We start from the raw sequence: 136,908 nt of genomic DNA, 5'->3' as shown, positions 1-136,908 counted from the left end.
AGGACATTTTAGCTAGCTGCTGGCACTAAATCAGCCAAGTTCGCAACACCAGCTGACGAAATCAACTAAGGTCTCTCTCTCTCTCTCTCTCTCTCTCTCTCTCTCTCTCTCTCTTGTCATTAAAGAAGTTAATGCTATATAAAATTTTTCGAAAAAAAAATGATGGAAGCTGAAATTCCGGACTTTTGGAGAATTTTTAAAATTTCTCCAGGACAATGATTCTGACACCAAAATGTAGGACGTGTCCAGGAAAATCCGGACGTGTGGCAACCCTACTGTAGGCTCAATTTGAGTACCATGCTAATATTTCCCTTATTTTTTTATTTTTTTTTTTTTATGCGAGGAAGAACGAACCAAAGGCCATGAGCCCGCAGTAACAGTTCCCTCCAAGAGAAAAGCAAAATACAATAGAGAGCCAAATTCAAGATCCGATCATTTTGAGATGCCTGGACACACTGCGTTTGAAAGACTGGAGATCATAGGCAGCAGGAAATACAGACAGAGGGAGACAGTTCCAGAGCTGACCTGTTGCATAAATGAAAGACTGGGAGTAATGGTTAACTCTTGCATTAGAGAGTTGGACAGAAAAAGGATGAGAGTTTGCTGCCAGACGGGTGCTACGCGCCCGTCGTAGAGGTGGAGGAATGCAAGCAGACAGTTCAGAGGAGCAGTGACCATTAAAGTAGCGATAGAAAAGAGATAAAGATGCAACAGTGCGGCGAAGAGACAGGGGTTGAAGGGAGTCAGTAAGAGGAGGAGAGTTAATGAGACGAAAAGCCTTTGACTCCACCCTATTGAGAAGAGCTGTATGTGGGGAGCCTCCCCACACATGAGAGTTGTACTCCACACAGGGGTGGATAAAACCCCTGTATAGAGTCAACAATTGCGCAGGGGTAAAGAAAGAGCGGAGTCGGCTTAGCACACCCAATCTCTTGGAAGCAGATTTTACAAGAGATGTAATATGATCTTTCCAAGATAAGTCCCGAGTAAATGAAACCCCCATAATGTTCAAGGATGATGCAGGATTAAGCTGAATATTATTAAACATTAGTGGGTATACCTGTGGAAGATTTAGTCAGGTTGATAGGTGTAAGAACTGAGTCTTAGATGCATTAAAGACAACCATATTATTTTTACCCCAGTCAGAGATAAGAGCCAAGTCAGACATTAGGTGTGCCATAGCCTCATCCTTTGTTTGTTGAAGTAACTGTTGAGATGGGCGTTGCGGGAACCGAATGGAAAGGTGAAGGGTGGAGCCATCAGCGTATGAGTGGATAGGGTTAGATGTACAGCTTAGAAGATCATTGATGAATAAAAGGAAGAGAGTTAGTGATAGGACAGAGCCCTGAGGAACACCACTGTTGATAGATCTAGGAGAAGAACGATGGCCGTCTACAACAGTGGCTATAGAACGACCAGAAAGGAAGCTAGCGATGAAGGCACAGATAGAAGGATAGAAACCATAGGAGGGCAGTTTGGAAATTAAAGATTTATGCCAGACTCGATCGAAAGCCTTTGAGATGTCAAGTGCAATGGCAAAGCTTTCGCCAAAGTCCCGAAAGGAGGATGACCAGGAGTCTGAAAGGTAGGTGAGAAGATCGCCAGTGGAGCGTCCCTGACGGAACCCATACTGACGATCGGAAAGAAGGTTGTGATAGGAAAGATGCCTTAAAAGTTTTCTATTAAGAATTGACTCGAAAACTTTTGAAATACAGGACGTTAAAGGAATTGGACGATAGTTGGAGGGTTGGGAGTGGTCACCCTTCTTTGGGACTAACTGAATGAGAGCAAACTTCCAGCAAGAAGGAAAGGTACAAATTGACAGACAAAGACGAAAGAGTTTGCCTAGGCAGGGTGTAAGCACAGAAGCACTGTTCTTGAGAACAACAGGAGGGACCCCATCAGGCCCATATGCCTTGTTAGTACTGAGGCCAGTGATGGCAGAAAATACACCAACTGAAGATATTTTAATGTCAGCCATGAGGAAGTCAGAGGGGGGAAGTGATGGAGGAACAGCACCGGAATCGTCTAAGGTAGAATTGGAGGAGAAAGTCTGTGCGAAGAGATCTGCTTTATCAGTAGAAGAAATAGCTACAGAACCATCAGAGTAGAAAAGAGGAGGGAAGGATGATGAGGTAAAGTTGTTAGAAAGATTTTTGGCAAGATGCCAGAAGGAGCGGGAAGAATTCGAGTTGGAGAGTTGAGAGCATTTAGTATAGATGAAATTATTTTTAGTAGAGCGAAGAACAGACTTAGCACGATTCCGGGCAGAAACGTAAAGATGATGTGATTCAGGGGTGGGTTGGCTCTGGTACCTTTTGTAGGCCCTCTCCTTGTTGCGGATAGCATTAGAACAAGCGCGATTAAACCAAGGCTTTCTTGCGTTAGTCAAAGGATATGAGAAAGGAATGTATGCTTCCATGCCCGAGAGAATAACCTCCGTAATGCGCAAGGCACACTCAGATGGCTCACGGCCATGGAAGCAATAATCATTCCAGGGAAAATCAAAGAAGTACTGCCTGAGGGCCTCCCAGTCTGCGGCTCCAAAATGCCACAGACGACGTTTCCCTGGAGGGTCCACAGGCCGTACCGGAGTGATAGGACAGGTTAAGGTAATAAGATTGTGATCGGAGGAGCCCAACGGAGAGAAAAGATTAACAGAGTAAGCAGAAGGATTAGTTGTGAGGAAGAGGTCAAGTATGTTGGAGCTCTCTCCAAGGCAGTCAGGGATACGGGTAGGGTGCTGTACAAGCTGCTCTAGGTCATTAAGGATAGAAAAGATGTAGGCTTGTTCACCAGGTGGATCCGTGAAAGGAGAGGAGAGCCAAAGGTGGTGGTGAACATTGAAATCTCCAAGAATGGAGATTTCAGAGAAAGGAGAAATGGATAGAATGTGTTCCATCGTAGAAGTAAGATAGTCAAAGAATTTTTGATAGTCAGTAGAATTAGGGGATAAGTAAACAGCACAGATATATTTAGTCAGAGAATGACAGGAAAGCCGAAGCCAGAGTGTGGAGAATTCAGAAGAATCAAGTTCAGGAACACGAGAGCAAGATAAGTCGTTGCGTATATATACACAACAGCCACCCTTGGCTTTGAAATGAGTATAGAGAAAGTAGGAGGATACAGAAAAGGGTTTGCTGTCAGTTGCCTCAGACAGCTGAGTCTCCGTTAGAAAAAGAAGGTGAGGTTTAGAGGAGGAGAGGTGGTGCTCAACAGAGTGAAAGTTAGAGGAATGTTAGAGGAATGTTGCAGAAATGAAGAAGAAGAGAGTCAGACAGTGGTTCCAGGCACCTTGAGTCGTCACCGGGAGAGGGGCAGATGGTGGGGGCATTTATGGTCCCCCCCCCTGGGGACTCCAAGGCTTGATAAAACGACGCCATTTTTGGTAAATTTTGAATAGGAAGTGTAGTATGTACTGTGCATGTAGTTTGGTGAAGATAGTTAGAGAAATTTGTACTGGAGAGTATACTGGCCTACTCTCTGTGTAACTGAGACACTGAAAAAGTTCAGCAAAGGGGGATGGTCAGGAACTAGTCCTGAGGGCTGATGAAACGGGAGCTCCAGCACTCCCTGTCATCAGCTTTCCATCCACCTGGGGAGTACTGCCCTGCTCAACTGGTGCTACAGTCTACTCCTCCTTCATGCATTTAAACAACTCAGTTAAGTCTCCCTTTACTCTATACCTTTGTAGTGAGTGCAGACTTAGTCGAGCAGGGCAGTACTCCCAAGTTGGATGGAAAGCTGATGACAGAGAGAGCTGGAGCTCCCGTTTCATCAGCCCTCGGGACTAGTTCCTGACCATCCCCCTTTGCTGAACTTTTTCAGTGTCTCAGTAACAAAGAGAGTAAGCCAGCATGCTCTTTAATACAAGTTTCTCTATCAACACCAACCTACATGCACAGTGCACACTACACTTCCTATTCCAATATTCAAAATCAAAATAATGGCTTCACAACACATACCCTCAGAGTCCCCGCGGGAGGGGGGGTCCATAAATGCCCCAAACTTCCTCCTCTCTCCCGGTGACGACTCGAGCTGCCTGGAACCACTGTCTGACTCACCTCTTCATTTCTGCAACATTCGCTGCCTTTCCTCTAACTTTCACTCTGTTAAGCACCACCTCTCCTCCTCTAAACCTTCCCTTCTTTTACTGAGACTCAGCTGTCTAAGGCAACTGACAGCGAATCCTTTTCTGTATCCTTCTACTTTCTCTATACTCATTTTAAAGCCAAAGTGGCTGTTGTGCATATATAAGCAACGACTTGCTCTCGTGTTCCTGAACTCGATTCTTCTTAATTCTCTACAACCCGGCTTCTGCTTTCCTGTCATTCTCTGCCTAAATGTATCTGCGCTTTTTACTTATTTACTTATCCCCCAGTTCTACTGACTATTAAAAATTTTTCGACCATCATACTTCTACAATGGAACTCATTCTATCCATTTCTCCTTTCTCTGAAATCTCCATTCGAGGAGATTTCAATGTTTACCACCACGTTTGGCTTTCCTCTCCTTTCACTGATCCACCTGGTGAACAAGCCTTCATCTTTTCTATCCTTAATGACCTAGAGCAGCTTGTACAGCACCCTACCCGTATCCCTGACCGCCTTGGAGAGAGTTCCAACATACTTGACCTTATCTTTACAACTAATCCTTCTGCTTACACTGTTAATCTTTTCTCTCTGTAGAGCCCCTCTGATCACAACATTATTACCTAACCTATCACTCCGATACGGCCTGTGGACCCTCCAAAGAAACGTCATGTGTGGCACTTTGGAGCTGTGGATTGGGGGACCCTCAGGCAGTACTTCTTTGATTTTCCCTGGAATGATTATTACTTCCATGGCAGGGAGCCATCTGATTTTGCCTTGTGCATTACGAAGGTTATTCTCTCATGAATGGAAGCATACATTCCTTTCTCATATCCTTTGACTAATGCAAGAAAGCCTTGGTTTAATCACGCTTGTTCTAATGCTGTCCGCAACAAAGAGAGGGCCTGTGAAGGTACAGGAGCCAACTCACCCCTGAATCAAATTTTTTTTTACGTTTCTGCCCGAAATCATGCTAAGTCTGTTCTTCGCTCTGCTAAAAATAATTTCATCTGTAATAAATGCTCTCAACTCCCCAGCTCGAATTCTTCCTGCTCCTTCTGGCACCTTGCCAGAAACCTTTCTAACAACTTTACCTCATCATCCTTCCCTCCTCTTTTCTACTCTGATGGCTCTGTAGCTATTTCTTCTACTGATACAGCAGATCTCTTCGCTCAGATTTTCTCCTTCAGTTCCACCTTAGACGATTCTGGTGCTGTTCCTCCATCACTTCCCCCCTCTGAATTTCTCATGGCTGACATTAAAATATCTTCAACTGATGTATTTTCTGCCATCACAGGCCTCAATACTAACAAGGCATATGGGCCTGATGGAGTCCCTCATGTTGTCCTCACCCTCCCTAGGTAAATTCGTTTGCCTTTGTCTATCAACTTGTACCTTTCCTTCTTGCAGGAAATTTGCTCTCATTCAGCCACTCCCAAAGAAGGGTGACCATTCCCAACCCTCTAACTATCGTCGAATTGCTTTAACACACTGTATCTCAAAACTTTTCGAGTCAATTCTTAATATTAATTTTTAAACCATGTTTCCTATCACAACCTTCTTCCTGATACTCAGTATGGGTTCCGTCAAGGACGCTCCACTGGCGGTCTTCTCACCTACGTTCAGACTCCTGGTCATCCTCCTTTCGGAACTTTGGCGAAAGCTTTGCCATTGCACTTGACATTTCAAAGGCTTTCGATCAAGCCTGGTATAAATCTTTAATTTCCAAACTGCCCTCCTACGGTTTCCATCCTTCTATCTGTGCCTTCATCTATAGCTTCCTTTCTGGTCGTTCTATAGCCACTGTTGTAGACAGCCATTATTCTTCTAGATCTATCAACAGTGGTGTTCCTCACGGCTCTGTCCTATCACCAACTCTCTTCCTTTTATTCATCAATGACCCTCTAAGCTGCACATCTAACACAATCCACTCGTATGCTGATGACTCCACCCTTCACCTTTCCATTCGGTTCCCGCAATGTCCATTTCAGCAGTTACTTCAACAAACAAGGGATGAGGCTATGTCACACCTAATGTCTGACTTGGCTCGTATCTCTGACTGGGGTAATAATAATCTTGTTGTTTTCAATGCATCAATGACACAGTTCCTACACCTATCAATCCGACAAAATCTTCCGCAGGTGTACCCACTAATGTTTAAGAATATTCAACTTAATCATGCATCATCCTTGAACATGCTTGGGGTTTCATTCACTCGGGACTTATCTTGGAAAGACTCTATTATATCTCTTGTAAAATCTGCTTCCAAGAGTTTAGGTGTGCTAAGCCGATTCCGTTCCTTCTTTAGCCTTGCACAACTGTTGACTCTATTCACGGGTTTTATTCACCGCTGTGTAGCGTACAACTCTCATGGGTGGGGAGGCTCCCACATACATCTCTTCTCAATAGGGTAGAGTTAAAGGCTTTTCGTCTCATTAACTCTCCTCTTCCTACTGGCTTTCTTCAACCCCTGTCTCATCGCCACACTGTTGCATCATTATCACTTTTCTATCGCTACTTCAATGGTCACTGCTGCTCTGAACTGTCTGCTTGCATCCCTCCACCTCTCCGCCGGGCTTGTAGCACCCGTCTAGCAGCAAACTTTCATCCTTTTTCTGTCCAACTCTCTAATGCAAGAGTTAACCGTTACTCCCAGTCCTTCATTTACGCAACAGGTCAACTCTGGAACTGTCTCCCTCTGTGTGTATTTCCTGCTAGCTATGATTTCCAGTCTTTCAAACACAGTGTGCCCAGGTATCTCGAAATGATCGGATCTTGAATTTGGCTCTCTCCTGTATTTTTTTCCTCTCTCTCTCTTGGAAGGAACAGTTATTGCGGGCTCGTGGCCCTTGGTTCCTTCTTCCTAGCATAAAAAAAAGTATCATTTTTGTCATTCTTCTCTATAAGTTTTCTAACGAGTTATTATCCATTCTATAGCAAGGACACCAAAATTCTATGGCGTAGTCTGAATGTGGCCTTACTAATGCCAGATATGGTTGCAGTATTACTTTTGATGATCTATTGCTCATGCTTCTCGAAATAAATCCTAGGACCATATTTGCTTTATGTCTCACAAAACTTTGAGTTCTTTGCTAACCATATCTAGATCTCTCTAACATTTTGATTAACTAATTTTATTCTTATCTAAGCTGTTTTTAGTAGGCTATCTCCGATGGTCTTGCCTACGTTAATACATTTTTCAACGTTAAATTTCATTTGTCAAGTTTTAGACCATTTGGAGAATATATCGAGGTCCTTTTGTAAGTTATGGCAATCGTCGGTCGAGTTAAAGATCCACCCTATTTTTGTATCGTCGGCAAATTTGCTGATACTGCTAGTGATTCCTAAGTCTTGATCATTTATCTATCTATCTATCTATTGCCAGACGCCTCAATCCCGTTTGGGGTGGCCACAAACAAATCGCCTCCAAGTCGCCCTGTCCCCAGCCATTTCACTGCCCTGCTCCCAACTCACACCCCCCTCTCTCATATACCTCTCCACCCCATCCCTCCATCTCATCCTCGGCCTCCCCCTCCCTCTTCCCCCCTCCACCTCACTCACATACACTCTCTTCATCAGTCTTTCACCCTCCATCCTCTCCACATGGCCAAACCACCTCAGTGTGTTCCTCATAACGCTTCCTATCACATCCACATCAACACCACAACTCTTCTTTACATCCTCATTCGTCAGCCTGTCTCTCCATGTGACTCTACAGGCTCCTCTTAAATAACTCATTTCCACTGCTCTCACTCTTGACTTGTGTCCTTCCAACAACGTCCAAGCTTCACTTCCCTACGTTAGAGTTGGTATCACAATACTGTCATGTAGTAACTTTTTCACTTCCATGCTCACTTCCCTGTTTCTTATCACTGCTTTCAAAGAACCAGCAACCTTTCTTCCCTGCTGTACCCTTTCAAGCACTTCACCCTCCAAACCTCCATCCTTACTCATCACACTACCCAAGTACTTAAACGTACTCACATTTTCCAATTCCTCACCATCCAACATCGCTGTACATTCACTGACTTCACCTCTCTCAAAGACCATCATTTTACTCTTCCCTACATTCACCTTTAGATTCCGTTTCTTACACACTCTCCCAAACTCATCCACCAAGCCTTGCAGCTCCCCTTCGTCTTCACTCAACAACCCAGTATCATCTGCAAACAACAGTACAGGGAGTTTCCAAACACTATCCTCTCTCACCAGGGCCACTCCAACATCCACTACCCTACCTTGTACCTCATTTATATATATATATATATATATATATATATTGATCATTTGTATATATAATAAATAATAAAGGACCGAGTTCTGAACCCTGTGGTACACTGCTAGTTACTAATCCCCAATCCGACTTAGTTCCATTTATGAATAATCTCTGCTTTCGTCCTTTCAGCCAGGATTCTATCCATTTTAAGATATCGCCGTCCGTATCGTATGCTCGAACCTTTCTAACTAACATTTCGTGTGGGACCCTATCAAAAGCTTTACTAAGGTCCAGATAAATAACATCATAATCATTATCGTTACCTACTGCCTCATAGACCTCCGAAAAGCGTAACAACAAGTTTGTGAGGTAGGATTTTCCTTGGATGAATCCGTGCTGACCTTCATTTATAAGATTAAGTCTTTCTAAGTGTTCTCTAATCTTATTTGCCAAAACTGACTTTAGCATTTTTCTTGTTATTGATGGCAGACTTATCGGACGATAATTCGACGCAGCTGCTTTATCACCCTTTTTTAAAAAATGGGCACTACGGTCTTCCACGCTTCTGGAACTTCTCCTGAAATTAAGGAGTCATTAAATGACGTTAAAATGGCTGACATAATTCTTCATTCGTTTCTTTTATATTTTTTGCATATATATCGTCCGGACCTTGCGTTTTTGAGGTTTTAACTTATTAATTTCTTTCAATACGTCCTCCTTACTGATGGCTATTTTACTAAGAATATTTTCCTTATTATCACCGTAAATATTGGCTGCTTTAGGGACCAGGTCTAGATTTTCCTTGGTAAATACTGATATGAAATAATTATTTAGGATGGATCACATTTCTTTATCTTCACTGGTAATGTCACATGATTCTGTTCTTAGAGGTACTATCGTATCTTTATTTTTCGTATGGTGCATTTGATAAAAACCCATGGGATTTTCCTTCGATTCACTAGCATCCTTGACTTCTAAACTTCTCTTTACTTTCTGTATCTCCCTCTTTACTTATCTACTCAGAATGGCTTACCAGTTACGTAAGTGTTCCTCTCCACGTTTTATTTTTCTGTATATTTCTTTCCTTTGGCCTATGAGAGATTTTAATCTGTTGTTTAACCATCTTGGTTCTGAATTACAAAATAAAAAATAGCAAGCCCCAAGGTAGAGGTATAACTACTCGAAATAACCTGAAAGTGTACTACATAAACTCGTAACTGATGAACTGAGGGCTTTAATTTGAACAGAGAAAATGGATATTGCCGTTATTAGCTAAATTTGGATGAATACAGACACTCGAGAAATTTTAGCAGAATATCAGATAAAGGGCTATAATAGTTTTGTGTCAAACCGTCTGGGAAGAAAGGGGGACAGGGTAGCAATTTATATAAAGAATTCATTAAACTCTTACAATAATGCAGACATTAAAGTACATAGTGACACGGAAAGTGCCTGGGTCGAAGTCAGCAAGATTAGGGAGAAATTAGTCTTAGGAGTTATTTACAGATCTCCAAAATGAAGTAGAGCAGATAGTAAATACCTTTGGGAGGAAATTAGGAAAGCATCACAGTCCAGCTTAGTAATAATTGCAGGGGATCTTAATCTGCCAAGGATATATTGGCAAAATCAGACAGGGGATGCAGGTCAGAGGAAATCATTTGTTCTAAATGGTTCGAAACGGTTTTGAAGGGATATATCAATCTTGGCCTCTGTGTATTATATTTACTAACTCATTATATTTCTCACTGGCTGAATGGCTGCTTGGAGCTGGACCTGAGTTAATCCCCATCACCTGAACTACACTCCCACCTATGACCTGACCTTCCCCAGAGCCGTGGCGCACATTTCCACCCGTTTCCTGCCCGTCACCTATGACCTGGGGTTCCTCACTGACGTGGCTTTCCCTAAAGTAGCTAGTCTCCCTTATGGAATACCATTCTATATTAAGCTCTTAATCCATAAAAATCTCCTAGACGAAAATTAGGAACGGTGGAGGGATTTTCAGTAGAACAGACATCCCAAATTAATCTGAACTTAATTTCTTCATGATCACTATTACAAAGTCGTCCACCAACCTCTATATTACTAATGACAATTTGTTTATTAGCTAAAACCAAATCTATTATATTATTACCTCTAGTTATCTCCCTGATATACTGAAAAAGGAAATTATCCTGTACAACATCTAGATAGTCCTCTGACTGCATCCCCTGTCTGATTTTGCCAATATATCCTTGGCAGATTAAGATCCCCCGCAATTATTACTAAGCTGGACTGTGACTCTTTCCTAATTTCCTCCCGCAGGTATTTACTATCTGCTCTACTTCATTTTGGAGATCTGTAAATAACTCCTAAGACTAATTTCTCCCTATTCTTACTAACTTCAACCAAGACACTTTCCGTGTCACTATGTACTTTAATGTCTGCATTATTGTAACAGTTTAATGAATTCTTTATATAAATTGCTACCCTGCCCCCCTTTCTTCCCAGACGGTTTGACACAAAACTATTAAAGCCTTTTATCTGATATTCTGCTAAAAATTCTCGAGTGTCTGTATTCATCCAAACTTCGCTAATAACGGGAATGTCTATTTTCTCTGTTCAAATTAAAACCCTCAGTTCATCAGTCTGATTACATAAACACCTGTTGTTTGTGTAGTACACTTTCAGGTTATTACGAGAAGTTATACCTCTTCTTTGGGACTTACTATTTTTTATTTTGTTACTAACTGGGAAACTTTTTACTTATAAAACAATTTCTTGTACTATCACTTATCGCCCCTGTATCATCACTTATTCTGTCTTTTATCATCTCCTGCTCATTTTAAGATGCCTGAGTGGATGTATCTACACTAATGGTTAAACTGTTGTTCTTACTTTTGCAAGTCGTGATGCATCTGTCCAAACCATATGATAATGATTTCTGAGTGTAGTTGCTGTAACTTCCTGCACATCTATCAGCCTTGAAACAACCCTTTAACTTCCTATCTACCATTCCAGCTAAAACAATAACTCCCTGCCTACTGCGATGAGTCCCATCCCAACTATACATGGCACTCCGTCTATAAAACCGGTCCCAGCTGTCTATGAAGGATATTGCATTATCTTTGCAATGCCTTTCAAGGTAGCAATTAAAACCTATCACCCTGCTCAACTATTCCTCCCAACTCCCCTCCGAGTATTACAGGGGTCCCTCCCCTCTCCCTAACCTTCTTCAGCATAACCTTGTACTGCTGCCACAGTACCTCACTCTTACGCCTACCAGTATCATTACCTCCTACACTGATGCACACAGTGAGTTTGTCTCCATTATCCCTCACGATATTTGAAACTTTTTCTATCACATTACTCACTGTGGCCCCCGGAAGACACACATGTTTAGTGAGCGGAGTATACATTGCTATGTTTAGATATCTTACCTGGGAGTCTCCAACAATTAGAACATTTTTCTTACCTTTCTTGATCTCAGTATACGTACTGGTACGTAAGGTTCTCTCATCATCCTTCTCCTCTACTTTCCTCCCTGCCTTCCCTTCACATTCGTCCCGTAATGCGTTGAATGTATCTGTGTTTTTTATCTCTGCTTGTTTCTTATGGGTGAACTTTGTTGCACCCTTGTGAACAAGTGTCCAACCTTCAGCCTTTTTTTCTATGTCCTGCAACATATCCTCCAACAATTCCTTCATTTGTGACTTCTCTTGCCTGAGAACCTGTACCTCCTGCTTCAGTTTGAGAAGTTCTTCCTTTAACTCAAGGTGGTCCTTCTCAAAACTTGCAAGGGAGATACTACTTTTTGTAGAGGAAGCCATCATGCACAAGAGAGAGAGAGAGAGAGAGAGAGAGAGAGAGAGAGAGAGAGAGAGACAGACAGACAGACAGACAGACAGAGAGTCATTATTTCATTACAGATTCTGGAGATCGTCTGTGGGAATCAGTACCGATGGTTGGTTCAGTGTTGGAAACTTGGCTACAAGGCAGTTGTTTTCCAATGCTGCTCACGGACAACTTAGTTGCAAATAGCACCATAATAAAGGTAACAAGAACGAATGCGTTAATGGAAGTTAAATAAGGCACAATACATTATTTTGTGTTATAGTCAGACAGGTAATCGGTGGTTTATGACAAAGCTCAAAGCTCTGAAACAATTGGACATTGTTCGGAACAAATGCATAAAATAGTATATCAGTATAGCAGTATGTTAGACAAAGCACAAATTAGTTGGACAAACTTCAATCCTAACGACATTGCCACAGATATGAAGCGTCAATACTACAAATGTTACAACAACAAATACCATTACTTTGACACTTAGAGAAAATGGAACGTCATAGCAAAACATGAATCTGGCCAAGAAAGCAGCCGGTATGCGATAGCACAGTTGCAAGAGCATTGGATGGTGCTTTAATAACTCTCAAGAAATGTGAAAACGTTCCTCAGAACAGAAATTCACCTCCAGTTAAAGATGCGCAAGTGGAGTGTGCACATTATATGTACGAGGGAGGGCTTAAGAAACACCGTGTCTATGTGGATGAGACTGGCTACAATTTGTACACAAAGCGAACGTATGGTCGTGCAGCACGAGGTGAGCGTGTCGTACAAACCGTAGGGGGACAGTGAGATGGAAACATAACGCTGATAGCCGCTATCTCTGATGTTGGGGGATTAATCTACCACGAAATACATGTCCGGAGTGTTACCCAGGAGATCTTTAATGATTTTCTAACATCCCTTGATGTCATTCTCGATGACGAAGACGCTGTTGTCATCATGGATAACGCTCCGTGCCATCGTCATACTGCACAGTCCATGACCAACCATGAAGTGAGTTACCTCACACCACATTCACCATTTCTTAACCCCATAGAGAACTGCTTCGGTGTCCTCAAAGCTACCCTGAAGCATCTCCTCAACAACATTGCGGGAGGTTTTGATACTACTGCAGCCAGGAGAGTGGGTCAGACTCTCAGGGCTTACCGTGAGGACAAACTACGTGGGGCGATGGAGGAGGCTTTAATTGTAATAACACCACAACTAATGCAGGCAAACTATGTACATAGTAACAGCTACCTGATGAAATGCATTCATAAGGAGGATATATGGGAGTAACGGTACACAGTATGTACTGTTACTAATGAGATGCACACGTAATCTCTTGCTATAAAGCTTATCATTTGAACTACTTTGTATTTAACACTGCATACAAGTGTTTAGTAATTCTAAATTGATTGGTATTATACTTTGTACACTTTAGATGGTTTAATTACGTTCATACCTTTATATTGGATTGATCGAACATAATTTACAATTGTGGATATAATGTATTTTATTGTCTTTGATATTGGTCTATGCCGATGTATTTTGTAGCTTTGTTGTTATCTAACCTGCAGTTATGTCAAACTATTTCGTGGGAATGGCAAACTACGTTTGTTAAAGTATTTTGCGTGAATGACAAACTTTATTGCTACGGTGGTATAGTTCTGGACTCCGTGATATTAACGGTGACCGCTGTTTTTCTATTCCTCATATCTGGCTCTCTATAATGCAAAATACTGTAACTGGATGAGATCATTATTTTGATAATCTCAGTTCATTATAACAGCGTTCGTCTCACATCTAGAATTGAGTTTTAAAAATGAGCGTTTCCTTTATTATAGAACACAATTTATTGTTTTATCAAAGACATTACTGTACCGTAATAAATACCTTCATAATTAGGAAGGAGGTAAAAAGAGTTATATAGAGTGATAAAGACAAAAGTAGGGGAGTGGAAGATAAAAATGATTGATTGCTAGTGGTGAAGGGAGAAAAAGTGAACAGACTGAGAGAACACTGAAAGGAATTCTTAAACACAGACGATGAAACTAATGCGAGTATAAGTGGCTGGGGAGTAGCTGGGACGAGGAGGAAGATAAAGGAGGAAGTGATCAGTAGGATGGAAGTGGTGGGCGCAATGAAGAAAGTCAAGATGGGAAAACACCAGGATTTGATGGAGTGTGTGGTGAAAATTAGCCTGAAGCAAGAGGGAGAGATATTAGTGAAGTCGATATAGAAGATGTACAAATTGGTGTGATAGGAAGGTCGAGTCCAGGAGGATTGGAAGTCAGGAACAATTATTCCCCTGTATAAAGGAAAATGGGAAAAAGAAGTGTGTGGTAATCATAGTGGCATTTGTGTTGTAGGTGTGATAGGAAGATCATATGGTAGGATACTTATTGACCGAGTTAGGGAAATAACAGAGGAATGAGTTAAAGAATAACAGGGAGGTTATAGGAAGAGATGAGGTTGTGTAGATCAGACATTCGTCCTAAGATCTTCAGTGGAAAAGTTTCTACAAAGGGAAAGTTGTTTATGACTTTCATAGATCTGGAAAAAGCGTATGGCTGAATGGATAGACTAGAAATGTGGAAAACATTAAGAATATATGGAGTAAGTGGGAAGCTGTTGAATGCCGTGAAGAGTATGTATGAGAGTGCTAAGGCTGCAGTACGTGTGGATTGTGAACTGAAAGTATTTTTCAGTCTGAATGTTAGATTAAAACAGATTTATCATGTATCCATGGCAGTTCAATGTGTATCTTGATGGAGTTATGAAAGAGATACAAGATAGGGCAGTGGATGTTGGAGAGGTTCTAATGAGAAAGGGCAGCGTTTGGAAACTTCCCGTTCTATTGCTTGGAGATAATATTGTATTGTTAAAAGCAGGCGAAGGGGATACACAAGGATTGGTGACTGAGTTTGGGAGAATGTGCAAGAAACGGAATCTAAAGGTGAATGCAGGGAATAGCAAATTTGTGGTCTTCGAGAGAAATGAAGTCATTGAATGCACAGTGAGGTTGGATGATGAAGAAATGGAAAATGTAAGTTTATTTAAGTACTTGGGTAGTGTGTTGAGTAAGGATGGAAATTTAGGGGATGAAGTCTATGAAAAGGTACAACAAGCAAGGAAGGTCCCTGATTTTTAGAAAGCAGTGATATAGAACAGGGAAGTGAGCATGGAGATAAAAAAAAAAAGCCTCTGCATCATAGGATTGTGATACCAACTCTAACGCATGGAAGTGAAGCTTGAACCTTATTGGAAGGGCACAAGTCAAGAGTGAGAGCAGCAGAAATGAGTTATTTGAGAGAAGCTCGTGGAGTTACATAGAAAGACAGACTGACAAATGAAAAAGTGAAGGAGCATTGTGCTGCGGATTTGGATGTGATGAAAAGCATTAGAAGAAATACACTGAGGTGGTTTGGCCACGTGGAGAGGTTGGGAAATGAGAGCCTCACGAGGAGAGTGTATGTGAGTGAGGTGGAAGGGGAGAAGAGGGAGGGGGAGACCAAGGATGAGGTGGAGGGGTGGAGTGGAGAGGTATATGAGAGGGGAGGCCGGGGACAGAGCGACATAGAACCGATTTGTTTGTTGCCTTCCCTTGCGGGATCGAGACGTCTGACTATAGACAGATAGATAGATAGTTAATTAGAAATTTTAAAGTAATAATATACTTTCTTCGCTGAAAAATAATTTACTCTGCATAATTATATACTGCTTTTTGTCAGAGTATTGGTGATGTTGGGGCGGCACGGGGTGTGGGTGTGTTCGAGGTGGGTGTGGATGGCCAGGACACTAACGTGACGCAGGCACAGTTCTCCCCGGTGGTCAGCCAGGCTCGTCGGGTAGGTCACTCTTACATTCATTGTTCAGGTGGGAAGGTCACTCTAACATTATTGTGGTGGGCAGGTCACTCTCACATAACTCTTGAGGTAGTCACGTATTCTCTCATTACCACTGAGGTGGGTTCGCCACTCTCACATTACTGCTTAGGAGGGTAGTTCACTCTCGCATTACTGATGAGGCAGGTAGGTTATTCTCACATTACTGGTCAGGCGTATACTGTAGGTCACTTTCACATTAGTGCTGAGGCAGCAAGGTCACTCTCACTGCACTGCTGAGGTGGGTAGGTTATTCTCATGTTAATGCTGAAGTGGGTTGGTTAATCTCATTACTGCTGAGGCAAGTAGGTCACACAGCTAACTTGTACCATGGTGATGTCAGCAGCTGCGGCAGGTGTCGTGGTGCGTGATGGTGGTGGTGGTGAGTGACGACCCAGCCTTCCTCACTGCCTTCGCCAATTGGTCCCTCAATGGCCGCCTCCTGGTGTGGTCGACGAGGCTCCTGGTGGTCACCCGCCTGCCCAGGAAAGACCTCGGTGCTCTACTTGTTTCCCACTGGACATTTTCCATGATGAACACCTTGGTTGTAAATGATGAAACCTCAGCATCTGACAAACGGTAAGTTATTCAGCAAAAAGCAACATATCTCTAATGCCAATATTTTATTTTGTAGGACGCCACATATTTGCCATAAAATAAAATTTGCTAAGTTTATACTAATCTTGACCTTGTGTATCACACCCATCCTTCTTCAACACTTAAATATTTAAATTTTTTCTAATCATTCGTCTTAGCTCACGCAATCCTTTTTAGCCACCTGTGCCTCACACAGAGTTCCTAATCAAAATCTTAAATAAATTGCCAGCACTACCTGCCCTACAGTACCAATCTACAAGCCTTCCGAACAGGGCTTCAGTCACCATCGGTACCACTCCTGTTCATCATCATATCTCCAACAGCTTCAGAATGTAGTTACCCTAGTATTACGCTCACTTCAATCTTAACCCGTAAACCTTGGGGGTCGTACAAGCCAAGCCGTTCTCGTACGCATTTTTTACTTGAAAGTAGGCTTTTTCAAACAGCCATGGCTGCATAATTACAGTATACTGAACTTTCAGTTAAGACCAGATTATTCATCTGTCCTTCACCTTTCTGTTGTAAATGTCCACAGGTCGGCTATAGGTGGAGGCATTGTAGAGGTAGGAGGTGATGAATGGAGGTAATTTGGGGAATCAGAAAGGAGTTTTCGTACGGGGACGAATCGGTAACTACAGCCCACAGCCCTCACCCCAGCCTGGGACAAAGAGGGAATCCGTGTTCGCATACACTCATGCTTCCCCTTGCCCGACTTGTCCTTGACATTTCTCTCCACTGCCCCCGTCCACTGCCATATGAGTGAATCATCACCCCTTGTACGTTTGGCTAACTCAGTTTATTTGCCTATTTTTTCCAGTTTATTCAGAGTGACAATGTGCATTACAGTGTGTTGGAAGGGAGAGAGAAAACATATTCCAAGGTTTATTACACAAGACTTGCCATTACAATTGTTTTTACTTTCTCTGCGAGTACATTTTCTGTGTCACAGAAGATCACTTGAGCTATCCCTGTGATCATGTCCATTTTTTTTTTTTTTTTTTTAAACAGAACGGAGGAAGGAAAAACAAATGGAGAAAAAAAAAATAATCCATACACCAGATTACTGGTGTCCTCTGTTCATAAAATATCTGTAATAGTTAGACTTGAACAGTTGTAGGTTGAAATTTGGAGGAAAACAACTCTGGGGAAGCGAGTTCCAGAGAGATGCAGTTCGGGGAATGAAAGAATTCTGATAGGCAGAAGTTCTGCAATATGTTTGAGTGACATTCCAGTCATGAGCGCTACCAGATGCCCGTGTAGCACGAGGGAAGGCATGGAGAGGTGGCACCATGGACGCAACTTCGTCTGAGCATTTGCCAAAAAAATATCTGTAAAATAATGCAAGGGAGGCAACATTCCTTCTTACTTGCAGGGGAGGTAGTTTATATGTAATGGCAGGGTTGTTAATGATTCTAACAGCTTTATTCTGAATTTTGTCTAGTTGTCTTAATGCAACCTCTCCACAACCATTCCACATGGGTGAGCAATATTCAAGCTGAGAGCGCACATGACTCTTATAAATTATAGCTAACTGCTCATCGGCGAAGAAGTTACGGACTCTGTACAATAATCCAAGTTTCTTTGAGGCGGTTTTAGCAAGTGATCTGACATGAGAGGTCCAGCTGAGGGCACTGTTAAGTGAGACACCAAGAATTTCAATACTTTTGGAGATGGGAATATTAGTAGCACTGAAGGTAATGTACGAATCTGGCAATATCTGTCTATTAGTAAACTGTATATATTTAGTTTTACTAGCATTAAAAGAGGCAAGGTTGTTTTGTCCCCATTCACTGATTGTAGATAGATCTTGATTTATGGAGATGGCTGTATTGAGTTGAGAGGTAGAGATATTAGACTTTGTAAATGGATGTCTGAGTGTGAATGAACTATGTAGTGTTGAGTCATCTGCATATGAGTGAATGGGATTGTGAGTGACAGATAAGAGATGATTAATATGAACCAGAAATAGGGTTGGCGCCAGAACTGATCCCTGCGGCACGCCGGCGTTAATTGAGTGGAAATTCGAATATACATCATCTACTTTTACTCTTATTTTCCTGTCACTAAGATAAGAAGAAATCAAAGGAACAAAAGACGTTAGTCCATAGCAAGGGAGTTTGGACAGCAGGGAACGGTGCCATACTCTGTCGAAAGCTTTAGAGACACACATAGTTTTGTGATTTTCTAAAGCATTTATTTGGCTAAGCTCCTACTGCACGAGAGGAACTGCACACAAAAAATACTAATTTACTATCACAACAATCTAATTTCCGTGTATGATGCACTATACTGTAGCAATTCTCTTTTTTAATGCAAGAAAAAGAAAGTAAACACTACAAGCCTGCAAAATGCTTCCTCTAAGCAAAAATAACAATAACAGATTCCCAAATTGAGGATCTCTTTAAGATGCTTGGACACACTGTTTTTATAAGACTGGAGGTCATTGACAGTAGGAAATACAGACAGAGGAAGACAATTCCAGAGCTGACCTGCTGCACACATAAAGTACTGGCATTAACAGTTAACTCTTGCATTAGAGGGTTGGACAGAAAAGGGATAGGAGTTTGTGTCTACACTGGTGCTACCCACCTGCCATAGTGGCTGAGGGATGCAGGCAGAGACTTCAGAGGACCAGTGACCATTGAACTAACGACAGAAAAGAGATAAAGAAGCAACAGCAAGGCAAAGATATAGGGGTTGAAGGCAGCCAATAAGAGGAGGAGAGCTAATGAAATGAAAAGTCTTTGACTTTACTTTGTTGTATGCGGGGTGCCTCCCCACACATTAACCCGCGCCATCCCGGCGACGTGAATTAACGTCCACACGTCATGTGCACTCATGTCCCGGCGACGTGAATTAACGCGGCAACATTGCAAGGTCCCTAATTTGCACAATTTTCAATTTTGCGAGTGATTTCGCGAGTGATTTTTGGCACGTATACACAGGACACCTTCCTCTATTCCTCTACAAGATGCCAAGCAGGGACAATGCCTTACAGCGCATAACCTCTCCCCCCCCCTGCATGCCATTGTCTCAGCAATTCACCTGTTACCAGTGACCTGGCCAATAAAGACATTCAGGGCCAGAGTGATTCCCCACTCGATGACAATGTGGAGGACAAAGTTTACATAGCATTAGAGGAAGAAACAGTCAGAAATGATGATCAGGTAATGTGGGAAAAAAAAGGTCATGAATGGTGATGAGTTAGTGAGTGAAACAATGCTTATAATGCCTATATTACTGTTTGAAATCCAATATACTCTTGTACTACATAAAAATTCGTACCAAGTAAATAAATAAATACTGTTTATGAGTGGATAAAATAGTTACCCTCCCATAGAACTCGTTTTCTTTGGTGCCAGCCTGTTAGAAAACCCAGTCAGGTAAGGAAGTACTTGTACCTAGATCGAGTATTTTAAACCTCAGGTGAGCGATTTCTCTATGAATTTTCGATGTTTCTCACCAAAAGCGGATGTTTGAGCCAAAAAAAAAAAAAAGTCCAAAAATGTCGAGACTGGGGCATATCACTGCCCAGAAAACGTCGAGATGGGGCGGGTTAAAGTAGTGGTGTACACAAGGGCATAAAACCTCTGTTTAAAGTCAACAACTGTGCAGGGATAAAGAAGGTACAGAGTCAACATAGCACACCTAAACACTTGGAAGCATATTTTATAACGGGAGGTAATATCATTTTTCCCAGATAAATCCCGAGAGAATGAAACCTCCTTGTGTATTCAAATATGATGAGTTGGGTATTGTTAAAAATTAGAGGATATTCCAATGGTAGCTTTTCATGGGTCGAAAGGTGTAAGAACTGGGTTTTTGATGCATTAAAAACAAGACTACTTTTACCCGAATCAGAGGTATGAGCCCAGTCAGATACTAGGTGTGCCATAGACTCCCTTCTTGTTTGTTGAAGTAACTGCTGAGATGGATGCTGCGGGAAGTAGATAGAAAGGTGAAAGGTAAAGTCATCAGCATATGAGTGATTAGGGTTACATGTAAACCTTAGTAGGTCACTGATGATTAGAAGGAAGAGGTTTAGGGAGAGGCTAGTGCCCTAAGGAACACCACTGATACCCCAAAGAGAATAAGAGTGGCAGTCTACAACAGCAGCTATAGAACGACTTGAGATAAAGGCACAGATAGGACTGAAATCGTAAGACGGCCGTAAATTTAAGATTTACACCAGACTCGATCGAAAGCCTTTGAAATGTCAAGTGCAATGGCAAATCTTTCACCGAGGTCCCGAAAGGAAGATAACCAGGAGTCTTAAAGGAAGGTGAAAAGATAGCCAGTGGAGCACCCCTCCTTGTGCCCCTAATGACAATCAGAGAAGGCTATGATAGGGGAGGTGCTTTCTTTTTTCGGATTAGTTTCAAACACTTTACAAATACATGATGATGGTGTAATTTTTTAACAGCATGTATTTCAAAAGTTTTTGAGTCTATTCTTAACCAATAATTTTTAAAGCATCTTTCCTGTCACAACCTACTTTCCGACCGTCAGTATAGATTCCGCAAGATGCTCCACTGGCAATCTTCTCACCTACCTTTCAGACTCCTGGTCATCCTCCTTTCGGAACTCTTGTGAAAGCTTTGCATTGCACTTGACATCCCAAAGGCTTTCGATCGAATCTGGCATAAGTCTTTAATTTCCAAACTGCCCTCTTACGGTTTCTATCCTTCTACCTGTGTCTTTATCTCTAGCTTCCTTTCTGGTCGTACTATAGCTGCTGCTGTAAACGGCCACGGTTCTTTCCCAAGAGCTATCAATCGAGGTGTCCCTCAGGGCTCTGTCCTAACACCAACTCTCTTTTGATCACCAATGACCTTCTAAGCTGTACATCTAACCCTGTTCACTCATATTCTGATGACTCCATCCTTCATCTTTCCATTCACTTCCCACAGAGTCCATCTCGGCACTTACTTCAACAAATGAGGGATGAAGCTATGCCACACCTGATGTCTGACTTGGATCATCTCTCTGATTGGCGTAAAAGTAATCTTGTTGTTTTTAATGCATCAAAAGCTCAGGTATTACAATTATCAACCCGACAAAATCTTCTTCAGGAGTACCACCTAATTTTCAACAATATCCAGCTTAATCCTGCATCATCTTAAAACGTACTTGGGGTTTCATTCTCTCGGGATTTATCATGGAAATAACATATTACCTCTCTTGTAAAATCTGCTTCCAAGAGATTAGGTGTACTAAGCCGACTCCGTGCCTTCTTTACCCCTGCACAGTTGTTGACTTCATACACGGATTTTATTCATCCCTGGGTAGAGTATAACTTTCATGTGTGGGGAGGTTCCCCACATACGGCTCATCTCAACAAGGTGGAGTCAAAAGCTTTTCGTCTCATCAACTCTCCTCCTCTTACTAGCTCCCTTCAACCTCTGTATCTTCGCTGTACTGTTGCATCTTCATCTCTTTCCTATCGTTGCTTCAATGGGCACTGCTCGTCTGAACTGTAGGCTTGCATCCCTCCTCCACTACGGTGAGTGCGTAACACCCGTCTAGCAACAAAATCTCATCCCTTTTCTGTCCAACTCTCTAATGAAAGAGTTCACCATTACTCCCAGTCTTTCATGTATGCTACAGGTCAGCTCTGGAACTGTCTCCCTCTGTATTTCCTACTGCCTATGATCTCCAGTCTTTCAAACGCAGTGTGTCTAGGGTCCTTGAAATGAACAGTTCCAGAATTTGGCTCTCTTATCTTGTGTGTTTTTTTTTTCTTAGAGGAGAAATTAACAGGCTCCTGGCCTTCGGTTGCTTCTTCCTTGCATTAAAAAAGCAGGACGATAGTTAGAGGGCTGAAACTGATCAACCTTCCATAACAGCAAAATTCCAGCAAGCTGACAGACAAAGGCGACAGAGTTTACCTAGGCAGGATGTCTGCACGGAAGCACAGCACTTGAGGACAACTGGAGGGACCCCATCACCATCCCATCAGGACCATATGGCTTGTCAGTATTAACGCCAGTGATGGCAGAAAACACATCAACTGAAGACATTTTAAAGTCAGCCTCTGACATTTTAAAGTCAGAGAGGAAGTCATGGAGGAACAGTACCAGAATCATCTAAGGTGGAACTAAAGGTGGAACAGAGTCGCCATAGTGGAAAATAGAAGGAAAGGATGATGAAGTAAAGTTGTTTGAAATGCTTTTGGCAAGCACTGGAAGGAGAAGGAGGAATTTGAGTTAGTACAACTGATATTACACTTAGCAAAGTGATGGATGAACTTAACGTGATTCCAGCAAGAAACATAAAAGAGATGAGATTCAGGGATGGGTTGGCTACGGTACCTTATGAAGGCCCTTTCCTTGATGTGGACAGCATTTGAAGAAGCGTAATTAGTTTTTTTTTTTTTATTATTACCCACAGGATAAATGAGAGAAATGTATGTTTCCATGTCTGAGAGAATGACGGATGTAATGCGTGAGGCACACTCAGATGATTCTCGGCTATGGAAGCAATAATCATTTCAGGGAAAAAAAAAAAATATACTGCCTGATGTCATCCCAATCAGCAGCTCCAAAATGCCAAAGTCATCGCTTATTGGGATGGTTCACAAGCCTTACTGAGGTGATAGGACAGTTAAGGTGATAAGACTGCAATCAGGGGAGCCCCTTGGAGAGAAAACATTAACAGCATAAGCAGAAGGATTAGTTGTAAGGAAATGGTCAGGTATGTTGGAACTCTCTACAAGACTGTTAGTGATATAGGTTGGGTACTGTCCAAGCTGCTCCAGGACATTAAGGATGGAAAGGATGTAGCCTTGTTTACCAGGCATTCAATGATTGAAGAACAGAGCCAAAGGTTGTGGTGAACATTGAAATCACCTAGAATGGAGACTTCAGGGAAAGAAGAAATTGACAGGCTGTTCCATCCTAGAAATATAATTGTCAAAGAATTTTTCAGCAGAAGTAACAGATAAGCAAACACCACAGATATACTTAGCCAGAGAATGGTAGGATAGCCGAAGCTACAGACTAGAGAATTCAGAAGACTGAAGGACAGGAACATGAGTGCACGATATGTTGTTAAGTACATATACACAACAGCAACTTTTTGCTTTGAAGTGAGTATAGAAAAAGTAGGAGGATCCAGAGAAGGGTTTGCTTTAAGTCGCCTTAGACAGCTAAGTCTCAGTACTGAGCAGAAGGTGAGGTTTAGAGGAAGAGAGGTGGCGTTCAACAGAGAGAAAATTAAAGAAAAGGTTGCGAATGTGCAAAAACAAAAAGTATCACAACAAAACCAGTTTGCTCTAATATTATACTATATTGCCGCAACACATATTTGCACTTGTAATGCAAGTTTACTTGCACTGTAACCTGAAAATCATTTCTTTACTCCTGGCACTTTTTTTGCGAATTCACCCACCATATCCTGAGATCATTTCCTTACACAGTACTTTTCCTTATATTCTAAATTCTTCTGTGATAAAATCATTTGCTACGGTAATATCTTAGTGCACTAGAGGAAGAGCACACAACAATTACTAACTCGCTATCACAACAAATCCAATTTGCTTGTATAGTGCACTGTATTACCATAACACACATGTGCAGTTGTACTGCAAGTTCACCTACAATATAGTCTGAGAGTGTTTTCTTAAACCCATACCTTTTTTGTATTATAAACTATATTATAAAGTCTTATGTAGTAAGATTACTATATACACAATTTACACTTTCCCGCACACCAGTGACTGAAGAAGTCTCCTTTAACTCACTGCACTGATGGAGCATTTCCTTGTGAACTTGCTACTGTCACTGATTGTTCAGGCAGACATTGCAGTACCTGTACACTTTTTAACCTGCAGGTGCCCAGGTTCACCATGCAGTTACACGTGAGGTGCTGCATTACTGCAGCACTGGCTCCTTGGTGCAGCAGTTATGCCAACAACCTGTCAGAACAGTATGAATGCATTCACAACAGTGGTAGCAGAAAGGTGTAGAGACACCTTCTTGTACCACCTGCTTGCCGTACCAGTGGATGACCGACATGTTACCGCATTTCTCGATGAGTAAAGCACCATTCTCGGTCTTGGCAGGGAAAACAGGGTAGTGCTTCCTACTTGGCCTGACAGTACCGCTGGTTCCTGTCCCATCTGCAAGGAGAAACTTGGCAGTTATGTTATACAAGGAGAAACGCAGGCGGTTACATTATCGTCTCGCTAGATGGTGGATAACTACAAAGTCCGGAATATATCCAATCTTGCAGTCACAAGCAGCAAAGACTGTGATGCATGAGCGATGACGTTGGATGATATGTATTGGATAAATGCCAGTCAACCCCAGGACAATACATGCAACTCAACCGCCACCGCTTTATGGAAAGGCGAAAAAAAAAGAAATGGTGGAAGAACCCTTTAGGGTGGTCAGAATTGGGCGAATTTTCCACACCCTGTCATTGGGTAAGGGTCCCCCACTGGGGGAAAAGTGCAGAAACCATAACATAGCAATGTACTCTCCAATGTGCCATGTACCTCCCAAAGACAGGTGTGGCTGTGAGGTCGTCCATGATCCAATAGTCTTGTAAGGCATACCTTTTTTATGTGTGACATTAGTACGGTCACAGCTTGCCACACGTGTAATTCACCGACTTAGACTGGATACCATTCCGTCATGTTTGCTCTTGTCACAAGAAGGTCGGTGAAGCCAGTGTAGGGAGAGTTTCTGGTGATAATGTTCCTGTGCCCAGGTATTCCTTCACGGACAATGAAAAAAAAAATACCGTGAAATATCCATGATGCACGAATTGCCTGTCCGGAAAATGTGCCCAAATACCTGCCTAAGGATAACCAAAAGTAGCCTCCGTGGGCTGAAACCTTTTCCCCTCCGTTCACGCAATAATTTTGATTGTCTCAACACTTACAAGAGGATGAGACAAAGGCAGAGTATAAGAGAGAAGTGGAGGAACGATTGGGCAAATATGAATTGGAGCAGATGGGAGACGTGGAAGGTGTGTGTAGGATATTTACAGAAGAAATATGTGCAGCATGTGATGTGGTGTGTGGAAGGAAGAGAAGACGGAGGGGGGGTGCAAGGAACAGCGTGGTGGACTGAAGAGGTGAAACAGGCTGTGGCACAAAAGAAGAAAGCATACAATGAATGGATGAGAAATAGGGGCATGGAAGAAGTTGAGAGGCGGAAGAGAGAGTTATATGTAGAAAGAAAGAGAGAGATGAAAAGATTAGTAAGAGAAAGAAGAGAGTGGATGAGGAATTTTGAAGGAATTTGAGTGTAAAGTGGAGGGACTGTAAGAAAATGTTCTGGAAAGAGGTGAAAAGAGTAAGACAGGGTGGAAGTGAAGTTAGCAGGGGAGTGAAAGATAAAAATGGTAGATTACTAGTGGAGAAGGGAGAAAAAGTGAGCAGATGGAGAGAACACTTTAAGGAATTGTTGAACGTAGAGGATGGATGTAATGCGAGTATAAGTGGCTGGGGAATGGCTGGGAGAAGGAGGGAGGTGAGAAGACAGGAAGAAATCAGTAGGATAGAAGTTGTGGAAGCAATGAAGAAAGTTAAATTGGGGAAAGCCCCAGGAATTGATGGAGTGTGTGGTGAAATGCTGAAACATGGGGGATAGATAGTAGTAGAATGGATGTGGAAGATGTGCAGATTGGCCTGGGAGGAAGGTAGAGTCCCGGAGGATTGGAAGTCAGGTATAATTATTCCCTTGTACAAAGGAAAAGGGGAAAAATAAGTGTGTGGTAATCATAGGGGCATTTGTCTTCTTAGTATAATAGGAAAAGTGTATGGTAGGATACTTATTGACAGAGTTAGAGAAAGAACAGAGAAATTAGTTGGAAAGGAACAGGGAGGCTTTAGGAAGGGAAGAGGTTGTGTAGATCAGATATTCATTCTTAGATCTTTAGTGGAAAAGTTTCTAGAGAAGGGAAAGAAGTTGTATGTGGCTTTCATGGATTTGGAGAAAGCATATGACAGGGTGGATAGACAAGGATTCTGGAAAGTGTTAAGAATATATGGAGTAGATGGGAAGTTGTTGAATGCTATGAAGAGTATGTACGATGGTGTGAAGGCTGCAGTGCGTATGGATGGTGAACTAAGTGAATTTTTCTCTTTGAAAGTTGGGTTGAAACAGGGATGTGTCATGTCTCCATGGTTGTTCAATCTGTACATGGATGGGGTAATAAAAGAGGTACAAGGTAGGGTAGTGGATGTTGGAGTGGCCATGGTGAGAGAGGATAGTGTTTGGAAACTCCCTGTACTGTTGTTTGCAGATGATACTGTATTGTTGAGTGAAGATGAAGGGGAGCTGCAAGGCTTGGTGGATGAGTTTGGGAGAGTGTGTAAGAAACGGAATCTAAAGGTGAATGTAGGGAAGAGTAAAGTGATGGTCTTTGAGAGAGGTGAAGTCAGTGAATGTACAGCGAGGTTGGATAGTGAGGAATTGGAAAATGTGAGTACGTTTGAGTACTTGGGTAGTGTCATGAGTAAGGATGGAGGTTTGGAGGGTGAAGTGCTTGAAAGGGTACAGCAGGGAGGAAAGGTTGCTGGTTCTTTGAAAGCAGTGATAAGAAGCAGGGAAGTGAGCATGGACGTGAGAAAGTTACTACATGACAGTATTTTGATACCAACTCTAACGTGCGGAAGTGAAGCTTGGACGATGTTGGAAGGACACAAGTCAAGAGTGAGAGCAGTGGAAATGAGTTATTTAAGAGGAGCCTGTGGAGTCACATGGAGAGACAGGCTGATGAATGAGGATATAAAGGAGCGTTGTGGTGTTGATGTGGATGTGATAGGAAGCGTTATGAGGAACACACTGAGGTGGTTTGGCCATGTGGAGAGGATGGAGGGTGAAAGACTGACGAAGAGAGTGTATGTGAGTGAGGTGGAGGGGGGAAGAGGGAGGGGGAGGCCGAGGATGAGATGGAGGGATGGGGTGGAGAGGTATATGAGAGAGGGGGTGTGTGAGTTGGGTGCAGGGCAGTGAAATGGCAGGGGACAGGGCGACTTGGAGGCGACTTGTTTGTGGCCACCCCAAACGGGATTGAGGCGTCTGGCAATAGATAGATAGATAGTCTCAACACTTGGCTGATGGGAACTAGGGCAGTGGACACGTGCACCACGTACACCACAGCCACAGACATGCGTAAATTTCTGTTATTATCCAGGAGTACGTATTCCCCTTTGTAATTTAAGTGTACTGTCATTTGTGTCGAGTCCCCATTGCCTTACGAGAGTAGGTTGATTTTTTTATCTTTATTAATTTTGCATGGGAGACCCTTTTATGCGCTTGTGTGTCATTTAAATAGCTTTAACAACGACGTATACGTAATCATAGACGAGATCTTAGCACCTTCAGAACCGTAACGTGTCATAAATTTTAATCAAGAGTAAAACCAAAGAATTTAAACTGAGTTTTGGAATGAGTCTTCGTTGTGAAAGACTGGATGGAGGCTATTTTTCATCCATGTATTTAAAAACTCCCCAAAGCTGAATAAAATCATCTAGCGGTTGTAGGAATCCCCACTCCTCCCCCCCCCCCAAGAAAAAAAGAATGAACAAAAGACGCTGTAATATCTAGGTGGCCAATATACACGTACATTTCTGAGCAATAGTATCTGGCATCCTTCTAATTTTCCCAACAGATACAAGGAAATCGTAGCCAGAGTTCCACACTGAATAAAAGCCTGCTGTCCAGTGCTGAGTTGGTAGTTCAAAGCTTTGTTGGATTGAAGAAAGAACAATGCATAATCATATTATTACTTGTGCAGTCTATATTCTCATTTTGTTTCCTGCATTATACCTTGTCTCAGATTTTATTACTTTTGGATCTTATTTCACACAGCTAAGTGGCAGAACAGCAATTTTGTGGTTATACTTTCTTTCTGACACTTCATGACCAGCAACATATCATGGTGCTGATATCTAGTTAACAGCTTAGCAGTTAAGATGGAGAGGTGATAATATCAGGCCAAGTTAAAGTGAACAGAATAGAGTAAGTGGTCTTTTTCCCTTGGGAAACCCTGAATACGACTTCGTTTCGTCGAGAGAAAAACAGTGGAGAGTATGTAAAACCAATGGCTCACGAGTCTACCGTAGTAAGCAATTAACTGGACAAGATTTATTACTAGAAAACATCCAAAGCATCGAAAAGACGGCCCTATGTGATAAACAGACTATAAGTGGAATTAACTTCATACTTTATTTCTTTTAATCATTCATTCTTGCTACCGCCAAAAAATTTCACTCAGGAGGCAATTTTCAGACTGAAGGGTTAGTCATAGCTTTCCTTATTGACGGGGGTTAAATTATTATAGTCTTGATTAGATACAGCTTTCACTACAAGAGTTCTTCCAAAGACTACATGAAGCTCTCCCTTCATTAGCTACAGGCAATAATAAATTATACTCATGTAGTGTCGAGGGAATAAAGATAATTCATTCTGCCTGAAAACTATAAACGTATTGTGCAGGTACAGCATGTTGGTTCACTTGCCGTACAGTCCTGACGGTGCCCGGGTGCTGCAAGTGGCTTCCTGGACTCCCACATCAGGTCTACGCTATCTCACACCTTCCACCCTTTTCCCGGAGAAATACACCAAGTAATGTGTACAGATTACTGGCCATTCGAAAATTGAAGTATCTTATGTAATTTGTTGAAATTACTGGGCATTACAAAACTGGAAATATATAAGTAAGGTAACCAAATTACTCACTAGTATAGACTGGGCTATTCTCATTTTATTCTAACCTGATCTAAAGTTATCACATCTCCATCTCCTATGCTTAGGTTAAACAAGAGATTAACACTAGACTATGGTGCTAGTCATAAGAAAGTGTTATGGAAATGGAGTAGAGCCTTATCTTTATATTTTTCTACATATGAGGTACGTGAAATATGTTGTGAAAGGTTGTTAATCTAGGGCAGATTAGTCTAAAACAAAGCTCCAGGCCCAGATGGAATCCCGTCAATTGTTTTGAAAAAGTGTTCCCCAGAACTTGCCTCTGTTCTTGCAAAATTATTCAGACTATGCATACGTACTTCATCATTCCCTAATTCGTGGAAAGAAGCCAATATCCACCCAATTTCAAAGAAAGGAAGTTCCTCTGACCCCTCTGATTACAGACCAATAGCTGTCACATCTTCTCTTGGTAAGGTTTTTGAAACTGTAATTAATAAGCACATAATTAAACATCTTGAACCCAACAACTTAATTAGTGATAGACATTACGGTTTTCGCCAAGAAAGATCCACCATTGACATACTCAATCTCCTAACTCATACCATCCATCAATCAGTTGACCTACATGGTGAAACTCATGCAGTAGCCCAGGATATTTCTAAAGCTTTCGACAGAGTGTGGCACAGTTCCCTGTTGTCCAAACTCCCTTGCTATGGACTAAACTCTTTTGTTCCTTTGATTTCCTCATATCTCAGCAATAGAAAAATAAGAGTAAAAGTAGATGATGTATTTTCCACTTTCCACTCAAGTAACGCCGGCGTGCCACAGGGATCAGTTCTGGCACCAACCCTGTTCCTCGTTCATATTAATGATCTCTTATCTGCCACCCACAATCCCATCCATTCATATGCAGATGACTCAACACTTCATAGTTCATTCACACTCAGACATCCATTTGCAAAGTCTGATATCTCTAACTCTCACCTCAGTACAGCCATCTCTTTAAATCAAGACTTATCCACGATCAATGAATGGGGACAAAACAACCTTGTCTCATTTAATGCTAGTAAAACTAAATACATACAGTTTACTAAGAGACAGGTATTGCCAGAATCGTATATTACCTTCAATGCTACAAATATTCCCATTTCCAAAAGTATTGAAATTCTCGGCATCTCGCTTAACAATGCCTTCAGCTGGACCTCTCATGTCAGATCACTTGCTAAAACCGCCTCAAAGAAACTTGGATTATTGTACAGAGTCCGTAACTTCTTCACTGACGAGCAGTTAGTTATAATTTATAAGAGTCATGTGCGCTCTCAGCTTGAATACTGCTCACCCTTATGGAGTGGATGTGGAGAGGTTGCATTAAAACAAGTAAACAAAATTCATAACAAAGGTGTTAGAATTATTAATAACCCTGCTATTACTAATAAACTACCTCCCCTACAAGTAAGAAGGAATGTTGCCTCCCTTGTGTTATTTTACAGATATTTCTACAGCAAATGCTCAGACAAAGTTGCGTCCATGGTACTTCCTCTCCATGCCTAACCTCGTGCTACACGGGCAGCTGGCAGCGCTCATGACTCGAATGTCACTCAGCCATACTGCAAAACTTCTGCCTATCAGAATTCTTTCATTCCCCGAAATGCATCTCTTTGGAACTCGCTTCCCAAGAGTTGTTTCCCTCCAGACTTCAACCTACTGCTGTTCAAGTCTATCTGTTACAGATATTTTATGAACAGCGGACACCAGTAATCTGGCGCATGGATTTGTTTTGTTTTTTATTCATTTGTTTTTCCTTCCTCTGTTCTGTTATTTAAAAAAAAAAAAAAGGTATAACTTGTAACCTGCAGTATATATCTTATAGACAGTGTAATCAAAGCGAACATCGAGCCGATAAACAATTACTTAAATTAAATTAACATTAGTAATCCAGTAATAATCAATTGTAAAAAATGATCATGGAGTATCTTTTCTTGTTTTGAATAATTCGCAATAGCCTTTATTCCTATAGGATCATCATAGGCTGAATAAAAAGTCACTTCCACCCTAATGTTGCACTGCAACTTCCTTACTTTCATAATATTACATTATTTATTGCAGTTTCCATGGCGCAATGATAAACGTGACGGCGATTCCATATGAACCCTACTGGCAAGAGTCCATCGAGGGCAACACCACCAGGTACTCAGGCACTGACTACAACCAGCTGGTTGCAGTTGGCCAGGCCCTGAATTTTACTTTCCGCGTCCTTCCTTCACGCAACTTGAACGAGGTGAGAATTATGTACAGTACTTGTATAGAATCAGAAGCTTGCTGTTACTATCTCTTGGTGTTGTAAAGTAATTAATTTGAATATTACATCCGAATATAACATCAGCATCGTTTTGCAATATTTAGTAGCCCAACCACTTGTGTGACATGTTAATGATTATTAAAAGTGCGATCTCTACAGAAACTACATTGTTTTTCACAGAATTCATGTTCAGAATGTATTCACTGCAAGGGTTAGGATTTGATCTCATTTTGGCTGCTACTGCCAGAAATCTAATTTCAAATAAGATGTGATCTCTTTTAAGGTGATATTCAAACTCAATTCAGCTCCAGCATATCAGTGTTCAACAACATCATCCTAGATGAAATGTGTAATCATACTAAAACAGCACTTAAACCTCTCCACTGCCCTCAGTGATGATAGATGTCGATCAATGAAGCGTACAGTACGAGCTGTCGCTGGCATTGGTCTCATCAGTGCCACCTAAAACTGCATGATAAACCCCAGGGATATCCAATTTGGTGTCTTTTATGAACCCGCAGTATGTACATAGTTAATATCAACCATAGCATCGCCTGTTTTTGAGTGACGTTGTGTTTTCTTGATTTGATATGCATAAGGTGGCCAGACTATTTGGAGCTGAAAGCGGGACATGGTCACGTGTGTGTATATATATATATATATATATATATATATATATATATATATATATATATATATATATATATATATATATATATATATATATATATATATATATATATATATATATATATATATATATATATATATATATATATATACACACACACACACACACACACACACACAAATAGAGAGGTGAGAGTGTGAGAGAATGGGGATATGGATGGCGTATATGTGCGGGAGTAGGAGAGAATGAGAGGGCAAAAGAAGGAGTGTGTATTGTTGTGAGTAATAGATGGAAGGAGAATATAAGAGTGTGGAACAATTGGCTCAAGGATTGTGAGGGGTAAGACTGAAAGTTGGACTACAAATGTGAGCAACTGTGTGCGTGTATGCGCCAATGCAAGATCGTGCAAGCAGAGTGAGGGAAGAGTTCTGGATAAACGTGGAAGTGTGCATGGAAAAGTTTGAAAGGAATGAAAGTGTTTTTTATTGGAGATATGAATGGAAAAGTAGGGAATGGGAAGTGGATAGAGTAATTGGTGAGTGGGGTGTGCTTGCAGAGATGGATGAGAATGGCAGTGCGTTAGTGGACACTTGTGTGGGGAGAGGGCTGGTGATAGTTGATACCTTCATCAGGCACAAAATGATCCAATGGTATACGTGGCGAGTGATGAGAATGGTGGGTGGTGAACTGAATGAACGGAAGGCAATGATTGATTATGTGTGTGTGGATGAATGAATGAGAAGGTGTGCAATGGATGCAAGAGTATATAGAAGTTGAGGGAGTGGACTTTAGGACCACCACTTGGTGGTGGTCAGAATTAAAGTCCAAATAAAATGGAAATATAGAAGAAAGGAAGGACCGAGGAAGTAGTTCATACAAAGAGGGTGGGGAAAAAGGCAGAATGGATGGGAAAAAAAAAAAGGCAGAATATAAGTGGGAAGTGGAGGAGCAATTGGGTAAATATAGATTGGAGCAGATAAGGGGACATGGAAGGTGTGTGCAAGATATTCACAGAAGAAATCTATGCAGCATGTGAGGTGGTGTGTGGGGTGAAAAGAAGACGAAAGGGGTGCAGGGAACAGCATGGTGGATGGAAGAGGTGAGAGAGTCTGTGGCACAAAAGAAGAAAGCATATAGTGGGTGGATGAGAAACAGGGGCGTGGAAGAAGTTGAGGGATGGAAGAAAGAGTTTTATGTAAAGAGGAAGAGAGAGGTGAAAAGATTAATAAGAGAGAGTAAGAAGGGAGTGGATGAGGAACTTGGAAGGAACTTGGGTATAAAGTGGAGGGAATGTAAGAAAATGTTGTGGAAAGAGGTAAAGAGGGTTACACAGGGTGCCAAAGAAGTTAGTTGGGGAGTGAAAGATAAAAATGGTAGATTACTAGTGGAGAAGGGAGAAAAAGTGAGTAGATGAAGGGAGCACTTTAAGGAAATGCTGAACATACAAAATGAAAGTATTGCAAGTATAAGTGGCTGGGGAATGGCTGGGAGAAGGAGGGATGTGAGGACACAGGAAGAAATCAGTAGGATGGAAGTTGTGGAAGCAATGAAGAAAGTTAAAATGGCGAAAGCCCCAGGAATTGATGGAGTGTGTGGTGAAATGCTGAAGCATGGGGAAGATATAGTAGTAGAATGGAAGTGGAAGATGTGCAGATTGGCCTGGGAGGAAGATAGAGTCCCGGACAACTGGAAGTCAGATATAATTATTCCCCTTTACAAAGGAAATTGGAAAAAGGAGTGTGTGGTAATCATAGAGGCATTTGTCTTCTTAGTGTCATAGGAAAAGTATATAGTAAGGTACTTATTGACAATGTTAGGGAAATAACAGAGGAATTAGTTGGAGAAGAACAGGGAGGTTTTAGGAAGGGAAGAGGTTGTGTAGATCAGATATTCATTCATAGATCTTTGCCCCCCTTGGGGGTAGGGTTTTTTTTTCAAGAATACTCCCCCAGTATCCCTGCTTGTCGTAAAAGGCGACTAAAAGGGTTGGCGGGGGGTTAGTACCCCTCCCCGGAAAACAACAAACTAAAAAAAACAAACAATAAGCCTCGGACAAGGACTGACCAAACGATGACGACCAAGGACCGGACAAAGAACATGGTTATCGGAACGTGGAATGTAAGGGGAGCGAATGATGAGGTGAAAGAGAGAGAGATTGTCCAGGTGCTTGAGGGTGCGAAAGTGGATGTATGTGGAATAACTGAAACAAAATGGAGAGGAGAAAGTGTGAGAGAATGGAAGTGTGGATGGGGTATATGTGCAGGAGTAGGTGAGAATGAGAGGGCAAAGGAAGGAGTATGTATAGTTGTGAGTAAAAGATGGAAGAAGAGCATAAGACAGTATGAATCAGTTGGGTCAAGGATTGTGTGGGTAAAGTTGAAAGTTGGAATACAAATGTGGGTGATTGTGTGTGTGTATGCGCCAATGCAAGATCGTGCTAGAAGAGTGAGAGAAGGGTTCTGGACAAATGTAGAAGTGTGCATGGAAAAGTTTGGAAGGAATGAGAGAGTGTTTTTGATCGGTGATATGAATGGTAAAGTTGGGAATGTGAGGGTGGATGGAGTAGTTGGTGAGTGGGGTGTGCCTGCTGAGATAGATGAGAATGGGAGTGCATTAGTGGACATTTGTGCTGGGAGGGGGTCGGTGATAGCCAATACCCTCTTTAGGCATAAAACGATCCACAGGTATACATGGAGAGTGATGAGAAGGGTGGGTGGTGAACTGAATGAAAGAAAGGCAATGATTGATTATGTGTGTGTGGATGAAACGATGCGAAGATGTGTAATGAATGCAAGAGTGTATAGAGGTTGGGGGAGTGGACTTTCTGATTATTACTTGGTGGTGGCCAGAATTAGGATTCAAGTAAGATGGAGGAATAGAAGAAGGGAAAGACGAGAGGAAGGAGTAGTTGCAAGGTGAGTGGAAAGGTTACAAGAGGATGAGAAAAAGGCAGAGTATAAGAGAGAAGTGGAGGAACGATTGGGCAAATATGAATTGGAGCAGATGGGAGACGTGGAAGGTGTGTGTAGGATATTTATAGAAGAAATATGTGCAGCATGTGATGTGGTGTGTGGAAGGAAGAGAAGATGGAGGGGGGTGCAAGGAACAGCGTGGTGGACTGAAGAGGTGAAACAGGCTGTGGCACAAAAGAGTAGAGTATAACTTTCATGTGTGGGGAGGTTCCCCACATACGGCTCATCTCAACAAGGTGGAGTCAAAAGCTTTTCGTCTCATCAACTCTCCTCCTCTTACTAGCTCCCTTCAACCTCTGTATCTTCGCTGTACTGTTGCATCTTCATCTCTTTCCTATCGTTGCTTCAATGGGCACTGCTCGTCTGAACTGTAGGCTTGCATCCCTCCTCCACTACGGTGAGTGCGTAACACCCGTCTAGCAACAAAATCTCATCCCTTTTCTGTCCAACTCTCTAATGAAAGAGTTCACCATTACTCCCAGTCTTTCATGTATGCTACAGGTCAGCTCTGGAACTGTCTCCCTCTGTATTTCCTACTGCCTATGATCTCCAGTCTTTCAAACGCAGTGTGTCTAGGGTCCTTGAAATGAACAGTTCCAGAATTTGGCTCTCTTATCTTGTGTGTTTTTTTTTTTCTTGGAGGAGAAATTTACAGGCTCCTGGCCTTCGGTTGCTTCTTCCTTGCATTAAAAAAGCAGGACGATAGTTAGAGGGCTGAAACTGATCAACCTTCCATAACAGCAAAATTCCAGCAAGCTGACAGACAAAGGCGACAGAGTTTACCTAGGCAGGATGTCTGCACGGAAGCACAGCACTTGAGGACAACTGGAGGGACCCCATCACCATCCCATCAGGACCATATGGCTTGTCAGTATTAACGCCAGTGATGGCAGAAAACACATCAACTGAAGACATTTTAAAGTCAGCCTCTGACATTTTAAAGTCAGAGAGGAAGTCATGGAGGAACAGTACCAGAATCATCTAAGGTGGAACTAAAGGTGGAACAGAGTCGCCATAGTGGAAAATAGAAGGAAAGGATGATGAAGTAAAGTTGTTTGAAATGCTTTTGGCAAGCACTGGAAGGAGAAGGAGGAATTTGAGTTAGTACAACTGATATTACACTTAGCAAAGTGATGGATGAACTTAACGTGATTCCAGCAAGAAACATAAAAGAGATGAGATTCAGGGATGGGTTGGCTACGGTACCTTATGAAGGCCCTTTCCTTGATGTGGACAGCATTTGAAGAAGCGTAATTAGTTTTTTTTTTTTTTATTATTACCCACAGGATAAATGAGAGAAATGTATGTTTCCATGTCTGAGAGAATGACGGATGTAATGCGTGAGGCACACTCAGATGATTCTCGGCTATGGAAGCAATAATCATTTCAGGGAAAAAAAAAAAATATACTGCCTGATGTCATCCCAATCAGCAGCTCCAAAATGCCAAAGTCATCGCTTATTGGGATGGTTCACAAGCCTTACTGAGGTGATAGGACAGTTAAGGTGATAAGACTGCAATCAGGGGAGCCCCTTGGAGAGAAAACATTAACAGCATAAGCAGAAGGATTAGTTGTAAGGAAATGGTCAGGTATGTTGGAACTCTCTACAAGACTGTTAGTGATATAGGTTGGGTACTGTCCAAGCTGCTCCAGGACATTAAGGATGGAAAGGATGTAGCCTTGTTTACCAGGCAATCAATGATTGAAGAACAGAGCCAAAGGTTGTGGTGAACATTGAAATCACCTAGAATGGAGACTTCAGGGAAAGAAGAAATTGACAGGCTGTTCCATCCTAGAAATATAATTGTCAAAGAATTTTTCAGCAGAAGTAACAGATAAGCAAACACCACAGATATACTTAGCCAGAGAATGGTAGGATAGCCGAAGCTACAGACTAGAGAATTCAGAAGACTGAAGGACAGGAACATGAGTGCACGATATGTTGTTAAGTACATATACACAACAGCAACTTTTTGCTTTGAAGTGAGTATAGAAAAAGTAGGAGGATCCAGAGAAGGGTTTGCTTTAAGTCGCCTTAGACAGCTAAGTCTCAGTACTGAGCAGAAGGTGAGGTTTAGAGGAAGAGAGGTGGCGTTCAACAGAGAGAAAATTAAAGAAAAGGTTGCGAATGTGCAAAAACAAAAAGTATCACAACAAAACCAGTTTGCTCTAATATTATACTATATTGCCGTAACACATATTTGCACTTGTAATGCAAGTTTACTTGCACTGTAACCTGAAAATCATTTCTTTACTCCTGGCACTTTTTTTGCGAATTCACCCACCATATCCTGAGATCATTTCCTTACACAGTACTTTTCCTTATATTCTAAATTCTTCTGTGATAAAATCATTTGCTACGGTAATATCTTAGTGCACTAGAGGAAGAGCACACAACAATTACTAACTCGCTATCACAACAAATCCAATTTGCTTGTATAGTGCACTGTATTACCATAACACACATGTGCAGTTGTACTGCAAGTTCACCTACAATATAGTCTGAGAGTGTTTTCTTAAACCCATACCTTTTTTGTATTATAAACTATATTATAAAGTCTTATGTAGTAAGATTACTATATACACAATTTACACTTTCCCGCACACCAGTGACTGAAGAAGTCTCCTTTAACTCACTGCACTGATGGAGCATTTCCTTGTGAACTTGCTACTGTCACTGATTGTTCAGGCAGACATTGCAGTACCTGTACACTTTTTAACCTGCAGGTGCCCAGGTTCACCATGCAGTTACACGTGAGGTGCTGCATTACTGCAGCACTGGCTCCTTGGTGCAGCAGTTATGCCAACAACCTGTCAGAACAGTATGAATGCATTCACAACAGTGGTAGCAGAAAGGTGTAGAGACACCTTCTTGTACCACCTGCTTGCCGTACCAGTGGATGACCGACATGTTACCGCATTTCTCGATGAGTAAAGCACCATTCTCGGTCTTGGCAGGGAAAACAGGGTAGTGCTTCCTACTTGGCCTGACAGTACCGCTGGTTCCTGTCCCATCTGCAAGGAGAAACTTGGCAGTTATGTTATACAAGGAGAAACGCAGGCGGTTACATTATCGTCTCGCTAGATGGTGGATAACTACAAAGTCCGGAATATATCCAATCTTGCAGTCACAAGCAGCAAAGACTGTGATGCATGAGCGATGACGTTGGATGATATGTATTGGATAAATGCCAGTCAACCCCAGGACAATACATGCAACTCAACCGCCACCGCTTTATGGAAAGGCGAAAAAAAAAAGAAATGGTGGAAGAACCCTTTAGGGTGGTCAGAATTGGGCGAATTTTCCACACCCTGTCATTGGGTAAGGGTCCCCCACTGGGGGAAAAGTGCAGAAACCATAACATAGCAATGTACTCTGCAATGTGCCATGTACCTCCCAAAGACAGGTGTGGCTGTGAGGTCGTCCATGATCCAATAGTCTTGTAAGGCATACCTTTTTTATGTGTGACATTAGTACGGTCACAGCTTGCCACACGTGTAATTCACCGACTTAGACTGGATACCATTCCGTCATGTTTGCTCTTGTCACAAGAAGGTCGGTGAAGCCAGTGTAGGGAGAGTTTCTGGTGATAATGTTCCTGTGCCCAGGTATTCCTTCACGGACAATGAAAAAAAAAATACCGTGAAATATCCATGATGCACGAATTGCCTGTCCGGAAAATGTGCCCAAATACCTGCCTAAGGATAACCAAAAGTAGCCTCCGTGGGCTGAAACCTTTTCCCCTCCGTTCACGCAATAATTTTGATTGTCTCAACACTTACAAGAGGATGAGACAAAGGCAGAGTATAAGAGAGAAGTGGAGGAACGATTGGGCAAATATGAATTGGAGCAGATGGGAGACGTGGAAGGTGTGTGTAGGATATTTACAGAAGAAATATGTGCAGCATGTGATGTGGTGTGTGGAAGGAAGAGAAGACGGAGGGGGGGTGCAAGGAACAGCGTGGTGGACTGAAGAGGTGAAACAGGCTGTGGCACAAAAGAAGAAAGCATACAATGAATGGATGAGAAATAGGGGCGTGGAAGAAGTTGAGAGGCGGAAGAGAGAGTTATATGTAGAAAGAAAGAGAGAGGTGAAAAGATTAGTAAGAGAGAGTAAGAAGAGAGTGGATGAGGAATTTGGAAGGAATTTGAGAGTAAAGTGGAGGGACTGTAAGAAAATGTTCTGGAAAGAGGTGAAAAGAGTAAGACAGGGTGGAAGTGAAGTTAGCAGGGGAGTGAAAGATAAAAATGGTAGATTACTAGCGGAGAAGGGAGAAAAAGTGAGCAGATGGAGAGAACCCTTTAAGAATTCTTGAACATAGAGGATGGAAATAATGCGAGTATAAGTGGCTGGGGAATGGCTGGGAGAAGGAGGGAGGTGAGAAGACAGGAAGAAATCAGTAGGATAGAAGTTGTGGAAGCAATGAAGAAAGTTAAATGGGGAAAAGCCCCAGGAATTGATGGAGTGTGTGGTGAAATGCTGAAGCATGGGGGAGAGATAGTAGTAGAATGGATGTGGAAGATGTGCAGATTGGCCTGGGAGGAAGGTAGAGTCCCGGAGGATTGGAAGTCAGGTATAATTATTCCCTTGTACAAAGGAAAAGGGGAAAAATAAGTGTGTGGTAATCATAGGGGCATTTGTCTTCTTAGGATATTATAGGAAAAGTGTATAGTAGGATACTTATTGACAGTGTTAGAGAAAGAACAGAGAAATTAGTTGGAGAAGAACAGGGAGGCTTTAGGAAGGGAAGAGGTTGTGTAGATCAAATATTCATTCTTAGATCTTTAGTGGAAAAGTTTCTAGAGAAGGGAAAGAAGTTGTATGCGGCTTTCATGGATTTGGAGAAAGCATATGACAGAGTTGATAGACAAGGATTGTGGAATGTGTTAAGAATATATGGAGTAGATGGAAAGTTGCTGAATGCTGTGAAGAGTATGTACGATGGTGCGAAGGCTGCAGTGCGTGTGGATGGTGAACTAAGTGAATTTTTCTCTTTGAAAGTTGGGTTGAAACAGGGATGTGTCATGTCTCCATGGTTGTTCAATCTGTACATGGATGGGGTAATAAACGAGGTACAAGGTAAGGTAGTGGATGTTGGAGTGGTCCTGGTGAGAGAGGATAGTGTTTGGAAACTCCCTGTACTGTTGTTTGCAGATGATACTGTGTTGTTGAGTGAAGACGAAGGGGAGCTGCAAGGCTTGGTGGATGAGTTTGGGAGAGTGTGTAAGAAACGGAATCTAAAGGTGAATGTAGGGAAGAGTAAAGTGATGGTCTTTGAGAGGGGTGAAGTCAGTGAATGTACAGAGAGGTTGGATGGTGAGGAAATGGAAAATGTGAGTACGTTTAAGTACTTGGGTAGTGTGATGAGTAAGGATGAAGGTTTGGAGGGTGAAGTGCTTGAAAGGGTACAGCATGGAAGAAAGGTTGCTGGTTCTTTGAAAGCAGTGATAAGAAACAGGGAAGTGAGCATGGAAGTGAGAAAGTTACTACAAGACAGTATTGTGATACCAACTCTAACGTACGGAAGTGAAACTTGGACATTGTCGGAAGGACACAAGTCAAGAGTGAGAGCAGTGGAAATGAGTTATTTAAGAGGAGCCTGTGGAGTCACATGGAGAGACAGGCCGACGAATGAGGATATAAAGGAACGTTGTGGTGAGGATGTGGATGTGATAGGAAGCGTTATGAGGAACACACTGAGGTGGTTTGGCCATGTGGAGAGAATTTAGGGTGAAAGACTGACAAAGAGAGTGTATGTGAGTGAGGTGGAGGGGGGAAGAGGGAGGGGGAGGCCGAGGATGAGATGGAGGGATGGGGTGGAGAGGTATATGAGAGAGGGGGGTGTGAGTTGGGAGCAGGGCAGTGAAATGGCAGGGGACAGGGCGACTTGGAGGCGATTTGTTTGTGGCCACCCCAAACGGGATTGAGGCGTCTGGCAATAGATAGATTTTTGGTGGAAAAGTTTCTAGAGAAGGGAAAGAAGTTGTATGCGGCGTTCATGGATGTGGAGAAAGCATATGACAGGGCGGTCAGACAAGGATTGTGGAAAGTATTAAGAATATATGGAGTCGATGGGAAGTTGTTGAAGGCCGTGAAGAGTATGTATGAGGATGCTAAGGCTGAAGTGCTTGTGGATAGTGAACTGTGTGAAGTTTTCTATTTGAAGATTGGATTGAAACAAGGATGTGTTATGTCTCCATGGTTGTTCAATCTGTAAATGGATGGGGTTGTAAAAGAGATACAAGTAGGGCAGTGGTCGTTGGAGCACCCATAGTGAGAGAGGGCATTGTTTGGAAACTACCTGTACTCTTGTTTGCAGATGATACTGTGTTGTTAACTGAAGACGAAGGGGAGCTGGAAGGCTTGGTGAATGAGTTTGGGAGTGTGTAAGAAACGGAGTCTAAAGGTGAATGTAGGGAAGAATAAAGCTATGGTCTTCGAGAGAAGTGAATTCAGTGAATGTACAGTAAAACTGATGAGGAGGAAATTGAAAATGTTAGTGCGTTTAAGTAGTGTGATGAGTAAGGATGGAAGTTTACAGGGTGAAGTGCTTGAAAGGATGCAACAGGGAAGAAGAATTGCTGGTTCCTTGAAAGCAGTGATAAGAAACAGGGAAGTGGGCATGGAAGTGAAAAAACTACTACATGACAGTATTGTGATACAAATTCTAACGTATGGAAGTGAAGCTTGGACCTTGTTGGAGGGACAGAAGTCAAGAGTGAGAGCAGTGGGAATGAGTTATTTGAGAGGAGCATGTGGAGTCACATGGATAGTCAGACTGACAAATGAGGAAGTGAAGGTGCGTTGTGGTGTGGATGTGGATGTGATAGGAAGCGTTAGGAGAAAAGCACTGTGGCGGTTTTCACATGTGGAGAGGATGGAGAGTGAGAGAGTCACGAGGAGAGAGTATGTGAGTGAGGTGGAGGGGAGAAGAGGGAGGGGGAGGCCAAGGATGAGATGAAGGGATGGAGTGGAGAGGTGTATGAGAGAGGGGGGGGTGAGCTGGGAGCAGGGCGATGAAATGGCGGGGGACAGGGTAACATGGAGGCGATTTATTTGTGGGCACCCCTTACGGGATTAAGGCGTCTGGCAATAGACACACACACACACACACACACACACACACACACACACACACACACACACACACACACACACGTGTTTATATAATTATACAGCACTGCATTTCACCCTGATCCTGCACATCAAATACTAACGTCTCACACGAATTCCGAACATACAGTACGGTACGGTAAATGGGTCGACCAAAGTTACTGGTTAGTTTTACACACTATATATTAACAATTCGGCATTTCAGTTGGTTTAAATAATATTTAACTTTATTATTTCATCATAATCTCATAAAAGAAGCAAATGCAATATTTAATGCAACTAATTCTCTAGAAGCGCGACATTTAAGATGATTTGCTTAAAAAGCGGGACATTTAAGATAATTTGCTTAAAAAGCGGGACATTTAAGTCACAATTAAAAAAGGCGGGACGGACTTAAAAAAAAGTGGGACTGTCCCGCCTCAAAGAGGGACTCTGGTCACCTTAGATATGCACCGATGCGTTTCTTTCAATGCTATGTTTTTATATGTATTTCATTATTTAGACTTGTTACTAAATTTCTTTTCAAAGAGTTTGGTCCCGATAGCAACAATTTATGTTTTATTCTGACTATTCTCTAACTTGTAAAACTAGAAAACAGAAAATTGCCTTAGCTCGTCCATTATCCCTGGAAAGTTCGCTGGCTTTGTCTACGGGAAACTTTTGACTGTAAGAAGTTCTGCTCTCTCTCTCTCTCTCTCGTATTTAAATCACAGTGGGGGTAAAGGAATAACTCCCCGCCATCCCCCTGCTTCTTTTGTGGCATCGTGCATCTCGCACCTGACTGAAGCTTTGCATATCCTGCCATATTTTACTGACATTTCAAAGATCATTACTCTTCTGAAGTGAATACCTCTGTCCCTTCCCAATAACGGAAGCCATATAGCGAAGCAGTCCCTTTTCCCGTCCAGCTCTTTCTTGCAATAGTTACCAGGTATTCTAAGTCCTCATGTATACAACCGATCAAACGAACTGTCATCATTCTGTATTTCACTCTGCCTATGACCTCCAAACTTTTAAACTATGTGTTCAATCCAGACATCTCGAAATGAACGTGACGATTCTTTAAAGTTCTTCCTAGGAAGAACAATACATTATTATACTTGGAGCCTTTGGCTCGTACTTTATTACGCACTAAAATGATTAGTTTCATATTAGGAAGGACATCGTGCTGGTAAGCTTTAAGGAATGCAACATCATAACTTTTGGTTCGAAACATTTCCCTGAAAGACTTTATGGTAAAATTGACACACGAGAAAAAAAATATCAATTGGGGCTTTCATTTCCTTATTTTAATGTTATATTTACTTGCAGGTGACAGATCAGGTGGAGATTCGTAAATCATTCATGGCAACAGTGATATATGGTGTTATTCCACAAGAACTAGAGAGGTGAGATTCTAAGCTAAGGGTAACCCTTGCACTGCAGTGTTCACTGTTGTTATTGATATTCCAGTTCAATCGCAGATAGTTTTATGCAGCAAAGAAAACCTATACATTGTCAAAAGATAAAGATAGCTTATCTAATTTGAAATTGCCTTATGTATTGTATTTACAGATAACGTTATGTGATGAGGAAAATGACTTATAAATTTTGCTTTATCTGCTAAAGTGGAATAGCTACTGAAGATTATGAACCTGTCAATGCACAAAAGCCAAGAGCATACTTCTACTGACTGCCTACAAATATGGAACTGCATTCCGTATATACTGCCTCCTTTTGCTTGTCCAAAATAATGACACTTCTTTTGGTTCACTTATGTTACTAAGTAACGTTAGTAAGCCTAAGAAAGTCCAACCCATTATGAAGGGGTTAGAAACCACCTTGGTTAACTCAGCTTTTGAAAAGAATCTCTTGTCAGCTGAGGGAAAAAAATATATCAGTACCAACATGTTATATTCTGGTAGTGCGTCCAAGAAGGACTATATATTCATCTACGATAAAAATATATTATTTCCGCCTAATACTTTGTTATTTTCGTTTTCCCAACATAAAAAACAGAACTGGGAAGGAGAGATGGATGAAGAGATGATGAAGGAGTTGTAAATAATATACTGTAGCGTCTTGTAGTCTGACAATGTTCGATGGTAAAGGAAATGATCTGGAGGGTATGCATGGAGACTCAGGCATACGGGGGCTGTTGAGTTTGGGGGGGGGGGATAAGAATTCGGCTTGCCCGAAATTTTTTTCAAATTATGTCATCCATGTGACTAAGTCATCGACGAAACCGTATAGCATCGAAACTCGTTCAAGAGCCCGAGTCAGCTGTAGAGTACTAGCAAAAAACGCACGAGACTAGGCACAGCCAACAGAACTGTGCCGAAACCCACAATGAAAAGCACACAAAAATAGAAAAATTTAGCAATACTGACGATAAAACATTGTTTTCAACCGAGATCTACATCATCTATTGTCATATTGAGCCATAGCACACGTAATTGCGTAAGAAAATATTGAGCTCAGTAATGCTAAATTTGATAAATTCGCTGGGAGTTGAAATTCCAGTAATGCAAGAGTAATGCAAGACAGAATTATTCAGGGAAGGCAGCACAAATACACAGAATAGTTTCTAGTTAATCTGTGCTCTAACCTCTGAGTATTGGCACCTCTAGAAGAAATACTGCTTTCTTCCTTGCTTAGAAGCAAATATATCCACTATGTGGTCCAGGTTGATGCACATAATTTGTATAATGTCGCTTTATAAGGGTACACTGCTCAGACGTGCCTGACCCACTGTGCTCCTCAGATAAGTTTTCGAATGTCGGAGCACACTGAAACTACATTCTGCCGAACAAGATGTCGCAGGAATGGTTGCCAGGATGCCGGCGGTCCTGCTAAACACTGGCAGCAAGCGATGTAGATCATTTTCGTACAAAGTTTCCACAACACTGGCTGCATTTGGCTGCGCCTCTGAGCCTGACTGGTGTGTATGATCGTGCTCGACAAAGTTGGTGAATATTGCCTGATCAACACCATAGTGCGACGCACAATATACCCTTTTCTACATATATCCCCTTAACCCATCTATTTGCTTGTTTATGATATGTATGGTATATGCATTTCTATCGTATTAAAAAGGCATTGCTCAAGTCGATTACTGTGCTCAAGCAAAATTTCGTTTCAGGTATGGATCTTAACCACTTGCCCGAAATTCTTTCATTTCTGCCCGAATCCGGGAGGGGGGGGGGGCACAACCACCGGCTCCCCACCACCCCAGCCCCTATGCATGGAGCTATGGGAAGATGAAGCTGGAAATATAAAAAATCTGTAATATTCCGGTACTGTTTCCAGATGAGGCTTCAGTTTCAGCTGTAATAATAATAATAATAATAATAATAATAATAATAATAATAATAATAATATTAATATTATTATTATTATTATTATTATTATTATTATTATCTGCGATAGCGAAGCTGGTATTGTTTTCAATCTGTCCATCGTTCTATCTGTCTGTCCGTGTTTCTGTTGGCACAATAACTTCGCAAGCTCAAGATATCGTTACAAAATATTAAAGGTCTGTAGTAGATAAAGAAAAAAAAAATCGATCACGAGTTCCAAACTGGTGAAAATAGGTCAAGCTCTGTGTGCCTGTTTCCATGATAACTTTGCAACCGCTCAAGATATCATCACAAAATTTTACAGGTGTGTAGTAGGGATGAAAATCTACGAGTTTGAAATTGGTGAAAGTAGGAGGTCCGTGTGACTGTTAACATGATAACTTCGCAACCACTCACGTTATCGTTTAAGATTTTTACAGGTACAGTATGTACTGTAGTTGGGATGAAAATCTTCTACGAGTTTGAAATTGGTGAAAGTAGGTCAAGCTCTGTGTGTCTGTTACCATGATAACTTTACAACTGCTCCCAATATCATCACAAAATTTTACAGGTGTGTAGTACGGACGAATATCTACAAGTCTGAAATTGGTGAAAGTAGGTCAAGGTCAAGGCCATATTCCGAGCCGCGCTAGAAATGTATCGGTTCGCTGCTGGTGTGATTCCCATCTTGGGGGGGCCTTTAGTTATCACTCACCGTATGAGGCGGAACGATAATGTTTTTGCTTGCCTCAGTGTGTGTTTGTGCGTGTGTGTGTGTGTGTGTATGTGAGTGTGTGTGTTCCCATTATACCTCATGAACGGCTTGAGCTATCAACATGAAACCTTCACGGCATTAAGATATGGACAAAATCTTGGCCGGGATGAAAAGTGGGCACTCAGGGTCAAGGTCAAGGTCACCAAAATGGCTGCCAAAGATCAAATACTTTTTATCACCTACCTTTAGCACGGTTATAACTAATGAACGGCCTGAGCTATTAACATGAATCCTTCAGGGTACCAGGATATGACCAAAATCTTGGCCGAGTTCGAAAAAATGGGTACTCGGGGGTCAAAGTTTAGGTCAGAAATATGGCTGTCAAAAATCATGTATTATTTATAGCCCACCTGTTGCATCATTATATCTTACAAACGGCTTGAGCTATCAACATGAAATCTTCAGGGAATCAAGATATAGCCAAAATCTTGGACAAGTTCGAAAATGGGCACTCGGGGTCAAGGTCAAGATCACCACAATCCTGCCAAAAGTCAACTAGTTTTTATTGCCCGCCTTTAGCACCACTATACCTCATGAACGGCTTGAGCTATCAACATGAAACCTTCAGCATATCAAGATATGGCCGAAATCTTGGACTTGGCCAACAGCATATTCTGGTGGACGATGAACTTTCAGATTCCCAATGCTTTTCTTTCATTGTTAAAAATTATTATTATTGTTCAGTAATTATTATTATTATTATTATTTTTATTATTATTATTATTATTATTATTATTATTATTATTATCATTATTATTATTATTATTATTATTATTGTTCGAGAACATAGTCTTTCCTATGGTTGGATGTAACAAGTGGCTATAACATCTACAAACGTACCTTCTTTATTTCTAATAATGTTTCCAGATGGGATTTGACTTTCTCCTATGATCAAACTGCTGTTAAATTCGCCATGGCCACGCCGGTCATAACACCCAGTTGGCTGAGCTTCTACTACCCACTGAGTGGCCAAGTGTGGATCTGTGTCTTGGCTTGTACGCTGACTGTCTGCTTCACACTTGTCAAGGTAAACATGCAAATGGTCAGTCACAGGCGCATCCAATATTAGTAATGACAGGGCAGCAGAAAACGATTCCTTACGTTATTATTATTATTATTATTATTATTATTATTATTATTTATCATCATAATTAATTTAGATGTTGGACATTCTCAATTAGCAGCCCGGGGTCGTCTTCCAGTGTTAGTCACACACGTAAATATATTTTCACAAGGCAGGTGCTTCTGTTTTGCTCCTTCAGGATTTTTACACAAATGTGCTTTACTCTAGCGAAGCACAATATGGTTCTTCATTTTAGCGAAGGCCTGTATGGTGCCAAATATGCTTGTTGCCATTGTTCTTTATTGTTTTATACTCACCGAGGACAACGATGCATTTATCCCTCTCATGGTCGCATTTTCTTGTTCTTCCCTTTAATATAACATGAGCCAACAGTAGGCTATATACTGTATTTTTTTATTAAAGTGACTGTGCCAATGGAGACAATTGCTTATTCAGTTTCCATGAACATTCTCTTGTTCAAGTTAATTCTATTATCTTTTCCAGTTAACTCCAGACGATAGGTTCAAGTGAGTCTTTAACATGAAACTCACAGGTGAAAATCAGAGTGAGCGATAAAGAAATATAATGGAAAAATATTAGTTTCGTTTTACAGCTATAAGTACAATGGCTCTTCTTGCATGATGTTAGATTCATGCAATAAGAAATTAACGAAAACATATTGCTGTTTTTATACAACATATCCTTAAAGACTTTGCTGGAATATCTATTTATGGTATAGATGGGTAAAGAATGCGCTCAGATTGTTACTTCGAACCCGAGCCTCCACTACAGCCACCACTGTCATGTAGGTGGTAGAGTACTATATACCTGTTGATTTCTTGAAACCGCATGGGATTGTTAATTAATTCTGCTTTCATACAGTTTGATTTTGGTCTGCCTTTTTCAATGAAGAAAGAACTTTAGCCATTCCTAATCAGATGAACTATAAAAAAATGAATAGTACATCATACCTTCACTATAACCAATATCTGACTATTCCATGACATTTTCACCATTTTAGAGCATGCTGTATGTAGCCGAAAAACTTCATTAGGAAAAGCAGAAAAAGATCAAATGTACTTTACGAAACTGGACATACCAAACAGCTCCGCAAAAAATGGCGCGAATGACCTTATTAGAATTGTGTATCTTCCTGACGGTAGCAGATGTGCGGAGGTGCACTTTCTTTCATGGTTCGTATTATCAAAACCACTCCACGGTCCGAATCATTACTGCTCGTCTCTATAACACAATAAAGCAACAACTACACAGTCATATCGTTGTACATGTATATCACTGGATATCTATGTTTTACAGATTACAAGGAGAAAAACGTGGCAAATGTGGCATGGAGTGCTGAGTACTGGGTCGGTGGTGCTGGAGTCTGTGGGCACCCTGTTGGGCCAAGGACTGTACGGACGCCTCTCAACCAGGCAGTCCAATCACATCCTCATTGGCACTTGGTTGTTCTTTGGTGTGGTGGTGGGCACAGCATATCGCGCCAGCCTCATCGCTTCCCTCACCCTCCCAAGGCTGCCACCCAGACCAGAGACAGTTGAGGAGCTGGTCAAAGTAGTTGACAGGTGAGACATCGAAGAACAAATGTTTGGATGCAAAGGTGCTGGATGAAACTGAAATGTTAGTTAACATTGGGCCCTTGGGTTATTTATCTCTCCTCTATCACTGCATCCAAGTACTTAAAATCTCAGGAGTTCTATTTTTCCCACCGTTAACCAACACATCACACAGTGAGTCAGTTTTCACCCAGCAGCTGGTATTTTATTCAAATCCTTCGATACGTTCAGACCTGATTGTTCAAAAGCAGGGCAACACTGCAGGAATTAACAAATGGTGTTCTCAAGTACCACGTAATACATCATCCACATAACCATACTTGAAGTATTCCATCCCTCAATATTTATCTCCGACTTTACTTTTTTCTATTTTTCTCTACTTTTGTACTCACCACTCCAGTAGCCTTATTCACCACTCCAGTAGCCTTATTCACCACTCCAGTAGCCTTATTCACCACTCCAGTAGCCTTATTCACCACTCCAGTAGCCTTATTCACCACTCCAGTAGCCTTATTCACCACTCCAGTAGCCTTATTCACCACTCCAGTAGCCTTATTCACCACTCCAGTAGCCTTATTCACCACTCCAGTAGCCTTATTCACCACTCCAGTAGCCTTATTCACCACTCCAGTAGCCTTATTCACCACTCCAGTAGCCTTATTCACCACTCCAGTAGCCTTATTCACCACTCCAGTAGCCTTATTCACCACTCCAGTAGCCTTATTCACCACTCCAGTAGCCTTATTCACCACTCCAGTAGCCTTATTCACCACTCCAGTAGCCTTATTCACCACTCCAGTAGCCTTATTCACCACTCCAGTAGCCTTATTCACCACTCCAGTAGCCTTATTCACCACTCCAGTAGCCTTATTCACCACTCCAGTAGCCTTATTCACCACTCCAGTAGCCTTATTCACCACTCCAGTAGCCTTATTCACCACTCCAGTAGCCTTATTCACCACTCCAGTAGCCTTATTCACCACTCCAGTAGCCTTATTCACCACTCCAGTAGCCTTATTCACCACTCCAGTAGCCTTATTCACCACTCCAGTAGCCTTATTCACCACTCCAGTAGCCTTATTCACCACTCCAGTAGCCTTATTCACCACTCCAGTAGCCTTATTCACCACTCCAGTAGCCTTATTCACCACTCCAGTAGCCTTATTCACCACTCCAGTAGCCTTATTCACCACTCCAGTAGCCTTATTCACCACTCCAGTAGCCTTATTCACTTCCTCATGCATTGTTCTCCAGACACATCACTGCCGTACAGTCTTTTGCTTAAGTTTCCTCTACTGTCTGCCTTAGTACATGGACTGGATCCGCACATCGAGTAGCACTTTGGAAATCAGTCAGTTCTTTGTTTATCGAATATTCAGACAGTTGTGTAACTTTATTTTTATTATTCCTATACTACAACAGGATAAATGCAAGGAATGTGCTGTAATAATCGGTATAGAGAAAGGCCAAATAAAAACACAGTAGCTCTTTCAATTTAACTTGCACCAGTTTTTTTTTTTCTATTTGTAGTTTATTTCTCGAAACAGCGGCAGGAAGAGACAATACTACATCTCTCTTTCTTTCCATAGCACTTCTTCGTGACTAGCATCATATCTTGTTTTAATTTATTGTCAGAAGTTATCATTCGAGAAGCAAATATGGCAGTTTTAGGCCAGTTTTAAAGTTAAAAAAAAAATATTACTAAATGTATCTTGAAGTTACTGTTTGGTGCTGCGTTATTCTAGGTTCCTTTGTTGTAATACTAATTAAATAAGTTTTATTTGTACATATTACAGGGTGACATTGGAAAATTTTGATGGTTCATACAAGAAGTTCTTTTTAAACTCTGAATCAAATGCCTATAGAGAACTTGGGAGCATGGTGGTCGGGGGACTTGTTACAGACGGACTCAACGCAGCTCTGAAGATGAAGTGAGTTGGTTTTACTTACAGTGATACTTTCATATAAATATATATATATATATATATATATATATATATATATATATATATATATATATATATATATATATATATATATATATATATATATATATATATATATATATATATATATATATATATATATATATATATATATATATATATATATATATATATATTTTAATGCTAGGTGAAAAAAGCCCGACTCCTCAGTCCTAAAGCACCTAACGTGTAGCGGGGTCCTCTTTTGAGACCGGAGCTTAGTGCAATGAAAAAGAGGCAGGACACAAAAACTTCAGGCAATAACCTTTACATGTATTACCACAGTCAGACACAGGACAAAAGCAGCAGATATTACAACACAATATATGACATATAAACAAAACTTTAACTAGGATATTAGTATCTTGCAGGATACTGGCTTAACCAATATTGTTGTCAATAAAGTAATTCTAGTGTACAGGTATACAGGGAACACAGGCGTGCATGCGAGCGCGGGAAGAGAGACTCACAGCGGGGGGGAAGGGGGAAAGACTCGTGACGGACCAGAACAGAGTTATAGTATTATTGGGAGAGGGTAGGTATTATTAGTTCATACTTAGTATCATCTGATAGCAAAAGGGGTTTGACATTTGACTCTATCTCTCGTTTACGTTTATGCTAGCTGTTGGGAGGAGATCCTCTAGGAAGCGAAGGAGTGGAGGGACACTGGATATTCACTGTGTTTATGGTAATATAAACGGGAGGATATTATTCACACTTTCTTTACTATTTTCTGGTAACAAGGGACATGGGTATATTTTCACTGCGGAGGATTCCTCAGGGGAAGAGTCTTATTGGTTTTCTACAAAGGCATCACTGGTGAGTCGGATTCCTCAGAACTCACTCACTGTACTCGTTCTTACTCATCCACCTGTGATTTCACTGGCCCGATATTTGACATATATTAAGTCACTGTATCACTGTAACCTGTTTCTAGGGCAATGTCACACTTAGCATAATTTCATTTCACTAGTTCTGGGGCAACACCACACTTAACATAATTCACTCATGTAGAGCAGGCAGCGGGGAGACACGCCGGTTACTATTCCGCTGGACTAGGGGCACCGCCAAGGGAGGGCATGCCGAGAGGGCACGGGACGGCTCACAGGGGCGTCCTCTCGTGTCCAGGGCTGCAGGTGGCACCGGAGCCCGCAGTCTCCGGGCTAGGTTTAGGGGTGTGGCCCTCAGGGCTGGGGCCGAACAGGTCCAGGAATCTCTGGTTCAGGTTTCGGCCGGAGGTGGAGGTCTTACGCCGCCCCTTGGGCGTGGAGAGGTCGCGCACGGGTGTCCTGGGGAGGGCCTGGAAGGACTGAGGACTGTGGTCCCCAAAGTCAGGGGGTGCCGTCAAGGAGGGGCTGCGGCACTGACCTGAACTAGGGTCCACCAGGTGGGTCTTCTCTAGGGCCAGGCGTAGAGACCGGAGGCCAGGGGAAGCCGTTAGGCCTTGCGGGGGCTCTCTGGTGCTGGGGAGCAGGGCGCCTGCCTCACACAGGGGCGATGACAATACCTCCTTGTGGCCGTGGGGCCCGGCAATTGGCCGTGGCTGCCCAGTGGTGCAACCAAAGGGCGCCAAGCCCCGACAATTGGCCGGGGCCTGTGTGGGGGAGTCAGCGCACCTCTGGTCACCTCTGGAGCGGCAGTAGGCCGTCTCCTTCTGCAGGAGGGTGAAGTGGCAGTAGGCCGTCTCAGGGGCAGTGCTTTCGGAGCAGCAATTGGCCGTCTGGCAAAGGTGGGAGCAGCAGTAGAGGCAGCACCTTCAGAGAGGCAGTAGGCCGTCTCCTTCGGCAGGAGGGAGGAGCGGCAATCGGCCATCTCAGGGACAGCACCTTCAGAGCGGCAGTAGGCCATCTCCTTCGGCAGGAGGGAGGAGCAACAATCGGCCGTCTCAGGGGCAGCACCTTCAGGGTGGCAGTAGACCGTCTCCTTTGGCAGGAGGGAGGAGCGGCAATCGGCCGTCTCAGGGGCAGCACCTTCAGAACGGCAGTAGGCTGTCTCCTTCGGCAGGAGGGAGGAGTGGCAATCAGCCATCTCAGGGGCAGGACCTTCAGAGCGGCAGTAGGCCGTCTCGGGGTCAGCACCTTCAGAGTGGCAGTAGGCCATCTCCTTCGGCAGGAGGGAGGAGTGGCAGTAGGCCGTCTCCTTGGGCAGAAGAGAAGAGCGGCAGTGGGCCGTCTCGAGGGAAACACCTTCAGTGTGACGCTTGGCTGACTGACGAAGGTGGGAGCGGCAGTAGGCTGTCTCCAGAGGGGCGCTGTCAGGAACTGAGATATCAGCTCCACCCCGGGCTGGTCCGGCAGTCCACTCCCCAAAGGTAGTGTCCTCCTCCTGCTAGGGTGGCGGTGCGATGGTTGGGTGTTATAAGGGTGCACGGCCTGGGCTGCCTTATGCCGTTGTCGCATGGGATCCCCTAGTGTGGATGCAGCTACTCTGTGGGGTCTTGGTAGGGGTGTCGGTGCGTTTCTGGGGTCACTATGCTGTTCTTCTCTCACCTTGTTTTCGGGGGCACTATTTTGTAACCCACGCATTTCATATATATATATATATATATATATATATATATATATATATATATATATATAACAGAACAGAGGAAGGAAAACCAAATTTAAAAAAAATCCATACACCAGATATCTGATGTCCTTGATTCATTTTAAAAAACTGTATCAGTTGGGCTTGAACAGCTGAAGGTTGAAGTTTGGGGGGAACCAACTCTGGGGAAGCGAGTTGCAAAGAGATGCAGTTCAGGGAATAAAAAATTTCTGATAGGTGGAAGTTCTGCAATATGGCAGTGTGACATTCCAGTCTTGAGCGTTACCAGATGCCTGTGTAGCACAGGAAAAGGCATGGAGAGGTGGCATAATGGATGCAACTTCGTCTGAGCATTTGCCATAAAAATATCTGTAAAATAATGGAAGGGAGACAATATTCCTTCTTACCTGTAGGGAAGGAAGTTTATTTGTAATATCAAGGTTATTAATAATTCTCACAGTTTTGTTCCGAATTTTCTCTAGTTGTTATAGATCAACCTGTCCCCATCCATTACACAAGGGTGAACAATACTCCAGCTGTGAGCGCACATGGCTCTCATAACCTATAGCTAACTGCTCGTCAGTGAAGAAGCTACGAACTCTGTACAATAATCCAAGTTTCTCGGAGGCTGTCTTAGTAAGTGATCTGATGTGAGAGGTCCAGCTGAGGGCACTGTTAAGTGAAACACCGAAAACTTCAATACTTTTGGAGATAGGAATATTAGTAGCACTGAAGATAACATAGGAATCTGGCAATATCTGTCTATTAGTAAATTGTATATACTGGGTTTTACTAGCATTAAATGAGAAGATTATTTTGTCCCCATTCAGTGATCCTAGAGAAGTCTTGATTTATGGAGATGGTTGTGCTAAGTTGTGAGTTAGAGATATTAAACTCTGTGAATGGGTGTTTAAGTGTGAATGAACTGTGAAGTGTTGAGTCATCTACATATGAATGAATTGATTCTGAGTGACAGATAAGAGATCATTAATATGAATTAGGAATAAGGTTCGAGCCAGAACATATCCTTGTGGCACGCCGTTGGTCATTGAGGGACATTTGAATATACATCATCTACTTTTACATATCTATTGCCAAGATATGAGGAAATCAGAGGAACAAAAGATGTTAGTCCATAGCAAGGGAGTTTGGGTAGCACAGAACGGTGGCACACTGTTTTAGAAATATCAAAGGTTTCTGCATGAGTTTCTCCATGTGGGGCAATTGATTGATGGATGATATGAGTCAGCCTACTTATGTACTTTAACCCGTCATGTCCCGACCACTTTCGCACCTCCGACACCCCCCAGTCCCGACCATTTTTGGAAAAAATTTTTTTTGCTAAAACCTCCGCTTTTGATGAGAAACATCAAAAATTTATAGAGAAATCGCTCACCTGAGGTTTAAAATATTCGATACAGGTAGGAGTACCTCCTTACCTTACAGAGTTTTCTATCAGGCTGGCTGCAAAGAAAACGAGTTCTATGGGAGGATAACTATTCCACACCACTCCTAAATGGTATTTATTTATTTATTTTGTACGAATTTATATGTAGTATGAGAGTATATTGGTTTTTCAAACAGTAATATAGGCATGATAAGCATTGTTTCACTCACTATCTCATCTCCATTCCTGACCTTCTTTTGCCACATTACCTGATCATCATTTCTGAATGTTTCTTCCTCTAATGCTATGTAAACTTTGTCCTCCACATTGTCATCGATTGGGGAATCACTCTGGCCCTGAATGTCTTTCTTGGCCAGGTCACTGGTAACAGGTGAATTGCCAAGACAATGGCGTGCGGGGGGGGGAGGTTATGCGGTGTAAGGCATTGTCCCCGCTTGGCATCTTGTAGAGGAATAGAGGAAAGTGTCCCGTGTATACGTACGAAAAATCACGCACAAAAAGTGAAAATTGTGCAAATTAGGGACCTTGCAATTGCAAAACGTACCAGTACATCGATGGGACTAGCAAATGCTAAATGTTGCAACGTACCCATACGTCGACGGGACGTCTCGGGTTAATATGGATGGGCTTTTTGCGAAGCGCGGTGACTGAATTCCGTAGAGTTTTTTTAATTTTCTTCAGCTTTATTTTATAGGTAATTTGTCTCTAATCCAACGACATATTTTGGCAGGCGATTAACATTCGGCCCTCGAATGCATTTATTTCATTTATTCATGTTTCCTCAGACGACATTGTTCTTCTTTAGGCAGATCTCTTGTCATGAAGGGGTAAACGGATGTCTGATCCGTCCTCACCTGTTTGGAAAATCTCTCCAGACCTGAATGACATTGCTTGGAGATAGCATGGATGAAAAGTCAAATATCACCGGACTGAAGGTAACGGTAGAATGTAGGGGTCTCGTTAGTGCTTTTGTCGACTGTATTTATTCTCGACCATTTATAGCAGTACTTCCATGTGACGTAATTACTTAAAATAATTACCTATTATCGAGAGAAGACAAACTATAATTCTGAATGGTGATAATTTTTCCGGGATTTATGACCTCACAAAGAGTCATGGCAACAGTTTGAGAACAAATAAAGCTGGAGGAACACAAATTATAACTATAATTGAGCAAAAACTATGAAGTTCTTTTTCTCTTCTTTTGTAATTTTTCACAGCAATTATAAATACATTTTTGCCTACGACTGTGAATCTCCAAAACTTTAACATAATGTTCCGAGTTAAAAAAAAATGCAGGTAAACACACTGATACAATTTTCCAGAATGACGAAAAAGTACTTGTTTTAGGTTTAGTCTGTTCCCCAAAGCAATATGTCCCTCTGAGACACAGGCGCGTATTCTTGTTGGGTAAGAAAGCTCCGTAGCACCTCATCCGTAGTGATTTATTTTTGGATGTGGCTGGTTAATATCCTTTTGTACGTTATTTATGCAGAGTGGCGATGATTGAAGGATTTATGTATCACCAAGTATAACAGCAAGGCGTAATAAGCATAATAAATCGCTTAAGAAAAGATGTTAAGCAACTCCCTTAGCCAATGATAATATGGTTCATATTGGCTATTTGAACAGCGATCCCTGTTATATGAACTAAGTCTGTCATTTACAGTGAACTTAGAGTACTGTCAGGCTTTACAGAGAGAAAATACAATGTGTTTACAATGAATTTATTCTCTTTGCACTAAAATAATCGGTGGTATAGTTACAGAAATTTTAAACTAAGAAACCGTGAACTAAATCGCAACAGTTCAGGTTAGTTTTCATACTACATCTGTTCACTATATATTTTATGTTATCATCTTACTATCCCCACACGTTTATATTAAAAACCTTTTGAGGATGAAAAGCCAGATACAGGCTTCAATAATCCTTTCTTATCAGGCTGAAAACAGTGACCTGACCTTAAGTAGAACTAAATAGGAAATCCATCCTCCAAGAAAAGGAATTACAAGAGAGTTTGAAAAGGAAGAATTTAAAAAGAAAAGACAAGTGATATGTTGCACAGCCATTGTTTAATCCTTTCATTGTCCATATTTCTCACAGCTGAATAAATATTTCCTGGTATGATCCTAAATGAACCATTATTTATGTCCTTACTCGCTGGAGTGGTTCATTCGCGTGAAGGATATGAAGTTGTTTAATAATAATGAATGTGTCCCCCCCCTTTTTTTTAACTTTTTATTATTAACAGTCAATTGAAAAGCAATTCAGCAGCTGAACTGAAGGAACAAAATCGTGTAGATGGTTTGGCAAGTGGCGAGGCATCAGGATTCCAAAGGACTGAATGATGTACGAATGATTATGTAGCCCATTCTGTTGGGCATGCTATGCATTATTTTCCCAGTATCGAATATTCCATCCTTATAATACTTCCTCATGCTGTTTCTAGGTGGGGAAAGCGTCTGGGTGAATTATTACATTATACTTTTTTTTGTGTGTTTATTTCAGGAGAGCTCATATTGGTGCCCCTCTGAACATGCAGCTGATAATATCCCGGAACTTTGCTAAACTAGATGGCACTTCCCCCTTGTATATAGGCAAGGAAAAGCTGCTACAGCTTTCGGTAGCCTGGCCAGTGCCTCATGATGCCCCCTACACACCTCAGATTGATAAATGTCTGAGGATTATATCACAGGTGGGTAAAAGAATTTAATCTTTTGGCTTAATGTTTTTTTTACACGAAATCACTCCTTATCTGAGTAACAATGACTGCAGGTAGCAATATTATTAAAGATATCATTGTAGTAAAGAAGTTATTAATTTCACAAGGATGATGTCTTACATATTCTTTTTTTTGCAACCTCCAAGCACTTTTACCCAGTTGCGGATAAATCCCTAGTAGTGAATGAGTCATCACTAATGCCAAGTCTTCGATGAGTTATATCAATTATGTATATGGTGCTGAACAAACATTAGAGCCCGTGTAGTAAAACAAAAACGATACCTACATCAAGGTGAAAAAATGGCAACAATGTAAGTAAAATATCAGTCAACTATAAAAGGTGTAAGAAGTTCACTTCCTTAACCCCTTAACCGCAGGGCGTCACTTTCGTGATGCTCAGGCACAATGGATCATAACGCGAGCAGTCACTTTTGTGCTTCTGTGTTATTTTGAATTTGCCCAGGCTTTCAAGTGGTGGCTAGTATCATCTAGTACTGCCAGTGTCCAGCTATAGTTAGTGCTGCTAATGTCATCTGTACTCCCATCCATTGGCGCTGCATTACGCAAATCCTGCCTTGATTTTTCCACTGATTTCGTCCATTGAAATGTGCCCTATGCCCTATTCTTATACAGAATAATATATATAAAAAAGAAAAAAAGTAATTGATAGTGCCATACACCTGGAATTGGCTAATTATCACCTGGCAACACCCCCACGTGCACTCGTTCGCTAATTTTCCCTGCTTATTTCCCCTTGAAATATGCCATATGACCTATTCTCATAATAAAAATATATATAAGAAAGGAAGGGAGAAGCCTAAATGATATTAACATTCACCTGGAAGTACTTTATTTATCATGTATTGTCTAGATTTTCTGCCAATCATTTCATAGCACATAAATTAGCAGCTGTCACCACATTGACATTGTCAACCCTTGCAGGCCCATATACACACAGTCATTGAGTTTACTGTCGTCTTTCGAGGTGAAACCATGTCTGATTTGCGCCCCTCCATTTTCGTCGCTTCTGAGCCCACTGCAAAGGGCCCTGTGACCTCAACCACTACTAAACATCATATGGGTAGGGATAAAGGACTAAGTGACCCTGCTGTTGAATGTGAACTGGCTGATTTATCAATGATAATGATGGATTGTGACTTTGATCTTTCTGGTGAATCGTGTGATGAGCCTGCGGAGGAAATGGTGACAGAAACTCCCAGTACAAGTCCTTCAGTGTCCCAAGTTCATCCTGGCTCCAAGGGAAACGAGCCCTTAGTGCAGCAAGGGAAGGAATTTAGGATGGGAGTGAAGAGGAGGCGAGTAAGCCCCAGAACAATGGTCCCATGTAACCCAGCTCACAATGAGTCCCGAGGTGAATCACCTCCCCGCTCTCCCAGCCCTACTTCACTAACATCTTCCACCTCTTCAGCCGAAATTTCTCCTGAGTCTTCATCATCGAAGTCTCCACCAGCACCTACAGTGAAGGCACGCTGTAGGGGATGAGGTAAATCCCTTACTCGTCGTAAAAGTAGACTTGTATCTAGAGTAAGGGCTGCTAGTGGTACATAGCAACCTAGAGTCAGTCGGAGTGACCTTGAGACATCCCAGTCTGCCTCTCAGCCACCCTCATCCACCCTCACCCAGCCTACATAGCCACGAGAGGGAACCCTGGACGCCTTCGTGTGGATGGAAGGTTCCAATTTCATCCCGGAATAATTTCACTTTGACGAGAGTTCCTCAGGGATACAGCCCGCCTTCACTCTTGACGAGGATGCTGAGTGTGTGGACTACCTTTTGGCCTTTCTTGATGACGAAATCATGCAGCACATATGTGATGAGACCAACAGGTACAAGTCACAACGTGCTGCAAGTGGTGCAGGTACAGCAAAAATGCAACAGTGGACTGTGCTTGGAGTGCAGGAACTGTATATGTTCATCGCCCTCATGCTTCTCATGCCTCATTCACGGAAGCATGAGTTGGAAGATTACTGGTCCTTGGACCCTTTACTACCCTCACCCACCTTCAATAAGTACATGGCCAGAGATTGGTTCCGCCACATCATGGGAAACCTGCACTGCACCAAAAACGATGTACCTTCCCAGACTGACCCACTTTGGAAGATCCTGGAGATTCTGAACAGAATGAAGGATAAATTTATGTCATTCTCCTACCCATTTCAGAATGTTATCATAGATGAATCCTTGGTTCTGATCAGAGGACGTCTGAGGTTCGTACAGTACATTCCAAGCAAACATCATCAGTTTGGAATAAAGATCTTTGTACTGTGTGACTGTAAGACGGGTACATCCTTGACTTCGTCATCTATTCAGCCAGCATTGTCAATCTGGACAAAACACACCCCCTTGGCTTCTCAGGCTGTGTAGTGAAAGTGCTGCTTGAAAGGTATTTTGGTGGGAATCATGTGATGTATACTGACAACTATTATACAGCACCGAAACTTGCTAAATACCTTTCAGAGCATGGCATCGGCTCCTGCAGCACTGTCAAGAGCAATCTTGCTCACTTCCCCAAATTTCCCGAGGCAGGAAGTTCACAGAGGGGAGACGCGCACCTGGCATGTCTGAGAAAATGCTGGCAATACTGTGGCATGATAAGAGGGTCGTGCACATGCTCACCACCGTACACAAAGGGGAACTGAAAGACAGTGGGAAGGTCGACCGTAGGCAAGGCTAACTGGTGATGAAACCTGATGCTGTCATTGACTATACTATCAGCATGCGGCTGGTGGACAAGTCCGACATGATGATTGGAGAGATCGACTGCCTCAGGAAGAATACTAGGTGGTACAGGAAAGTGTTTCTGCATCTCACTGACATGACGATGCTGAACGCCTTCATCCTGTACAAGATGAAGGTAAAGCCACCTAAGTCCTTCTCCCTGAGGTTGTTCGTCAGGACCTGTGTTCAGCAGCTGCTTGAGAGATATGGTAGGTTGACAGCAGCATCCCCAAGGCGCCATGCTGTAAGACTTCCTGACGGACTTGAGCAGAGGGTGTACATGGATCGGCACAGACTGGTGCAAAGGCTGTGATCCGCAGGTGCCAGGTGTGTGCACATACCACCCAACGCACACCTGAGCACAAACGCACGTCTTGTCAGTGCACTGAGTGCCAGGTTCCCCTCTGTGTGCCCTGCTTCTTTGATTACGACAGCCTGAAGTATTTCTAAAACAGTGCAAGTGGAAATGTAAATAATGTGTAAAAAAAGGTATAAATAGCAAGTGAAAGCAATGGATGTAAATATAATTGAACAGTGGAAAATAGTTTTATAAGTTACTGCAAGTGACAGTGCATAACATAGTGTAAATAAAATAGAAATGTAAATAATGTAAATAAAATAGAAAATGTAAATAGAAATGTAAATAATTGGTAATATAAGAATATGAGTATAAATACTTGGAGTAATGACAGTGAAAGTGAAAGCTTCGCTCTCTATGCTAGTTTACTGAATGAGAAAGTGAATTCCTGGAGTGAAAATAAACTACTAGTACAAGGAAACTTATGGATAAATATTGTATATTTATAAATAAGTGTAATAAAGTACCAGGAATATAGAGTGTGGTGTGTTTATGAATAATATATGACAGAATACCAGCGGGGAATGAGCGTGGGTGGAAAGCTCGTACGCACTTGTAATTTACATTGCTTTCACATTTTTTTTTTTTTTTTGCAATATGGATTCCAGACTACTTGAAAGTCATAGAATAGTGTTTCTAGTGATAATATCAGGCAGTGGTAATCATATTACGAGGTGTTGCGAAGTGTAAGGAGGAGACTTCGTTACCCAACAGAAGTCTCCACAAGTCCTACGGTAGTCGACGAAGGCTCAACAAACATCCCAGGAGAAAGCTGCATGTATGTGCCATAAGCATATATAATTATAAGATTCTAGGACTAATAACTGATTTTTGGCAATTATTTGTAAAAAGTCAGTTGGAGCACGATTATCCCCGCGGAACGGGCATGGCACGCTTCCGACATGCCCGCGGTTAAAGGGTTAAGAAAAAAATATCAGATAGCCAGAGGCTCCTCCAAGTATGAAGGACAGAGAGTAGGCACCGTCTGTCTTGCTATGCCTATGGAGAAACCTCCGCTGCAGGTCCCCCAGACTCAGACATAGTACTAGCATGTGACAGACAGTAAGGGGAGCAAGGCAATCATCACAGTACGGTTGAGCCCCACCACACATTAGGAACCCATGACTAAGCCATGAGTGCCCAATGCAAAGCTGGGCAACAGCCACCTCCAATCGCTAAGACATGGAGGGGAGAACCGTCGGCTCTACCACCCTCTGAAAAACATCCCTTATTTTATTATTAACAACAGCATCCCACAGGCTCTGCAAGCAAATAAGAATCATACTTCAAGTATGGTGTGATATCGGAAGCAGGAAGGGGATAGTTGGCAGGGGTCATCGAGAAGCAGAATTGGTAATGTATGTGCCATCTCATTGGCCTCATCACCGACATGCTCATGAACTCTTGCCTTACTCGAGAAAGGCAAGGACAGGGGATGAGCTGAAAAAAATTCTGATGATAAAAGAGTGGAATTTAGAAGAATTCCTACCCTTACAAAATCTGAGAATTTCACCCCAGACCCAACACCAGTGTCTGATTCTGAACCATCTGTATATATAAACACGATTTCTCTGTGAATCACGAGTGGCCCTAAACAGCTGATGGAGAGCCCAAGAAGAGGCAGAAGACTTCGTAACCTCAGAATCCATGGACACCTGCACCACAGGAAGGCACCATGGAGCGATTTTTGGGAGCCGGACAGGGCAGACACACTGCAGAGAAACTTAAATCTCCCATAATCGGTCTGACCCAGTACACAAAGGAATGTGGAGTGCGAGGATCAGAAACAATTGGTGTGTGACTTGGAACCACCTTTATATACAAGGAGGGGTGCCTCTGTGAATGGACAAATGTTCCAGAAATAGCTGATGGCTGATGAAGTGCCAGAGAAGAGAGAGAAGATTTAGTATCCTATAAATCCCTGCACACCTATACCTTGGGAAGGTACCATGGTGCATTTCTTTGTTGCCAAGTGGGGCAGACAGGCTATGCAGAGAGACCTAAATCACCCATAATGTGTCTGACCTTGTACCCAAAGGAATGTGGAGTGTGAGGAGGAGAAACTTAAAAAATTACTGCCATGATACACAAACAGCAGTAAATGACTCTGGAATATATCTTACACGATTCCAGCAGCGAATGATAAGCGACTAGTGCCACAGATATAAAGAAGGAACATCAGTCTCCACAACCTTGGAATTCGGTAGGATCTGAAAGCACCAGTGGCAAGACACAAAACTGGATGATGCAAAGGACTAAGGACACTAAGCTGCGGAACAGTAGAGGAGGCTACACCTCGCATTCATGGGCAAGTTTAGATCCCACTAAGGCTTGATAAAAGTGAAGGAGTGTACTCTGATCAGCACCCCACGAGGTGTGAGATATACAGTACCTTCAACAGATTCATTGCTTGCATACATGACACTCAGAGAAGTTTCAAACGTAAAATTTAAGTAACCTGACAGTCAAACGTTAAGCCTAGAAACTTAGTCTTCTCCATGCACTGTAGGAGGCGCCAGCCCCTTTAATCCATAAAAGTGGAATGCCACACTCATGCTTGAAGAAAAGCTGAAATCTCTCCGGTTGACCAGCTGGTGACTCTTTCCAGCACCGGCTGCATCCTGCTTTTAAGAGCACACATCTAGGAACCAGGAAACCATATCACTAGATTATCCACAGAAAATGAAGAAGACACCCTCTGTGGCAGGGAATCAAGTACGCCATTGATGGCAACAGCAAGTAAAGGAACACTTAGCACACTCCTCTGTGGTACACCTTCCACTTGAACTCGTAGGACAGAGTGAGGAGAGTACACGGACATGAAACCTGCAGTTCATCTAGAAGTCACTAAGGAACAATGGCAGGTGGCCATGCAGCCCCAAATTGTTATGTTAATTCAGAATGCCATGGTACCATGTCGTATCATATGCCTTTTCTAGGTCAAGGAGCAAAGCTGCAAGATGTCCACGTGCAAAAGCCTTACAGACTGCTGACTCAGATCCGATGAGGTAGTCCAATGTACAGACGTCGGAATAAGTTAGTTTCCTTTTCCGTGGACTAAGATGTTTGTAACACTGCTCGATGGAGAGGTATCCTGTCCTCCTCCCTTCCTCATAGTCCCACACTCCCACCCAACCCCCTCGCTTTTCCCTCCGACCCCATAACCCCACACGGTACCCTCCATACTCTCGCTCACAGCCAACTTTTTTTTTTTTTTTTTTTTGTGTGTCCGACTCTGGGCAAAGGCTTCAGGGCCTATTTCTTGGGGGCAGTGACCTATTCCAAGGCCCAGTAGTCCTCCTACACCTCCACATGTCACCACTTCGGCGCTAACACTCACCATCCATATTGAATACATGCTAGGGCTGTCTCATACAGGACTGGTGTATTGGTATCAGCGGGGGTATTTTTGCGACATTGCGGGTCATCTGGTAGATCAGGAACTGCTTTTAGGAAATTCAAATCCTTAAACTGTGCCCTGCCCCAGCCGGGATTCGATCCTGGGTCCATTAGGACTGCAGGCCGCCTCTCTACCGATTCAGCCAAGGGGTTTCTATACTTTAAGCACCTCTCTAATTACGTATCCAAACTAATAAAGGAATAGTACAGTATATATCATAAACCAAGTTAGGAAAAGGTTTACTACACTGTGTGTGTGTGTGTGTGTGTGTGTGTGTGTGTGTGTGTGTGTGTGTGTGTGTGTGTGTGTGAGAGAGAGAGAGAGAGAGAGAGAGAGAGAGAGAGAGAGACAGACAGACAGACAGACAGACAGAGACAGAGACAGACAGACAGACAGACAGAGAGTTAAAAGACAGGGATCGACAGGCGGAGAGGGAGAGCGAGTGGAAAAATGAGAAATAAGAGGACAGTTATGGAGAAAATAAGAAGGGGAGAGGCAAGGAGAGAACAACGAGAGCAAGAAGAGACAAAGAATGAGAAGAAGAGACAGTAAGAGGTGAAATGAGATACAAGCAGTGTGAAAGGGAAAGAGATAAGGGAGATGTGAATAGAAAGACCGGGAGACAGAGAAGTAGAGACAAAAGGGGAAACAGCTGAGAGAAAATGGGAATGGAGCAAACACAGAAATAGGGATGACAAAAGGAGAAAGTGAGAAAGAGAGCTGCGGAACGGAATACTGAGAACGATAATGAGAAAAATTAGAAAAGGAGGCAAGGTAACAGGGAGAAGGAAGAAAGCAGGAAAAGACGAAAGCATTGAGGCTGAGTAGAACGAATGTAACATTCAAGTAAAAAGGTAGGGAGAGAAACAGAGAAATTTGCGGAGAGTAATTAGAGATTAAGGCTGGGAAGAAAACAGGTTAATTTATAGGGCAAGAAAGAGGAAGGGGATGTTAAGAAGGGAAGACAAGGGGAGGGAGAGGGAGGGAGGGAAGGAAAGACAGGGGGAAGAGCGGAATGAAAGAAATTTCTTGGTATAGGGAGAGACGGAGAGAGGAGAGAGAAAGAGAGCATGCAGTTATTACTGGGGAAAGAAAGCAGTGAAGGAAATGGATTTAGCACAAATAAACAAATACACAGAGAGTAATGGAGAAAAAAATGTAAGACATGTGACAGATGAAAAAAGGAAGACAAAGTTGTGACACGGGGAGGGAGAAAGAAAAGATGAGTGAAGTAAGGAGGGAGTGACAGAGGGGGAGAGAGACGAAGGAAACGAAGGAGAGAGGGAGGAAAGTAGGGACTGAGCAGATAGCTATAAAGAAACGGGAAGGAGGGAAAAGGAAACTGGGGATGAGACAAAGGATCCAGAGAGAGAGAGAGAGAGACAGAGAGAGAGAGAGACAGAGAGGGAGTACACAGACAGGCACAGACAGATAGGTCGACAAATACTGTAATCAGGAAGTGTGTGTGTGTGTGTGTGTGTGTGTGTGTGTGTGTGTGTGTGTGTGTGTGTGTGTGTGTGTGTGTGTGTGTGTGTGCTTCTGTCCCTGTGTCACTCCTACAACATTGTTCCATATTTTCACCTGCGTGTTTTCTTCCTCTCTGCTTCAGTATTTTCTCTCACTCACTTATGTTATCAGTATTTCTCCTGAGTGATCTTACAATTCCAAGTCTCTCTCTCTCTCTCTCTTTCTCTCTCTATCCCTAGGAACAGAGATTGTTCTCACAGTCTATATCTCCTCAGTACGGCCACTTCCTGAGTTGCTGTGGAGTTTTGGCAGCTTGAAAAAGACATACGTCGACTTAAAGAGTTCAGGAGACTAAGGTATCAGGTTCTCCTCAGGGCTGTGGGACTATTTTTTAGTAGAAATTCATAGACTACTAGGTCAGCTTATTAAAGTTTGTAATATCTGAATGGGTTTCACAATCATTGCATAAAAAGCTGCTTACTCTTAACACGGACTCGGCACACAACCATGGTTGGAAGCTGTAAATGAAATAAAATTACCAGCAGAATTACGTGAAAACTTTTTCACGTGCAAGATCTACTCCACACGTGGACCTGACTCAACATGGACGTTGTTAACACAACAGTAGAGAATTAAGGGATTCATCGGCAGGATCTCACACTAGAGTTAATGTGAATTGGATATGCATTCCCAGGCAGACAAGAAGTATCTTCACGGTATGGGCTGCATAATCAATTAAATCCTAACTTTTCCTTGTAATTCCTCTCTCTCTCTCTCTCTCTCTCTTTCTGTGTGTGTGTGTGTGTGTGTGTGTGTGTGTGTGTGTGTAAAAGGGGTGTCTACTACCGCAACATTTCATTCTCTCTCTCTCTTTCTGTGTGTGTGTGTGTGTGTGTGTGTGTGTGTGTGTGTGTGTGTGTGTGTAAAAGGGGTGTCTACTACCGCAACATTTCATTCTCTCTCTCTCTCTCTCTCTCTCTCTTTCTGTGTGTGTGTGTGTGTGTGTGTGTGTGTGTGTGTGTGTGTGTGTGTGTAAAAGGGGTGTCTACTACCGCAACATTTCATTCTCTTTCTCTCTCTTTCTCTCTCTCTCTCTCTCTCTCTCTCTCTCTCTCTCTCTCTCTCACACACACACACACACACACACACACACACACACACACACACACACACACACACACACACACACACACACACATACACAGTGTAGTAAACCTTTTCCTAACTTGGTTTATGATATATACTGTACTCATAGAGGTAGGATTAGGGTAGAGTCGGCGTGAGAAGGCTCCGGTGAAGCCAGAGAACTGTCAAACGGCCATATTGGTCAAGTCAAGAGGTCACGGCAACACCTACTTGACGAAGAAGATTGCTGTGCACTCCTACCTCTATGGCTGTGCCCATAGAGGTAAGAGTCCTAATCCTACCTCCGTGGGTGTGGCCATGAGATTATTAAGCCTTTAATACCTCCAGCTGTGTGTCCACCTGGTATTCTTCAGGGAGAATGCCAGAAACAAAGTAGACTTCATTCTACCTCTGGTTTTAGTTGTAGTTCAGCTGTGGGTGTGAGACGTTCTGTCCTAAGTTGTAACTCACCATCAAATAACCTAAGTCCCCAAAAATGCCCACCACCTGTGCCGCATTTGGGTGTAAAGAAAGAGGAGATAAGAAATCTGACCCATCCATTACATTTCACCGGTGAGTATCTTTAGAGTGAATTATAATTTGTAAGTGTACATTATGTACATGACTGGAGTTAGTAAAGTCAAGTTGAATATTACATAGAATAATAGATATAAACTTTTTTCATAATGTGCTGATGTATATTATTTTAAATCATCTACCTGTCTTCCATCCTTCATTTTACCATATGTTCTTAAATGCTTCCTTTTTTTTCATTCATTAACTACTTTCTTTTCTCCTTCCATTCATAACCTACTTTCTTCCTCATTTTTTCTGTTTGCAACTAAGAAAACACTTGCGCCTGGTCAGCGGAACCAAGTCAGACAGCTGTCAAAGGGGTCGCCGCCATGTTGGTCGAGTCAGATCTGTCGGTCTCACTCTGACCTACCCGTGGTTAATCCCATATGCCGACTCTACCTACTCCTACCTCTATGACTGTACTATTCCTCTACTAGTTGTTCGGACTACACGTAATTAGGGAGGTGCTTGAAGTACAGAAACCCCTAGCTGGCTGTGAGCGAGAGTATGGAGGGTACCGCATGGGGTTATGGGGTCGGAGAGAAAAGCGGGGGGGAGGGGGGTTGGGTGGGAGTGTGGGACTATGAGGAAGGGAGGAGGAGGGGATACCTCTCCATCGAGCAGTGTTACAAACATTTTAGTCCACGGAAAAGGAAACGAACTTATTCCGACGTCTGTACATCTCATCCAATGAAACCCTCTTTGTGTGTGTGTGTGTGTGTGTGTGTGTGTGTGTGTGTGTGTGTGTGTGTGTGTGTGTGTGTGTGTGTGTGTGTGTGTGTGTGTGTGTGTATGTGTGTGTGTGTGTGTGTGTGTGTGTGTGTTTGTGTGTGTGTGTGTGTGTGTGTGTGTGTGTGTGTGTGTGTGTGTGAGAGAGAGAGAGAGAGAGAGAGAGAGAGAGAGACGAAACATCTTCTTTTGTTACTGAACTAGCTTCCCGCTAACCCTTTTCTCAAACAGGTAGCATACAGAAGATGTCAAACAAATGGGACGTTAGACTCATTAAAATTAAAGTTTTTAAATGGCTTAGGAAATGGTAGAAACATACCCATCCCCCAATTAGTGGATACTTTATCTTCATCCTTTATCCTATTGTAGGTTATTAATAATGCAGAATCGTGCGGCAAATGGTAAATCAAAGCAAAAGGAATGTCATTAGGAGCAGAGTCATTACACTGCTGGAGAGCAGCCTTGAGTTCAGAGACGGCAAAGAAAACATAAGGTTCCCATTCAGTATACAGAAATAAAACACCTAACCTTTCCTGTTGACGCCGGAATAAGCTAAATGGCTTGGAGGGATCTGAACAAAAAACATTGTAAAAATGCTCTGCCAGGGATGAGCTACTTCAGAGGAGTTGGATATAGAAGATCCCTGAATTTTAAGCACCAAGGGAGGAAAAGGTAATGACTTACCTGTTACTTTCATCACCTTCTTTCAGACCAATGGTAAAGGAGTGGATAAGGTGGCTGAGGAGACATAGGTTCTCCACAAGGTTTGACACGAGTTCTTCAGAACCCACTTATAACAGCACGAGCTTTCCTAAACTGAATTTAAAAGAAGACATCTTTATTTTCCCTATGGTTCCTACAAGCAACTTTGTGGACACACCTACCTAAAGCACATTGCTCATCCCACCAAGGCACAGATCACCTGCAAAACTTTCCAGACTTTCGAGGAACTGAGGAAAGGCCAGCCTGATATACAGTAATTGTGAAATACTGTTCTGCATCATCAGCCCTTTGAAAGTTAGGAATGCTACAGTCGAGACTACAGTGTTCTACAAACTCTCCCCAGTCAGCTGAACCCAAACACCAGAGAGGGACACGCTTCACCAGCACAGAGTTGCATGCTTTAACAACAATAGAGTAATGATCAATACCATTCAAGTAAAACAAAATCTCACATGAAAAGTTCAGTGAAGAATCACAGGATACCAATGCAAGATCAATAACAGATAGAATACCAGTTTATACATGAAATGTGTCAGGTCTTCCGTGCTCAGAGGAACCAGATCCAACCCTCAGTCAAAGGCGCCAGGAGATCACCACAAGCATTACATATAGTTTCACCCCACAAAGCATGACGTCCATTCACGTCGTCTAGAGCAAATGGCCAAGGAAGCTGACGAATCAAGTAGTCAAGGCACAGAGGGGCGTAGAGGAGGTGGGGGTGGATAAAGAAAATAGAAAATGTAACTCCTTCCCAGGTGTAAATGAATAGTCACAGCCTGAGAGACCAGGCAGAAAAAGATGTAAATGGGACGTCAGTACAGCAAAGGAGAGGACAGCCACCTCAAGAACCACAGTCCATAGGAGCTGGTGAGTGGAGAACTTTATATCCTCTTAGAGCAGGGAGAGTCTTGTTTATAACCATAGTCTCCTGAAAGCAGGACAAGATATAAATGTTATATATTAATAATTCTGTGAATTTTACGAAACAGAAGTCCATAATTATGTCCCACTGCACAAAGACAGGGAAAAAGGGATAAAGAACTGGTTTAATACTGTTTGTAAAAATACAAAAGAGAAAAGAGATTTGCTGTGGATGAAATACAGACAACATAAAAGTGAGAGAGCATATAACAGCTACAAGCAGGCAAGAAATGATTATACAAGGATAAGGAGAGATACTCAAAGGCAGTTTGGGGAAGACATTGGAAATAAATGTAATGATCATTCGAAGTTGTTTTACAGCTACATACGTAGCAAAGCAGAAGTTAAAGATAAAATACAATCCATCATGGATGAGGGGAAAACCTGTATCAGTGAAGAAGATATCTGTAAAGTAATAAACAAAAATTTGCCAACAGCATTTACTAAAGTAAGTAGATTTGCGAGAGATGAAAACGAACAAGCATGCCCACACATATTAACTATTATTCGTATAAGAAAACAAGAACTCCAGGAAGAGATGAAGAAATCAGACAGGGGAAAAGCCAATGGCACTGACGAGATTTCGTGTTGGGTATTACAGGAACGTGGAGAAGAGCTAAGCAGTCCATTACAATTAATATTCAAAGAGTCCTTAAGACATGGAAAACTACCTGATATTTGGAAGAAAGCAAATGTTGTGCGCCTTTTCTAGAAAGGAAATAGACAAAATCCACTTAATTACCAACCAGTATCGCAGACCAGCATCGTAAGATGTTAGAAAAACTGATACGAAGAATTTGGGTACATCACCTGGAAAAACACATTATGACAACAGAAGGACAATTTGGTTTTAGAAGGGGAAAATCATATGTTACTAACCAATAAGTTACTATGATAGAGTTGCAGATAATAATACAGAAAAGAGATGGCTGGATAGACAGCATATAATTATTTGGATTTCAAGAAGGATTTGACAGTACCACACGAAAGACTTTCATGGAAACTGTGCAATGAAGGAGGAACGCAAGGTAAACTGTACGATTGGATGGAAGATTTTCTCAGTAAACGGGAAATGAGGACAGTGCTAAGAGGATAAAACTCATCATGAAGAGAAGTGACAAGTGGAGTTCCACAGAGCTCGGTGCTGCACCAGTTATGTTTTTAATATATATAAATGACATAGACAGCAACACTGGAAATGGAAGCTACCTAAATATGTTTGCTGATGATGAAAAAATGCAAAGGGAAATTACAAACACAGACTCTTGCATAGAGCTACAAGAGGAATTAAATAAGCTTCGTGAATGGAGCAATAGATGGCAAATGGAATTCAGTGTGGACAAATATCATGTAATAAAATTTGGTAAATGTGAAAAAAAGATTAGACTGGGACTATAAGTTAGGAAGTTCAATCCTACACACATCAGAAAGGGAAAAGGATCTAGGAGTGATTATCAATAACAGACTATCACGAGCTGACCACAAAAATAAAAAAGTAAGAAACATGTACACACTGCTTGCTAATATGAGAGTAGCATTCACATATATAAATGAAGACATGCTGAGAAAGATAGTAACATCATTCATCAGACCAACTTTGGAGTATGCATCAGTAGTCTGGAATCCACATTTCAAAAAACACATAGATAAGATTGAAAACGTATGTCACGGGGTTTTTATAATATCAGGGTAATTTTGATATAAATGGTTAAATATTATTTAAATTGATAACAATATTCAACAATATTGAAGAGCAGAGACAATGATTGTCTTGCTACATCAAGCAACGATTACTTTACGCTGACTTGCTAAGAACGAGAATTTAAAAACTTTCTCAACAGTACGCAGCAGAGACTAATTACTCACAATTGCTGAATTACTGTACTGTTAGCCTCTGGAGAAAGTTACATCACCCCTGACAATAAATAACTAATACTAATAATAATAACATCAGGTTCTTGCTGATGCATTAACTCCTGGCACAACGGATTTTAAGTTAATACAACAAGACTGGTCTAAGTACCAGTTATGAAAGCAACGTTTATGCAAGCTAGGAGCTATATGGAAAATAAGCTTAATTATGGAGAAATGAAACAAGATTTTACTTTACACTGAGCTCAAAAAAGGAACTGTTAAATTTATTAATCACAAAATAAATTTAACGTTACAATTCAAATCAAATTAAATGAGACGCACTCGCTCACTCACTCACGCAATAGCTAAATACTTACGCCTAGGAAAAACACCTTAACTAAACTCTTAAAACTAGGAAATACACAAAGGAAATACTATAGTTGATGAATGCTGCGTATCACCCAAGCTGAACTAGGATGGAAGTACTGAAGAACTGTGGAGTTTGGGTACTAGCTGACCTCACACTGCTAACACAGGACCTCTCTCCGTCGCAGCAACAACTGGACTGAATTCAAATACATTGTATGGGCAGGACGCAAGGCGTGGCTAACGGTTGAGGGAAGTAGAGGCGAACGATAAAGAAACAATTGTATCGCTCAGTAGTGCACTTAGTGACGTGCATTAAATCGGTCACTTTTTGAAAACGGTGACGAATGATTTGAAAAGTATACTCCGAAATGGAGGGAGAAACGGTTAGCTGAGCGATACACAGTGAGTTTTCCACTAATAGTTCGTGGCTTCTCACAAAAGGGAAATGTCGCGAACTGATTCGTGACAACGTACAATGGGCCGCTTCAAAATGGGCACCAAGTTTAAAGGACCTAAGCTATGAAGAAAGACTCGAAAAATTAAACCTACCAGCATTACCGGAAAGAAAGAAATGATGATTCATGATTATATTGTATATATATATATATATATATATATATATATATATATATATATATATATATATATATATATATATATATATATATGCATCACAGGAAAAGAGAAAATGGACGTAAATGAGTATATAACCTATGGGGAAGCATTAAGCAACATTAAGAGGACACCGTAGAATACTGTAAAAAAAAAAAAGTGATAAAGACGTAAGGAAATTCAGTTTCCCAAATAGGGCAGGTGATCAGTGGAATGCACCATCGAATGAAATAGCGTGTGCCAAAACAATTCATAAATTTAAAGACATGTATGATAGAAATGGTTCGAAACATAGGACAGTACAATCTTGACTCACTGCTGTAAAGATACAACTAGGTGAGAATACACACACACACACACACATACACTCTCTCTCTCTCTCTCTCTCTCGCCTCGCCTTGCAAAAACAGCACTGTAAAAATCCTTACTGGTCTGTAGCATCCCAGCTCTGTTTATGGGTCTGGTAACAGTGTGTGTTGTGAAGAAATATGAATATCAACTTGTAATACCATAATTATGTTAAATAACCAGCATGTAAAGAGAAAATCATATTGTAAACGGATATATAACTGATCAATATATTTTCTTATTTTCCTCTAATCACTGCCTAGTGATTAAGTTATATTATAATAGCCTTGTTACTCCATCTGAACCGGTGGGCGATACTACTCCAGTGACGATTCCACATGATACATTAGGCAGTTTTTTCACATATAAGATCTGCTGTATCTGGAAACATCTACCAGCACAGGTAGTTGACACTTCGTCAGCAGAGCAGTTCAGGGCTATGTCAGTCATGACTTTGTGGTAGGTTGAATATTTCTTCCAATTTCATAGCCTATCTTTTTCCCCTCGGGTTAGGTGTACATCCTTTTGCGTGCCCGTTTCGCAGGTGGAGGAGATGGGTGGAGAGAGCCTTCATCTCTACTATACTTTCCTCTCCCTAATTGAGTAACAACTTATATCTGGTAAATTCATTCATGGTACCTCTGAGGTACAGGTCGTAAAACCTTCTGAGGTACTACTTCTTCTTGGAAAGCCCTCCCCCCCTCTTCTCACTGAGGGAGGTCATCTAGACAAGGTGGCGGAGCTTGAAGTGTGGCTGGCAGTGCCACCTACTCTGGAGGCCTGCCCACCTTTGTAGGGTTCGGCATTTGTCGGCCTCGTGGACCAAGCACTCCGTACATTAGTGATGGAGGAGGCCTGCTGGTGATGTTAGTCCCTGCCCATTTGCCATCTAGCGTGAAAATGTTGCCTTCCCACTTGTTTGCCGTGCGTGGCATCCCATAATGCTGGGAGACGAGAGTCCTGGGGGTTGAGTGATGATGCATGATGCGCCCTGCAGCTAGCAATACACATCTTTGGTCCCTTATTCTAAATAGATGGGTGGCCTGGTTGGGCTCGACCAGGTCAATTGGCTGGTCATGCGTTGGCTAGGTTCAAATGAGCACTAGGTGGCTCATATCATCCTGGAGTCGTACTTGCCCAGGTCCCCTGGTGGTTACCTGCATATACTCTGCTGCTACCTCTGGGGTCACCAGTGGTGTTGTTCCTGGCATAAGACTGGTGTTATCACTGGCATAAGACCTCCCCTTGTTGGGCTCTGTGGTGGGTGGAGGGGTGGGGGAATGAAGTTTTTTTGGTAATATATATGGATTCCTTAATAAAAATGTTGTTGATGAAACGGCCTCTGTCCCTGGACTTTATTTAGGATCCTCCACTCTCATAGCCACTCTGGAGCCTTTCCAGACCCCTACAAACTTTCCTCCTCTGCCCCAGAGTCCTGCTGGGACTAGGATGGGGTCACGTCAGGTTGGTTCGGCTCTAGGGTTCAGCCCAAGTGATACTGTGTCAGAATCCTATGCAAAGTATCTGGTAATGAAGAACCCTGTTGGTGGCTCAACACTAGATATCGACATTTCAATCTCCACAATGGTATCATCTTAGGTTGTGGGAGGGAACCTGAGATCAGTTCCCAAGGGGATGGAAGCATCCTTACTGAGGTGTCTTCCCCAGAAGAGAGCATCTGCTTACAAGCCCTGACTTCTGTTCCTGGTGCCATAGTTGCCTGTGCTCTGCATGTCGCTTTTAACAGATGCAAAGGTGTAGTTTTTCACGTGACCTCCTCTGCTACCCAGAGGCACAGCTGTTGGATGAACTGAGATCCTCTGATGTGGAAACTGATGAATGACTGCAGAAGAAAATCTTTGGTGTTCTGAACCCGACTCCTACCTTGTTCCTGACTTTCGACAGGTTGACCATAACTACTTCTGTGAAGCCGGCTTGGCTGTCCCTTTCAGTGAAGCCTTACATGCCCACCCCAAAGAGGTGTTTCCACTGTTAAGGCTATAGACATGTTAGCCGATTTTGCCGCCGTGTACAGGCAGACCCTCCTGGTGTCTGTGTTTCCTGTGGTGAACCACACCATACCAGTAACTGCCCAGGACTCCTTAAATGCTATCACTATGGGGGTCCTCATGCTGTAAATTCTACAAGCTGCCTTAGCTACTGCCTGGAAAAGGAGACTTTGTCAATTCGAACACTTGAAAATGTTTCATTTCCTTAGGCTAAGAGAAGAGCTCAGACTCGTTTCTTCCAGCCCGGAATTACTTATGCTGCTGTCCCTTCTGGAATGCCAGTGCACTGGTGTGTCTGAAATGGCCTCGACCCAATGCAATGACCACTCCACCACCTAGTACTTTGTGGAATGCTGTCCCCATGGTTCATACTATTCGTGAAACTAATGTTTGCCCTCCTGCTACTCTTACTGCTTCCTTTCCCACTTTGGTGACTTACGGTTTGCTCATTTCCATTGTGATGGCGGATGTACACATTAACGTGACTCATTCTCCAACCTTGCCCAATATTCCTGAGGCCCCATCTGTGTCTAGCAAATGTCACCGAGGTTCATCAGAGTCCTCTGAGCCTGAAGACTGGCCACAAAGGTCTCTGTTGTCAAACCTTGTGCCAACCTCTCTTCTGTTCCCTCTGCCCCAGAGGTTGAGAGGTTTAGCCAGGAGAAAGCTGTATTTCATTGTTCGGTCTCCATTGTCTAACTTTATGTTGACCTCTCTCCTGTTCCCTCTCCCCCTGAGGTTGGGGGGTCTAGCCAGGTGGAAGCTGTAACTGATGGTTTGCCTGTGGTCAGTTCCTTAACTTTGGATGGTGTTGGACACACAGTTGGGGTTTCATTTCTGAAACATACAATATTATCCTCACAGGGTTCTAATCCTGTGGACACTCCTTCCACTTCCGGGACTTCTGATGTCGGCACTGGCCATCCTTCATCATCCAGCACTGCCTCCAAGGCACTTTCCAAGCCAAGTGTTATTCCACCTTGGAAGAAGAGTGTTGTAAAACTGTCCTCTTCCTCGTCCTCACGTTTGCCCACGGAGGTTCAACATTGGGTGCGGGTTCCTGGTGCTGGGCAGTCTCTTCCCAAAGACCTTCCTAAACATTATTCCAAACCCACTCGCTTGTCAGGAGGTGTACAGTCCCACATTTAATCTTCATCATCCCTCCACTATGGGTTCTATCATCCAGTGGAACTGTCGGGGTTTACGTGCTAGCTATGGGGACATGTGTCATCTTGTTTCTCAAATTACTCCTCTATGCATGTGCATCCAGGAGACAATGGTAGGAGATGCTGTTCCTTCTGGTCCTTCTGGCTACCATGCCTTTTAATCTGATCCTGTGCTAGGTGAAGGTCATCATGGAGGATATTCCATGCAGTCATCAGGACATCTCCACTCCTCTGCAGGCTGTTGCCGTCTGTATGTTTTTACATCAGCAGTATACAGTTTGTAGCCTTATCTTACTCCTAGTGCTGCTGTTGAAAGGGCGGATCTGGAACACCTTATTTGTGGCCTTCCTTCTCCCTTTCTGTTACTAGGAGATATGGATGGTCACCACCCACTATGGGGAAACAGTGACGCCAACCTTCAGGGTGTTATGCTGGCCTCTTTACTGGAAGATGAGGAGTTAGGCATTTCCAACTCTGATAAAATTACTTATTTCCATAGCTGGACTCGAACTTTTACTGCCTTTGATTTGTCCTTATGCTAAGCTGATGCTGTTTTAGATTTTACCAGGGATGTGTTGCCATGCCTGTATGGCAGTGACCATTTTCCAATATTCTTAACTGCTGATGCGGGTGGACCTTGGCCTCGTCTTCCTCGCTTTCTTCTAGATAAGGCTGACTGGCCACGTTTCAGGGAATTAAGGTCCATTTCCTTTTCTGTCAGTGAGTTTGGCTGTCTTATTGAGGCGGTGTCATATTTCACTGATGTAATGTAATCCACAGCCCTATTTTCTATTCCAAGAACGAGGGGTCAATTTCCTAAACATCCGGTTCCTTGGTTGAACTCTGATTGCAGTTCTGCAGTGAGAGCCAAACGAGTCGCCTTCTTTCGACTTCGTCATAACCATGGGGATCCTCAGTATTTGGTGGCATATCGGAGGGCACAAGCTCATATGAGACGGTTTTACAGGAGGCCAGGAGTTCATCCTGGAAAGGTTATGTTTCTTCCATCAGTTTGAGGACTTCCCTCATTCAGGTGTGGAACTGGATAAGGAAAATTTCAGGAAAATTTACTCTTCCCTCCCCTCCTGTTTTATCTGAAGCAGCTGGAACTGTGGCTGATCCTTTCACCGTTGCAGAGTTGTTTGTTGATCATTTTGCCAACATGTCACAGAAGGATACAGATACGCCTTTGGCTTGCCACCAGGAGCATCTCAATTTTGCCTCTTCCGGAGGAGAACCTTATAATGTCCCCTTTTCTATTTCTGAACTCCAGGCGGCTCTGTCACAGTGCCATGGCTCCTCTCCTGGTTCTGATGATATTCCTTATGCCCTTTTAGGTAACCTGTCTGATGAGCCTCTTTCTTTTTTTTGTGCTTACACTACTTAATAAGATCTGGTGTTCTGGTGGCTTTCCGGCTTCCAAACCAGGTAAGGACGACCTACAGGTGATAAATTACTGGCTTGTTTCCTTGACTTCATGTATATGTAAAGTTCTGGAAAAGATGGTCAGTGTTTAGGTTTGTGTGGTTTTTGGAACAAAGTGACTTTTTTACCCCTGCCCAGTATGGTTTTCGAAAAATGCAATCTACTTCTGATGCATTACTGTCCTCGGAATCTCCTTTAACTAACACCAGGTTATGGTCTTCTTTGATCTGGAGAAAGCATATGACACTGCTTGGCGTAATGGCATTTTACTTTCTCTTCATGAGTTTGGTCTTCATGGGCGCTTGCCTATTTTTATTCAGCAGTTTTTATGTAACCTTTTATAAGGGTCCAAGTGGGAGGAGCGCTTTCTAATGCTAGTATACTAGAAGATGGAGTACCACTGGGGAGTATCCTTAGTATTACTCTCTTTGTTGTAGCCATCAGGTCAACTCTGGAACTGTCTCTGTCTGTCTATATTTCCTGCTAGCTATGATCTCCAGTCTTTCAAACGCAATGTGTCCAGGCATCTCAAAATGATCGGATCTTGAAATTGGCTCTCTCTTGTATTTTGTTTATCTCTTGGAAGCACAAGTATTGTGGGCTCATGGCCTTTGGTTCCTTCTTCCTAGCAAAAAAAAATCCTCAGTGTAATCAGTGTACTTCCTGATGGTGTACGTGGCTCACTGTATGTCGATGACCTCAATTTCCTTCACCACATCTAGAATGTCTCTAATAGAGAGAAAGTTACTGCTGGCTCTTAATAGAATTTCTGGCTGGGCAGAATCTCGCGACTTCCGTTTTTCTTTAACAAAGACAGTGGTTATGCACTTTTGTTGTCTTTGGGGGATTCACACAGACTTGACTTGTATCTTTATGGTCGGAGAATATCTTGTGTGAAAGAGACGCGGTTTCTAGGCGTTACTCGTATTTTTGATAGACGACTAACTTGGGTTCCTCATATTTGTTAGGTTAAGGTGACTTTGAGTCTTTTGAGTCTTTTGAGGGGTTTGGCTCATACCTCTTGGGGTGCTGACCATCAGTCCTGCTCCTATTGCATAGGTCTCTTACTCTTCCTAAACTTGAATATGGGTGTGAGGTCTACTCTTCTGCAACAAATGCCCATCTATGATTGATAAATTCTATGCATCATGCTGGTGTACATCTGGCAACTGGGGCTTTCAGGTCATCCCCAATTTCATATTTGTTGGTGGATGCTGATGTACTCCCCTTTGATTTATAGCACAGTCTTTGATGATGAGGTGTTGGAATCATCTTCACCGCATTCTGGATTCAGTTTCTTGTGCCATCGTCTCCCAGAATTCACGATCTTCTCTTTATGACACCTGTCATAGATTCCCGAAGACCATAGGTTACAGGTTACATTCTGTTATATTAGCCCTCACTCTTCCGAGACTGGCAGTTTGTGCACATCGGATCCCAAGAGTAGGTTTTTGGCTACACCCTCGGGTGACATTTTGTAGGTCCATTGTTGGTTAAAAGGGATCACTTCCCTCTCAGGTGTGTTTCATTCTCATTTTAGAACATGCCTCCACTAGTAAGGGTTCTTTCCCCATCTATACTGACGGATCTAAGACTGACACTGGAGTAGGCTTTGGCGTTGCATTCCCTTCCTTTAGCCCCACTGCAGGGCCTCTTGACGTGGTGGAGAGTCTTGAGGCGTGATTGGCGGTGCCACCTACTTTGGAGGTGTGCCTACCTTTGTAGGGTTCGGCATTTGTCGGCCTCGTGGACCAAGCACCCCCTACATCAATGGTGGAGAAGGCCTGTTGGTGATGTTAGTCCCTGTCCATTTGCCATCTAGGGCGGGAATGTTGCCTCCCTCTTAGGTGTCTCTCTTTCTCTTCTTAGAACATGCCTCCACTCGTGAGGCTTCTGTCCCTGTCTGTACCAATGGGTCAAAGACTGACACTGGAGTAAGCTTTGGTGTTGCCTTCCCTTCCTTTAGCCCAGCTGCAGGGCCCTTTGACATGGTGGCGGGGCTTGAAGCGTGGTTGGTGATGCCACCTACTCTGGAGGCCTGTTTACCTTTGTAGGGTTCAGCATTTGTCGGCCTCGTGGACCAAGCACCCCCTACGTCAATGGTGGAGGAGGCCTGCTGGTGGTGTTAGTCCCAGCCCATTTGCCATCTAGGGAGGGAATGTTGCCTCCTCATGTGTTTGCCGTGTGTGGTGTCCTGTAATGCTGGGAGACGGGAGGCCTGGGAGCTGAGTGATGCTACACGATGCACCTTGCAGCTAGCAATAAACCTCTTTGGTCCCTTAATCTGGCTAGACTGGTGGCCAGGTTGGGCCTGACCAGGTCAATCAGCTGGTCATGCACTGGCTAGGTTCAAGTGGGCACTAGGGTGTCTGGTGGCTCCTGTTGTCCTGGAGTCACCTTTGCCTAGGTCCCCTGGTGGTTACCCGCATATACTCCCCTGCTATGCACGAGCTTGCCTGTGGTGTATGGCCTCCCCTTGTTGGTGGGTAGGAGAGTGGGGGAATGAAGTTTTCGTGTTTATATCATGGAAAATAGCAATGTACCCCAAGCTGCCTCTTTCCCAGACCTCAGTGCATCTTCTCAGCTTTCACTTGTAGCCACTCTGGAGCCCTTCCAGGTTTCAGGTGGCTCCACGGGGGATTCGGCCTCCCTTGCCTTGCCTGCCCAGTCCGGTGGCTCACATATCAGGGGTTGCAGGCGGGGGTCAAGGAGTGTACCCAGCCCTCAGGGCCCCCATGTTCGAGATGCAGATAATTTTTTTTTGCTATTCCACCCGCACCTCTTGTCAAGTTCTTAATCATTCATGGCCCTGCTGGGGTAAACCTCAGAAAGTGCAGTATGTTTCGAACACATCGAGAACTGGTCACTGCTCGTGGTGTGGCCCCTAAATTGGTTCCACAGGCTGATGGCAGTTTATTGGTAGAGGTGTCTGATCTTTCTCACAGTGCAACCATTCTACATTTATCCATGCTTTCTGGTCAGTCAGTTAAATGCTTCTCCCATGCTTCATGGAATCATTCTTGTGACATTATCTGTTCTAAGGAACTACTGATTTACGATGAGGCATGCCTTGTTGAAGAATTGTCTGCCCAGAATGTAATAAAGGTTGAGAGGATTAAGAAGAATATAAATGGTGACCTTGTACCAACTCCGTCCTTGATGGTGACTTGATTCATTCAGCCTTCCTGCTGTTCTTAACACTGCATGTCCCTATGCCTTGCAAGTGTTTCCATTGTCAGCATTTCGGTCATATTGGCTGAACTCTTAAGCTCCTTGCCCTGGGCCTTCAAGCAGTCTGCACGTAGTGTTATTTAGATGTTCGTGATGTTGTGGAATGCCCTGGTCCTGTATCTTGTGTTAATTGTGGTGGTGAGCACACTGCTTCTTCTAAATCTTGTGATCGTTACAAAATGGAACATAAAATGTTCTCAGAGCCACAGAGAGGCTGAGTTTTACCGAAGCTAAGGACCATGCCATGTCTATGTATGTCCACCCAGGTGTGTCCTTTGTTTCTCTTCTTTATAGGTCAAAGCCTGCTGTGCACTGTCATGGGGCTCCTGCTCCTCTCACTGGCCCTCCTCCTCTTCCCTTGTCTAATATCGGACGTCCTACCACTCCTCCTTATGGTCTTCCAGAGATTACTGTACCTTTGCAGTCTGCATCTCATCCGGCTGCTGCTCATGTACAACCTGCTGCTCCTGTACCGGCTCCTACTCCTGTACCAGCTGATACTTCTGTATGATACTTCTGTATAGGCTGCTACTCATGTACTGACTGCTGCTCTTGCACCATCTGCTTGCTCTGCTACTGGTGTTCATTCTTCCCTACAGTGTGCCTCTAGAATTTCTAGTATGTCCTCAAAGTTCTGGCATAGAGATGGAGGTTGCGTCTGCCAACCTCATACGGGTGAGTGAGTAGTCTTTGGGTGATTCCCCTCCTTCTAACATTTAAACTTCTGTACCACATAAGAATTCTGAAGGGGCTCTTTGCTCTGCAACCCGGGCAGTGGTGGCATCTAAGTCAGAGGGTGTTCGTGATGGTCTTTCTAGGATTCCAGTCCCTGCCACTTGCTCCGGTGTGGTGGGGTCTGGGTCTTTAGATACTCAAAGGGCTCAGCCGCTTGCTCCCTCTGATCCGTCACCCTTTAGCTGACCTATGGTCAGTTTGGTTGGGGAGGGTCTGGTTGGCCCCAAGGTGCCAGTTGAACCCACACATAGGGGTACGGACGGGGTGTGTGGCTCTTCCAGGACGGTCTCTGTTCCTCGGGCTCATTCTGGCGATGGATGGGATGTGTCTCAGGGAAAGGGTCCTTCCACCCATGGAAATTCTAAATCTTCATTGTCTTCTCGGTTGGTGAGGCAGAGCTCCACGCCTAGGAAGAAGGGCTTTCACACCCTTCTCAATAAGGTTGCTACATAGCCTTGGTGTTTCTCAATTCATATTATTCAATACTAATCAGTATGGCTCAAACAGTACCAATCTGTCATCAGTGGAATTGTAGAGGTGCCTTGGCAAATTGGGAAGAATTGCAGTTATTACTCTCTACTCTGAGCCCACTTTATGTCTGTCTCCAGGAGACAATGTTGGGGGACAGACCTTCTGTCAGGGGGTATGAGGTCTTCCATGCGTCTCCTCCTGGCGGTCACAGTGTTGGATGTGCCATTTTGTGCCGATCTGATGTCCCCTTTATTTCCTTTGTGATACAGTCTCCCCTTCAAGTTTTAGTGGTACAGATGCACGTTGGGAGGTGCTATACCATCTGTTATGTGTACTTTCCACCTTCCATTCCTGTTATGCGTGCTGATCTGGAGACCCTTATCAGTCAAGTTTCATCCCCTTTCCTAGTCCTTGGTGACCTTAATGGCTGCCATCCTTTGTGGCATGACTCGCCTTCAAATCCCCTGGGTGATCTTACCTCTTTTGGTTGGGGATTTAGATTTGGTTGTCCTAAACGATGGGAGGCTGACCCATTTTCATATTCCGACTGGCACATATTCTGTCATTGACCTCACCATCTCCTCTGAGTGTGCCCTTGACTTTTCTTGGGAGGTTTTGGATGATTTGCATTGTAGTGACTATTATCCTGTGTTGGTCCAGTCTACTCGCTCTGTTCCTGCAGCCCCTATGCCAAGCTGGTGTCTGGATAGGGCTGATTCGGCTCTCTTTGAGAAACTATGTGTGTTTTCCTACAAGATTACTGCTTTTTCAACTACCGATGATGCCAAACGCTATTTTACTAATACTCTTTTCTCAGCAGGGATTCATTCCATCCCATGGACTTCTGTTGTTTTTTTCCCGGAGACCTGTGCCATGGTGGAATGATGCTTGCTTTATAGCAAAAGGAGCTTACAAAGTGGCTGCCCATCGGTATTTGACAATGGTCATGTTGTTTTTCACAAAGCACGTGCTCAATATAGATGGGTCATGAAGAATGCTCGCCATAACTCATTGAGGTCCTATGTTTCTACAGTTATGACCTTTACTCCAATGCCTATGGCGTGGAAAAAGATGTGCAAGATTTCTGGTAGGTTCTCACTCCCCCACTCCCCACCGGTGTTGCAGCTGCATGGAAATCTTGTGTCTGCACCAGATGCAGTAGCCTCTACTCTTGCAAATCAGTTTTTTGCTGTCTCAAAAAATGATCCTTCTATGCCATGTACTGTACTAGCTTTTGTAGGAATCAGGAGAGGCTGGGTCTTGACTTTTGCTCTCGTGGCAGAGACCCTTATAATTTAAACTTCAGGCTCTGTGAGCTGCGTGCTGCCCTCCTGGAGTGGTGACACCACTCCTGAGCCTGACATAATTCCATACACTCTCCTTAGTCATCTGCCGACTGACTCAATACAGTTTTTATTGGACCTTTCTAACAGGGTTTGGAGTGAGGGCTCTATTCCTAAGAGTTGGAAGTTGGGTATTGTCCTTTCCATTCCCAAGCCTGGTAAGGACCATTCACATGTCTCCAACTATTGCCCTATTAGTTTAGTATCTTGCTTGCACAAGCTATTTGAAAAGATGGTCAAGTCAGGCTTGTCTGGTTTCTGGAGAAAGATTGCTTTCTCTCTCTTTCGCAGAGTGGCTTCTGTAAATTACGGTGTACTTCGGACTTATCAGGCTAGAGGTGTCGATCTGTAAAGCTTTTGCCTCTAAGCAACATCTTGTGGCTGTGTTCTTTGACCTTGAGAAAGTTTATGACACTGCTTAATGCCATGGCATCCTCCAACAACTTCATGCCTTTGGTTTACGTGGTCGCCTGCCTGTGTTGCTTGGAAACTTCTTGACTGATCGTGTATTTCGGGTCCATGTGGGTTCTACCCTCTCTGCGCCACTGTGCCAGGAGGAAGGTGTCTCACAGGGAGGTGTCTTAAGTGTTTCTCTGTTTGTGGTGGCCATTAATGGTTTTCTCGACATTGTGCCTACTAGGGTATCCTCATCCCTTTATGTGGATGACTCAGCTATATGGTTTTCTGGCTTCTGCATATCTGTTATTGAGTGGCATATGCAACTTGCCTTGGACAGATTTCTGCCTGGGCCACTTCCAAGGGTCTTTGATTTTCCCCTTCTAAGACCGTGGCTATGCATTTTTGTAGGATGAGAGGGGTACACACGGACCCTGATCTCCAGTTTTGTGGCAGGAAACTCCGTTGTGTGGCAGAGACGAAATTCTTGGGCCTGATGTTTGACTGCCTTTTGACTTGGGTTTCACACTTTGTAAATCTTAAAGCATCATGTACGAAAGCTCTCAATCTATTGAGGGTTCTGTCCCAAACCTCTTGGGGTGCTGATTGAAGGACACTCTTGCATTTGTTTCAGGTTTTTGTAACCTCCAAGCTGTCATATGGCTGCAAAGTCTACCCCTCTGCCACAGAGTCCAGTTTAAAAACTCTAGATGCTGTCCATCATGCTTGTCTTCACCTTGAAGCTGGGGCTTTTAGGTCATCTCCAATTCCCAGTTTGTTGGTGGAAGCTGGTGTGCCTCCCTTAGATCTACTGCATCAGTCTGTTGCATCACGGTGCTGGCTATGGATTCGTCACCCTCCAGATTCACGTTTCTGTGAGTGTGTAATGCAACAGTCTTGCTTTCTGTATCATAGTAGACACCCTTGCATGCCTCAGAGTCCAGACTAAAAACTATATATTGTCTATCATACTGGTCTTCACCTTGCATCTGGGGCTTTTCGGTTATCTCTGATTCCAAGCTTGTTGGTAGAAGCTGGTGTACCTCCTTTAGATCTACCGCATCAGTCTGTTGCAGCACGGCACTGGCTTCGGATTCGTCACCTTCCAGAGTCATTTGTCTGTGAACGTGTAATGCAACAGCCTTGTTTTTTTGTATTATAGTAGACACCCTTGCATGCCTCGTCCGTTTGGCTATAGGGTTCGGGATATCATGGAGGAGTTTGGTATGTTGACAGTACCTCTCAGTCCTCTTCAGATCCTGAGGTTTGCACCATGGATCTTGCCCAAGGTAACTTTCTGAAGGTTTTCCAGGCTCAGAGGATTCTGTCACTCCTCAGTCTTTTTTACAGTTATTATTAGAACATTCTTCTAGTCATGGTGGTTCTGTTCCTGTGTATGCTGATGGCTCTAAATCCGTATCTGGTGTTGGTTTTGGAATGGTGTTTCCCAGTTTTAGCCGTGGAGGTAGTCTTCCTTTGGCTGTTGGTGTCATGGGTAATAAAGGGATAGATGGACTAGCTAAGGCTGTGGATTTGTGACCTGCGTGTGCTCCTTGTCCTCTACCTGATACTGATTTACATGCTCTGCTATTGTCTCCTGTTCATGCTCGTTGGCCTTTGTGGTAGGATAGCAGTCCTGTCAGCAAGCTAAAGTAAGTCACCAAATTCGTCTCTCAGAGAGTTTCCTTTACAATGCCTTGTAAGTTACTGTTCTGACTCACCTTGGTATTGAACATACCAAGTTCACATGAGTTCCTCATGTGTGGAGACGTGCAGCCATTCTGTGATGACTGTTTGGCTCCCCTTACTGCCAGGCACTCATTGGTTGAGTGTCCCAGTTTTGGCAATTTATGTCGGAGGCTGCTAATGAGGCATGGAGGGGAGGATGGTGTTTACTATCTCTCTTCGATGCTTGGGGGAGAGCCTGGTACCGCTGGAGATGATGAGTTTTTATTTCTGAAGGAAGCTGGCCTCCTTCACCTTTTATGATTGCATTATTTTTACCTTGATGTCAATTTTTTAATATTGAGTTATCCTTTTCAATGCGTACATCGCAACGTTTTGTCACAGCTAGACCTGTCGATGTACCGGTACGTTGCGCAATGGCAAAGTTCATAATTTGCACAATTTTCAATTTTCGTGCGTGATTTTTGGTACGTATACACGGGACACCTTCCTCTATTCCTCTACAAGATGCCAGGCCCCGCACGACCTCCCCCCCCTGCACGCCACTGTCTCGTCAATTCACCTGTTACCAGTGACCTGGCCAATAAAGACATTCAGGACCTGAGTGATTCCCCAATCAATGACAATATGGAGGACAAAGTTTACATAGCATTAGAGGAAGAAACAGTCAGAAATGATGATCAGATAATGTTGCCAAAAAAAGGTCAGGTATGTTGATGTGTTAGTGAGTGAAACATTGCTTATATTGCCTATATTACTGTTTGAAAATGAATATACTCTCGTACTACATATAAATTCGTACCAAATAAATAAACAAATACCGTTTATGAGTGGTGTGGAATACTTACCCTCCCAAAGAACTCGTTATCTTTGGAGCCAGCCTGATAGAAAACCCAGTAAGGTAAGGAGTACTGCTATCTGTATCGAGTATTTTAAACCTCAGGTGAGCGATTTCTCTATGAATTTTCGATGTTTCTCACCAAAAGCGGAGGTTTGAGCCAATTTTTTTTTTTTCCAAAATTGGTCGGGACTGGGGGGAGTCAGTGGTGGAAAATCGGTCAGGACGGGGTGGGTTAATGCATCCCATCGATTGGTTTTATCAATTTTAGAGTGGCTTTTTCTTCTTGGTTGTCGTGCCTGTCATGTGGACTGCTGTTGGGTTCCCTCACATGTTGGTGTGGTGGGCGAGAGGGAAGATACATTAGCTAAAGCTGCATCTTCTCAACAGCTCACAGCTGCCTACTCGCTTCCTGCTTCTAGTGTAACACCTCACTTGAAGTATACGATTCATACATGTTGGCAGAGACTCTGGGATGGTGTGCTCATTATAAACTAAAAGAAATCTTTTGGAGAGTGGTTGTGCCAAGGGTTCTCCCCTCCATGCCTTGGTCATTGGAGGTGGCTCTTGGCAGGCTTCACACTGGGCACTCTCGGCTTACACATGGGTTCCTGATGAGTGGTGGGACCCAACCATACTGTCGTGATTCCCTTGTTCCCCTTACTGTCCATCACTTGCTGGTCGAGTGTCCAAGTCTGGGGGACCTACATCACAGATTCCTTCATAGTTGTAGGAGTTCAGATGGTGCCTACTGTCTGTTCCCAATGCTTGGTGGAGCCTCTGACGATTTTGCTGATGTTATTAATTTTCTTCAAGAGGCGGGCATCCTTTTACTTTTATAAATAATTGATATTTTATACCGTTAAGAAGCGAGATTTGCCAGTTAGGTAGCAAAGAATTTTCTCATTGATTCCCGATATTTGCAGTAGTTCTGGTACGAGTCAAGGTTGCCAGTTTGCCTGCTGTTTGCAAGTGTAGTTGTTTCTTAAGTTATGGATTAAATTTTGTGCAATTACCTTTTTTTTGTGCTCTTTTTTTTTTGTCCCCTCGTGTGGCGGGGGGGACACAACCTGGCCGCACTATGGGGTGGTACTACTACTCGGCGGCCAGGTTGTGTTAGGAAGAATACTGCCACCGTATTCCCTGCGTGTCGTAAAAGGCGACTAAAAGGGGCAGGGTGAGGGGACTAGGGACCCCCTCCTCTGTTTTTTAGTTCCTAAAAAGAGACAGGCCAGAGAAAGGGAGGGGGGATGGAGTTATCCCCGTACCCTGAAGATTGGGTCTATGAATGTGCGTGGATGTAGTACGATTGAGGCTATTGGGAGGAGATTGGGAGAATGTTTGTGAGAAGAAAGTTGGATGTGTTAGCTTTGAGTGAAACGAAGATGAAAGGGAAGGGGGAATCTATGTTTGGAAGTGTGAATGGAAGATTGTCAGGTGTTGATATAGGAAGGGCAAGAGAAGGTGTGGCCTTGTTAGTGAGTCCGGAAGTACAACAATGTGTGATTGAATGGAAGGAGGTGTCATCGAGACTGATGTGGGTGAAAGCGAAATTTGAACGTGAGTTGTGGGTGTTTGTGAGTGCATATGGGCCTGGTAGTGAAAGGGATGAACAAGAGAAGGAGTCTTTCTGGAATGATGTTGATGAGTGTCTGCAGAGTTTTGGAGCGAATGTGAATGTGGTAATGATGGGAGATCTGAATGCTAGAGTGGGAAATGTAGCAGTTGAAGGCGTAGTTGGTATGCCTGGTGTGCCTGGAAGAAATGAAAATGGGGAACGAATGATAGCGATGTGTGTTGAGCGAGAGATGGTGATTGGGAATACGCAGTTGGAGAAGAAAGATATTTATAAGTATACATGGGTGAGACAGGAGGGTGGAAGGGTAGTTGATACAGCTTTGATGGACTATGTGGCTGTGTCTAGGAATGTAATAGGAAGATTGTTGGATGTGAGAGTTCTGAGAGGGGAGGGTGGAGGTATGCCTGACCACTACCTGGTGGAGGGAAAGTTAAGAGTAGGTAAGAGATGGGTGAGAGCTAGGAGGGTTAGGTGTGGCAGGGAGGTTTTGAAAGTGAGTGAGTTGGATAAAAGAGAGAAAAAGATAGAGTTTCAGGAGAAATTGAAAGATGAGTGGCACGCAGTGAAAGATCGGGAAAATGGCAGTGTGGAGGAGGAATGGCAGTTGTTTAAGAGTGCTGTGGTGGGGCATGCAGAAGAGGTGTGTGGTGTGAGACGTGTGGGTGGTGGTATAAGAAAAGGAAGTGAATGGTGGTGCGAGGAAGTAAGTATGGCTGTGGCTGAGAAGAGACGTGCATATGAAGTTTGGCTGCAGAGGAAGGATGAGATGTCATATGAAAGGTATAAGGAAAAGAGGAATAGAGCGAGAAGAGCTGTGCGTGATGCTAAAGTGGCAGCAGATGAGAGGTGGGGTAGGTGGCTGACAGAGAATTTTCAACAGAATAAGAAAATGTTTTGGAGGGAGGTGAAAAGGGTGCAAAAGGGAGAGTCTGGGAAGGAAGAACGAGTAAAAGCAGAGGATGGAAGGATGTTAATTGAGGTGGATGCAGTAAGGAAGAGATGGGCAGAGTATTTTGAAAGATTGTTAAATGTAGAGGAGGAAAGGGTGGCTGAGATTGTGGCGGATGGAAGGGTGCAAGGAATAAATGTGTTGAGAGAGTTGAAGGATTCTTTGATCACGGAGGAGGAAGTGGAGAAGGCAGTAAAGGAGATGAAAACTAGGAAAGCTGCAGGTATGGATGGGTGTGCTGTGGAATGCCTGATAGGTGGTGGAGCAACTATTGTTGACTGATTAGTAAGATTGTTGAATGTGTGCTTGGAGAAAGGTATGGTGCCAATTGACTGGGCAAGTGCTTGTGTGGTCCTGATGTATAAAGGCAAGGGTGATAAGTATGAATGTACTAGCTTTAGGGGTATAAGTCTGTTGAGTGTTGTAGGTAAGGTGTATGGTAGAGTGTTAATTATGAGAGTTAGAGAGGGTACAGAGGGAGTGATTGGTGATGAGCAGTGTGGCTTTAGGAGAGGGAGGGGATGCGTTGATCAGGTGTTTGCTGTGAGACAAGTGTGTGAAAAGTATTTAGCGAAAGGCAAGGATGTGTGTTGGGCATTTATGGATTTAGAGAAAGCGTATGATAGAATTGATAGGGAGGCTTTGTGGAGTGTTTTAAGATTGTATGGACTTGATGGTAGGTTACTAAAAGGGGTGAAAAGTTTTTATGTAAATAGTAGAGCGTGTGTAAGAGTGGGAAATGCTGTGAGTGATTGGTTTCCCGTGAAAGTGGGGCTGCGACATGGATGTGTGATGTCGCCTTGGTTGTTTAGTATTTACATGGATGGTGTTGTAAGGGAGGTGAATGCAAGAGTTTTAGGTGGAGGTCTGAGTCTGGTGAATGTTGATGGTGGAGAGTGGAATCTGAAGCAGCTGCTGTTTGCAGATGATACTGCACTGGTGACTGATTCAGAGGAGAGATTGAGACAGTTGGTAGAGGAGTTTGGAAGGGTGTGTGAAAGGAGGAAATTGAAAGTAAATGAGAATAAAAGTAAAATGATGAAGCGTACGAGGTTGATAGATGGTAGGGGGATGAATATAGTTTTGAATGGTGAGTTGCTTGAGGAGGTAGGTTGTTTTAAATATCTAGGGTCACATGTTGCTGTGGATGGAAGAATAGATGCAGAAGTGAAGTTTAGAATAAATGAAGTAGGAAATGTGCTGGGAGGAATGAAAAAAGTGTTTAAATGTCGTTCGCTTAGAATGGATTTAAAGAGAAGGCTGTATGAGGGTGTTGTGGTACCGACTGCGTTATATGGGGCTGAAACATGGAATATGGGTGTAGCAGAGAGGAAAAGTTTGAATGTAATGGAGATGAGGTGTCTGGGGAGTATGTGTGGAGTGACGCGTATGGATCGGGTGCGAAATGATGAAGTGCGAAGGAGAACTGGAGTTGTTCGGGAGATGGCTGGTAGAGTTGAGCAGAGGGTGTTGTGATGGTTTGGGCACATGGAGAGAATGGATAATGAACGTTTGGTGAAAAAGATAACTAGATCTGATATGAGAGGTGTAAGGCTGAGAGGAAGACCACGAATAGGATGGATGGACAGTGTGAAGAGAGCGCTGGATGCTAGAGGGATGTCTGTTGAGCAAGGAAGAGTGGCTGTGCGTGACAGAAATAAATGGAGCGAAACTGTGAATGAATAAGTGATGACGCAGCCCTGAGGGGATATTCTCCTGCATTTGGTCTGATCAGCTAGTCAGGTCAGGTGCGGGTAAGGGGATGGGTCTGTTATGATATGGCAGGGGTAAACCAGTTCTGCTGTCGGGCCCTGCTGCGGATGTCACTGATTGCATTGCGCAGTTGACCCTTGTGCGGTGTGGTGTGGTGAGGATCTGTCCGTTCTCCCCTTTTTGGCTAAGATGCGAATGAATGTGTTTGAATGGATGAGTAAATTGGGAGTGTGTCGTCCTGTCTCGGCTACCTCCCTTTCCTTGGGGGAAGCAGCCTAGGTATATAGATAGATAGATAGTTGATGTTATAGTTATGTGATTGCTTGTTAAATTATGTACTTTAATGCTAGTTTGTGTGCAAAATAATTTACAGTGCTATATAATGTATAAGAACTCTGGCTTGTTTTGGATGTCTCCAAGTTGGTAACCGTTGTACCCGATGCTCTCTCTCTCTCTCTGGAACACACCAGAACTGTGGAGAGGCATATATAAGGATGGGGAAGAGACTAGAGCAAGTTCAGTCGGTTTTCAGTTCAGTTTGAGTGTAGTGCAGTGTCAGTGAAATTTGTATATTTTTGGTACTTGTGAAAACAATGAAGTGTTGTTGGCAAACAGTGAAGTGATATTGAACTTTGTATATTTCTGGTACACGTGAAAACAGTGAAGTGTTTTTTGGCAAATAGTGAAGTGTTATTGAAGTTTGTATATCGTCGGTACTTGTGAAAATAGTGAAGTGTTGTCAAGGTTTATGTGTAACTGCAGTTAGTAAAGTTTGTTTAGCTCCGGTGCTTGTGAGAATAGTGAAGTGAAGTTTGAAAGCATTCAGTGTAATTATTTGGAAAATAAAGACTGAACTTAAGAAGCCAGTGTTTATTTACAACGCCTGAGCTGATCTTGTGTACTGTACACCTAAAGGCTAACTATAGGAAGAACAACTCACTGAGCAACGTCCTTCCTGTACAGTACTACTACTGCTGTTAGGGCCTGTAGCAGTGTGGGACCGGGATGTAACACTGGTATCAGGAGTGGGATTATTACCCCGTGGATTGTGCAATTCCCTTTTTTTTTTTTTTAATTTCACCCTGTGGTGTGCAAAAAATGAAGGATTATTTTTTTTTTTTTTTTATTATTAACTTTAAGATAAACATCCAGGGCATCATCTAATGAAAAGAAAAAAATCTCTCTTGCTCTCCCTCCATCTTTGCGTAGGGCTATTCATAAGTTTATGCACAGGAGTAGTGAAAAAAAAAAAGTTTATAACAAACTTGAAGATTAACATCCAGGGCATCATCTGGAGAAAAGAAAAATCTCTCTCCATCTTTGTGTTGCCCCATGCGTAAGTTTGCATAGGGACTGAGTCGCTTACAGTGATGCACAGCCAGCACAGCCTGAGCTGTGGCTCACAACGTGGTGCTACCCAGCTCGCCACCCACAGGTTAAGGACTGCAGTGAGTGTAACTTTCGACATGGAGGCAGAAGGTGTACAGACAAGAGGCCAAGCTATGAGGGAAGAGGCATTGCTGAGTGCAGTTATGAAGGTATTACAAGCACAACTACAGGCATAGAACGAAGTACAGAATGAACTTAGCCTCTCAACCCGCCGCGTCCCGGAGACGTGAATTCACGTCCTCACATGATGTGCACTCATATCCCATAGACGTGAATTAACATGGCAACATTGCAAGGTCCCTAATTTGCACAATTTTCAATTTTCGCGAGCGATTTCGCGAGTGATTTTTGGCATGTATACACGGGACACCTTCCTCTATTCCTCTACAAGATGCCAAGCAGGGACAATGCCTTACACCGCATAACCTCTCCCCCCCCCTGCACGCCATTGTTTCGGCAATTCACCTGTTACCAGTGACCTGGCCAATAAAGACATTCAGGGCCAGAGTGATTCCCCAATTGATGACAATGTGGAGGACAAAGTTTACATAGCATTAGAGGAAGAAACAGTCAGAAATGATGATCAGGTAATGTGAGAAAAAATGGTCATGAATGGTGATGAGTTAGTGAGTGAAACAATGCTTATAATGCCTATATTACTGTTTGAAAACCAATATACTCTTGTACTACATATAAATTCGTACCAAGTAAATAAATAAATACTGTTTAATATGAGTGGATAAAATGGTTACCCTCCCATAGAACTCGTTTTCTTTGGTGCCAGCCTGTTAGAAAACCCAGTTAGGTAAGGAGGTACTCGTACCTAGATCAAGTTTTTAAACCTCAGGTGAGCGATTTCTCTATGAATTTTCGATGTTTCTCACCAAAAGCGGATGTTTGAGCCAAAAAAAAAAAGGTTCAAAAAAGGTCGGGACTGGGGCGTACCACTGCCCAGAAAACATCGAGATGGGGCAGGGAGGTGATGTCTGCACATGCTGTCCAAGGGTACTAGGGCCAAAATTTCACAAAGATGGGTGCCTGTATATGCAGTCACCCCCCCATCCCCCCAAACCCACTGCAACAATCCCACCCCCCTACCACCACACCCACACACCACACTCCACCCACTCCCACCCTCACCCCCTTACCCCTAGCCCCTGCCCTCCCTGCACCACCCCCACCACCCCTTCCTCAAACCCCCACTGCCCCTAAATTCCTTCACCATCCCCCAATACCCCTAACCCCCCTACCAACCCTAACCCCCACCCTCCCTACCCTCTACACCCCCCACCCCCATCCCCCAGGTCCCCTCAACCCCCAATCCCCCAACCACTACCCCACCGAACCCCACTCCTCCTGCCATCCCCCCACCACCCACCATCCCCTATCCCCCACCCCCTACCACCGACCCCCTGTGCCCACCACCCTAGCTCCCTACCCTCCTCCACCCCCACTCCATACCCCCACACCTTCAATCCCCCCACACCCCTAAACAACCCCACTCTTCCAACCCCCTCTGCCACCCCCACCCTTTTCCCCTAACCCCCCTCCCCACCCCCCACTTACCACCCCCACCCATCATCCCCCACCCCCAACCTACCTCCCCTAAGCACCCAGTCCCCATCCCCGTGCCACCCCACAATCCCCCACATCTCTGCCCCACAAATCCCCCACCATACAGCACCCATCAATTATGCCCGCCCTGTGTGTATGTCAAAACATTCTGATGCCCATCTTGTAGGGGTTAATGGACAATTACAGACACAAAATAAAGACCTTAAAGAACAATTACTGTACAGGCAAAAAGTGTACACCGCAGGCACAGAGTCAAGGACAGAAAGAACTCAAAGAACAATTACAGGCACAGAGCGAAGGACAGAAAGAACTCAAATAGCAATCACAGGCACAAAGTAAAGAACACAAAGACCGATATGGACAGCTTTAAGAGGCATTACAGGAGCAACAGTGGGAAGTACAACTGAGGATGCAAGGACAGCTAGATGCATTCATGGGGGAAATGAAGGAAGAACAGCAACAACTTACGGAGGAAGTAGATGCCAAGCTAGGGTAGCAGAAGTATGAGGTAAACAATAATGTGATGGAGTGTAAACAGCATGTAGACGACCAGTTTAAGACAATTAGTTAGGGAATTGTGATGGAGTGCAGACAGCATCTAGATGACCAGTTGAAGCATATAGACGGTTGTTTGAAGATAATTTGTGAGAGGATTGAAGCTGTAGAGAAATATTGCACTGCTGAGCCTCAGGGAGCATATGAAACGAATCGACAGTGTGTGGTGAATCTTGACAGATCCAAAGCATCTAAAGGTATCATTACAGGGCTGAATAATCAGAATGCAGAAGTTTTAAGTCCTGGACTTGATTATGATGCCCCAATTTTTAGGCCCCAAACCCGTGAAGTGCATGGCTATACTCGGGGTCCAATTAAAAGGAAACCTCAGGAAGTTGATGGTAGATATCTAGGGAAGCTTACCATGCACAGTTTCAGTTACTTGCTGATCAGAATGTTTGGGATGATAGGCTGAGGGCAGTGCAACTTGCTATTAGCCTTAAGGGTGCCGCAGTGGAAATTCTGGGCCAGATGTCAGTGCTGAAGAGGAACAGTTATCAGCGCCTAGTAGAAGTGCTGGAACGCAGATATGGAACCATGCACCAGACTGAGGTTCACAGAGCAAGATTCCAGAGCCATGTATGGGCTCGAGGAGAATCCTTACAACAGCTTGCTCATGACCTGGAGAGTATGGCATACAAGGCATACCCTGGATCAGCACCTAACCTGTTGGCTATTCTTCTGAAGGACCAGGTCATCGATCCTCTTGATAGTGCAGAGTCGAAAGTACAACTGAAGCAGGCACAACCCAGAAGCATGCAGAAGCACTAGCCAGAGCTCTAAAGTTCAAGTCCTACATCAAGTCAAGTACATCCAGTTTTCAGGAAAGTCGTAGTGCAGGATTCAAAGCAAGAAAGGGGCAGGTATGTGAAGCAGAAAAATTTGTAGGAAGTTGTTTGTACTGTGAAAAGCCACAGCACAGAAAAGAGGACAGGTACTAGTGGAAGAGAGAACAAAAGACCGGAGGAAGTTGCTGGTTCTGCAGGAAGCTGAGACACAAGAAGGTGGATTGTTACAAATGGAAGAAGGAGCAAGAATGGAACAGTGTAAGGAAATCCCTGATTCAAACAAACGGGTTTTGAACATGTGGTGAGGTGCGACACTTCAGCTATGAGTGTCCAAACGAGAAGGATGAGGGTAAATTGGTGAAGGCTGGTGACGAGGGGCAACAACCAGGCAGTTTTTTTTTTTTCCCAAGAAGCCCCAACAATGAGGAAATGCAGGAGAAACTTGATTAACAGTAAGCAAGAAGACAGAAGAACAGATGGCAAGCAGTGTAGCAGGAATGGGAATTTTGGCAAGAAATGCCGCTCTACTGTTGTGACAGGGCCAACGTCAGATGAAGAAGATCTGAAGAGGATGCAGACAGCAGATGCAGATTTACAACCAGTGCTAGAGTGGCTGCAGTGGAGTACAGTGTGATCATCTTCGGAAGAAGTTTTCAGGTTAAGCCCTGCGACCAAAAGCTAGGGGAATCAGTGGGACCTTCTTCGTTTGAACAATGGACTACTGGAGCATCAGTGTGAGACACCTGATGGCCACAGCAAATATTGGCAACTGGTTGTTTCGAAGAAGATGAGGCCCGAGATCTTGGACGAGTCCCATAACCAGATCTCTAGTGAGCAACTGGGAGTGAAGAAAACTTGATTGGCATGCATCAGATGTTGAAGAGTGGTGTCAGGCCTTTGATGTGTGTTGTGCCAAGAAGAGACCCAAGAAACATGGTTGTGCCTCTCTTCAGCTGCACCAAGTGGGTGCACCGATGGACAGAGACACGGTGGACATTGCTGGACCTCTGCCACTCACTGAAAGAGGAAATCGGTATATGTGTCGCCATGGACTACTTCACAAAGTGGCCAGAAGCCTACGCCATCTCTGATCAAGAGGCTGCAACTGTTGCTCAGGTGTTGGTTGACCAGTTTTTCTGTTGTTTTGGGATGCCACAAGAGCTACATTCAAACCAGGATAGAAACTTCGAGTCTGCTGTGGTCCATGAGTGCTGCAAGTTATTGGGGATCAAGAAGACCAGGACAACCCTACTAAGGCCACAGTTTGATGGGATGGTGGAGAAATTTAACTAGACCCTAGGACAAGAATAGCCAAGTACTGCTTAGATGGACAAACGGAATGGGACCAGAAATTAATTGCCTTGCTGATGGCATGTCAGTCTGCATCCCTTGAGTCTACAGGCTTCACCCCTGCAAAACTGATGTTGGGCTATGAGTTACACTTACCCGTTGACTTGTTTCTGGGAAGACCACCTGGTGAAGAGCTGCCTACAGACTCCTCCAGCTATGCAAAGATCTTCAGGAAAGGCTGGCTGAGGAACATCATCAAGTGCAAGGAGTCCTCAAGTTTTCAGGAGAGATGATGAAATGCAAGTATGATGCCAAAGCAAGAGAGGAGCTTCAAGGATGGTGGCCAAATTTGGTTATACAATCCTCAGAGTAAGAAGGGACAGTCACAGAAGCTGTAGAGCCAGTGGGACGGGCCTTACACTGTGTTGGGCCACCAGTCAGAGGTAACGAACTAGATTCTGGGAGGCAGGAAGTCTCGCTTAAAGGTGGTACATGTGATTTGTCTGTGGCGATACCGTGGGCCAGGACAGTACAACTGGGACGTCTCCGAGGAATCGTGCTCTTTCGTAGCTGAGTATGTTCAGGAGAACCAAGGAGCTGAAGTGCAAGAGGATGGTGACAGTTTCCTAAGAGAAGAAGTTAATCAGGAAGACCTTCCTGGAGGTGTGGACTGTGTGGAGGAGTAAGGACGTCGTCAGAAGTGGCGCAGAAGAAGACCTGATAAGTTGAAGGATTATTTTGTGTTTAGTTAGATGTTTCATAAGGATTAAGGTTTATGGTTGTATATATTGTGTAATTTTGTCGGGACGACAAAAGACTAGGGAGGGGGAAGTGTTAAGAAGCGGGATTTGCATGTCAGGTAGTCGAGAAGTTTCTCACTGATTCCCGATATTTACCGTCGTTTTGGTACGAGTCAGAGTTGCCAGTTTGCCTGCTGTTTGTGAGCATAGTTGTTTCATAAGTTAGCCATTAAATTTTGTGCTTTTTTTTGTATAATGTTTTAGCTATGTGATTGCTTAAATTACAGAATGTAATTTACTGTACTGTAAGTTTGTATGCTAAATAATTTACAGCATTATGTAATATATGAGCACTCTTGCATGTTTTGGATGTCTCCAAGTTGGTAACTATTGTACCCGATGCTCTCTCTCTGGAATACACCAGATCTGTGGAGAAGTAGATCATTCAAGTACAATGCAAGTTTATATAAGGATGGGGAAAAGACTAGAGCAAGTGTTCAGTCTGTTTTCAGTTCGGTTTGAGTGTAGCTCAGTGTCAGTGAAGTTTGTATATTTTCGGTACTTGTGAAAACAGAGTTGTTTGCATACAGTGAAGTGTTAATTGAAGTTTGTATATTTTTGGTACTTGTGAAAACAGTGAGGTGTTGTTGGCAAACTGTGAAATGTTATTGAAGTCTGTATATCATTGGTACTTGTGAAAATAGTGAAGTGTCGTCAAGCAACATTAAGTGTAACTGCAGTTAGTAAAGTTTGTTTAGCTCCAGTGCTTGTGAGAATAGTGAAGTTGGAAAGCATTCAGTGAAATTATTTGGAAAATAAAGACAGTGAACTTAAGAAGGCAGTGTTTATTTACGAGGCCTGAACTGATCCTGTGTATTGTACACCTTAAAGCTGACCATAGGAAGAACAACTCACTGGTCAACGTCCTTCCTGTACTACTACTGTTGTTGGAGCCTGTGGCAGTGTGGGACCGGGACGTAACAATGCTTTTATTTTCAGTGTTTAATCCCTGCTAACGGGTATAAACATTATTTTGAATATGAACTTTTTATTTGTAGCATTTTTTATGTTGTTGTCCCGCGGCATATGACCCTGGTAGTTGCGCCGCCAGATTTTTATTATATTCAGTCAGTCAACCCTTCCCCCCTTCTCTCTCTCTCTCTCTCTCTCTCTCTCTCTCTCTCTCTCTCTTTCTGTGTCTGCTTCAGAAACATTTCCTATGTTGTGTTATCCCAGGGATTTTTTTAGCAGAAAATCGGTGAAATCTGCTTATATGATGACCATATTTGGGAGGCATAACAGGTAAAGAGTTTTCTTTGATGACTAAAATATACATTTGTATTGGACAGGTATTTGTCATGGTTTTTAAAGGCATCTTCCTAGCATAAACTAATTTGCATGAAGTGATAACTGATTGTTCCAGTGGCTACTCATGTGCCCGTAGGAGCAAGTTTGTAAACAGACAGTTTTGTCAGTCTGTAGTAGGTGGCCCTTGAAAACATGACATATACTTCAAATGTAGGCCAAACTTGTTCTTCATTGAAATGTATACCTGTATCCCCCCCAGTAACAGTGGAAATACATAGGAATATATCAGACGGCTCTATAAATTGCATTAGTCCTATATCGGCGCGTGTACCAAAAAATTATCATTATTGAAAGTTCAGAACATGAAAATAATGCTTTAAATTAAAAGATTAAGATTTTTTAGAACTGTTAGCATTTACTTGTATACAGGTAATGTGAAACGGTTCATGCTTGAGCCAAAGCTATATGACTTAAATGAGATATCTGTTCCAAAGAAGATTCCGTTCAGTGATTAAACACCAGTGTTTTACATATTTTTACTGAATGTAAGTTGAAAATATATTACCATTCATAGTTTTCAAAAGTGCCTATTTATATTTTCACCCTGTAACAAAGTAGCAAACATTCTTTTCAGACGCATTATACAATGTCTAATGTAGGATTTTGCATAATTAAAAAGTATTGGCCCCCATTTCATTGCACTGAGATATCCTTTGTGTTTTAGCGAATTACTTGGCAAGTATCGTGTTTGTGTACGACAAGTAGCGACCACGTTGTTTTAGGGCACGTTACGGTATATCAAAATGGTCCAAACGGCCCAATAATATGTGGTGAGGGAACCACTGAGTACAAGGGGGCGGTACAGCATTCTTAGCTGCCGCCTGACCAGCCACTTTACTCTGAATGCTATACAGGAGTGATCAACCTAGATTGATGTATTATTTTCAATGGTTTTGCTTTATCAGAGTTGTAGAACAGATTGTTAAATCAATTCTTAACATGTTGCATTGTCATTATACACTGTGCATGCACCGTTATGCATATAACGGGGTGACTATGCATAAATTCAGTATGACCAGTGTATGAAAATAAAAAAGAGTAAATATAAATATTATAACACTATTGGTTAAGAGATTCCTACAAGGTTTACATATAAAACTAGATCAGTTACTACATATGGGCCTGATGAAGTCTATATAAGTTCTTCCATGACTCACTATTGCAACTTTCTGTTTTCAGGCGGGTCTGTATGAGCAGTGGAAAAAAGAAACACTGGAAGCCGCTGCACGTGAAAGTCGAATGAAACAGAGGGAAGAAATAAAACAGCAAGGGCAGGATGGAACAGAACACAGCCAAACTAATTTTAGGAGTCTGTCTATTATCCATATGCAGGGACCTCTGCTGCTTCTCCTGGTGGGCACCATCCTGGGCAGTGTGGTCTTTTTAGTGGAGAGGCTGCTAGCATCAGAGACTCACCCTTCTCCTACACCGGGACCTACGAGACTAATTTTCCATATGACTCCCGCAGGCAGATTTTTTTAAATTGATATAAAACAGGCCCATATCATAAATTAGTATCTGACCTCTTCAGCTTTAGGGCATCATTACTGTTGGAGTCATACTATTAGTAATCATTTGGAGGAAACATGAATAATCTAGAAAAAGCGTCCAGGGGTACACAGTGTATTAAAACTGTATTTTGAGCCCAAAGGAAAAAAACAGTTCATAAGTCCACGTACTCTTATGAGGTGTATGTAAAGTCAGATTCAGAAATAAATAAAAATAAAGTAATTCACATGATTTTTTTTTTCAAGTCTGTAACAGCACATAACAGAAAGGTGTTAACATTAACTATTCTTGTTACTCTTAGGGAATGAATATACTATAAAGTGAAAGTGATATGACTCAAATTCTTAACGTACTTTTTACAATTTCTTTATACTGTAGCCGAAAATACAAAATGTGTGTTTTTTTTTCACCCTTCATGCATTGAAATAGTGACAGTACGGCGAGACAGAAATGTGTTGTTGACATTTGACAAGCCTGTTATCAAAAGAGGCATTAAAGAATGATGCCTTCATGGTGTGGCATCGATATAATTGGCCAGTTTCCTTGCCTTCCTATAAACGTCCCTTGACACCCTGTCCCCCGAAATGGCGATGCTGGATCTCATGAGAAGGACAGCTTTAAAAATCAGTCTATTGAGTTCATAATCAGATGAACCTGCAGCAACAAAAACAGTAACAACAACAACAACAACAAAAACACCACTACCATCCACAAAAACAGCAACCACCACCACCTCCACCAACAACAACAACAAAATTGTTATGCTAGGTGTTTAAGAGATGGTTTCCCATCCCTTGAACGCCTATTCTGCAGTTGGGTTCCCTTTCTAGACCGGAGCTTAGTAAACTAAGAGACACTCAGGGCAACAACCTTACACATATATTGGTAAATTCTAAATGTGGAACAGGCAAAATATCACAAACAGGAATCTGGGCAATTATATAACATGTACTGAGATTGGGAGTAGCAATATGTCGCAAGATACTGTTGCGACAATACTTCGGGATAAATGTGTATAGTACAATGAACAGCACTTAAGGTGCTGGGCAGGGGAATCAGTCACTGTAACTCTGGGGGGAATTTACACCGTGGTTGGAATAAGTAGCTTGTCTATAGGTCTTATGTTGCGGAAGAATTATATTACTTGAGCCAAGATACACTTTCACTCAAGTCACTGTAATCACTACTAGGCTTCTCTCGCCCTGTCACTGTTTCACTGTTGGTCTGTACTTCCAGCAGTATAGCACTGACAGCATTTGACAGCTTAGTTTCCCCTCTAATATTTTAACACACTGCCTGATGTCCAGGTCACTGTTTCAACGTCACTACACTTCCACTGTCACTCACTGTCGGGACTGGGTAGGTTGGTGGCGTTGATGAAGAGCGGTGGGAGAGCTCACAGCCTGGCTCCTGAAGGAGGCTGAGTTCTGCCAGGGGCCTCCGTGTCCTGCGGCCACTGGATCACTTGTAGCGGCATCCTGTCTCATCAAGGCCTGCGTGCAGCGAAGGGCCCTGCACTGTCGAGGCTGGGAACTGGGGTCCAGCCCTCAGGACTGGGGCTGAAGACTTTCTTGAAGAGCTCACCCAGGTGCCTGACAGAGGACGAGTGTCGTCTGCATTGGGGTGGGGAAAGGTCTTGCCCGGGGGTCCTGGGGGCAGCCTCAGGGGCCCGTCGGCTGTGGTCTCCTGCTGTTGGGACGCCGTCAGGGGTGGGCTGTGGAGTTGGCCTCCGTAGGAGTCCATTGGGTAGGGTCCCTCTGGAGCCAGCTGTGTGGAGAATAACCCTGGGGATAGTACAGGGCCTCTCCACAGATCCTCGAAGCTGAGGCCTTCCTCCTGAAGGTTGCCTCACTGGTGGTGGACAGTGGGGTCGTCTGCGCCCCTGCCGGCCGGCAGGTCTGATGGCAGAATGCCCTCTCGTAGTGGAGTCACAGGGGGTGAGGGGCTTTGGTGCTCCACCCCGGCACGGCTGCCGGCCATCATTGGGTTCCTGTGGGCAACGAACCGAGGGCAGCTACCAGCCTTCCCTTTGTTGTACGCACGGCTACTGGATGTCACCTGGGCCTGACTCACTGATGGGGATGCAGACAAAGTGCAGCTACCGGCTGTCACTTGCCTGTCAGCCCAACTACCGGCCATTGCCTAAGCCCCGTGTGGAGGATGATGTGCTGATGAGGAGCAGCTGCAGGCCGCCTCCTGCCGATGGGTACGGTTACCAGCCATCGCCTGTGTCTTGTCCTCTGAGGCAACTACAGGAGGAGAGGGGATATACCCTTCTCTCCCCAGCGTGGCTACCGGCCATTGCTGGTTCCTGTATGGGAGTATAGCAGCATCTGACCGAGGAGCGGCTACCAGCCATCTCCTGCCGTGTGGCCTGGCTACAGGCCTTGGCCTTTTAAGGGCACGGCTACCGGCCATCTCCTGAGCCCGGCTACAGGCCATAGCTCTTAGGGGGTCTCATAAAAGACTTTGTAGCTTCTTGTAGTGGAGTTTTGTAGATTAGTTATATTTATATTAGACTTGTGGACGAGCAGTTGTTATACGTGAGTTGCTTTGTAAGTAGGTAATCTTGGTTCCCATTTGTCATGCAATGACAGGAGAGGTAAAGATGAGTATGGGACTATTTTTATTTGTCTTGGAAATATTAACAAAGTCTCTCACACATGAGTGAAGTTAAGTAGAGTCCCGCGAGCTACCTCCCTGTCTCGCTCTCTCTCTCTCTCTCTCTCCTCTCGCCCATGTTGCTAGGCTCGTTCTCCCTATCACCTGCCGGTTCTATGGCCTGTCTCCTTCTGCCTCTGTTTCCTAAATTCTGGTGTACCAGGGGTCGTGTCACGTGTGTTACACTGTTGTTGGAAAGTTCTAGAAGCCTGTGTGTGAGTATGTGTGTGTATGGTCACAAGGCGCTGTCGTGTGCCTATAAAGCATTCCTTGAGTTAAGAGTGTGTAAGCATGTTTAGCATTGCTCGATTCTCGCAGACACAATACCTTCTCATCATCTGACTTCCTGCTTCTATCTGTCTCTCTATCTATCTATTTATCTATTTATCTATTATGATTTGTAATTATAATATGGAGTCCTAACAGGGGGAATGGATACTGGCTGTCTCCTGCAGGGCATAGCGGCTGCAGGCCATCTCTGGGAAGCCTTCCAAGCAGTTACCGGCCGTCTCCTGAGGGTCTGAGCGGCTACTTGCTGTCTCACAAAGGACGTGGCTGCTGGCCATCGCTGGGGTGCTGCTTGAGTCCTGTTGAGGGTCAGCTCGCCCACAAGGTAGTTTCCATTTCCTGCTATGGTGGCGGAGGGTGAGTTCCGGGTCATAGGGGCACACGGCCTTGGCGGACTTATGTCCCTGTCACGGAGGGTTGGGTCATGCTCTGTCTACCCCTCCATAGGCTCCTCCTGGGGGTGTTGTGCTGCCCTCAGTAAATATTCCGTCATTTTAAAAACAATAACAGCAACAGCAATAGCAACAACAACATTATCAACAACAATAATAATAGTATCAACGAAGCCGAATTTTTAATTTAACTCTTAGCCCCTTAACCACAGGGCGTCACTTTCATGACGCTTGGGAGCAAGGGATCATACCAGGGCATCACTTTTGTGATTCTGTTATTTTGAATTCGCCCTGGCTTTCAAGTGGTGGCTTGTATAATCTATCAGTATTGACTATGTCCAACACTAGTCAGCACTCCTAATTTCATCTGTACTCCCATCCATTGTTGACAATTTAGCCATATCTCCCCGTTCTTGACTCCCCTCCCTACCTCCCCTCCATTACCCTCTCCTCTTGCCTGCCCGGCCGTGCTATGCTAAGTAAATCTTCCCTGGAATTTTCCACTGATTTCATCCATTGAAATAAGCCCTATGCCCTATTCTTATACCAAATAATATATACAAAAAGAAATAAGGTAAGTGAGAGTGCCATACACCTGGAATTGGCTAATTATCACTTGACAACACCTCACGTGCACTTGTTTGCTAATTTTTGCTGTTTATTTCCCCCTGAAATATGCCATATAATCTATTCTCGTAATAAAAATATATATAAGAAAGGTAGGGAGAAACCTAAGTGATATTTACATTCACCTGGAACTACCTAATTTAATATGTATTGTCTAGATTTCCTGCCAATCATTTCATAGCGTATATATTAGCAGCTGTCACCAGGCTGACATTGGCAGCATTGCACTCCCCCTAAGCAGGCCACCACACTGTATTCTATGCTAAGTAAATCTTCCTTGGAATTTTCCATTGATTTCATCCATTGAAATAAGCCCTCTCCCCTATTCTTATACCAAATAATATATACAAAAAAGAAATAAGGTAAGTGATAGTGCCATACACCTGGAATTGGCTAATTATCATCTGATGACACCTCACATGCACTCGTTCGCTAATTTTCGCCGTTTATTTCCCCTTGAAATATGCCGTATAATCTATTCTTGTATTAAAAATATATATAAGGAGGGAAGGGAGAAACCTAAGTGATATTTACATTCACCTGGAACTGCCTAATTAATTATGTATTGTCTAGATTTCCTGCCAATCATTTCATAGCGTATATATTGGCAGCTGTCACCAGGCTGACATTGGCAGCATTGCACTCCTCCTAGGCAGGCCACCACACTGTATTCAGTTTACTGTCATCTTTCAAGGTGAAAGCACGTCGGATTCGCGCCTGTCAAATTCCGCTGCTTTTTAGCCCCATGCAAAGGGCCCTGTGACCTCTACCCCCTACTAAACCTCGTGTGGAAAGAGGTAAAGGGCTAAGAGACTGCTGTGGAACGTGAACTGGCTAATTTGTCAGTGAAAATGATAGAGAGTGACTACGATCTTTCTGATGAGTAAAACAGTGCAAGTGGAAATGTAAATAATGTGTAAATAATGTGTAAACAGCAAGTGAAAGCAATGAATGTAAATATAAGTGAACAGTGGAAAATAGTTTTATAAGTTACTGCAAGTGACAGTGCCTAACACAGTGTAAATAAAATAGAAATGTAAATAATGTAAATAAAATAGAGAATGTAAATAGAAATGTAAATGAGTAGTAATATAAGAATAAGAGTATATATACTAGGAGTAATGAAATTGAAAGTTTCACTCTAGCATGTATGAATACTATGAGTTATGAAAGTGAATGTGAAAGTGACAGATTCACTCTCAACGCTAGTATACAGGACGAGAAAGTGAATGCTACGTATTTTACTGAAAGAGAAATTGAATGCCTACAGTGACAATAAACTATTATTACTGAAGGAAACTTATGGATAAAGACTGTAGATATATATAAGTGTTATATAGTAATAGAAATATAAAGTGTGAGTGTTTTTATGAATAATAAATGACAGAACACCAGCGGCGAATGATCGCAAGTGGGAAGGTAATACGTGCTCGTAATTTTCATTGCTTTCACAGTGTTTTTTTTTTGGAGTATGGATTCCAAACTATTTGAGAATCATAGAATAGTGTTTCTAGTGATAATATCAGGCTGTGGTAAGCATATTACTGGTTGTCGGGATGTGTTAAGTGGAGACTTCGTTACCCAAATTCAGAGGTCTCCACAAGTCCTACGGTACTCGACGAAGGCTCAACAAACATCCCAGGAGAAAGCTGAAGGTATGTGCCATAGGCATATTTAATTTTAATATTCTAGGACTAATAACTGATTTTTGGCAAATATTTTTAGAGAGTCTGTCGGAGTGCTAATATGCCCGCGGGACACGCAAGTCAAAGCAAAACAAGCCCGCGGTTTAGGGATTAAGCATACTGTCGTGGTCATAAATAATCACCTATCGTCCGGTACCCCGTGCCTCAGGCAGACCCCTTTATGCATGGCAAGTCACTGTGGGATAAGAGGGACTGAGAGGGAGGGGCCAAACAGAGAAGGGAAGGTGAGTGGGGGGACGAATGATAGTGCTGGGGTGGAGTGATTGAGGGGAGGGAGGGTAAGCAGGGGAGGGAGAATGATATGCACAGTGGTGGCCACATAATCTGTCTATTTTCTTTCATTCAGGCATGATATAAAGGAGTTAATATTCGGTAGATAAAGCTGCATTATACCTTGTATAGCGGCATCAGATAACAAGCTTTTGATACGTGGTGATATCAAGGGCTGACTCATGAGAGGAATATACTGACGTGACAGATCAAATATTAGTGCAGAACCACCGAGATTGTGTGGGCCCAGACTGTCAACGTGTGGAAGCCAGAGAAAGAAAGGACAGGGGCCCGCCTCCTCCAGCGCACCAAGGACGAGTGGGAACTGTTCAGATGAAACCAGCAAACCATAAACAACATTGTTACCTTGGTGACGTGAAGACTGCGAGAGGTTATTGATGCAGAAGGCCACTAGACTATTTACTAAGGCTTTCCTAGTTGCTTTGGCTTGACCAGTGTTAACATTGACATAGATATATTATGGGAGTTTGGGTAGGATTTTGTTTAATTTTCCTTCTAACAGATTATGAGAGATACATTATTATATCCACCTATGTGCATAGACATAAAATTTATTTACCTTTTATACAAAATAATATTATTTTAAATAACCTTTTAATATAGAGATGACATCAAATAGTTGACATGAAGGTGACTGTATAGAGGGTGTTTATACCAAAATGATCATATTCACTCTGGACACAGCCGTGTCAAAGGTTGCATATGATATTTTGTTCCCAAAATTAATTACATAAGGACGTTTCATACACAAACGTTACAAAAGTCAAAGCCTTCCAGATTCCATTCTGCGTCCGAGTCAAAATATACAGATAAACACAAAGATCTGGCACCGCACTGTTTGATCTGTCACGTCAGTATATTTCTCTCATGGGCCAGCCCTTTATATCACAACCTACCTAAAGCTTGTTATCTGTCGCAGCGATACAAGGTGTAATGCAGCATTATCTACCGAATATTAACTTCTTTATATGATGCCCTGAATGAAAGAAAAAAGACAAATTATGTGGCAACCACTTCGCATCTCATTCTCCCTCCCCCCCGCTGAGGGGGGTCACCTTGACGTGGTGGCGGGGCTTGAAGCGTGGCTGGCAGTGCCACCTACTTTGGAGGCATGCCTACCTTTGTAGGGTTCGGCATTTGTCAGTGTCGTGGACCAAGCACCCCCTACATCACTGGTAGAGGAGGCCTACTGGTGATGTCAGTCCCTGCCCATTTGCCATCTAGGGCGGGACTGTTGCCTCCCCACGTGTTTGCCGTGCGTGGCGTCCCGTAATGCTGGGAGACGGGAGTCCTGGAGGTTGAGTGATGCTGCATGGTGCGCCCTGCAGCTAGCAATACACCTCTTTGGTCCCTTATTCTGGCTAGACGGGTGGCCTGGTTGGGCCCGACCAGGTCAATCGGCTGGTCACTGGCTAGCCATCCAGGCTAGTCAATTAGTGGCTTTAGGGTCAAGCGGGCACTGGGGGACCTGGTGGCTCCTATCGTCCTGGAGTCACCCTTGTCAGGGTCCCTTGGTGGTTACCTGCGTATACTTTCCCACTACCTCTGGGGTCGCCAGTGGTGTTTTCCCTGGCATATGGCCTCCCCTTGTTGGGCTCCATGGTGGGTGGAGGGGTGGGGGAATGAAGGTAGTTTTCTTATTATGGCTGCTAAAATTTCATCTGTTGACGACCCTGGTTCTGTCCCTGACCACCCTTTACAATCTCCCTCCTGTGCGCCTCTTGTGACTCTGGCTGGTGAGACCCATATTGCCACCCTGGATCCATACCTACCTGGTTCCAGTGGTTTACGGTCAGCGGCCACTACAAAGAAGAGCCGGACACAGACAACAACATATAGTGGACATGCCCGTGAGGTCCTGCCGGGTGTCTTTGAGAGGGTTGACTTCGCAAGGTACTACACCATTCGTACTTTGGATGGTCAACCTATTGCGAATTTGGATATTTTTACGGTTCATCGGCGAATCATGTCAATCTGTGGGAGGGAGCCGAAGATTTCACCTCAGGGGGATGGTAGCCTACTAGTGGAGGTTACATCCCCTGAAGAGGGTTCCCGGCTGGCTGCCCAGTGTAAGGACCCGGATGCGCTGTTTTCTTGTGTCCCTCATGCTTTTTTCAATCAGTGTCGAGGTGTTGTTTTCTCCAAAGACTTACTTCGCTACAGTGAAGAGAAGCTACTTGAAGAACTTCAGGTCCACAGGGTTGTCAAAGTGGAGAGGTTTCGGAAGAAGGTTGATGGTGTACTTACCCCAACTCCATCCTTGTTGCTGACATTCGACTGTACTGTTCTGCCTTCATCCATAAAGGTGGCTTGGTTGTCCCTTAGGGTTAAACCCTTTGTACCAAATCCACGACGCTGCTACCACTGTCAGATGTACGGGCATGTTGGGCGAGTCTGTCGTCGTTTGCAACAGGGCCTCCCAGTGGTGTGTGTCAGTTGTGGAGAATCCACTCATGCAGGACAGGACTGTCCTGGACCTGTTTGTTGTTTGCACTGTGGCGAGGCACATCCTGCTTCATCTAAAGACTGTGCTCGGTTTTGCTTGGAGAAGGAGATCCTCCTCATCCGTAATCGTGACAAAATAAGCTTTTCTGAGGCCAGGAGTAGAGCCATGTCATCTGTTCTCCGTAACGGAGTGTCTTATGCGTCAGTTTTGTCCGGTCATAGCCGTCCTCATCGACCTGTCCAGCAGCAGACTCGAGTTCCTCCTGTTGTGTCAGCTCCTATGCCTTCATCTGTTGATCCCATGCCAGTGCAACAATCTTCCGCACTTGAGATGGTTGCCGCTACAGTTCAAGATTCGACCTCTACATCTATGGTATCCCCTGTTAGTCATGGTGCACATTCTTCATTCGCTAAACGTCATCGTGGTTCCTCAGAGTCTTTGAGTCTTGAAGATCCTCCAAGCAAGGTGTCGGTCGTGGAGTCCACACCCTCTGTAGTCACTCCATCTGTGCAACAGCCCTCAGACCCTGCTTCTGGGTCTTCGGGGGCTTCTGGGGTGTCAGGTCAGTCTGGCACCTCTTCCTCCGGGGTATCGGATGTTCCTCCTCCGGTTACCTCTGAGGATCCTGTCCTGCCCCCTCCACGTTTGGAGGCCAGGACCCCAATCCCTCCTGCTCGACCTCTTGGTTCACTGGGGGCCCCGGGCAGGGTTCGGAGTAGCTCTTCCTCTCCTGCTGGGCAGCGACGGGTGTCTGTGAAGTCTCCCAACACTTCGCAGACCCCAGGCCCTCGTTCTAGCCATGCTGCTGCCCGTGACAAGGCCCTTCGTGGGCGTATCCGCATTCCCAAGAAGATTGTCTCCCAGGGTCGCTCAGTGGTTTCCACTAAGTGACCCTTTCTTTTGGGTATATAGTTCCTCCATTTTATTTTTTATTTATTTATTTTTTTTTTTTATTTTTTATTTTTTTATGGTTTTCTGTTTGTCCCTCTCCCCTGCCCCTTTTTATTTCAATAGTTTTAATGGCTAATATTATTCAATGGAACTGCCGTGGTTTACGAGCCAACTGGGAGGAACTCCGTTGGCTTCTGGCTGAGTATTCACCTGTGTGTGTTTGCCTACAAGAGACAATGGTTGGTGATGCTGCACCTCCCAGTCCACCTGGTTACCAGGTTTTTTATTCAGATCCTCTTCCTGGACAGGGTCATGGTGGGGGTGTGGCTATTCTAGTACGCAGTGACATACCTTTCACTGCTGTGAATCTTAACACTCCACTGCAGGCTGTTGCTCTCCAGATTTTCCTTCCCCGTCATTATTCTGTGTGCTCTTTGTACCTCCCTCCTAGTGCCATTATTCAGAGGGTTGATCTTGAAAATCTTATTCGTGCACTTCCTCACCCTATTTCTTGCTGGGTGACATGAACAGTCATCATCCCTTGTGGGTGGCTCCACAGCTGACTCTAGAGGTACTATGTTAGCCTCCATTGTGGAGGATGTGGATCTGTACATTTTAAATTCTGGTGAAGTTACTTACTTCCATAGTCAAACGGGTATTTTTACTGCTATTGATTTGTCTCTGTGCTCTGCAGGGATAGCCCTGAATTTTACATGGGCTGTGTTACCAGACTTACATGGCAGTGACCACTTCCCTATTTTATTAAGATCGACACAAAGCGAGCCTCGGAGTCGTCTTCCCCGTTGGCGCTTGGATAGGGCAGTCTGGCCGGTTTTTGAGGAGCTGTGTTCCCCGAGCCGATGTGTGGAGGATTTTGTCAGCACTGATGCTGCTGTTGATTATTTCACAGACTTACTTTACTCGGCGGCACTGCAGAGTATTCCGAGAACAGCTGGTCACTTTCCTCGCCGTCCAGTTCCCTGGTGGACCAATGAGTGTGCTTCTGCTGTTCGGGCTAAACGTGCTGCTTTCTCCCGACTTCGTCGTCACCGAGGTGACCCTGGCTACTTAGTGGCATATAGGAGGGCCCGAGCTCATGCCCGGCGGGTTATGAAGGAGGCTAGGAGGAAGTCTTGGGCGTCATTTGTTTCTTCAATTTCTTCACAGACTCCTCTCACGAAAGTGTGGAAACGGGTGAGGAAGATTTCAGGGAAATTTCCCGTTCCCTCTCCTCCTGTTTTATCTCGTGCAGGTGTGGTGGTGGCTCATTCTTCGTCTGTTGCCGAGATATTTGCCGCTCATTTTGCTAATGTCTCTAGGAAGGACACCTCATCCCCCTCGGCACGCCGCCGACGGCACCTGGAATCTTTGGGCATTAGTTTTCCATCTACTGCAGAGGAGTCGTATAATGTTGCTTTTTCTGCTTCTGAACTTCAGACGGCATTGTCACAGTGTCGCGACTCGTCTCCAGGCTTGGATGATGTCCCATATGCCTTCTTACACCACTTGCCTGATGCAGCCCTTCATTTTCTGTTGTCACTGTATAACAGAATTTGGTGCACTGGTGGGTTTCCGACCTCATGGGGTGTTGCTGTGGTTCTCCCCATCCCTAAGCCGGGTAAGGATCACTTGCAGGCCACTAATTATCGCCCAATCTCGCTGACATCTTGCCTTTGTAAGGTCCTTGAAAAAATGGTGAATAGTCGGCTCATGTGGTACTTAGAGAAGGGTGGTTACTTGTCTCCAGTCCAGTGTGGGTTTCGGAAGATGCGGTCGACCACAGATGCTCTCCTTTCTTTAGAATCTTCCATCTGCCAGGCTTTTGCAACTAACCAGCATCATATCACAGTGTTCTTTGATTTGGAGAAGGCGTACGACACTTCCTGGCGTCATGGTATATTACAATCACTTTATGAGTTTGGTCTCCGTGGGCGACTCCCCTCTTTTATCCGGGAGTTTTTATCTAATCAGATTATTCGAGTCCGAGTTGGGAGTGAGCTGTCTACTGCACATCCCCTTGAGGATGGTGTGCCACAAGGGAGCATAATGTTACCCTTTTCGCAGTGGCAATTAACAGCGTTATTTCTGTGCTCCCTGATGGTGTTCGTGGCTCTCTCTATGTTGACGATTTATCAATCTCTGTCACTGCCTCACGGATGTCAATGGCAGAAAGGAGGATGCAGATGGCTCTCAACCGTGTCTCTAGATGGGCTGATGACCGAGGTTTTCGATTTTCCTTCAAGAAGACCGTTGCCATGCATTTTTGCCGCATTCGTGGAGTCCACCCTGACCCAAACCTTTTTTTAGACGGGCGTCGTATTTCGTGTTTAAAGGAAACCCGGTTTTTAGGGCTGATTTTTGACAGCCGGTTGACTTGGGTCCCTCACCTGAGGTACGTAAAAGCTGAGTGTCTCAGAGCATTGGGTCTCTTGAAAGTTTTAGCGCACACGTACTGGGGAGCTGATCGCAAGACCCTCCTCCTCTTGCATCAGTCTCTGATTTTATCCAAACTTCATTATGGATGTGAAGTTTATTCTTCTGCCTCAGAAGCCCGGCTTCGTAGTTTAGATTCCATACATCATGCTGGTGTTCGTCTCGCCACTGGGGCATTCCGATCTTCCCGATTTCGAGTTTGTTGGCTGATGCTGGTGTCCTTCCTCTACACTTCCTCCGTTCTTCCCTTTTGATGAGATGTTGGTATCGCTTATCTCGTCTCCCAGACTCTGTGTCCTTTGTCAAGGTCTCTCAAGATTCTCGGTCACCTATTTTTGCCACTCGGCCATCCTTTCCAAAGCCCTTTGGTTTCAGGGTGCAGTCAGTTATATCTAGCTTCTCTGTTCCTTCTGTGCCGATCACTCCCCACCGTGTCCCGAGGGTGGGCTACTGGCTTCTCCCCAGGGTGACATTTTGTCGTTTCATCTCATCCAGTAAGGCCTCCCTTCCGTCTCAGGTTTTATTTTCTCTGTTTTTAGAGCATGCCTCTTCTCATGGGGACTCCATACCAGTTTATACTGATGGATCCAAGTCTGATGCGGGTGTGGGCTTTGGTGTGGTGTTTCCCACCTTCTGTCGAGGTGGGAGCCTCCCTATGACTGCTTCTGTTTTTACGGCTGAGCTGACTGCTATTTTATTTGCCCTTCAGATTCTCTTCACTCTCCCCACACTGCTTTTACTGTTTTTAGTGACTCACGAAGTGCCTCTTTCTGCAATGGAGTCTTTTAATCCCTCTCATCCTTTGGTTTTATCCATTTTGGAGTGGCTTTTCCTTTTAGGGCGTCGTGGACGTCGTGTGGATTTCTGTTGGGTTCCAGCTCATGTAGGAGTGGCAGGGAATGAACGAGCTGATCAGCTGGCCAAGGCGGCAGCGGCTCGTCCCCCTCTTGCACAGTCTCCTCTGTATCGTCTGCCTGCTGCAGATATGCGCTCCTGTATTGCCTCCAGAGTTTGGTGCTGTTGGCAGGAGCACTGGGATGCTGTAGGTGCCAATAAGTTGCGCTCGATTTGCCAGAAGGTGGGCTCATTCAGTTACCAGGGCTTCCCTCGTCAATGGGAGACTGCTTTGTGCCGCCTCCGCATTGGCCACACCCGTTTCTCTCATGGCTTTTTAATGGAAAGGGCTCCTCCTCCATTCTGTGATGACTGTCTGGTTCCCTTGACTGTTCGGCACCTGTTGGTGGAGTGCCCTAGTCTTGAGGATTTGCGTCGTCGATTCCTCTCTGACCACCAAACGGATGGTGGTGTGTATCATCTTTCCTCTGTGCTTGGGGAGGATGCCTGTGCCTTGGGAGGGGCAACCCTCTCGTTTGTGAAGGAGGCAGGACTTTTTAAGGATATTTAGAATTTCTCCTTTTTGATTGTGTGGTTTATCCTCTGTTTTTTGTTTTTACTTTTTACTTCTTTGTTATACGGCGGCATATGACCCTGGCAGTTGCGCCGCCATGATTATTATGAAAAAAAAAAAAAAAAAAAAAATTCTCCCTCCCCTACCTACCCTCCCTCCCCTCCCTCACTCCAACTCCAAACCACCACTCGTCCCCCCCTCCCATTTTTCTTTCTCTCTCTGGCCCCTCCCTCTCAGCTCCTCTTACTCCAGTATGACTTGCCGTGCATAAATGAGCCAGCTTGAAGCATGGGTTACCGGAGGATAGGTGATTATTTATGATTATGACTGTACAAGTAACTAGTGCCATTGTGGCTCACGACGACACACGAGGAAACTTACCTACAGTACTTAACAAGTACAAATGAAATAAACATATGGAATATATGAGATTTGGCTGAGTCAGGTACCATGTAGGGATTCGCAAGGGTTACAAACTTGCATGATAAATCCTTCGGAAGTTACACTGAAACATCACATGGGGCTTAATAAGTTGAGCCCCAAGGGGAGAAGGGACACATCCTCACCATACCACACCACATGAGGTTCAAAAGCACAGTGCAATCAGTGACATCTACAGCAGGACCCGACAGAAGAGCTGGTTTACTCCTGCCACATCATAATGGACACCATCCCCTTACCCACACCTCCCTGATCAGCTAGCTGATCAGCCCAAATGCGGTGAATATCCCCTCGTGGCTGCATCACCATTTATTCATTCACAATATCTCTTCAGTCATCCTTAGCACACGCACCCACTCTTCCTTGCTCTACAGACATCCCTCTTGCCACTGTCCATTCATCCTATTCGTGGTCTTCTTTTCAGCCTTACACCTCCCACAAACAATTCAGTTATCTTTTCACCAATCGCTCTTCATACATTCTCTCGATATAACCTAACCATCCTGTTTTGTGGCTGAAGGTCATACTAACAAATGCAAAGATATGCCATGCGGTATGAAAAATGCTCCAGCCACGTTCCAGAGGCTTATCAACAAACTTACTAGTGATATCACTAGTGATATCAAGGGATGTGCTACATATAATGTTTTTTGTTATGCAAGGAAGAAGGAACCAAAGGCTGAGCCTGCAAAACGTTCCTTAAAAAAACAAAAAAAACAATACAAAAGAGAGCCAACTTCAAGATCAACTCATTTCGAGATGCCTGGACACACTGCATTTGAAAGACTGGAGATCATGGGAAGTAGGAAATACAGGCAAAGGGAGACAGTTCCAGAGTTGACCTATTGCATAAATGAAGGACTGGGAGTAACGGTTAACTCTTGCATTGGAGAGTTAGATACAAAAGGCATGAGAGTTTGTTGCTAGACAGCTACTACACCCCGTCGTAGAGGTGGAGGGATGCAAGCAGACAGTTCAAAGGAGCAGTGGCCATTGAAGTAGCGAAAGAAAAGAGATAAAGAGGCGAAAGTGTGGTGAAGAGACAGAAGTTGAAGGAAGCCAGTAAGAGGAGAAGAGTTGATGAGACGAAAAGCCTTTAACTCCACCCTATTGAGAGGAGCTGTATGTGGGGAGCCTCCCCACACATGAGAGTTGTACTCTACACAGGGACGAACAAAACCAGTGTATAAAGTCAACAACTGTGCAGGGGTAAAGAAGGCATGGAGTCGGCTTAGCACACCTAATCACTTGGAAGCAGGTTTTACAAGAGGTGCAATATGATCTTTCAAAGATAAGTCCCGTGTGAATGAAACACCATGCATGTTCAAGGATGATAGAGGAATGATCTGGATATTATTAAACATTAGCGTGTATTCCTGTGGAAGATTTTGACAGGTTGATAGGTGTAAAAATAGAGTCTTTCATGCATTAAAAACAATAAGATTATTTTTACCCCAGTCAGAGATATGAGCCAAGTCAGACATTAAGTGTGCCATAGCCTCATCCCTTGTTTGCTGAAGTAACTGCTGAGATGGATGTTGCGGAAACCGAATGGAAAGGTGAAGGGTGGAATCGCCAGTGTATGGGTGGATAGGATTAGATGTACAACTTAGTGGATCATTGATGAATAAAAGGAAGAGTGTTGGTGATAGGACAGAGCCCTGAGGAACACCATTGTTGATAGATCTAGGAGAAGAACGATGGCCGTCTACAACAGCAGCTTAGAACAACCAGAAAGAAAGCTATAGATGAAGGCACAGATAGAAGGACAGAAACCGTAAGAGGGCAGTTTGGAAATTAAAGAGTTATGCCAGACACGATCGAAAGCCTTTGAGGTGTCATGTGCAATAGCAAACTTTTTGCCAAAGTCCCGAAAGGAGGATGACCAAGAGTCTGGAAAGTAGGTGAGATGATCACCAGTGGAGCATCCCTGACGGAAGCCATGCTGATGATCAGAAAAAATGTTGTGATAGGAAAGATGCTTTAAAAATTTTCTGTTAAGAATAGACTCGAAAACTTTTGAGACACAGGATGTTAAAGTAATTGGACGACAGTTAGAGGGTTGGGAATGGTCACCCTTCATTGGGACTGGCTGAATGAGAGCAAACTTCCAGCAAGGAAAGGTACAAGATGAAAGACAAAGGTGAAAAAGTTTACCTAGGCAGGGTGTAAGCACAGAAGTACAGTTCTTGAGAACAACAGGAGGGACTCCATCAGGCCCATATGCCTTGTTAGTATTGAGGCAAGTGATGGCAGAAAATACATCAGCTGAAGAAATTTAAAGTCAGCCATGAGGAAGTCAGAGAGGGGAAGTGATGGAGGAACAGCACTGGAATTGTCTAAAATGGAATTGAAGAAGAAAGTCTGAGTGAAGAGATCTGCTTTATCAGTAGAAGAAATAGCTGCAGAGCCATCAGAGTAGATGAGAGTAGGGAAGGATGATGAGGTAAAGTTGATAGAAAGGTTTTTGGGAAGGTACCAGAAGGAGAGGGATGAATTCGAGCTGGAGAGTTGAGAGCATTTAGTATGGTTGAAACCATTTTTAGCAAGCGAAGAGCAGACTTAGTACAATTACAGGCAGAAACATAAAAACGATGTGATTCAGGGGTGGGTTGGCTCCAGTACCTTTTATAGGCCCTCTCCTTGTTGCGGACAGCATTAGAACAAGCATGAGTAAACCAAGGCTTTCTTGTATTAGTCAAAGGATATGAAAAAGGAATGTATGCTTCCATGCCCAAGAGAATAACCTCTGTGATGCACAAGGCACATTCAGATGGCTCCTGCCCATGGAAGCAATAATCATTCCAGGTAAAATCAAAGTAGTACTGCTTGAGAGCCTCCCAATCCGCAGCTCCAAAGTGCCAAAGACGACGTTTCTTTGGAGGGTCCACAGGCCATACCGAAGCAATAGGACAGGTTAAGGTAATAAGGTTATGATTGGAGGAGCCCAACGGAGAGAAAAGATTAACAGTGTAAGCAGAAGGATTAATTGTAAGGAAGTAGGGTCAGGTATGTTGGAGCTCTCTCCAAGGCAGTCAGGGATATGGGTAGGGTGCTGTACAAGCTGCTCTAGGTCATTAAGGATAGAAAAGATGTAGGCTTGTTCACCAGGTGGATCAGTGAATGGAGAGGAGAGCCGAAGGTGGTGGTGAACATTGCAAAATCCTAGATTGGAGATTTCAGAGAAAGGAGAAGTGGACAGAATGTGTTCCATCGTAAAAGTAAGATAGTCAAAGAATTTTTGATAGTCGAATTACGAGATAAGTAAACAGCGCATATATATTTAGTCAGAGCATGACGGGAGAGCCGAAGCCAGAGAGTACAGAATTCAGAAGAATCAAGTTCAGGAACACGAGATCAAGATAGGTCCTTGTGTACATATACACATACGCAACATCCACCTTTGGCTTTGAAATAAGTACAGGTATAGAGAAAGTAGGAGGATCCAGAAGAGGGTTTGCTGTCAGTTGCCTCAGACAGCTGAGTCTCGGTAAGGAAGAGAAAGTGAGGTTTAGAGGAGAAGAAGTGGTGTTCGACAGAGAGTAAATTAGATGAAAGGCTGCGAATGTTGCAGAAATGAAGAAGTGAGTCAGACAGTGGATTCACGCAGCTCAAAGAGTCATCACTGGGAAAGGGGCGGATGGTGGGGGCATTTACGGTCCCCCCTCCCCAAGGACTCCAAGGCATGGTACGGGTGCACCATTTTCCTTTTTTTTTTTTTTTTTTTTGAAAAGGAAATGTAGTTTTTACTGTGCATGTAGACTGGTGTTGACAGTTAGAGAAACTTGTATTGGAGAGCATGCTGGCCTACTTTTTGTGTCACTGAAACACTGAAAAAGTTCAGCAAAGGGGGATTGTCAGGAACTAGTCCTGAGGGCTGATGAAACGGCAGCTCCAGCTCTCCCTGTCATCAGCTTTCCACCCACCTTGGGAATACTGCCCTGCTCGATTGGTGCTACAGTCTACTCCTCATATTTGTATATGTTCAGTATCTCCTGGGATGAACAACTGATCCAGCTAGATGCCTTGCTGCAGAGACTGCCATCTACTATGTTAGTAATCAGCGTAGGGAAGTGTGACTATGTAAAGGTCCAGGTTCAGTACTTAGGTTATATGGTAGGACTGGGTAAAATAAGTCTGCCTAATGGCAAAGATGAGGCCATTGTTAGTTTCAAACAACCCAAGAACAAAAAGGAATTGCAGAGATTCCTGTGTGTGGTGGGTTGCTATCGGAGATTTGTCGTAGATTTCCCCTGATGTACCCTCCCCTCACGGTTTATTAAACAAATAAGTCACATATGGTTGGAGGGGAGAATATGAAAGGGCGTTTTCAAAAGTTAAGGTGATATTGTCTAGTCGACCTTTGTTCCAAGCCCCAAATTTCAGTAAGGCTTGTAAATTAGCTAATGATTAAACTGATGCTGGTGCGGGGGTAGGTCGGTTACAAGATAATGACCATGGTGTTGAACAACCTGCTTATGACTGGCAAAAAGTCAAGTGTTGCTGAGAAGAATTACTTCATCACTGAAAATGAACTCCATGCACTCATACTTACCCAGCAACATTTCTCAATGGTTGTTGGTTAAGGTTCAACGCCTTTTGCTGTGTATGGAGACAATCACCTACTTGTCCTTAAAGTTTTAGCAAAATTTAGAGATAAGAATCAACGTTTAACCCGCTGGCTGTATTCCTCCAAGAGTATGCCCTGAATATCCACCATGTCAAGGGGGAGAGGAATATTTTGTTTGTCGAGGATGTAAAAAAAAATTTCTCCTTGTAAAATTCTTTCTTCAGGAAAGGAAGTGTTACTGCCCGTTGCCCGGCCACTGTCTGGGGTTTGGCCATGTAAAGTGACCATATAGTGTCTTATCTCGACTGACGCTGGTTCAGTTACCATCAGCACTGACTCTACGACCCGGTTTGGAGCATAGCATATCAGCAGTGATAAGAATCAACACATTCTGAATTACAAAGAGAAAAAGCAGGCAGAGCTGAACCCAAGTGATGAGGACTGCCTTCACAGAATGCAGTAGCCAGCCCCAGCTGCATAACCTTGTGAGACCACCCTCTTGAAGAGAGTATTTGAAACAGACTTACAGTAATGTTACTGTTAGGATTGATGAGTGCAGGAAAAAGAAGCGTGGCTATTGGGTTATATGAAGAATGGCGGGAGGTGAAAGAGCATTCTCTCCCGACTCCAGTCTCCTCTAAGTCCCTTTCTTAGTTTCGTGATGTAGTGTTAGAAGTACTCCAAGAAATCGAGTTTTAAGTTAAGAATTTGTATTTAACTTGTACAACTGTACAAAAAAGTATCGTTACTCAGGGGTCCGATAGATACGTGACGAACACTACGATGGCTGTTGTTTCCGAAGGGTTGATACATTCATACCGACGCATTTATTACCTTAGACACAGGCAAGGCCTCTTGTGTACCATGCATAACCAACATTGTTGGATATGCAGGGGTACCAACAGTTTCCTAGCCCCATGGCTGTTTTTCCAAACCATCGTCGTTTGTCATATTGTTTAGCACAACCTTGTAACGATACTTTTTTGTACAGTTGTACATAGCAGCATAGTAATGTAACTGTTCCCATTAAGTTCTCTGTTTGTTGAAGTATATGATTGATTTTGTTTGAGTAGATTTGAAAGTGATTTGAATTAAGTAAGGAGTCTCCTGCTATGCCCTTGTTTATTATTTAAAAGAGTCTAATTTGGTGATGTGTGGTGTAGAAATTTTGTAAGTAACGTAAAATTTAAGCGTTATTGCCTTTTATCTTACCCTCATATTCGCAAATCTCCCTGCATGATACGTACTAACTTGGCCCTGATTTTAATACTTTGCAGCTAAAGTCAGGAAGCTCAGTGGCAGAAAGAAACAGTACTGCGATCCTCCATCCTTCCCATAATATCCAACGACTAGCAAGATATTCTAGTGTTAACCTGTTGCTACCATTTATCTTTCAAGACAGAGGCGACAGTTTTGGCCCAAGTTAAGTGACAAGAGTATAGTATAAGTTTCGTAACAGCCAACGTTACACTCCGACCTCCAGTTGTACGGATAGGGGAACATGGACGGAGAGAAACAAACTGTAAACTGCCCTTAACAGTCTGACCGACCGATAAATCAAACAACCACTGTTTATTTTTCCCTTTATGGGTTGGATGTACTCACCAGTGAGCCATAGTTTCCCGTGTGGCAGTAGTGGTAATAGCTGGAATCCCAGGCTCTCTGAAAATGAGCCAAGCAGACTGCAGGCTGAAGTTGCCCTCCTCTTGCAGTATGCCAACCTCCTTTTGGGAGTTGAGTGTCGTTTGTGTAACCAGGCAGCAGAGCCGACCGGTTGTATCAGTACCATCGCGAGAAGGCATGTTTCTCCAGTATCGGCTTCCATTGTAGAAGGAGTTTTATAAAACAATACATTTTCTTATTGAAAAGTGACTTATATACCTAAAAACCTATATACAGTATCTGCGTTCATGCAGTCTTTTACTGCTCCATTTGGTGCTGGAGAAGAATGCTTTCACGCAGTAGCACTGATAAAACTGGGTAGTGAAGCTGCCTGGTTTTACAAACATCCCTTACTTCCTTCCCTATCCCCCACCAAAAATGGATGGTGGACTGCAAGGAAAGGGAACTTCAACCTACAAACTACAGGGTTTACGTCCAGTTGAGCATATAATTTCAACTACTACAGCCGCCCCATCAGTTGCGTATGAGCTTATGGTTAAACAACTTAGTCCAGGGCATTAATGAGGAGAGTAACCAACTATACTCTTTTTACTCTAACTTGGCCTAAAAGTGCCATCTTTCCACTTTCCGTACTGAGGTTTAACAACAGACTGACACAAGAATCTGAGGCTGGTCACGAATAAGCGTAATGGAAAGCATGTAGAGACTTCTGTATTGTGTTTTTCTAAGACTGAGCTACGTGAAATAAGGTGCAAAAAGACTAAAATTTAAAACAAATGTAAGCAAAAAACTAATTTCATGCCACAACAGGAGGCGTGCGCACATCGAATTTTAGCTAAACACCCAACTGATCGCCCCCAAACACTTGGCAAACTTGGATGGAACCAGGTCCTTGTATCTGGGTAAGCAGTGTTTACAGGAAACGCTTTTTGCCTGGAAACTACCCGCTGATGCCCCATTCAAGCCAGCACTGGATGATGTTCTGAGAATTGTAACACAAGTGAGGATTATAACACAGTTGATGATTATAGAATAGCTGAGGCAGATAACGCAGGTGAGGGTTTAACGCACAAAAGGCTTATAACGTAAGTAAGGATTTTAATACAGTTTGTGATTATAACAGTCATGAGGATTATTACCCTAGTGATGATTATAACACAGTGAGGATTATAACAGTCATGAGGATTATTACACTAGTGATGATTATAACACAGTGAGGATTATAACAGTCATGAGGATTATTACACTAGTGAGGATTATAACACAGTGAGGATTATAACAGTCATGAGGATTATTACACTAGTGATGATTATAACACAGTGAGGATTATAACACAGTGAGGATTATAACAGTCATGAGGATTATTACACTAGTGATGATTATAACACAGTGAGGATTATAACAGTCATGAGGATTATTACACTAGTGAGGATTATAACACAGTGAGGATTATAACAGTCACGAGGATTATTACACTAGTGAGGATTATAACACAGTGAGGATTATAACAGTCATGAGGATTATTACACTAGTGAGGATTATAACACAGGTGAGAACTGTAACAGGTGAGAATTACAGAACATTGGTGGATAATAATAATAGCAGAGGATTATAACACTAGAGAGGATTATAACACAGCTGAGGGTTATAAAACAAGTGAGTTACTGTACTGGTGAGGATTATGAAACACTAAATGATTTTAACATATGTGAGGATTATAACACAGGTGAAGATTATAACAGGCGAGGATTATAACACTGGTGAGAATATTATAACACAGATGAAGATTATAACACATGATTATAACATTAGTGAGGATTACAACACAGGTTTGAATTATAACACAGGTGAGGAGTATAACACAGGTGAAGAGTATAACTTAGATGATTATAAGAGCTGAAGATCACCACACAGATGAGTTTACTGATACATCCAAGTACATCCTCTGTTTCAAAAAAAAATAATTCGTTTATCAGTGTGTAAAGAAATTTGTTCATTAACTTTTGCCATGTATTATCTATAGATAGATAAAGAGAGAGAGAGAGAGAGAGAGAGAGAGAGAGACAGACAGACAGACAGATTAATGGATGGACAGATAGATAGTTAAACAGACAGACAAACAAATATATAGAGGGACTAACATATGAAGAGATAGATAGGGTTATTGACCACAAGGGTAGCCTACATTTCAAGAAATCATATACGAAACCAACGATAACAATAACTATAAAAAGCAAACACAACAACAATCATCATCATCATCATCATCATCATCATCCTCATCATATCAATAAACAACAACATTAACAGTAACTCTAATAACAATAATAAAAAATCAACAGTAACAAAAACGATAACATCATTATTTATAACAATATTAAAAGCAGCAACAAAGAACCTATTCAAATATAATAATAATAATAATAATAATAATAATAATAATAATAATAATAATAGTACTAATATGAGTATCATGATGACGATGACGTTGACGAAGACGAGGATGATGAATATGACGACAACCATTTCAACCAACAGGTGGGTTTGTACGAGCAGTGGACGAAAGAATCACTGGAGGCTGCTGCTCGTGGGCGCCGGACACAGCAGCGGGAGAAGCACAGGAGGCGGCAGGAACAGGACGGCATCTCAGACAACCCAGCCCCCACTGCCACGCTGAGGAGTCTATCACACACATTCAGGATCACTATTGCTCTTAGCTTTGGGTCTTGTCGCGGGATTGTAGCCTTTGCCTTGGGAAAGCTGCTATGTCAGTCACCAGTTTCTCTTTCAAGGCAGGATACTCCTACCAATATTCGGGTAAATGGATATTTCTTCTACTCCTTTTCTGGTTGAACCCAATGTTCGTTCTGTGACTTCTTTTTCCTTGGTGTACTCCTTCATTTGTTACTGTACAATATCACGCACATAAACTCTACCCTCTTCTAGCCAGGTGCCATCCTAGGTGTTAGTGTATTAGCATTGGGGAAGAAAATGAGTCCATTTCCTATACCTCATACCAATTAATCTGGCCAGGCATGTATGGCATCACTGTTCCGGCCGAGATTCTGATTGGCTGGAGGTGTTTGTTCGATTTTGTTGTTGCTAAAACTGATACTCGTTTTATTATCAGATGTGATACTGAGTTTGTCGACAGTACAATCGTCAAAAGCAATAAGAAATCCGTTATATAATTATCAACAATGAAATTTTCGTAGGAAGATAGAGATATGAGTCAACAAAGTATTATAACAGTCCAAGTCAAGGTCAGCATTTGAACAATTCCTTTAAATCTCTGATACTCCGTAATATAACAGAAAATTAAGAAAACCTGCTTAATCTAAGCGTTGGTATAACATTTAAATTTTAAGATCAGTCCGTACTGTGATAATAGAGGATATATAATGAAATAGTTTTCCTTTAGCCTACTTTGATTTTTCACGATTTTTTCAAACCTCCCTCCCCGCAGAACTCGTCTTTTCATTAGAATTTTTGATTATTCAGAGTTGTGGCACTGATCTTAAAATTTAAATGTGTGTTATACCAACGCTTAGATTAAGCAGGTTTCCTTAATTTTCTGTTATATTACGGAGTGTCGGAGATTTAAAGGAACTGTTCGAATGCTGACCTTGACTTGGACTGTTATAATACTTTGTTGACTCATATCTCTATCTTCCTACGAAAATTTCATTGTTGATAATTATATAACAGATTTCTTATTGCTTTTCATGATTGTATTGTCGACAAACTCAGTATCACATCTGATGATAAAAAGAGTATCAGTTTTAGCAACAACAAAATCGAACAAACACCTCCAGCCAATCAGAATCTCGGCAGGAACAGTGTTGCCATACATGCCTGGCCAGATTAATTGGTATGAGGTATAGTACACACTGACCATCTTACATATACAATGTCCCCTAATATTTGTCGTGTTGAGCCTTATCCTAGGTTCTGTGTCCTTTTTCAGGAAGCGGTTGGCAAGTCTTTCATTTCGTTCTGTTTCATGGAGGGAGATTACAGACATTATGTAAAAGGTTTCGCATACTATGCTCTCTTGCATCTCTTGCTGGATCCAGGGTTCGTCATTCGCTGCTACACACTGTCACACACATTTGGGTCTCATAGAGGCAAGGCGGTGGCTCAATCGGTAGAGAGATGGTCTGCAGTCCTAACGGACCCAGGTTCAAATCCCGGCTGGGGCAGGGAAAAATTTCAGGATTTGAACTTCACTAAATCAGGCTTTACTGATCTACCAGAAGACCCGTCGACATGTAAAAATACCCCCGCTAATGCCAATACACCAGTCCTGTATGATACAGCCCGAGCATATATTCAATATGGACGGTGGGTGTTAGCGCCGAAGTGGTGACATGTAGAGGTGTATGGTATGTAGAAGGACTGCTGGGCCTTGATAGCAGGCTGTGAAGTCTATGCCCAGAGTCAGACACATCTAAAAAAAAAAAAAAAAAAAAAACGGTCTTTGCATCAGAGGGGCTCCTGGTCAAGTTACTTCATTATCGTTCATAGTGAGAAATTACTAAGCTATGGCTAAAAAGGTTTTATCAGTTACATTCACCCACTCCTTCCGTTGTGCCATAGCCTGTTTATTGCTGCCTTTGTACTACTGATGTTCGTATCGCCTGCACTTAATATGACACACTATCCCATACAAATACTAGGTCTCTCATGGTATATGTGCCGAATGTTGTCCTGAGTACTGTTGGCTTTGTGCTGGAGAGATTGCTCCATCATCTGCACGTCTTTCACAGTTACGCACTAATGCACTGTTTCATAATCTCTGGCAGCGATGCCCCCGGATATGGTTGGAGGGTGTTTTGCGACAGTCTCGGTGAGTTATAAGTTTGAAAATTGTTAAGGCGTTAATACACGGACTGACATATTACCACCTACATTATTTTCGCTGGTCTTAATTCCATTGGTTCTTGTGTGTGATGAGCGATAGATAAAATCGCATAATGTACTGCCTTTTATACGTCACCCCACGCTAGCTGAAGTCAGTATATGTCCAGAAGTATCAGGGACAAAAATGGTTTAGTGCAGATGGATTTTAGTTTGTATATAATATATTAATTCTAATGGGCAGACGATGATGCTCTATTCCATAAGTAAGTCATTAGAATATTGGTGAATAATCTAGTAACGAAGTGGTTATTTTTCAGATTTTCCCACGTCTGTTCATGATAAGATGATGCGAGGGGAATCTTTCATGCCATGGTTTGATGAGGCAGAACGATAATGTCATAAAACTTTCAGGACTGAGACATATTTGACCCTGTTATTCTAGCTACTGAAATGAATATATCTTAACTCGAGATTCAGTTTAGCTTCATTAGAGTTTAGTATCCTTTTACCTTAGTCTGCATAAACTCCCTGATTGGTTAATTTTTGTTAGAGAGACAATATCAGTAACCTCAGAGGAGACCTTTTGTGTATGTGAGGTCAGTAATATCAATATCTAATTCCCCATATGGAAACTTTCCTTAAAAAAAAAAAAAGGGAATTAAGTCGTCTGGAGGTAGCAAAATATTAAATAATACATTGTCAAACTGAAGAGATTAAGGTCTAGTCCCGCATTATGATGTAATAATAACGGTAACGATTAACAAAGTCACCTACTCTACTGCCACCAGGAAAGAGTTGGTTAGGTTAAAGAAACAGGATTGGTCACAGAAATGATATCATCATCCTTTGGTAAAGACGATACGAGTCAATTCATATACAGTTAACCCTCGATATATCGAGCTAACTGGGGTGAGGGGTGGGTCGTTATATCCGAAAGTTCGCTCTACCTGATGGTCGTTATTAACCAAGGGATTACTGACCCAAGGTCGCTATATTCCTGGTGTCGTTCACTCCTACGTGTGCAACCACAACTTACTCTATGAAGTTTCACATGGAGAAGTCAATGGTTTATGTAGTTATACAGTATATGTACAGCAAATACCATGCTGTATGAAGTTGTACATATAAATACATTGCCTATAATGTAATGTAGTACTGTTACAGTACACTACCATGGCAGAGAGAAAGTAGGAGGATGCAGAAGAGTGTTTGCTGTCAGTTGCCTCAGACAGCTGAGACCAAAGATCGCTATATCCAGTGGAAGTTCGCTCTGGAAATGGTGGGTCATTATATCCGAAGTTTGCTATAAAAAGGTTCGTTATATCGAGGGTTTACTGTATCTATTTATCTCATCCAGTCTTCTGTTGGTTAACAAGGGGTGTATGGAACCGAGACACAGATTTACACTCTGGATACAAAGTTTGATTTTCCCACACAGAACATTCTCTCTCTCTCTCTCTCTCTCTCTCTCTCTCTCTCCCGTGACCTAACTTACCTTAACATAATAACCAAACTGACTAACCAAGTAACTTAACCTAATACTAAGAAAACAACCTTATCCCAACGTAGACTTTCTTGTTTGAGAAAAAGTGCAACAACGGTACACAGAACGGACATCGCGACCGGCACTAGGCTACCTACGGGCGTATTCTTAGTCGCCTCAGAGGTTTTGTAGCACCTCTTTCTTGGAGATTCACTCTGTATTACATTACACTTTAGTATCGTTATGTGTGCCACTGATGCATGCTGTGTCCATGATAAATTAACAAATAAAACACAAGTGAATGTTAAGGTGTAATATGCAGAAGAAACCGATAAAGAACAAGGCCAGTATTCCCGCTGCATAAGAAGGCTCCTTAGCACCTACCCCTCAGCGATATTTACTGTTGGATATGGCTGCCTAATATTCCTTTGTACGTTTTTCATGCTGGGTATGGCGATGATAGGAAGATTTATACAACACATTATGAGACATGATGTTGGAAGCTCAATAAATCGCTCAGGAAAAGGTGTTAGGGAGCTTGTATAACCGGCTGGAATATGAGCCCAGGAGTCTCGAAGCCTCCTAAAGGACTTCGTATACGAGCAATTGTCTGATATTTGAGGCGAGGGTGATCAGTTTCCTGCACCAGGGGACATTATGAACAAAAATGCCAACCATTTTTCTATGTAAACTTTTTTGGGCAATAACCAGTTGTCATTAGCTGGAATATAATACAGGAACTGTCCCGAAAAAGAGGCCCAGTGATCTAGTCATGTATTCTCGTCGGCCAAGGAAGCTCTCTATCACCTCTTCCCAAGGTATTTATTTTTCTTAATACACTTTACTACATTTTTGTGTGTTGTTTAGATCAGTCTAATATCGCCGTACTCTGCATAAGTGGCGTGCAGAATTATGTTCAACATCCGTATACAAAAATAAATCGTAAAGGAGGAGAGGCTACAGAGCCTCCTCCATTGTCACTGAAGTTAGTTTATCGTTGTGGGAGCAATATCTCCTGAACGCCTTGACAGATTTCGACAAAACTTTTATTAGAGGTACAATATAAAGAGACGATGAACTGACTAGGTCATTAAGGTAATGGGGTCAAAGGTCAAGGTCATATGGGCGTGGGTGCAACATCTGAACCCTTCGACGGGTTTCTACCAACTTCTGTCAGGTAAATGGTATGAAGGGACAGTGAACAGATTGGGCCAGCAAAGTCAAAGGTCAAAGTCACATGGCATCAACTTAGTTTATCTTCCTTCACAGTTTAACCCACAGTGAACCCTGTCAAGGAAATTGTATGGCGGGACCATGAGGAAGGCTTGGCAGAGACACCAAGCAACGCTTTGCTTTGACAGGTAGTGGCCCAAGCACTCGGCGTTTAATTTTTTTTTTTTTTTTTTTTTACTTATCATGGAGCTGCTATTCGCAATAATGACTGACTTTTTTTATAGGGTTCATAAACTTGGAAGTGGCCCTGAATTACCATTTCTTGACCGATGATGCAACATCATTGTATCTGGATAGACAGTGTCGTGGTACTAAAGGGGTCAACATAGCATCTTGCTCCCACTTTCCAATATAAAGTGGTTCCATTTCTGTCATATGGTGCACACATCCAGGAAGGTCGCAAGTCTTGCACATGACAATGATCACAATGTCATGGGTATACACGATAGAAAAAAAGAGGCAAAAAAGGCGTAATAGTAGGGAAAAGCTTAGGGTATATCGTAGCATCCATTTTCCGGTAATAATGGCCTTCTTCAGGCACGCCAATCAAGAGCGTCTTATGGTTTTTTAATAATATTTTGTGAAGATAGACGGTAGCACGAATGAACGTCAAATTTGACTAATGCTCCCTTGTAAGAACTGACTATACCTCCAGGCGTGCTCATCTTGGAAAGTATCTGAATTTGCAAATGGCCCTCAGTCAACACTTCTTGACACTAAACGGAACCTGCCCACTGTACCTGGGAAAGCAGAGTGTGCCGAAGCTGCTGTTTGCGAGGCCAATACGACACGATGCTCCCTATAATCCAGCACTGGATGAGAAACTTACGATTATAGTTCAGGTAGGTATCAAGATGATTGTTAGTGCAAAAACCTCTTCAGACATCATAGCAGATTAATTTGCCCATGGGTAACGGTACTTTGTAGACACCGTTGCTCGTATTCTCGCCATTTATAGAAGCTCCCTAAGTCCTTTTTCGTAGAGATGTGTTTTTGGGTAAGGCTGGGTAATATCCTTTTATCCATTATTTATCCAGAGTATGCCGATATTGGAAGGTTTTATGTAACACAGGAGGGGATAGTAAAACGTAATAAGCAAAATATATCGCTTAAGTAAATACGTTAGGGAGCATTCTCAGCTGACGAGCATAGTTGCCCATTACTTTAGAAGAACCAGTCTCAGTGTAATCAGTGAGGTAAGCAGAGAGATTCATTGACTGTTGGAAACTTTTTGGACGTCCATCCTTTCACCATCATTCTGATATGTTTTACCTTTCTTCTTTTTTTTAGTTTTTCTTTTTATTTTTTATAAATCCTGTTCTCTTGCATCTGTATCAACTCATTTCTAACACTAAAGTCCTTACATTCGGTGGCGTATTTTCAAATAAATTTTTGTTCGTTTGAAATGATTTTATTTACTTGTAAAAGGCATCTTCGGTGAAAAGGGTTATGAAGGCTGTATCTCACTCCTCCGGTTTTAAACCTCTCTCGTGTTGGAGAAGATCATCTGTAGATAACAAGGATAAAAGAAAAAGGATATCCAGGAGGTAAGAAATCAACGCAAGTAAATGTTGACCCATTTTGCTAATTACAGTACAAAATACAAAGCATCCTAAAAGTTAACTCTCTGGCTGTGAATTACCTTACTTTGCACTGTATATTGGCATACGTTAGACAGGTTTAAAGATCAGAAGATGAACCTAGGACATCTAAAATTAGGGAAAACATCTTTTGGTTTACATCTGGACTGAGAACACAGGATTAGTAATATAATTCCAACTTATTACGAACTGCTTCATTCATCGCCTAGAAACTTAATGCAGACAGGCGATAAGGCTGATGGCCTTCAGCTCGTCATTACAGCGAGTTCCTATGAAGCCAGGGAAATCGTAGGTCATTAGTCAAAAGGAATAATGAGAAAAAAGAGCAAATATTGGTTGCCATATTGTCAAACCATTAACTGAATGTTCTGTGTTATGAAACATTTTGTTCTTATATTGATACATCTCTCTCTTGTGTGGCATTCAGCCAGGCTTGTATGAGCAGTGCAAGAAGGAAATCTTGGAAGCAGCTGCCTAAGAATGAAGAATGAAGCTACGGGATGAACTAAAGCACGAGTCGAGGCCAGATGTTTCAGATGGTTCCTCATCCAGATTCAGGAGCTTAACCTTAACTCATATGCAGGGGACTCTGTTGCTTGTCCTGTTAGGTCTTAGTCTTGGAGCTGTGGCCTTTGTGCTGGAGAGGCTGATGTCTCCGTTAAACTCACACTTACCCCATTGAATCCCAAACCTTTTGCTCAACAAAAATGGTGAGGCATATTCAAGGAATACAAAGTATACTTTGAAGATGTGCAGATTGCCTGGTAGGAAGGTAGAGTCCCGGTGGATTGGAAGTCAGGTATAATTATTCCCTTGTACAAAGGAAAAGGGGAAAAAGAAGTGTGTGGCAATCATAGGGGCATTTGTCTTCTTCGTGTAATAGGAAAAGTGTATGGTAGGATACTTACTGATCGAGTAAGGGAAATAACACAGGAATTAGTTGGAGAAGAATAGGGAGGAAGGTTGTGTAGGTCAGATATTCATTCTTAGGTCTTTAGTGGAAAAATTTCTAGAGAAGGATAAGAAGCTGTATGCGGCCTTCATGGATCTGGAGAAAGCATATAACAGGGTGAATAGATAAGGACTGTGGAAAGTATTAAGGATCCGCCCATCCATCATCCAGTCTTACGTTGCCTCATGAGGAGCGTAGAAGCCCGGGACAAGGCAGTTGGTCCTGACATTTAAGATGAGCGTGACCAGCCTCACTCATCCCCGAGTAGCAATACGTGAGCAATAAACCCCAACCACCCCTTGGATATAATCCCTCACTGGCTGAATCCGACTGGAGCACAATAATTATCCACTAAACCAGCAGGCGCCAAAATTTGGTCATAAGGTTAACACCCAGCGTAGTAAATGGTTTCCTGGTGTACAGGAAACCATTTGGCTTGTGACTCAGTGTAGAGTCATCCACAGGCAGAAAGAAGAGGGAAGAATGAAGGAAAGAAAGACAGAAGAGGGAGTGTAAAGTCACCCGTAGGCAGAAGGACGAGGAAAGACTGAAGGAAAGAAAGACAAGAGGATGGAAGGAAAGAAGGATGAAGGAGAGGAAAGGGCAGACACCCGAGAGCAGCACTACATCGAGTGAGTGGATGGTGAGTGCCCCCACCTACCACTAAGTATTGAGGATATATAGAGTAAATGGGAAGTTGCTGAATGCCATGAAGAATAGTATGAGGGTGCTAAGGCTGCAATGCGTGTGGATAGCGAACTGAGTGAATTTGTCTATCTGAATGTTGGATTGAAACTGGGATGTATCATGTCCCCATCGTTGTTCAATCTGTATATGGATGGGATTATAAAAGATATACAAGGTAGGGCAGTGAATGTTGAAGCGACCCTAATGAAAGAGGGCAGCGTTTCGAAACTCCCAGTACTATTTTTTGCAGATGCTACTGCATTGTTAAGTGAAGAGGCGGAACTGTAAGGCTTGGTGAATGAGTTTAGGAGTTTGTGTAAGACGCGGAATCTAAAGGTGAATGTAGGGAAGAGTAAAGTTATGGTCTTTGAGAGAATTGAAGTCATTGGATGTACAGTGAGGCTTGATGAGGAAGAACTGGAAAATGTGAGTACGTTTAAGTATTTGAATAGTGTGACGAGTAAATATGAAAGTTTAGAGGGTGATGTGCTTGAAAGGGTACAACAGGGAAGAAAGGTAGCTGCTCTTTAGAAAGCAGTGATAAGGAACAAAGAAGTGAGCATGGAAGTAAAAAAGTAACTGAATGACAGTATTGTGATACCTACTCTAATGAATGGAAGTGAAGCTTTGACCTTGTTGGAAGGACACAAGACAAGAGTGAGAGCAATAGAAATGAGATGTTTGAAAGGAACATGTGGAGATACATGGAGAGAAAGACTGACAAATGAGGACGTGAAGGAGCACTGTGGTGTGGAGTGGATTTTTTTTTTTTTTTTTTTTTATGCGAGGAAGAAGGAAGCAAAGGCTATGAGCCCACAATAACAGTTCCCTCCAAGAGAAAAACAAAATACAAGAGAGAGCCAAATTCAAGATCCGATCACTTCGAGATGCCTGGACACACTGCGTTTGAAAGACTGAAGATCATAGGAAGTAGGAAATACAGACAGAGGGAGACAGTTCCAGAGTTGACCTGTTGCATAAATGAAGGACTGGGAGAAACGATTAAGTGTTGCATTAGAGAGTTGGACAGAAAAGGGATGAGAGTTTGCTGCTAGACGGGTGCTACGTGCTCGTCGTAGAGGTGGAGGAATGCATGCAGACAGTTCAGAGGAGCAATAGCGATACAAAAGAAATAAAGATGCAACAGTGCGGAGAAGAGACAGTGGTTGAAGGGAGTCAGTAAGAGGAGGAGAGTTAATGAGACGAAAAGCCTTTGACTCCACCCTATTGAGAAGAGCTGTATGTGGGGAACCTCCCCACACATGAGAGTTGTACTCCACACAAGGGCGGATAAAACCCCTGTATAGAGTCAACAACTGTGCAGGGGTAAAGAAGGAACGAGGTCGGATGTGATAGAAAATGCTAGGAGAAAAACGTTGGGTGTTTTGGCCATGTGGAGAGGATGGAGGGCGAAAGACAAACGAGGAGAGTGTATCCAAGTGAGGAGGAGGAGAGGAGCAGGAGAGGGAGGCCGAGGATATGGAGCGATGAAGTGGAGAGGTATATGAGAGAGGGGGATGTGAGCTGGGAGCAAGGCAGTAACGTGACATTGGGCAGGGCAACATGGAGGCGATTTGTTTGTGGCCACCCCTTACGGGATTAAGATGTCGCGCAATAGATAGATAGACAGAGACAAAGTATGCTGGAGAGAAGATACAGAAAACAGGAAACCCTATCCAGGCTGCTCAGCAACATTGTAGCCTCTGCCTTGGTGCCTGATCTCCTCAACAGATGGCAGCATGTGTCAGCCAACTAAGAGAAAACACAGCCTCTCAGATACCAACCAGACCTGATTTTCTTCATCTTTCTCAATCGTTTTTAGTGGTCTATTGAAAGGTAACCAATAGTTCTGTACCATTTTTGCATTTTCTATGCATGATTGATTAAAAATAATACTAGTATCGTATGATAAATGATGTGTAATATATTGCACTAGATGCTTGAATATTGCTTAACAGTTTTGTTATTAGACATGTTTAAAATAAAACTATATGGTACTGAAACAATTCAACAAAACAGTTATCATGGAAACATAGTTTGTATGAGTGTTTACACTTCTTTCAGACATTATAATGAATACTCACTCGTTTAATGGGTAAAAAATTGAAGACTTAGTGGCAGTAGTACCTAATGATGCAGGCCAGTCAGATGATGGACTTAGCCCTTTAACCTTTTGCTCAACAAAAATGATGAGGCATATTCAACGAGTACAAAGTATACTGAAGTGGAGGTACAGAAAAGAGAAACTTCTGCATCTGAAATTGATGCAGTGAGGAAACAGGCTGTATAAATATATTTGTGTGAGGCAAAAGGTTCTTTTATACAAAAAATATACATATTTTGTGTCAGTGCTACAAAATACTGCAGTGATATTAATGATTCTAAAGCTTTATGGATGTAGTTATTTAATTTTTTTTCAAAGCCGTAACTGAGAATAACAAGGTCTATTTCTAATACAGTACACATATTTTTAGCTTGCCAGGTGCATCATTAATTATGAGTAATGCTGACTTACACAGGCACTTCAACAAAATTGCTGAGACTCGTAATATGAGAACTAAAGGATGTATGAAGAAATGTTGAAGTAAAAGCTGTTCCATTTTCATAAAAAATAAAAGAAACTTTTGCAATGGTAATTTTTTTAGCTATAAATGTGCATGTTCCTAATAAAGGGTTGACTTTTTCTTCTTACTACCAGGAGATGATTCTTTGCAGTTAACGGTAATCATTTTTAAATTAGAAAGGTTAGATCACAGCTTTCACTAACTTCTTTGGTACCTGGAAGCTCCCGTAAGGAAATTAAAAACTTCCAAAGAAAATGGAAATAAACAACAGAAAGATGGCCCTCATGCTGAAGGAGATAAGCTCAGCAAATTATGTATCCGAAAACTGAAATGAAAGTCAAAACCACCCAATTACTAACATTCATAGGCAATTTCAGAAGTAACTTATCATGATCACTTATGTCTTCAGCTCCAGGTCGTTTCGTTTCGTTTCGTTTTTGAAGGCTCCAACATGCTTGCATGAGCCTCTCTGTTAATTCCCTTAACCCAAGTCTTTTTTTGGTCTACCCCTCGCAATCCCACCCCCAGTACTAGCGCTTCTCACCTTCTGCACCCAATTATCATCCCCCATCCTCTCCACATGCCCAAACCACCAATACATTCCAATCCCATCCTACCTCTCAACTTGTCCATTGTAAACATAGCCCACTCAGGGACGCAATGCACATCCACCTAATCATTGTCATTTCGGTACGTTTGAGCCTGCGAATATCCTATTCCTTTACTGCCCAGGTCTCACTATCATACAGCATTGCACTCCTAACACATGCTGCATACAAATATCGCTTAGCACGTAAAGAGAGCCCTCTCAATGTCACGAGAGGCAACAGCTCCCTGAACTTCTTCCAACCACTCCTCACTCTAGCCAGGGAACTAGCTCCAGCCCCACCTCCAGCACAAGACATGTCTCCCGAATAACGAAACTCATCTACACACTCACTCAATAGACTCACCAGCAAGTTCAGCCCTTTAACGCCTGACAATCTCCACTTGCTCTCCCTGACACACCGCACACATAAAATCAGCATTATCTCGCAGTCTACCTCTATTACCACTATATCTCTTATGCACCCACTTATCACAAACGATGCACAAGATGGAATTACGTCCCACAACTTTGTGGCAAATTGCACATGGCCACTATCCCTTTTCTTTGACAGTAACGTCACCAATCCTAGATATCATCACTTTTGTTTTATCTGCATTTACTCTTACACCCTTGTGCCCCATACCATCTCTCCACTTCCTAAATCTTTCCTTCGCCTCCCTTTCATTCTCTGCAATCAACAGCAAATCATCAGTATACAACATCTCCCCCGGGAGTCCCTTTCTGAAGTCATGTAAGAGGGCTTCAAGTTCCATGATAAACAACGGACTCAAGGTTGTCTGTAATAAATTACTCTTGGAACCCAAAAAAGATTTACTCAACTATTAAAAGTGCTTTTGTAGTGGATGGATTAATAAAAGCTCTATCTGAACCTGCCAGAAATTATAATACTTACCTAAAATGAATAAAGTTACTTTGATAGCAAAGCTACAATATAAAACACATCAATGGGCTGAATGCAATAACTTGGCATAATACAGATCACATTTGATTGGAATAACATATCATTATCACACATTCAGTACGAAACATTTTACTGCTTTAACTTTTTAATATCTTCAACCCTACAACGTTTTCCTTGATTCATTCCCATATACCTAATCAGGCTGTTTCAACTTAAGTCCATCGTCCCCCTTCCCCTGTCATTCGTAGCGACGGAGATAATGAACAATATACTTACCTATTTTGTTTAAAAATTGTCAGCTAAACCAAATACTGTCGATTGTTGATTAAGTCAACAAACTTTCAAGAGCATTATCTTACTGAAGGTAATTGTGACTTTTTCATTAACCAAGAAAGTGGTTTATTTTGTCAGTAAGAAAAAAAAAATCAGTATTATTGTGCTTTGATAAGGAATGTACATGGGCATAGACAATGACAACAGTAAATGCTGTTATATTCATATGCCTTTTCTGTTTCCCTTCTTCCCATCAAGAAATAATTCATCAGCTTTCAGTGTTATACTAAAGATGCTGCACAGTAGTTTCATCTAAACCTGGTTTATGCAAATTACTCTAAACCAGGACCAGATGAATTACAGAAGATTACAACCAGGGTCAGGTTAGCATAATGAACAACCTTCTTTCTTGAACCATGAGATCTGTGGTTCCAGAGACTGCTCACTAGTGCTATGTTAGTTATCAGTCACTGAAAAACAGACAGTGAGGTAAAGCACATACCATTGAGATAACATAGTACGACTAACATTTTCAATGTATTTATTAATTTACATAATAGGATAATATCTCTTAACACTAGTTAAGACAGACTGACAAATGAGGAAGTGAAGGGGCGTTGTGGTGCGGATGTAGATGTGATAGGAAGCGTTAGGAGAAACACACTGAGGTGGTTGGACATGTGGAGAGGATGGAGAGGAGAGACTGACGAGGAGAGTGTATATCAGTGAGGTGGAGGGAGGGAGAAGGAGGGGGAGGCCAAGCATAAGATGGAGGGGTGGAGTGGAGAGGTATATGAGAGAGGGGGTGAGAGCTGAGAGCAGGGCAATGTAATGGCAGGGGACAGGGTGACATGGAGGCCATTTGTTTGTGGCCACCCCTTACGGGCTTAACGCGTCTGGCAATAGACAGACAGACTAGGACATGTCATGTTTAACTCAGGAACATCAGGTTGCTTGCGTCCATTGATCAATGACAGTCAGTAGCAAACTTGCACATGTCCAGTTTGTCAGTGAAATGGCTCATACAGAGGGAGTTAAGCTATGAAAGTGCATAGATATATGACTTCGTAGTCTAGTGAATCACGAGAAAGGTGATGATTAACCCATTACGCCAACGGGAACGTTGTTACGATTTTACAAAAGCCCACTCAGGTATATGACCTAACTAGACCTCTTACGACTTAGATCAGTCCTGCCTGTTTACTGTACCGGTAAGGTGGGTAGATCGATCGACAGATAGTTAATTGACCATGCCATTATTACATAAATGGTATACAAAGGGTTTTGATCCAATGTAAAGCGTCCAGAATAATTATACTTTATAAGAATGCAATTTGTAACATGATCCCGCAGTACGTTATAAAAATATACGAAAAAAAAAAATGTAATATGGTTCTAGGGCTCTGAAGGTAGAAACAGTGGGAAAACTGTCAAAGAATTAATGCCAGTATAAAAAAATAACACCGTAATACACTTTAGCTGGGATAAACTTTTCTCTTCATTTATAACCATTCTCAAAGATAAAAATCTGTTATCCATTCAGTATCCTCACAAGTAGTTACATCTGCACTGTTTTTTTTTTCTTTTTTAGTAGTCTCCAGGACCTGGGGGCTTCTTTATCTTGTTCGGCCTGAAAACTACTCCTCAGATGTTTACCATATATTTAAAAATCCAGTATTGATAAGACTTTGTCCTCAATTTTTTTCTTATATCTGGCAGTATCGTACAGACCCTTCCCTGTCTACCTCACACTCAGTCACACGCCCAGTCTTCTTACAAAAGCTTTACGCTTACGTCTTACTGCGATGCGTAATTACCTCCGCCAAGGAGGTTATGTTTTCACCCCTGTCCGTTTATTTGTTGCTTGGTTGGTTGTGAAGAAGATTACACAAAAACGGATTTCCATGAAACCTGGTAAAAGAATTGGCCTTGGTCCAGAATAGACTCCATTAAATTTTGGTGCGGATCCAGATAAAGGTGCGGATCTAGGATTTTTTTTTTTTCTTCACATTCTTTAACATTGCGAGATAGGGCGGTTTTCGAGATTTATGTATATTTTTCAGTGAATATTTTACAGATCTTGACTAAAAGTATCAGGCATATTTAGGATGTTGGTATCTACGAATGTGAATAGTTTACATCAACTTATTATTCTTCCATAATGCAGATTATGAAGTGATATGCACTGTTTCGTTGGCTGTTACACTGAGTTAAAAAAAATATATATATGATTACTGTAAGAGTTATGGGTAGTTTAAAATTATGGTGTTACAGCTTATAGGGTTATGAGTTTGGTACTGGATTAGACTTGACTGAATTAAAAGGAACTCCATGTTGG

At 43.0% G+C, this 136,908-nt stretch overlaps 1 protein-coding gene across 1 annotated transcript; it reads left to right on the top strand.

Annotated features, from left to right (window-relative positions):
- The first annotated feature begins 15,906 nt into the window (after positions 1 to 15,906).
- Positions 15,907 to 99,599, top strand: LOC145395837 (ionotropic receptor 93a-like). The gene is made up of 7 exons (XM_080269368.1): positions 15,907 to 15,965; positions 16,348 to 16,580; positions 47,237 to 47,396; positions 48,750 to 49,015; positions 50,803 to 50,937; positions 57,437 to 57,623; positions 99,297 to 99,599. The coding sequence occupies exons 2-7, from the start codon at positions 16,372 to 16,374 to the stop codon at positions 99,597 to 99,599; spliced, it is 1,260 nt and encodes a 419-aa protein (XP_080125494.1). The 5' UTR covers positions 15,907 to 15,965; positions 16,348 to 16,371.
- Positions 99,600 to 136,908: the final 37,309 nt, after the last annotated feature.

Source organism: Coenobita brevimanus, chromosome 33 (assembly GCF_032717465.1).
Source record: "Coenobita brevimanus isolate Jiangsu-jjx chromosome 33, ASM3271746v2, whole genome shotgun sequence".
Lineage (NCBI taxonomy): Eukaryota > Metazoa > Arthropoda > Malacostraca > Decapoda > Coenobitidae > Coenobita > Coenobita brevimanus.
Note: the sequence above shows the minus strand (reverse complement) of the source record. Positions and strands in the feature narration are given on the sequence as shown.

Excerpts from the sequence above, each read along its gene's own strand:
- LOC145395837 (XM_080269368.1), top strand. The coding sequence starts at position 16,372 with ATGGTGGTGGTGGTGAGTGACGACCCAGCCTTCCTCACTGCCTTCGCC. Across the intron at positions 49,016-50,802 it reads CTGGTCAAAGTAGTTGACAG|GGTGACATTGGAAAATTTTG; the intron begins GTGAGACATCGA and ends TACATATTACAG. Across the intron at positions 50,938-57,436 it reads AACGCAGCTCTGAAGATGAA|GAGAGCTCATATTGGTGCCC; the intron begins GTGAGTTGGTTT and ends TGTTTATTTCAG.